The sequence below is a fragment of the Haliotis asinina genome, chromosome 1 (assembly GCF_037392515.1).
Source record: "Haliotis asinina isolate JCU_RB_2024 chromosome 1, JCU_Hal_asi_v2, whole genome shotgun sequence".
Taxonomy (NCBI): domain Eukaryota; kingdom Metazoa; phylum Mollusca; class Gastropoda; order Lepetellida; family Haliotidae; genus Haliotis; species Haliotis asinina.
This window is the reverse complement of record NC_090280.1, coordinates 32,802,753-32,946,931: the sequence shown is the minus strand read 5'-3', so window position 1 is coordinate 32,946,931 and position 144,179 is coordinate 32,802,753. Positions and strand designations below refer to the sequence as shown.

General features: G+C 38.5%; 1 protein-coding gene across 2 annotated transcripts; it reads left to right on the top strand.

Annotated features, from left to right (window-relative positions):
• Positions 1 to 42,313: 42,313 nt before the first annotated feature.
• Positions 42,314 to 122,413, top strand: LOC137290446 (fibroblast growth factor receptor 1-like). 2 transcript variants are annotated; one of them, XM_067821386.1, is made up of 15 exons: positions 42,314 to 42,425; positions 90,800 to 91,177; positions 98,357 to 98,644; positions 103,389 to 103,682; positions 104,473 to 104,577; positions 107,744 to 107,806; positions 112,417 to 112,505; positions 113,417 to 113,527; positions 113,775 to 113,940; positions 114,551 to 114,661; positions 115,367 to 115,575; positions 116,965 to 117,078; positions 118,507 to 118,618; positions 120,083 to 120,179; positions 121,627 to 122,413. In XM_067821386.1, the coding sequence occupies exons 1-15, from the start codon at positions 42,380 to 42,382 to the stop codon at positions 121,796 to 121,798; spliced, it is 2,355 nt and encodes a 784-aa protein (XP_067677487.1). In that variant the 5' UTR covers positions 42,314 to 42,379; the 3' UTR covers positions 121,799 to 122,413. The 2 variants fall into 2 exon arrangements, with proteins under 2 accessions (XP_067677487.1, XP_067677495.1); XM_067821394.1 differs by lacking the exon at positions 107,744 to 107,806.
• The last annotated feature ends 21,766 nt before the right edge of the window (positions 122,414 to 144,179 follow it).

Here is a 144,179-nt window from a genome sequence, read left to right as displayed (position 1 = left end):
CATGGGATGCTTGTTTGTTGTTAATACAGCTTCCAGAGTAAACGTTAGATGACATATGCATGAAATTTAGATTGTAGGTGATGAAGTGTTTCATTCTAACAAATCAGGTAGGGGGAGATCGATCACACTGTTGTGGTGGACAGCGGTGGACAGTGTTAAAGTATCACATGTCTTGTTGTATTTGAGACGCGGTTGATCTATGAGGCAGAGTTTTGTCATACGTTACCCTAACTACTCTTATTTATCATTATCACACGGGAGTCTTGAATCGAAACTGTAACCGTCAGTTGTGTTTTTTCCAATCTAGAACCTTGATGGTAGTAGTGTGATTAAATTTTACGCTCATCGCCTCATTCATCCTTATTCAGATTTCTGTCTGTGACGCTTTGGTTATATTCACAACTGATCACATTTAAACATTATATTCAACTGAGTTTCGCATAATTATTGCACCAAATATCGCGTTCTCGCTTACAGTTTGCTATAAAATTATTGCAGTGGAATTTGAACATTGTCCTAAGAGACACCTTGTGTTCAACAAATCAGTAGATATATCACCTATTGTTGTCGGTGATGCTTTCATCCCTCCTCTGTGTGCTCAAGTAGGAACACATCTCATCTTTTATATGGAGGAAGTTTTAATACCATCTTCTTGACATTCTATAACATTGTGTTTTGCAAGTATACAAGGCATGTCTGCAACATGTAGTGTTTGACATGAAATCAACGATCTAAGCCTAAATAGTTATTATAAACACCCATACTTATTTTAAGATGAAAATGTGAAAACAAAAAATCATCTATCTATCTACATATCTGTCTATCTATCTATATATCTCTCTATCTATCTATCTATTGAAATTACGTATACAGCAGGCCTTCAGTCACCATGTCCGTGAATTTTCAGATAAAGAGTTCAATATAACCTATACATATATAGATTATATATATAACTAACACGTATTTCATATCGTATCACGGGTTTTGTCTTCTCCTTGTGTCGTACAGACGAAGTTAGCCGACCTAAACAGATCAATCCCAAAGTATGTATCCATATGTAATGCAGAGACATCCACGTTCAAATGGTACTGTGTGTACAAGCCTTCTTGTATTGATAGAGCAATATTTCTATCATTTTTTTGGATGGTCAACCACCAAAAAATTATTCCGGTGCAAGAGACGTTTCTTTGAGGATGGCATGATGTCCGTTTGGTTTTAAAACGCGTGATCAACTCGACTAAAGTCATGAAAGATCTTAGACATCGACAGTGTAGAGCCAGATTATTCCCCTCCCGAGAAAGGGATTGTCTAAAGAAACCGGATCTCCGTCAAGCAATGTTCTTCCCTCTCAGTCGTTATCGCCAAAGGAGACTTATGCATTCGTTGCTGTTCCGTAATGCCGACTGATACGAGAGTCTGAATCACCTCGGGAAATTATCCAGTGAACCCAGTGTAGTCGTTCACTTCATTTGAGGCATGTTCAAACATATAGACAATGTCTTACAGTTTTTACGTTCCAAATGGAACCTTTAGAAATATAGGTGTTCTCAGCACGAGAAATGGAAATACAGCCCTATTTCCCCATTGTAGTTTACACACGTTAAGTCTCCGGGGCGGTTTTCTCAAGACTACTGGTGTGTATATCTGACAAAAACAACTCTGTCTTCGTCTAAAAGATTATTAACAGTTCCCTATGCATTCAAGGAAACAAAATTTTTAACTGCACACATCTACAAATTGAAATCAGCTGGTTATATATGAAAAAATGATTCTATCAAGATCTCATTTACAACCTAGAATGTATTTAACTTTGTAATTTGATGAAACATGAAGAAGGGCCTTTCGTAATTTGACAATATTCTGTGTAGATGTATTTTCTGGTACATGGTACATAAGTCGGAGGAGATGGAGGAGAATATGTACGAAGAAATGTTGCGGCGTTATTGAAGATGATTTTCATATTTATTTATTATATGTATCTTTATGTTTATACATATCTTTCACGTTTCCCCACACGTTCATTTCCTTTTTCTGTCTCTCTGACGTTGACTTTCACCTTCTCTGATAGGCATTTTACATTATATTAGCCGACACTACAAATGCATTTGTCAGTTGGATGTAGAAGACCTGGATCCATAATGCATGATACTGCCTATACAACAAATGTTACTTTGTATACTGTTCTATGATGCATTCTGACTTCAGCATGGGGACACGGTGACATGTTTCACTGGAGGTGAACCGTGTGTATTGATCATGAACATCAAGAGAAGACAATGTCAAGTTTTATGCATCACTACCAGCATTTCATATTTTCATACGATGTGGAATTGTCCATTTTACTTAAACAGTCATAACTGTTCTGTAATATCGTGATTTCTTTTTTTGGCAAACAACTAACTATAGAGTTGTGGCTGATCTTCTGTGATCCATGTATTCATTTTTCACCAAATATGCTGTTAAATAGAAGCGGAGAATGCCCGATGTTTTTTTAAAAAAATTACCTATGTTCATCTCTCATTGCTGGAGATTATTGCAGCACGAGTGTAAAAATGACCATGAATCCGAGATATACTTTCTTTTAAAAAATCGCCAGTATGTCCTGGAACGCATGATTAACTTGCCCAGTCAAGAGTTGAAACACGCCCTTTCTGAGAAGATATTGTCTAATGTACCCAGGGCTCCATCAAAGGATGCTCTTTTCACTCTGTCGTTATCGGCCAAAGAGATTCATTCAGTCACTGCTTCTCCGTAACACCAATTGGTCGGATGGAAGTACTTATCACCAAAGAAAATGATCGCGTCTCTTCAATCATATCAGACATGTTTAGACACAAAGACAAGTAGCAGCAAATGAGGAATTTAGTGATGAGAGCATTCTTACTTACGGTCGGTAAGCATGTCTGTTGATAGAGGCCGTACGGTTGTAAATATATCTGTAAGCACTCATCTAATACCTAACAAATGGCGAGATTCCAGGAAGCCATATTGCAAAAGGAACACCTCTTCACATGGCACCTAACAATCAGCTATTAGGAACAAATATCATACACTTATCACTTTTAACGTTTTAGCAATTACAGGTACTGCCATAAAGTGAAATGTTTTCAGAAAACTTTCGGAAAAACAACTTCTGTGGTTGAGAAGCAAGGCATCAGTCCGTGATTAAATAAATTTCGTGCTGGCTTGAAAAAATAAAAAAAACACAGCATAAACGGACATTACTGAAAATACCTGTGCAGAACTGTTGCGTCGATACAGGTGTGGAACAGTGCAACCATGCAGTATCAGAAAAAAAACATCACAGAAATGCCAAGGCTTTCCCAAGCCGAAAGTGACAGAGGCATTGGTATGGCAGAAATGAGAGCCTTACAACGTCACATTGCAAGAATCTTAAATTGCAGCCAAGCTGCCATCAGATACTTGTTGAACCGTTACCAACACACACCAGCAAATCGACAGCAGCTCAAACAAGGTCTCTTGGGTCTGTGGTACAGAATGCCTACTGATGTCATCCGGCGACTAAAGTCATTCACGACGAGTGGTGTTTTGGCATGCATCGATTCAAGGGGTCGTCACACACTATACTGAAGACATGGACATTACCGTAATGTGACTTGTAACACATCTTGTGAATGATCTGCTATTGGGTAACATTTCATTTGGACCCCGCATGTCTTGTACTTGATTCCATGACCAGTTTAGTGTCGACTGGACACTGGTGATTCTGCTTCATGCTTGGTAAATGGTTAAATGTTGTATAATAAACAATATTTATATGTAATGGTGTCTTCTTCGTGAGCCATAACATCAAGTGATAAGTTTCTTTTGCCCGACTGTTTAGTTCGAATTGGTTAACTTCGACATGAGAGTCAGACAGGTACTACATATGCAACAGTTATGCCAAGACAATTAGTTCATGTTCAGATAGGAAGGCTGTAGTGGCCAAATACATTGGTTGAACTATACAAAAATCCCAACAAATTCAAAATCATATAAATCAACAGTCTTCGCTTTGAGGACAAAGAGTACCAATCAGTCTCTTTATTTGAAAAGACACCGATAGAACTGTGAACTCGCACTGAAAGGAGTGTATTCATCCGAACGAGATCGTGGTATCATTATTGACAGGTTCAGTGGGTTCACGAAAACAGAATGAGACACAAAACGTCTCAAATAGGATATTATGTCCTGTGGGCACTGTTTCCCATATCACCGGTAGGGACAGACCCCGAGTAACTAAATTTTAGCTGGGTTATTGATTTAGGAGTATACCAAGAGATATCACTCATATAATCTTGTGCTTCACTTAACCTGAGAGAGCTTCGTAGCTAACATGCAACATGAGTTTATAGTCCTAACACAACGGCCGTTAGTGATAGAGAAAACATCCATTTTGCCCGTGAAGATCGGGTTGGAATTGGTCTTCCGTAACCCATGATTGTCGCAAGTTAAGTACCCCTTGCACTGACTAATGTTTTGTCCCACGTAATAACTATTGCATCCACCATAACTCTCTTGCATCCACCATACAGATCCTGAATGTTCACCACACAGCAATTCAAAGTGTGAAAATGTAACTGAATTGTCAGTTACTATACATTGGATGCAATTTCAAAATATGTTTGGATTTCTTCCGCGTTTCTCAACAAAAAATGTTGTCTATTTCCCGAGGGAAGACCTGGCTTCTTGGTGAGTTTACCCACTGAGAGTTAAAGATCATTACTTAATCGACTTGGAGACCGAGTTGCTTCGGGCTGTGTCTGTAAAAAAGTTCATTCAATAAATAGTTGTCCTTGAATCACCAGCGTTGCTTTAACGTGGCAACCCAATAGTGAATGAATAGCAGACAGAGGTTCATGGTGTGACAAAGAAAGTGAATACAGTTCTTTTCAGAGACAGCTGACTCATGAAATTCATGGATCTGGAAATGTAAACTTAAAACTTTGGGGTATGTATTTTTGAATGTTAGTCGCACTCAAAAGATAAGATTCCAGGCGGAATTAAAGACATTTCTTCAGCTGTGAATGTATGTAAGTTTACTGATGGAAAAAATAAGGGATGACATCTCTCTTAGAATGGTATCTAAATGAGTAGACAGTTTGATTATGTTTCTTCTGTGCATGACTCAAAGCCTTGCCCAAAACGCATCATATCCAAGAATGGTGCATGGAAATCGTTAACCTCGAATTTTGTCATCCTCCTACGGGTATGAAGGGTAGCTTCGCTGCGTTACAGTCAGCAGTAAACCTTTGCTCAGAATGGGAAGGCAGTATCTGACTTAAGCTAACAAATGGCAAGCGATAGGCATAGTGAGATCAGTCACTCTTCTCGAGAAGACGCAATACACTTTCAGAAGTCTGTCAGCGTGTTATCTCGATTGTGGAACCTCAACAGAACGAACTGAACTCATCCGTCTTGATGGGCGTCAGATAGGTTCTGACTGTGTGACTGTGACGAAGTCCTGCGTCCAGTGGGTAGAGCCACTGCTGCTAACAGTCCTGACAATAACCCCGTTGAACATTTATAGGATGTGCTTGGTCGAAGGGTTCGTGAAAGGCGTGTTTGGACGATCTCTCCCAATGTCTCAGACAGGATTGGCGTCGTATCCCGAGGGTCACAATAGGAACACTGCCTGGAAGCATGCCCACACGTTGCCAGACACACGAGAGAACACGTGGGGGACATACCAGATACCGACTTTCATAATTTATACAAAAAAACTCAAATGACTCAAGCTTGTATGATTTATGTGATCAAAATCTGTCTCAGTATGAAATGTTATGCAATCCCTTATTTTGTTTCCTAAGTATACATTGTATGGTGGTATTTCCTTTGACGTGGACTACTATTGACGGTGTGTTTGTACTGTTGTTTCTACCATTGACCAGGGAAATGTAGCGATCCAAATAACGGTCATTTGAACATGGTTGCTATTCTCCAGGCTGTCACGAACATACTTCCAAACCACGCTGGGCAATTATTCCAGCGGTGCTATGGGCGAGACAGCATCAAGCGATGCAAGTGTTATACGTTAACCACTCTCCTTAGTTTGATACGGAAACCATATTAATAACTGTTCCAGTCTGGTACTGGAAGACAAGATAATGCGTTTCAGGAGACGGGGTCAAATCTGTATAACGAATTCCTAAGTCAATAGCCAATAGCAACACTTCGATGCGTGAAAGAGGTCTCAACCCGAGAAACCAGACGAGGTTTGATTTAGAATGCAATTTCATGCGCCTGAATCTGCATGAAACCCATATTTCTACATTGGAAATCCAGCATGAGTATCTGAGTGTAAATTAGAAACCTAGATACATATATGTTTCTTAAAAATGTGTAAATGTGAAAACAGAGTGTATCTATTTACTCTGTATGAATATTGAAATCTCAGCCTCGCCAGAGCGTCTAGACGTCGGTATTTCTCTGATTAAAGTGCATTCATCTACACGAACAAACCATTTCCACATCCATTACAAATCTCTCAAAAGAAATAGAGAAATGTGACTATACCATGAGAATATATTTTTTTTGAACGGTTTAACAGCAGCAAATCGTGTCTGGACCAGACAATCCAATGATTGTCACCAGCCAGGGGGCAAAGCATGTATTCACGAATTACTACGAAACAGTATGATACATGGTGTTGGCGAAAAGGTGTGTCTAGCCCTACCAGTTCTACTGGAGTGAATACCTACGTTACAGTATTACAGTGTTCGTGGCGTGTCCTAAATGAGATTAAGTGTCACTTCTTTACATTCCCAAGCGTAAGAACGAGGCGAGGAGGACATTTGGGATATAGCCATATCTTCTGTACCTTGCATTTTGAGAGATCCAGCCGAACTAGAGAAGCATGAAATATTTGAAGGACATATAGAAGTAGAAAGCATAAGAAAAGCAAGATGTATGGATCTCAGCTTCTTTATTGCGAACAACATGACGTTTCGGGGTGTATGCTAGAGAAACGTGGTTATAAAAATCCAAGAGGAGAATTGAAGAAAGTGCGCCGCCAAGGAAGACGAAAAGAAGAATTTTGACGAACACAAATTGCCAATGGAAAAGCCTCTTTTATTATGTTCACAATACATACAGGTGAATATTTCAAGAATGTGTTAGAAATATTTGCCAAAATGCAGTGGTAGAATACACCTTTGGGCAAGCGGCATTGTGTCAATATGTAAATAACTAGATTGCAGGTCATTTTAGTGATCGGTTCGTTTTTGTGCGTTTATCTTTTTCAAACACCGGAGAATAATCCACGCCCATTACCGCACTACTGTTTCCTGATTGACTGATTACACATACACAATGAAACTTCAAAATTCCATTGCCAACTACCACCAAAATGCATATCTGGAAATCACTTTCATAAATATGTTTTGTATATTTTAAGATATAAAATTGCTTCAAAGACGTCACGACGCATATTCATACAATGTGTGATTGCCTATAACCCCTGCAATAAGAATGAGAACTTGTGTGTTTAGATATTTCCTCGACTAATATTTTGTCAAGTTTGCAAGTTTGACTTCGCTTCAGCCGTTTTTGTACGAGTCATGATTCACGATCTGAGACTGCAAACATATTGTCTGCTGATTTAATATTAACCTGTCAAGAAGAGGGTGAATACTGCATGGAATCGAAAAACGAAGTCCTGCGGATAGTCCAGTTCTTTATTGCAATGAGTTGACTATCCACAGAACTTGGTTTTCCTTCATCTACACAACTTTTAAAATGCCTTTCAAGGGAGTGCATGATATCGCCTGTACAAGAAGCACACCCTCCAGACTGCAGTTTCAAATGTAGAGAGTGCATTTAGTCACACTGCGAAGTAGACACTACTTATAATAACATGGACCCAGAAAATAACAGACTAAATAAGGTGAAATAACTCTGACAATCAGACAAGAAGTAGACACACCCATGGGCACCAATGGTCTTTTCCTGTCTGCTGATCTGTTTCTTCATGCACGGTAAATCGAATTTTTACTGGGCCAAATTAAAACAAGGATTCTGGCTGAAGGGTTCGTCTAGGTTTTAAGTAATACGATATTCAGGAAGGATGACAACGTCTTCATTGCTATGAGAGTGACGATTCGGTGTAGGTTCTAACACCGTTATCAAGCAAGTTATCAAACAAGCAAGTCATAACGGGGTTAGAACCTACACCGGAACGTCACTCCCATAGCAATAAACAAGTTGTTCGTCCATATATTGTCATTCTTCCTTACTCCAACTTCTAAATGCCTCTCAAAAAAGTAATGCGATATTCTCATATCATTCAGTAAAAGTCAAACGCCGAAGCCTATCGACTGTTGTTCCCACCTCACCATGAACTAATGGAGATCATATGTATTTCATATTTAGTTTTCTGTAAAACTATTTGAAAAAAAAGGAATGTCTTCGATCAACGATCTACTAGTCAACCATCTCTTCATATCAAGACATATTTTTGCAGCGGCATAAAACATGAGTGAATCATTCACCCTTGAAGGCATTGTGGTGCGCATATACGTGAATGTAACAGTGGGATCAATATTGACATTAAAATACCGGTATTTTTATTCCCATTTGAGGGGTTACAAAAATACACTGAACAACCTTTCTCGGGATTTGTAACGCACGATTTAATCGACTAAAGGATTGTCATGAAATGTCTTTGAAATTGGATCTTCATATCGCTGGTCTACATCTGAAATAGTTCCCTGCTGAGATGGTCTAAGGGACCCGGGTCTCCATTAGACGATGCACTTTCAACAACGCCTAAAGGGAACGCTGAATCGTGAGTCTTTGGAATTGGAAACTCTACTTCTTTACGAACACCAACGTCCAGTCGAATGTAAACCTACTTTCTGTTTTATAATTCACATTTTAAGCATAAGCAGTAGGTTGAATGTTTATAGCAGTTTATAGTTTACATGGCCCCCCATGGTGCAGACATGTTCAAAACCTTGAATATGGTTTCACGCCGCTTTTAGCAGCACTCGAGCAACACCTCCAGTGTGGGACACCAGAAATCAGCTTCACACATTGTAACCAGATGGTCTAGTGTCGAGGAAATAGAAGCTTAACGTACTTTATCTAGAATAACAGATGACTTAATGTAACATATAAGATTAAATGCGACTGAGTTTAGTTTTACGCAGCTTTTAGCAATATTCCAGCAATATCACGGTGGGGGACACCTGAAAATTGGCTTCGCACATTGTACCCTTTTGGGGAATCGGACGCGTGTCTTCGGCATGATGAGCGAACGCTTTAACCACTAGACTACCCCATCGCCCCGATTAAATGCGAAATGTTTTTTGCATCACTGAGCACATAGTGGTGTCCTCTCTCTCTATATATAAATTTCCACAGACATAAATGCATAATAGGTCAGAGGAAACTGAAATATGGTTTGAACTACCTTGATTAATTAAGACAGATATTGCCTGGATGTAATTGATACGTGTGTAATCGGTGGGATATTGGATTTAGAGGTCTACTTAAGCATCTTAACTGAGTTAGTGAGCGAGTTAGATTTATTCCACTTTAATCAATATCCTATCAATATCACCAGAAATGGGATTCACATCATGTATCCATGTTGAGAATTGAACTCAGGCTCTCGGTGAGATGAGCAAACGCTTTAGCCACTGGCATACCCCAGAGCCCGTGAGTAAAAGCCTGCAGCTTGGTGCTGGCTAAAGTCTATTAATACGAAATAGTTATTATTGTAGTGATATGCTTTATATCACTTGCGATATAGCAGGCATCATATCAGTAGGTACCTGCACATGACGTCTCAAGGAAACCAGGAGTCGAGAGATCACTGTTTGAGCATTCCATTAGCACTGTTATAACAGATATAGTACCAAACCACAAACGTATCTCTATTCTCCCCCACTCAGTACTGAAATTCTAAAGTTTTAATAAATTCTACATCTGCTTTACGTCTCCATCCGACATGATTAACAATGTCACATAGAAGGTTGACATAGAGACACAATAGGATCAACTCTCTCTCTCTCAAACAGGGTAAAAGTCTCACTGAAAGCGAGATCAACAATCTGTCTCAGAAGGATCACCACACATAAAGGCAATGAAATGATCAACACGCTGAAACATCAGAATGGACAGTAACACAATGATCAACACAAAATGTTACATCAACACAAAATGATTGGCAAACTTACAGTGAAGGATCAAAAGTGACACCGAGGGATGAACACACTCACCCAGTTGTTGAAGTGAAGTGAAATAAATTTTGTGTCTTATGTTAATATATCGAACAAGCTAGCTGCAGTAATGCTCACGTAACGTTGTCTAGGAGTTATGTTCCTGCCTCAGACATGTATTTCTATCTCAAATTTTCCTGTTTGATGACCTGTCATGTTCAGGCACAGTATGCTACAGTACCCCACCAAACAGAAATTAGTTTCAATAAGTAAACTTCCAAAGATTATGGTCAATCTTCATAGGCGCTGTCGTCCAATTGAGTGAACAAACACCACCGTTTTGCCCAACGCGAGTGGAGATTCGATACTGGGCAATCCCAGTTTGGTATTTAAGTGAAACCGCTGACACATTAATGGACTGATTTCTCAAAGCCATAATGGTGCTATTCTATTTCCGGTTTGATACTAGTTCAGGGCATCACAGGTTAAAGAAAATTTTGATTAACACAGAAAATTCATAAAGGATATTCATGTCAACATACTTTGGCAAGGGAGCTTTGTGAGGGATAGGTAAAGGGTGATGCCAGAAGGGGCATGTAATTCCCGTGTTGTCTTATGTAGTTTGTGCACGTTCAACATCCTTTCACTGCCAAGCATGGGAGAGAAAACAACCACCTTCGTGACTCCGCACTTGCAGACTTTTACAAGAAATCGATGGTTATCACCATGGCCTTGACAAAAAACACATATATTTGAGGGAAGATTCACTGACCGTCCAAGGGATATAGTTTGTGTGTGATCTTTCGCATATTTCCATATGTTGCTCATAGCTTCTTACCGTTTCAGATACCACACCTGGCGCATGACACAGCCAATAGTTTTTCACATGCAATCATGCATCACGGCATCTTCTCGAGATACCGTGCCCTGCTTACGTATACTTGACAGCAACGTGATTGAAATGCATGGTTGAATGTGGTTCAGGCTCGCTGGACCATCTTTATATACACCTTCTTAAGCTCTAGCCTGCAACATTTGATACCGACTTGGTCTGACTTAAATCATCGGCGATCAATGTTCTGCTTGTTGTCTGGCCACATGCACAGACAGACGGTTGAAAAATGACTGTTGTTAAACCCGATAGGTGCTTACCTGCATAGTGCACTGTCTGACACCTTGTACTCTCTGATGTACTCTCTGATGTCGCCTGGGCGATGGATGACTTAAGGCACTGACTCAGTTGATTAAGACAATCCAGTTCATGGTATGCATTTAACGAATTGTGACCACAATCTCTACATCAATTGTACTAATATTATTGTATAATATAAAATGTAGGGTAACCTGAACTTTCAATTTGGATAGGAAGTGTTAACGTTGACAAGCGTTTCCAGTACAGACATCTTATGAACGCACCACCAATTCCCTCTATTACCACCCATAAACACAGCACACGATATGCAGGTGCACAACGCAGTAGCCCCATACACGTGCATGGGGTCCCATTGTTGATTTTGACGGTTTTCAAGACGGTCAAGAAATCACTTAGAATAATAATTTTGACACTCATCTTGCATCACACATTTGTTGGTGTTTGTTTCTAGTCGTTTTGTTTTAACATGAACATCGTACACATGCAAATCACATGTCATACACCAATCATCTTTCAAAAGCGACTACATTCCAAATAGCTATTTTTGTAAGGAAGTGCAAATGGTGATGCACACTCACAACATTCACCATTGATTGACTCCGATAAATCTAAATATTTTCAATCGTATATAAATAGAGTTCCCCTACTTTTCTTCAAGAGTATATAAGGAAATAATATAATTTTATGCAATACATGATCCACTTCCATATGTGTTTGCTGTTATTTCTCTTGTGTCTTTATAACATAGTGTATTATTTTCTCAGAAGAATAGGTTTTTGGTTGTGAGCTGAAGGATCAGACTTGTATCGACCTTAAGATTCAGCAACTGTCAGCCAAGTGTATGCATCTCGAAAACAACGTTTGTCGTGTCCACAGGATGGTTTTGAATGAACCGTTCCCATGTAACTGTCGTAGTTGCGTTACCATGAAAAGCAATAGAAGCCAACAAGAACATGGATGTCGGGGAAAAGAACTAAACACAGCACTCTACGGCGGCATCTTTGACTCGGAAAACCCTCTCGGTGGATCCGGAAAGGATAGGTTAAACCCTCTGGGATATCCTTAAATGACAGTCACACAAAGTGGTGCAGTCACTATTACGAAATATGAGACAGTTTCATACAAACCGCCCAAGAAAACAAATGTTAACGCGTGTCAATATCAACTGTGGCTGCATGACACAATAATTGGTTAGAAACATTCAACATGTCGAACGTTATATGTCCTTGTAGAATTGTAGTGTAGCTTCAAATTGATTGTAATCAGATTATAAAGCAAACATTGCCTTAGCAGTTAATGAAAGGACAGGTTATACACTCTGGGGTATCCTTAAATGTCAGTCACATTGAATGGTGCAGTCACTATGCGTTGGAATATGTGCCAATGTCAAACGAACATCAAAGCATAGCAATTTCAGCATGTTACAATATCAGAAACATTAGCTACATATCATTATAATTGTTTATAAACATTCAGCATTTGGAACATATCCAAATATTTTCAATTTCTTTTCCCTTTTCCCATTTCTTTCCGTTGTTGAATTTCAGCCAGAAACACTGGCTACATGTCATATAAGATGCGTAGAAACATTCAGCTTGACGAACATTTCCAAAACTAGTTTTTCACCGACCCACGCTGTGTGTGGCTGAGTGAGTGAGTTTGATTTAGGTCGGTAACGTCGCTACACTAAATCATATCCTGTGGAACTTACTGATTTAATCATTCAGTTATCAAATTATTCCTACAAGTGTAGGCACAAGTACTAAAAATTCAAAAATCTTTAAGGATCTTTACATTTGAATTTGTTAACAACAATGAACATGTAGGTTTTTTCACATAATCTTCACAACATATTTTTCATTTTGTGATAGGTATAATGGACAAAAAAGTAGCATTTATCTTCAATCAGTTTTAAGTTTCATAGTTTCCAGTTTGTTTACTTGGTTGACATTTGTATGATAATGGCCAGTAAAATACATTACTAAGTAGACCAGCAGGAAGAACCTTCCGTAAATTCACAGCATTCTGCCTATTTCTTGTGAAACTCAGGTCGAACCAGATGGAATGTTAACAGAGAATGCACGAAATGTTGTGGCGTTATAGAAGATGAATTTAATGTTTTATCTATTTAATACACCTTTCTGCATGTACATGTACATATCGCGTACGTTTGCTCAATAAATTTAATGATTCTGCCACGTTCGCTTGCACCTTTTTCTGTCTGTCCGACGTTCGCTTTCACCTTTTTCTGTTATGCAATGTATGATGTATACGCCGACATTACATACACATTTGTCAGTAGGATGTATATCTCTTATAAAGAAAAGAATGAACAATGCATTCTATCGCCTGTGCAACAAACGTTGCATTTCGAACTGATCTATGCAGTTCTATAATGCACTCTGACTTCAACATGGGGATTCAGTGAGAACTTTCACTAGAGATGACGCGTGTGTATTGATCAACAGCAAGCAAGAGAATATCCTGCCCAATGTTATCCATCAACACCAGCATTTTATATTTTCAATCGTCCCCTGTACTAAAACACTCAAAACTGTTCTGTCATGTCGTCACTTCTTTGGAAACACCTAGTGTAAGTATTCATTTTTCACCAACATTTTATCACCCAAGGAAACTGGGCAAAAGTTGCTGGAGAGTATTGCAGCATGAGTCTTAGACACGTACTTGTTCTTGCATTCAGATAATGTACAGGCACAAAGGCCACTGCACAATGTATAGTTTCATGATAATATATACTGCTGGGACCAAGAGGCTATTTTAATGGATTTAATGTTATCATCAACAAATGTCATACGCTGTCTGGGAAATTTGAGAAGCTTTTGCAAAATTGAGAACTGAAGGAATGTACAAAATATGAAAACGTTACCACGTGTGTTCCCAAACTAGTCACAGCGAAAATGGGTTAGTGTAAAAGGATGACCAAACTATCTTCAGAAACTGGTCCATTTTCGTGTAAAGGAAACAACATATATGAAGAGCGCGGGAATGGATAAAAAAAACAGCTATGATACAAGGTTTCGAAAAGAGGTAAGCCCTGTCGATAGCACTAGCCATTCACAAGAGTTGCTTGAAAATATGCCGTTAATGAACAGAGCTTGACGTAGCACATCTGTTGTTATAAAAATGGCAAGCATGTTTCACCGCACACTGACGATTCTAAAGGCAGCATATTCTTAGAACAGGCATATACAGCCAGGCTAAATGTATAAACTGGATTTTTACCTATTGCGTCGATTCCTATCTGCGGATTGTAATACAGAGATTCCAGTTTAAACATGTATTCATTTCGTATTCATCTATATCTTTATTTTTATATTCCCATGAAAATGTAGACAAAAGACAGCCGTGGAAAGAAGGCGTGGACATGTTGGCTGGAATAGTATTATGGAATGTTTTTGACCTCTCATCGACAGAGAATTCACATGTATTTATGGTGAATTTAAAACTTGTTTGAAATATGTGGCTGTACATCTTTACTCATTAACTCATTATCAGTCAAGAGCTGAAGTATTCCCCTCCTGTCCAAGGAAGCCGAACTCCATGAAACCATTTTCCTTTCTCTCTATTATTTTCGGCTAAGACACCCATTTGATCATTGCTTATCCGTACGACCGGTGCTTAGGGAGTCTCAACCCGAGGAAATATTATCCGTAAGGTTTCAGCCAATGGCATCACAACATCCTTTGACTAATATAGAAGTTTTCAGTAAATGATTCACAATAGACTGTCTGACTGTAGGAAGATAAAGCATGAGATCGAGCAATGAGAAAAGGATTCATATTTCATGTACATTAACGCTTTCACTTTTAATGCCTGTATGAAGATTTGCAAAAACAACGCTGTATCCTTTCTTTGAAAATCTCATCATTGTCAATAGGTTGGGAAAAGCACTATTATCTGAACTGAACTATTGTCAAGAAATGTCTGTGACTGAAATATTCCCTCGCATGCCCAGTCAAGGGCTGAAATATTACCCTCCTGAGAATAGACGGTCTAATGATCCCAGGGCGCTATGTAACGATACTCCTTTCACGCGGTATCGACTAAAGAGACTCTTTCTATCACTGCTTCTCCGTTACACCTACCAGTCAGGTAGAAGTATTTATCCCCAAGAAAGTTTATCGCTCAAGAGTAAGCTCATGGTGTCCCTTCAATCACTTCAGACACATTTTGACGAAACGTCAAATTTGTACGAAATGTCATCTTACAGCGAATAGGGAATTTAGTGATGAGGGAATTCCTACCAACCACAAACACTATACTACTCCTTAAAGACTGTCACACATCATGAAGTATTCTGAAACTTCTCTGGCAGAACAGTGTGATGAAACACTGTAACCATATGAAGCAATCTGTTCTAAATGTATTTAAGTAAGCAAAGAATAAACTACATCCAGTGCAAAATTTCACATAACCTGTTTGAACTTTCAATGTTCCCTCTTATTGGAATACTTTAAAATCTCAGAAAATATTTTTATGGTTTTTTGTCCATTGTGACACCTGCCGGCATCGTAGAAGAACATACAGACTTGTCTTGTGTAACAACAAAGGTAAAATCACTCCCGATAAATGCATTTCCATGTCACTGAAGGTTCATCATGCCTCCGGTCAACAATATTATCATCGTCTTTTGTTTTAATTGTTTCATCTAAAAATAAGCATGGGTGTTTATGATTTATTAACTGTTCATTTCACATCATCCATACAGCATACCGGGAACTTGTGGCGCTTACTTGTGGTGCTTAATATCACAATTGACTATGTGCTTGTAGGTCAGTGAGCTTATGTACTTCTATCGTTTTCACATCTAGCATTGCTGGAGATGTGGCAGAAATGTTTTAGGTATTTACAAGACACCAACTTAAACGTCGAGCAACATCCTCGTTCTCCATTGTGAGATATTATCCTACTTGAGCAAGTACAGAAAAGATGAAACTCACCACAAAGAACAAAAGGCGGTGTATATATTAATGCAATGAACATATGGTGTCTTTTTGGCCTCTGTAAAGATTCCACATTAAGAATGTCACAACAAAATGAACGACTGAACGTGATTACATATACAAAATTACGACGAACTCAACATAAATGTAATGTTTAAACGTGACTTGTAGTAAATATAACCAAGGTGGCATGCACATAAGTTTGTGATTGGGATGAGTGAAAGATTTGACAACAATACTACCATCACGGCTCTGGATATGAAGAAAACAGACTTATGAATTGATCGTTACAGTTTCGATTACAGTGATGTCAGATAATGACAAATCAGACAAGCAAGGGTAACGTATCATCAAAACCTGTCTCACAGGCCAACCACGTCCCTAATACAACAAGACATGTGAAACTTTAACATTGTCCACCGGTGTCCAACACAACAATGTGACCGAACTGTCCCTACCCTGATTTGTTAGAATAAAACACTTCATCACCGACAATCTAAAAAGAAAGCAAGAGTCAACTTAAAATGTATATGATAATGGTGGACCCATCTGTGTTAATAAAAAAGTGGAGAACTATGAATATAGCACATGTAACCAACAAGCAAGCATCCCAGGCACTGATTCAGTGATATGGTCCACTGAAGATCAAATGTCCACATCCTTTTATCTGAAGTCTGCTCTGAAAACTACAAGTGAAATGCTGAACTCATCTGTGTTAACCTCAAAGTGTAATTTGAGGATAGGACATTTCGACACCAACAAACCATCCCCATGAACTATACTTACTGCTTGCTGATTTGTTTCTTTGTGCATATCAACTGAATTTCTACTAGACACAATTAGAGAGGAGAATCTGGTCCACAAGTACCGACACACTGATTTCATTTGTGAACACCAATCAGACAAATCAATTCCAGTATTCTACGGTACTGAATATAGGGTAGCCCCTTGCTTGATTTATAGTTTGCAAAAATACAGATTTAGCATGTCTATCAGCTGGGATCACTACTGGGTAGATTCAGACAAAGGGAATTCGGCCCATGGTTCACTTGTATATTTGAGTAAACATCATATCGCCATTATTTGTACAGTATTTTGAATATAACAGACAGAGGAGATCACCTTTGTTTAGATTGTAAGCAGATTCAAATCGAAATAAATCTTTCCTCCATAAATCTCTTTATTGATTTTACTGTATACCAATAAATATGAACACTATGAGTTCATGTCTTAGTTAGCTAATACAAGTGGTAGTTGTTTGTCATCCGAAACAGTTAGGTTCTTGGCTGAAACAGAAAACAGGATAACCGGTTGTAAACCTTGCTCTCGGACTTGTTTTATGCGCTCGTTTGGTCCCTGCGAACTTGTCACATGCTCCTTCCTAATCTGAAACTAAATGAAGTTCACCGGGAAACAACAAATACATGTCCTGCAGTTAAATTGTGTTATGTAATTAACTGTTCATAAATAAATACAAACGTATACTTATGGCTGTGATAGAGAGGCAATATACGTTCAAATGGCATTTTATGTACAAGTCTTATTGTCTCCATGTCAGACTTTATCCATCATCTATTCAAACGATGAACCAACAAAACAAGATAACTTCGCAAGGGACAATGTTTCTCCGAGCATAGCCTGATATCCATATGGGTTTGAAACTTGCGATCAACTAGACATTCATGAAACGTCTGCACATCGACAGCGCAGAGCCGAAATATTTTCTTCTTGAGCATTCAACCATTCAGTGTAACTACATCCCGTGATCATAGAATCTGATTCCAAGGAAAATTATCTTTTTAGATTTGAACCCAATGTAGTTTTACATCCATCCATCCATCCATCCATCCATCCATACATACATACATACATACATACATACATACATACATACATACATACATACATACATACATACATACATACATACATACATACATACATACATACATGATTAGACACAAACACAATTTCAAAGGAAATGTCTCTTATTCATCATGTTCTTAATAGTGAATTTAGAAATGGAAATATTGTACCATTTTCTCCTTGTAACTTACACAGTCTAAGTCTTCGCGGATTTTTTACTCAAGATTAATTATGTTTATGTTAGAAAAACAGTTCCATCATCCTGCATCTAAAACGATTGTTTACAGTTCTTTCTGTATTCAAGAAAACCAAATACTTAACTGCACACGTCTCGAAGATGATATCTGTCGGTTACATTTACAATTGATCCTGGCACTCCTGAACAACAGAGTCTTCGTGGTGAGTGCTGGATGACGCTAATAACCTTGCCATAGTGTGTTCCCAGCACCCCATTGCTGGTCGAAAGAGGCGACCAAATTGGTTAACCTGTTTGCATATATATAGTTTTCCATACACTCGAGGCATGATTAGACACAGATACAATTTTAAAGGAAATGTCTCTAAAATACTGATGTTCTGAATAATGAACTTAGAAACATAGGAAAATGGAAATGTCGCAGCATTTCCTCCTTGTAAAACGTGTAGGTCTTTAGGGGATTTTCAACAGGGGTAATGGTGTTTTTGTCTCAGACAAATACAATCTCTGCATCTAAAACGGTTACAAACGGTTATTGCTACCGGAAGGAAACAAAATATTTAACTGAACACCTTTCAAACACATCAGCTGGATAGTTTTACAAACTGACTTTACCACACACCTGTTTACTTGATAAAGCACTAGAAGAATCTTTTGTAAGTTTAGAATATTCTGATATTGTTTTCAGCTAAATGTCATACTTAGGCCAGAGATGAAACCTCTCCACAAAGTGCAGCAAAGAGGTAGCAGTGTTATGGAATTTGCATTTCATGTTTGATTTATTGCATATGCCTTTACATATGATCCATGATTCCTTAATATTTCTCATTCTTATTGTCCCTGTAACGTTTGCTTTCAGCTTCCCCCTTAATCTGACATGATATATATGTTACATAAGCTGACACTGCCAACACGTTTTCTCAATAGGGTGAATGTTTCTTCTGAAGAAAGAGATACATAATGCATGATATCGCCTGTGCAAGGAACGTTCAAACTGATGTATACAGCTTTATACAGCATTCTGTTTTCAGCATGGGGATCGCAAAGATATTGATCAACAGCAAACAGGCCTAGTGTTATACATCACCACCAGCAGTAACGGTTGCATACAATGTGAAATCGTCTGATTGCTCATTTTGTTATGATGTTTCGTACACTTCTCAAAAGAAATGGAAAATGCTCATTATATTTCAAATAATTGTGTGTATAGTTCATTTGTCTTTGCTGTAGTGTATTGCAGTCTTAACAGTGTTGTTTGTTCTTGCATGTAGAATGTGCACAGACACACAAGACACTGCACTATGCACTGTTTCATGGTGATAATTAATACTGGAACCCAGAAGCTATTGTTAATGAATTTAATGTTTTATTCGCGTTGACAGTTTTTGGTTAGATATCGGCTGTTTTCACACCAGACTTATTGGTTCGTTCTGGGCAACGCTGAGAATAAATGGCGTCAGTTGAAGATGGACATCATCACCATCATCATCAATTTGGTACACTATACCAGACATTGTGAACTTTACGTTTTTGCAAAATTGATCCTATGTGTAGGAATGCCCTGCTTGCAAATGAAATGATTGGGCAAAAGAATACCCTGAAGAGTACTCAGTCTTGACTATCTTCACAAACAAGTTCCTCCTAGTGTAAAGGGTGCGGTAGATGTGAAAAGAATAGAAATGAATCAATGCAAAACAGTGGTGACACCAGGGGTTCGCAAAAAAAGTTAGCCATTCACACTGCCATTCTTTATAGCTTGACAGAAGTGGTCAGATGTTTGGATCACAAAATATCAGTGTTGACATCTGTAGTTTTCAATATAGCAAGCATCCTTCTGAACACACTCTCACCATTCTCTTAAAAAGGGGCATATGAAGCCTGACTAACTGTGTAAATTTTCTTTTTATCTTTTATATCAGTTCCCATCTGTGGATTGTTATACATTCAATACGTTGAAATCTAAATCTTTATTTGTTCCGAAACAAATATACAAAGAGAGAGAACAATGTTGAACCCGAGACAACCTTTCTGTTAATGTTCAATTATCGCCATTGTATTGCGGAACGCAGGAATAACTTGGCTGAAGAGCTGCCATGAAACGTCTTTGCCGTGACATCACCAGTCAAGAGTCCAGGTATTCCCCTTCTGAAAAAAGAAAATTGTATAATGAGCGCGGGATCCATCAAGCAATGTTCCTTTCACTCTATCAATGTCAGCTGAAGAAGTATTTTAACATTGTATCATTGCTTATTTGTACGAGTGGCCGGTGATTAGGAAGTCTGAACACCGAGGAAATACGATCCTTCAAGTCTGAGCCCGTGGTATTCCGACATCCTCAGACCCAAATACACTTGTAAGTAAACGTTTCACAATAAATGCATGGAAGATAAACCACGAGGAAATGCACGGGGAAGAAAATGCACTTTCCTCTGGTGATTTCGATGTTTATTTCTTTCTGAAATGTTTATTCCTTTTTTCTTTCAAAAACAACAATTATCTCATCACCGCCACTTAATCAGACTGAAAGTACTGCCATGAAATGTCTGTGACTAGAATTATCCTTTGCATGCCCAGTCAAGAGTTGAAACATCCCCATCCATCAAACGATTCTCCTTTCACTCTGTCGTTATAGACTAAAGAGACTCATTCAATCACTGCTTTTCCGTCACACCGATTGGTCAGTTGGAAGTATTTATTCCTCAAGAAAGTGATCGATCAAGACTGATCAAGGTCATGTTGTTTCGTCAATCATTCCAGACGTGTAGATACAAATACAAATTTCTACAAAACGCCATTTAACATCAGTTGAGGAATTTAGTGATGAGGGAATTCTTACAAAGCATGAAAATTACCATAAAGACTGATGCACGTTTTAAAGTATTTCGTAAAAGAAATCTCTGGCAGAATAGTGCAATAAATCCTCTAGCCCCGTAGCCATATGAAGCAATCAGTTCTGACTGTTTATAAATAAACACAGAATAAATCACATTCATAGCAAGAACTGACTTCATCTGCATATACTCTTATAGTGATACCCCAAAATCTCATGCACGAAATTTATGATCTTTTTTTTCACACCTGATGACGTCTTAGGACTCGTGCTGTCCTGTGTAAAGACAATGGTAAATTTACTCCTGAGGAAAGGTCTCAGTCTAAAAACATTGATGTTATACAAAATATCCCCAGTTTCAGTAAAATATTAGTGGCAAATTAAAGAAAGTATTGGACCATTTAACTCGTTGTGGGTACAAATGAAACTATATATAAAAATTATGCTTGTTATGATGTTTTTGGTATGGGTTTTCACTCGTTGTGTTTTGGACCTTGTTACAGTGATTGCTTTTTATGACGATTTTTTGACGTCAGACCAATATTCATTTCAAGGTGACTGTTTATCATCACTCAAGCCTTATAACGTAGAGAGAGACTCCGCAGGACTTGAAACAATCAATGACTCAGTCGTGGCTGATCCAGATAAGCACTGGTTGCAACCATGTCCATCTGATCCCGTTAGTCGCTTGTTACGTTAGTCGCTTGCTGAAGACCAAATCTACAAATCTAACACTGATCTATTAATTCCCAAACGTAAATCAAACACGACTTACAAAAGAGTATAAATTTCGAGTTTTGGTGACTTTTTGCCTTCAGATTTTTATCTCATAGTAAGCATGGGCTTTTATAATTTTATAGGCGTATATCTACTAGGGGATGTTGCAGGAATATCTTGTATACTTCCAAAACACCGCATTATTCAATGTCGAAAAGATGGCATCAAACGTTTAACCTTCCTCTATGTCCAATATGAGATGTGCTCCTCTTTGAGCAAGTACAGGAAAGACTGAAACACCAGCGAGAACAGTACGTATCTGTTGATTTTAATTAGTACATGGTCTCTTCAGCCTCTGTAAAAAACACAGCTAGAAGTTTAAAGCTAAATGTAAGACTGAATGTGATTGTACACGAAGATCGTTAATCATGTATCGTCAAAACGTATGGGAGTGTCACACAAACATATCTGAATGATTTTCTCAGTTTGTCGTTGTGATGAGGAAAAGATAAAATGATGGCTCTGGACTGGTAAAACAACAGACTTCTATACTGACGGATACAGTTTCGATTAAAGTGAGTGAGTTGTGTTTTGTGCCGCTTTTAGGGATACAGTAATATCACGGCGAGGTCACAAGAAATCATATATTATATGTCAGGGCAATTATCGAAAATCCTTGTCGCATTCATCAATCAAAATCTCTCACACAGCAAGACATGTGATGAGGAAAAGATTTAACAGCAATAATATCATCACGGCTCTGGATAGTAAAACGACAGCCTTGTAAACTGACGGTTGCAGTTTCGGTTAAAGTCAGACAGACAAAGTCGGACAAGTCAAGGTAACCTTACACAAAACTCTATATCATAGGTCAACAGAGTCCTCCATACATCAAGGCTTGTGGTGCTTTGACATTGGTCACTGCTGTGTAACGCAACAGTTTGACCGAATATCCCTACCCTGATTCATTAGAATGACATACAGTCTAAAATTAAAGCAAATGTCAGCTGAAAGTTACTCTGAAACCTACATGAGAATGTAGGATTCATCTGTATTAATCAATACGTGGAGAAATGTGAATATAGCACATGTAGACAACAAGCAATCATCTCAGGCACTGATGCAGAGATATCGTCAAGTGAAGATCACATAGCCACTGCCGTTTTATCTGAAGTCTACTCTGAAAACTTAAAGTGAAATGCTGAACTCATCTGTATTAATTTAAAGTGTAATTTGAAGATAGGACATTTCGACACCAGGAAACCATCCCCATAGGCTATATTTACGCTCGTCTCCTCGCTGATCTGTTTCTTCATACAATAAGTACGACTGGACAAAATCCAACAAAGGGAATTTCGCCCATAAATACCAGTACACTGATATATTTGTGTTAATATCATATATCCAAAATCGTTGCAGTATTCTACTGTATAGACAATAGGAGACTACTGAGGCCACCTCTGTTTAGTTTGTGAAAACAGGTTCAGATCCAAAAGATGCATAAGGGGTAAGACTTCAACAGACGGAAGCTTTCCATTCGTTTACAGCAACAGTCAGGACGCCCCAGCGGCATAAAACATCGCATTGAGAAGGCGCTGTCATCTGAATAGGATTGTTGGATTACTATTATAAAGTTCACTGGTTGCAAAGAAACTACTGATATGAAGTAGGACATTATTCCTCAGGGCATTGTTTCCCATAGCACCGGTTGGGGCAGACTCTATCGTGTAATGAATCACCCCTGCTTTATTGATTTTACTGTGTACCAATAGAGGCACAAATATGAGTTCATGCACTAGTAAGGTAATACAAGTGGTAGTGCCTGTTATCCAAAACAGTTCGATTCTTGGGTGAAACTGAAAACAGAATAATTGGTTGTAAAACCTGCTCTCCGACTTGTTATATGTGTTCGTTTGGTTGACCTTGTGTCTCGTGTTCTTTCCCATGTTGTTGTAGTAAAAAATAACAAACACATGTGCTGCAATTAACAATTGTTTTCTAAAACTGACTGTTCACACAAATCAATACAAATGTATCAGATTCACTCTGTCTGTAGTAGACAGGCAGTACAAATTCGGAGGCATTAATTATAGTACAAGAGAAGTGACTATATCAAAAACAAAATGATGGCAATACTCACGCCTTAGCTATAGTAATGAGACTTGTAATTGGCAACTAGGCCTAGGCAGGATATACGATCATGATGCAGAATGGTGGCTTTCAGGTAAGTTGAGGTGTACGAGAGGCACGAGTTAACTCCCTTTATATACCCCGCCAAGGAGGATTCTGGAATGCCTTCTTTGTAGATCTTTCCAAATCATTCTCCACTGTACTCAGCGTCACTTGAGCTGCCCAGAAGGTCGTAGCACAAGTCTAAGTTTAGCTTTACCAATGCCCCGAAATACATTTACAAGTTCAGTGTACAACAGATGAAACATTGTATGTGGTGCAACACTGTCTCATAACACACTGCAAGTGTTCAAAAACTGGAAAGAAGTTCTGGATAATCAAAGAACGATAAAAAGAAGAATGACAGAAAGAAATAAGGATGAACACACTTACACTGAAGGATCAACTCGGATTCCATTTGTTTGAGGTCACCCAGCAAATATAATAAGGAAGACTATACTAACGAATCGCACATGACCATTTTGATCGTAGGATATCAATTATTTGATACTCGGCTAAATTCCCCCATGATCGACAAAACCTGAAGGGATGGAATGAATCCAAATAGGATCGTGCAGGCATAAAAGTGCTCCTGGGTCCCCAATTTGGGGATCTACCTTCGACTATTTTTTCGACATTTTTAATGCTGGTTTGTTTACATCTAAGGAATGCACAGCGCAAAAAGGCATCTGGGAACCTTTATTGCACGTTTATGTACGAGTACGAAAGTGTCAACTTGCATGAAATATGTCATGGGAAAACGGTGGTTTTTAATATGCATGTGCAGTTTCTGTGGCATTAACTGACCTCCAGTTGTTCAAGCAAGGTAATGCTAGGCCTCACAAACCATACACCACTATTCAGAACGTTAGAATGACAAGATTAAAGTGCTTCCATGGCCTTCCAAATCACCCAGACGCATTCCCATTTGTACATTTGTTAAATTACCTAAGCGTGCGTGACCATCAGCGGTTGCTGTCGCAGGTATTGCAAGAGGAATGGGACAGAATTCCCTAAGGCTAAATCCACGTGGAGATAGCGTAAAGCTAATGGTGCACACAACATATATTGAAGACAACGACAAACGGACGCCTTCATTTATTGATTGTTTTGTAGCCTTTCATATTAAAAGATATTTTTTCTTTTATATTGTGTGTTGTGAATGTTGAAGGAAATGATCCAGAATAATGTGTGTTAGCCCCCTTTAAAGTTAACAAATTAAATTCGTGAAAATACACCTATGCATTTCTTTTTGGGTACGTATACATGAAAAATGACTTCCCGTTGAAATGATTTTATCTATCAAGTCATTATATCAACCGTCTTCATTTTGTATTCCTGTCTGAAAGGTTTATAAAAAAGCAAACCCTGAACCCGAGACAACCTTTCTTTGAAAATCTCATCATCTCCAATGGGTTGTGGAACGCACGATTGACTAGACTGAAGTACAGTGATGAAATGTCTGTGACTAGAATTATCCCTTCACATGTCCAGTCATGACCTGAAATATTCCCCTCCTGAGAATAGATAGTCTAATGAACCCGATGCTCCATCAAACGATGCTCCTTTCACTCTGTCGTTATCGGCTAAAGAGACTTATTCACTCATTGCATCGCCGTAAGACTGACCGGTGTTTAGGGAGTCTGAACCCCGAAGCAAAATGGTCCTTCATGACCTTGCCCATCTGGCAACCTTCTTAGACCCGTAATCAATTTTACGTAACTGTTTCAGATAATAAATATTTTTGCTGAAAGACGATGCACAATTCCTTTGCGCTATAGAAAGTGTCTGTCTTCTCAGAAAATTGATGCTTCAGAGACGTTACGCCACCTTTGCTCACAATCATATCAATATGCTCATGTATGTATTTGTTTGGTGGAACCAGTCACAAGCAGGCATATGCCTGAATCATTTCTCTTGTCGAAAAGGAGGGCATTAACCACGTTCCAGTAAATGCAACACGCATCAGAGAAAAATGTCGGACTTGAAAGTAATCACTGTGTATTCCATTCAGTTTTGGATGTAGACATAAATGAATTTTATTTAATTATGGAACTTATGTTCAAAAAGAGAACATATCATAAAATCGAATTCGTGACTTATTAAGTTGTTGAGGCTAGTTATGGGATCTCTTCCTCAAGGCGACAGCTTACTGGTTAAAGCGTCATACAGAAGACACGGGTTCGATTCAACACGTTCAAAGTCGATGCCCCCCACCGTGGTGCTGCTGGCATATTGCTAAACGGGTCGTAAAACCATACTCACTCACTCGTCCTCAAGGAAGTGTGACTATAGCCTGACTAATCTTTATAAGGAAAAAATACGTGTGCTTATTTTTACAGGACATGATTTAAGTTACACTGGTAAAGTATAGAGGAACTTGCATCATTAGTGTTAAGCATTTCAGTGGACGTTGTCATAGAAATGACGTTGTCTTTAGACTTTACCTCATAGGCAATTTTCAGTTTAGAATTTTTTTCCATTTAAAGGTCGATGATACTTCGATATATATCAAAGTCGGTTTGCCATTAAACATATTCATATAGAATATAGTAAATATTTTTACTGTTTCTACCACATGTTCAGCTTTACCTGACCCAGTGAATACTAATGTATTGCGGGACAGTGTCACAAGTGGTTTGGTCTTTTATTTTGAAGGGGTGCACCTTTGTCCGATGATTATCAAGATGTCCGCAGTGTCGACACGAGTCAGCAATGTCCTAACTTTCTTTTAAAGAAAGTAGCTTCACATGGTAGAGAGTGATAGCGAGAGTGAACCGGATTGTGAAAGTAACTGACGTCTGTACGTTGTACGTTTATTAAGCCAAACACGATAGCGTATGACTGTTTAAACAATTCAGTTAAAACATGAAAGTATTGTTGTTGTTTTTGCAGAGGTGTTGTTTTCCGGGGCAAGTTCTTCAACGATTCCATGTGCACGCTTCGCACGAACGCAACATAAATAACAATCTCTGCTCCCCTATGTAATGCAGTTAACTCGACCTGCAGCTTGTGGCATCTGACCTCCCTTGCCATGTATGTGTAGAGTACCTTAGGTCAAGCTGATCCGGCTGTACTTTAAGACAGCATTTCACTCAAGTTCATACCCACGGCATTTTGTCATTTTTTAAAAAAGATATTGATCTTTATGACATAACATTACTTTAAGCAATATGGTCAGATTACTTGTGGTGTATGACTGATGATTTAGTCAGACTTTGATGTAATACTTTCACGATTGGTTTTCAATTAGTAACTGATGTTAAGTGGTTCAGGAAAAATACTGGTGCGGCGTAAAGCAATATTCGTTCATTCCGTATAACTTATGGGATATATTGGAAACTAGTGGAGTATACATTCACGCCAGGCATGCTTAGTTCATCTTTCAAGACGTATCAGCAATAAACCAATTTAAAATATGAAACATAAAAAGTTGCACTTACAGCGAATTATAGGACACCTTAACCCTGTACTTTCACTCGCATAACGATAGCGTGCCTTGAGCCATTAATACAAGCTTGAAAAACGACTGAAAATGGAGACAGTTTTTCCCGAGAGATCGGTTGACAAATTAGAATGAAAGTGGGACGTGAAAGACAAAACAGAAAAAAGGTTATTGCTTGAAGATGATTAAAAAAAGACGTTAAACATTAGATCCTTACACTTTCTAATCATTTTCAAATTATCAGCTTAAAGAAATGACAAACGATCAGATCTTTGAAAGTTAATTAAGATGCATTGCAAGTCTGTTATATCAAAGTCAGTCTACTTGGGGTTATTTCAGACACGTGTTGAAAACTTTAAAACGGAAAAGCAAGACATTCAGCGACTAGAAAACTACCCCTGACGTAATAAGTACATTTGGAGAGTTTTTGTACATTGGGTGCAAGAGTGTGTGCATGAAAGCAGGAATAGGTGATATGAAAGCAGGAATAGGTGATATGAAAGCAGGAATAGGTGATATGAAAGCAGGAATGCGTGAAACGGAGCTTCCCTTGGTTAGTAGTTTGACTTCTTCATCCTTGGCTTCTTTGGGGTAGCCTAGTGGTTAAAGTGGTCTTCCCTCCGCAGACCCAAGGTTCATTCCCCATGACACACAACGTGTGAAGCCCATATCTGGTGTTCCCTCCCGTGATGTTGCTGAAGATTGCCAAACGCGGCATAAAACTAAACTCACTCAGTCATTTGAAACTTCCACAAACATTTATAGCATATGCATGAAAACAAAAAATGGTTTTATTTACTTTAGTAATAACGATTGACTTCTTATCCGAGGAAGTGAAAAATGAAGCAGGGCATGAAGCTGTTTGAAGTGTTTAAATGTGAACTGTTGGCCAAGGAGCAAACAAGTTGAACTCGTAGTCGGGAATGGGATCGTGGGATCATGGTTAGTGGTTCACTAACTGTATGGAAGCTAAACGTCTGAAAATGGATATCATTTCGGGAGTCGTTATTTCCCATGTCACCGGTGACGGCCGGTGTAACTGAATTCACTGTTGTTTATTGGTTTCACTGTATACCAGTAGATGGCGTAAATATGATTTTATGCTTTAGTTAACCTTACAGACTTTCTTGTATTGCACATAACAGTCTTGGAAAGGCAGCCTAAACATTTGGCTCAGACAGGAAATAGGATTATGGGTAGTAATGCTCTTTGGTTTAAATCGGGAACATTGGACATGTTACAGACGAAGGGTCAGGAATTATGTTACGGTGAGTGATTTGCCGCTAAAATACTTATAGCACTGAATATTTAGGATACGAAATGTGACCCATAAAACTATCCCACTGGAATTTACAGAAAGTACACTCTTGTAACACTCTCCCCCTTAAGGAAAACAAAGTTTCACAGAAACTTTATGTTACAATCATGGCAAGATAACTGAAGATAAGCCTAGAAAGTGCATCAGCACAAAAATTGTCTTCGCCTTTAATGTGTTTGATCACAAGATTGAACCCTTGCAAGGTCAAACTCCACCTCATAAGTCTTGATTCGTGTTCTTCATTTTACACTGGCGCAAAAAAGAAACGCATAAGTGAAAATCCAATGTTATGAGAGATGATTTATTAACTTAAATTGCACAAAAAGTAATGGAACTTGAGCAATGATAATTCACACGGGTATTAACAAATGTGTGTCAAGACATATACAGTATGGTTCAAAATTATTGAGAATAGCTAAAGCATTTCATATTATTAAACGAGAACAAATCAGATAAAATTGAATGTATTTTGAAAGTGAACTGACCTTTTCATGCTGTGTAGGTAACAATTTAATATTTTATCAAGTCTCCTTGAGGTTCACGGCACAGTCTAAGACGAGTAGGCATACTTCCTATCAGAGAGGTTAGTGTCTCGTGAGTTATGCTGTCCCAGTATCGGACCACTTCTCTCTTCATGTCTTCAATTTTTGTCAACCCCTTTTGATTCACACATTCCTTCATCATCCCCCAAATGTTCTCAACGGGATTTAAGTCAGGACTATATGCAGGAAATGGTAATGCAGTCACATTTTTCTCCTGAAACCACTGCTTGGCATGTTTTGCGGTGTGTTTAGGATCATTATCTTGCTGCAAAATCCAGTCATTTCCATAAAACACATGTGCACTTGGAAGGAGAAAATTATCTAATATGTCAGTGTAGCATTGACTTGTCAGATTTCCCTCAAACACACACAGCGGGGTCGTTCCTAATAAGGATATCCCTCCCCATACATGAAACTTTGGGCTGTATTTAGGTCGTCGATACAACGGTGCTGACGCAGACTTTGTCCATATTTTCACATTATTGGGATATACCCATATTGAGCTTTCATCAGTAAAAATCACATTTTCCCAGTCAAAGTTTTCATGTGCCAAACACCACTCAACACGCCTGTCTTTATGTTCTTGTTTCATGAGAGGAGAAGGAATTCCAGTCTTTTTCTCCCATCCAAGATCAATCAAATTTCTTCTAACTGTAGATTTTGATACAACTGTTGATCCCCTTTCTATCATTTCATACCTGATGTTGGAGATGCTTGCCCTTTGCGTTTTAGACGCTAAAATTCCCAGCCGGACGCGATCTGAGAAGTCCAATTTTCTGGGTCTCCCTGCTCCTTTCTGGTGCCCAAAATCCTTTCCCTCTTTAAAATTCTTCCTAATCCTATACACAGTAGAAAGAGGAGTTCCTGTTCTCTCTGCCAATGTATTTACATCATCAATTCCTTGATTACACAACTCAAAAATCAACCTTCTTTTATCTTCAGCAGACATTGTTGACAGTGCTGAGGAAAATGACGTCTGCTACAAATTCAGGGGAGGTAACTCTAATTGTACTATACTCAGTAGGCCAAGATGAGTTACCTCCCTTATATCATTACTTAGTTTTAAGTATCAGTGAATCAGTTGAGGTGTTAGGATAGCTCAAAGTAAGAAGAAAAATTCTCAATAATTATGAACCAGACTATACAATCATTCACAGTGGTATTAAGCGTCTCTATTTTCCATGGCATAGTGAGAAAGTCAGTATCTGGTGTGACCACCACGGGCATCAATCACTGCTCTGTATCGCCTGGGCATTGACTGTATAAGACGTCGTATCCGCCTTTGTGGGATTCTTCTCCACTCATCTCGCAACGCATTCACCAACTGTAGACGTGTCTGTGGCTGCGGCTGTCGACGTCGTAACCGTTTACCCAATTGGTCCCATAAATGTTCAATTGGGTTCAAATCCGGCGATTATGAAGGCCATGGAAGAACTGTAATGTTGTTGTTGGCAAGGAAATCCGTGGTAATGCGTGCTGTGTGCGGTCTTGCATTGTCGTGCTGGAAAATTTCCCTTCTAGCGTCAATTGTAGGAACAACATGACGGTTCAGAATTTCATCCCGGTAGCGTACAGCATTGAGATTCCCTTGCACATGCACCAACTGTGTCCTGCCGTTCATAGATATGCCTCCCCACATCATTACACCTCCACCACCGTGTCTGTTGACCTCACGAACACACTGTCGAGCATATCTCTCATTTCGACGTCTGTAAACACGCATCCTTCCATCATGTCTGTACAGCAGAAAACGTGACTCATCGCTGAACCAGATCCTCCTCCAATTCAAGAGGTTCCATGCCCGAACGTTCCTGCACCACTGAAGACGTGCACGACGGTGATGGGGATGCAGAACAGGTCCTGCATGAGGTCGCATAGGTCGAATTCCATGCTCTCTTAGGCGATTCCTGATGGTTTGTGGAGAGACTCTACGCAGCCCAGGAACGTGATCAGCGGTATACGTAGCAGTGACGGCCCGATTACGCAGATGAAGCACCCGGATGTAGCGGTCTTGTGCTGGAGTTGTCACCCTTGGTCTCCCACTCCTGGACGGTCTCTGGTCGAGTTGTGTTGCGTGTATCGTTGCCAGAGACGGGAAATCGTGCTCTGCCTCACATTCAGACGTCTGGCAACTGATGACTGACTTTCCCCAGCTTCCAGACGTCCAATGGCTCTATTTCTGTTTTCTTCATTTAACCTTGGCATTTTTCGCGTCGCATAGAAAGAAATTCGAAGAATGAATCGCAACAGGACCTGTCCCCTTTTATAGTCATCATAATCAAGATTGAGATCCTGCATTTGCACGTGCATAATGCTTTCAGATTTTCCCACGTGCAGATTATACAAAGCGTTTTCAAGGTGCTGTGGTGTGGCGAATAATCACCAGAGGTTGTGTTTGTTTGTCTGTTTTGGTTGTATTGACTATAAAAACACTTAATATTTACATTAATTGTCATTCCATTCCATATTTTCCGAAAAAATCTACTTTAAAAATGAGATTTCAGCTATGCGTTTCTTTTTTGGGTCAGTGTATGAAGAAAAGTGAAGGGATCGTGATTAGTAAACACTTCAATTTGCAAAGTAGTGGTACCAAGGTACACTTCGAAATTCTGTAAAGCTAGCAAAAGACGTAATGTCTCTTTCTCAATGATTGAATAATTTCTTTGATGCTTGTCAAACTTCTTCGAAAAATAACAAACTGGATGTTCAATTCCTGAATCATCCTTTTGAATCAGGACAGCATCTGTACCTGCACTTGCAACAATTTGCATCTTAAATGCTTTCTAAAAATCCGATGCCTGCATTACTAGAGAAATCATGAGTATGACTTTACGCTTCAGTTAACCTTACGGACTTTCTTAAATTGCACATAGCAGTTTTGGATAGGCAGCCTAAACATTTGGCTCAGACAGGAAATAGGATTATGGGTAGTAATGCTCTTTGGTTTAAATCGGGAACATTGGACATGTTGCAGATGAAGGGTCAGGAATTTTGTTACGGTGAGTAATTTACCGCTAAAATACTAATGGCACTGAACGTGTATGATACGAAATGTCACTCATAAAACTATCCCACTGGAGTTTTACCTTTTCCCCCAAAAGTTTTGTAAGTGGTGACAAAAGTTTTGACACAACTTTTCTTAGTAGAGTGCCATTCCCAATAATCTCATCTCTTTTAAAACAAGGCACCGGAAATGTACAATTGCTCCAACCTTAGCATGAAGTGGCTGTACCTGGCCATGCCCTACAACATGCTCTAAAACTTGTGCCTTCTCAAATTCACACTTGGCGAGACTCACAGTCAGTTTGCTTCAGACAGTCTTTCAAAGAAGGTAAGAGTTCATTTCAGATGGTCTTCCCACTCCATGTCATAATCGGTGGCATCATGTAAGCTTTGACAGTGTCAAGACCAGATGTCACATTGTTGAGTCTCTGGAATGTAGCTGGTGCGTTCTGCAGCCCAAACAGCATCAGGTTGTATTGATACAGTCCATCTGGTATAGCCAATGCCGATATTGTCTTTGCACAGTCTCTGAGTGGAATCTGACAAAAGCCATTCAGTAAGTCAAACTTACTTATATATCTAGCTTGACCAAGTGCAATCAATGCAATCGTCCACTCTTAGAATAGGATACGAATCCGATCGTGAGAGTGCATTGACAGCTTTCATGTCAGCACATCAGCGCCAACCACCCCCACCACTCACTGGGATAAAAACACACGGTAAACTTCACGGACTGTCACTGGATTCAATAATGTCATTGTCCAGCATGTATGTCACTTCTTTCCGCAGAATTTCATGTTTCACTGGATTCATCCGATATGGATGTTGTTTTACAAGCACAGCATCACCTATCTATGTTTATATCATGGCTAACAACATCAGTTCAACCAGGCACATCACATTGCTAATACCATCGTCAATGTTGTCAACATGTTCACCATTCTGTTTAGTACAATCAGTAATTGGAAAGAGTGGCAATACAACTGACATGATTGGTTTCTAACCTGTCAACATACAATTTCCATTCATGCTCCGCAGGAACATTCGGCGACCTATAATTCCTCGCCAGAACACCATCCTTGTAGTAATAACAAACTGGAACCTTGCTAACCTCCTCAAAAGAAACAGCCTGACTTCAACATCCTCACCCTGTGCACTAATAAGCTGCTCTTTAGAAAGAATGTGATCACCACCTGACAACTATTCTCTGCTAACTGAACTCTCCAGCAAAACAGTGACAATTGGATCAGCACTAACTTTGGCCCCATAAGATCATCACTAATCAACAAATCGACACCCGGAACTGGGAGAGAGTCAAGAACACCAACTTTCACTTTACCTGCAGCTGAAATCAGATCTTAAGTCAAATTCACAAAATGGAGAGGAGCAGAAGAATTGCCTGAAGCAAAACATCTGAGTTCGCTGAAGACTCATCCGAAAAAGGCAAAATATCCTTCAGAATCAAAGATTGAAGAGCTCCAGTATCCCTGAGGATAATAATGGACTGTGGGGTGGACGTATCTCCCATAAGTGACATAGAACCCTCAGAGAGAAAGGGCAAAACTCTGAACTACACAATCTGGGGACTTACTCTCACAAACTAAACTCTCCTCAGAACCACCTGAAAGAAAGGTTTAGGTGAGACTGACACATACGCATTTGGGGAACCTGCAGCCTGATTTCTAAACTGGAGTTTGTAACACACTGAAATCAAATGACCTGGCTTCTTACAATATGCACAAACAGGATCAGAACCACTGGTAGTCTCAGGTTTAGACTGAAAAGAATGTGGCTGTCTGCCACTAGAATTTGAACCTGTTCTAACACCACTGTAACCTGTATGTCCTGAAGACTGACCAGGGTAAAATCCCTTTTGGCCAGAAAACCATGCACTCCCCGGAGACCTAAAAGAACTATGAGTTTCAAAAAATGGACTGAGTGAGGTTAGTTTAATGACACACTCAGCAGTATTCCATCTACATGGCAGTGGTCTGTAAATAATCGAGTCTAGTTCAGACAATCCAGTGATCAACAACATGAGCATTGATCTTCGTTCAAAGAAGGAGAGATTGAGTCACTGAAAACTGAAGGATCATTTTGTCTGACCCAGAAGAATCACCTTTCTGACACAGAAGGATTACCACTCTGCCACAACACCCCGTCACAGCAGGATCAACGTTCTGTCGGACGGATCAACGCAGAGAAGGATGAAAACACTATCACGGAAGGATCAAAACACTGTCACAGACGGATCAAAGTTCTCAAACAGAGATCAGCACCGTCACAGACGAATGGTCACATTGCCAAAGAAGAATTGACTCTGACACACTGATTAAGAAACTCTTATAATCGCATACTAATGTGCTGTCACAGAAAGATCGATACTCACACAGAAGGGTAAGCACACTATCAAGGTAGGCTAAAAAGCAAACAAGGCACAGAAGACTGAACGCAACCACAGAAGGATCCACAATCACACACAGAGGATCAGGACACTGCCACAAATGGTTAGGCAAAATGTCACAAAACATTTACAAACTGGCATTAGTACTGTGTCACACTGGGATCAGGACTGGGATTGAAGGAGACCGAAAGATATGCTCAATGGCACAGAGGAAAGGATTAGAGTGAGTGAGCATGGTTTTATACCGCTTTCAGCACTATTCCAACAATGTAACGGCGGGAGACACCAGAAATGGGCTTCACACACTGTACCCATGTAGGGAATCGAACATGGGTCGTCGGTGTGACGAACCAAATACCGTGATAGTCTATAGTTACCGACTGATGGTGGGACGAATTTACAGATAATAACAATATGGCCACTGCACGCGGTAGACATGCTCCAAGCGCATACACCATTATGGACATTACTACCCCAGATAATCCAAACTGCCTGTAATGCGCTTGAAAGAAAACAGTCACATAACCTATCCCACCGGGTACCCACTTCCTGCCAGCAATTTAGAAAAACTCACTTGCCTAATATGAAACCACATGGATGCATCATTGTTAAATATTTCAAACTAGACGGTAAAATTATTCTGCATAATACCGTTTACTACGGGCTAGCTAAATAACAATTTTAATTACAATAACCCCAGGAGTGAAATGAAATGACACGGAATGCCCCAATATCTGCCACAAGATCTTCCGCGCCAAACATGAACATACTCATGCAACTTACTTACCAATGCACTGGGGCGCGTGGTGTTAACTAAAACAACAAAGGAAATTCTGAAATATTCATTGAAAACGTGAATACTATGATGACTGGACTTTGGTGTTAACATGCAATATCGCCCCTGGGTGTTTGAAGAACAACCATTTCCATTTAGCTTCACGCTAACGAACATTCGACACATAGCGATCGGAAAATGGTTCCTACGTGAAACGTCTTCAACATAAATGAACTCATTTTCTCAAACACATGACGGTGCCATTCTGTTTCTGGTTTTGTTCCAGTGCGTGACACCATTGGCTACAAGTGTATTTAAATTCCCCATCACAACTTCAATTGTTTTCAGAATTATTTTACAGGAATGTGTAGGAGGGTATGTAGACAGGGGAGGCATTTAATCAATGGCTTCCTTGCACGAGGTTGATCATTAAACATCGTCCATTAAATGACTTATGACCCAATTCATTGCCTGATATTTGACTCATCCACTAAATGATAAATGGCCAATTCATTGCCTGATGTTTGACCCATCCACTAAATGATATATGACCAATGCATTGTCTGATGTTGGACCCAATCCACTACATGATATATGACCAACTCGATGCCTAATGTTTGACCTAATCATCAAAATGATATATGACCTAATTCATTGCCTGATGTTTGACCCCATCCACTGAATGATATATGACCTATATAGACAGTCAAACAGACAAACAAGACAGACACGTACACGGGCACGTGCCTATCATGCAATTATTTGCATGTTGTTTAAGAGAACATGTGTAGCGGGATCGCCATAGACACATCTGGACGCGTTGCGTATTCTTTTTGTTCCGTGTTCTTGAATAAATCGTTATTGTTACAGAATCTCTAACACTGCTCAACAGGGCAGTAACGATGAATGATGCCACAATGAATGTGAAAAGCACGAGAAACAATTTTCACAAGATTCCAGAACAAACCATCTGACAATATAGATAATGAGTGGTGATATTCATGGCAGTAAATGGATTATACATACTGAGTGAGTGAGTATAGCTTTAAGCCACACTAAGCAACATTCCGACACCTGTAAAATGGAGGTCTGAAGACAATGAATTGATCAACATCGTGAGCATCGCTCTACATACACGAATTTGGGATACGATGACACGTGTCAACAAAGTCAGCGAGGCCGACTACCCGATCCCGTTAGTCACCTCAAGCATGGGTTACTTGGGGGCCAATTCTAACTCAGATCTTCACGGGCCAAAGGCGTTGTAGCTCTGAATGTGATCACGTGTGTGTCTAAATACATGAATGTATGTATCGTATGTATCCATTTGTACAGGTGTATATTTAGATTTACATACATGTAATTCTCCAGTCTTCTATCGTCACACTAGTATATACTGTGTAAAAATAGTTAGGATATATGTTAATTTTGAAATTATGAATGATTTATTTATTCTTTGACAATCTGATGAAATATCAATCATAAAAATACCAATATCACTAAATTATTTTTTCAGTGTATGTTCTCACATATCACCCTGACTTTTGCTTGCATCTTGAGTGAGTCAGCATGGCTTGATGCCTCTTTTAGCAACATTCCAACAACCATTTTATGAGCAAGGCCCTTTCTGTGGACAAGGGAGGATTGTCATCAAAGACGACAGCATTCTCTCAGCAGACCTACGTCTAAGATAGAGGAAACGAGTTGTTGTTTTTTTAATCCCGTACGCCAGACGTTACTTTCCGGTTTTCTGTTATCTAGCTGTACCTGTTACCCAGGAAACATGCCGAAGTATGTCAAACAGTTACGTAAAATTATATCTGGGGCCAAGGATGTCGGAAACGGATGCCAGAATGCCTTAGGTCTCGACGGACCATTTTTGTTCGGGTTTCACACTCCCTAAACACCGACCAGAGGAGAAAGAAGCAATGAGTGAACTGTGGAGTGAGTCTCTTTAGCTGATAACGACGGAGTGAAAGGGGCATCGTTTGATGGAGCAACGGGTTCATTAGACCATCTATTCTCAGGAGAGGAATTTTTCAGGTCTTGACTGGTCATGTGAAGGGATAATTCCAGTCAAGGATATTTCATCACTGTACTTCAGTCTAGTCAATCATGCTTTCCCCAACCCATTGGCGATGATGAGATTTTCAAAGAAAGGTTTGCTCGGATTCTGTGTTGTTTTTGTAAATCTTCAGACTGGATTAAAAATAAAGGTGGCTTACATAATGTCTTGATGAGCATAATCAGCTTGATGAAAGGGTACCCATGGGAACTCATTTACATGTCTATTTTCACATTTCATTTTTTCACCATTTGTTGTAAAATGGAATCTGAAATAAGTTTCAACATCAAACGAACGGTTCTTGACAATATTCTCTGTGTTATCTAGGCCCAACATGCATCAGTAACTGGAATGTTTTGAGTGACTCGAACTAGATCAAAACATTTTAAAGCTTAAATATCTCTATTTAGTACATGTATATACACTAGACGTATAATCAAATCTTTACCTTCTTGACCTTTGGGTGAGTGAATTTGGCTTCAGACTGCTTTTAGCAATATTCCAGAGATATCACGGCGGGGCACACCAGAAATTAGCTTCACACATTGTACCCATATGGAGAATCGAACCTGGGTATTCGGCGAGTGAACGAGTGAACGCTTTAACCATTAGGCTACCCCACCGCTCCTTTACCTAACTTAGAGATCCTTTATTATCGAGTATGATGTTAGGTCGTCATCAGTAACACTGAGTGAGTGAGTTTAGTTTTACACCGCACTCAGAAATAGTCCAGCTATATAGCGGCGGTCTATAAAGAGTCGAATATGAACCAGACAATCCAGCGATCAACATGTACATCGATGTACGCAACCGGGATACGACCAGATTAGCGAGCCTGACCACCCGCTTCCGTTACTCGCCTCGTCCAACAAACATGGGCTACTGAAAATCAATTCTACACCGTACCCTCACGGGTCACCTTTCTACAGAATTACACATTCCAAGTATCAGAAATGTAAATGATCGATTTCAATGTCTGAACGATTACAGAGTAGTTTGATCATTAAAAAGATATTTATAAACATAATCTTGTAGTCTCATCGCTATTGCAAACGTTCATACACGTCAGCTTTATTTTGATCAGTATTACCGATGTTTGTAAATATGATCTTTTAGTCTTAACGTTATTGTTTATGTTTCCAAGCATTCTTTTTCATCAATGTTCGAAAATACTTTCCTGATAATCAGTTTTGACATGTTTTGAAAACGGTATTTAATTCAGAGAATCTGTTTTTGGTAGTGTCTGTTATGTATCAGACAAACTACATGTTTCGTGGTGAGTGAGTGAGTGAGTGAGTGAGTGAGAGTGGTTTTATACCACCTTTAGCAATATTCCAGCACCATCACAAAGGGGGACACCAGAAATGGCTTAACGCATTGTGCCCATTTGGGGAATCGAATCCAGATTCTTCAGCATGATGAGTGAACGCTTTAACCAGAAGGCTACCTCCTATAAGGGACAGAGAATGACAGCCTAATGCTGTTGACAGTGTGAGTGTGATAGAGAGAGAGAGAAATGAGGCTGAAGACGATGAGTAGGTTGAGAATCAGTTGGTTGAGGGTCAGTAAGGGTGAGTCAATGGGGGTGAGAGTGGTGAGTCTAATAGGACAAACGTGGGTTGCTAAAGACCAATTCTAGTCCGGATCTTTACGAGTAAAGTAATACGTCCACTACATTACCTGACACAACCAATGAAGACTCTGCATTAGCATCTGAATAATGCATGGATTCTCCTGGAAGCCAGATGTTACGATTGAGTATTGTTTTACGTCACATTCAGCTATATTCAGCTATGGTGGAGGACACCAGAAACTGACTTCACATAACATACCTATTTTTGGTATGGACCTGGGGGGTTTATTTGGGACTTGCGAATGCCTCACCACCAGGCTTAATCACCGTCATTATGTCAATATACAAATACACATAGTCTTATTACGAAATCAACAAGCGATCGAGATATTTCATGCAGCGAGTAAGTGTCCCATAATTATTATACAGCTTCATAAAACACCATCTATAAAGCAGTTAAAAATACTCTCGCTACACATCCCCAAATACCATCACAAATACCATCACAAATACCACACAATCACAACATAACTGTTAAAGGAAAGCTGTCCAAAACGGTGAAAATGTAAACAAATGTAAATCTATCGAACAAGAATGTCTCGGTGTCTTTACATATTTTAATAAACATATATTTATGTTATTATTGAAAAATTAAGGACCCCATTATGCCCATAATCATTATCAAAAGCAATATGCCAAATAATGGGAGAATTAGGAGAAACTTTATGTTGGTTTTAAAAAACAGAAAACGGAAATGATTTTATATTTTTCAGATATATATATATATATTTATGATATACATGAGATTCATACCTTATATTTTCTCACACATATTTTTTATTCAAGACCACAATGGAATAACTTTGTAACATTGTTTAGCGACATGAAACTGTAAAACACGGTTAGAATTTAGGTATTTATCAGTATGCATTAAGATCTCACCTTACAACTGATCTTCAGTGTAAGAGCAAGAGGCGACTAACGGGATCGGTTGGCCAGGTTCACTGACTGAAATGACACACGTCATCGAATCCCAGTTGTGCAGATCGATGATCATTCTGTTGTTCACAGGGTTGTCTGAACCAGACCCGATACTCACTAACTGACGCCATATTCATGGAATATTGTTGAGTGTGGCGTAAAACTAAACTAACTCATTTATTAGTTTTTCAAAAAAAGAAGGTATCAACTTGCTGTCGTGACTGCTCACATCCTTAAAACATTTTTAAGGGCAGAATTTAAAGTTAGAAACAAATTATTCAACGATTGTTGTGCAATATTAAAACAGACAGAAGAACCATTTAATGTTTAGTGCAAGACATCAAAGTTCAAGGATATACATTTCGTGTTGCGCGTTAATAATTAATCAAAACGGATGATATTGTAAAAAAGAATGGCTTTGAGTTGGAGTAGGAGACACATCTTGGCGGTTCTGCGATCAACAGCAGGGAGTCTCCAATGTTCAAATTACCCGCAAGCGATCTTAAAACTATTTTCGTAAAAAATACAAAATCTTTTTTCATAACGTTGACGTCATGTCACCACTCACATCAGACGTCGTGCGACAATGAAATCCGTAACAAAATACCGTGGAATCAGGATAATTTTTGTGGGATCAGGATAATTTTGACGCTTTTCTTTCTTTTCGTTTTGATACTAAGCTTTAACCATATTAGGCTACGGTAGACTGTGTGGAAGGTTTACATTCAACATACTAAGCTTAATAAATAAATAAATAAATAAATAAATAAATAAATAAATAGAGTGAGTGAGTGAGTGAGTGAGTGAATGAATGAATGAATGAATCAGTCAGTCTTTCATTAACGTGGGTATTCCTTGCTTGACGATTGTGAGGCATCACGTGCACCATGGACGTGTATGTAGTTCTTGGCTCATAACATCAATCACTGGATTAAGACTGATTAATCTAACAATCTCATAAAAGAATAACGAGTATTGGAATTTGAAATTATTGTATTCAACAGGGTCAGGTGAGCAAAATATTTAACATTTCCAACACAATCATCAATTAGAAGATAAACATACTGTGTTGGAAAATCACACGTCTGTAACGAACTTATGATAGCCCTAATTTGATTTTCAACCGACCGTGTTATTAAGATTAAAACAAAATATACACTGTGTTGGAAAATCAGTTTTGTGTGTGTGTGTGTGTGTGTGTGTGTGTGTGAGAGAGAGAGAGAGAGAGAGAGAGAGAGAGAGAGAGAGAGAGTGTGTGTGTGTGTGTGTGTGCATAATGATTGTGCATACCTGTGAATCTCTTGAATTAACCAATCACAACCCTAGCTGTATTTAATGACGTCTTTGTAAAATTGCGTATATTTCTCAATAACAACTGCGACAGGTCTTTCTTCAGTTTGTTTATAACTATTCCAGCTATCTGACGACGTCCAGTTTGTAAACATTCCAGTGATTGATATCATGAGGAACGCTCGAATGATCCCGCCCAGTCAGGGAGTGATTAGTACAATATCAAACAAAGGCACCAAAGGAGCTTGACCACCCCATACAGTCAACGCGACGAAAGTAGGTTGCTGACATCTATTCTATTCAACAATCCTCACAAAATTTTCGTCTAGATATTCACACACTACGCCCCTCTGTGGAGAGCCTTTGTGAGACATCACAATAGTGTCATAAATAACTGTAGCTATTTCCTCGCCCAAACGCCCGGGTCAATGAGAGCCAACATTTGTGGATCCCAGACTTTGCAATTATTGGTATTATTGCAGAAAATAACAGTTACTTATTATCATCTGTCAATAAATACAACCGATATTTTGACAATATTTGCAGTTTTCAACATTAAACAGACACTGATGCTGTTTACGTCAAATTACGTTCATGTATCTATGTAACGCATATCGGCCTCTTAGATTTGAAATCTTTTAAAGTTCTTCAACGTCTTTGTCCTTTCAAAGAATATAATCTGATTCTGAAAGAAACACATTCCTAAACCAACACGCCTTTCAGATTAAATAGCCGTAACTCGTTAATCCAGCCGAGTGCATTTCTTCTCATTGCCCCAAGAAGCATTGAACACAGACCCACTGAAATGGACAAGGGGTCGTGGGAAGCGGCAACATTGTTGACATCGCTGTACGCATGCGCAGTGAGTCAAGGAATAGCAGATGACACTGGCTATGTAATGGCAGGTGGATATTAGCGCGGAGCAATGGAGCTTATTTTACTGTTTCTCACAAGCTTGGTTTTCACGCTAGGTAAGTCAGCGTTTGTGTGAGACGTTTAGCTTATGTATGAAATGTCACAATTTGAAAGCGTCATTTCAGAATCGAAAATCCAGTGCGAAGATCGCTCGGAACACATTCGATCTATTCTTTGAGCTTATGCCATTTGAGTGACAACTGATAACGAATGATATTCTGCTCTGCGTCTTCTACTGATGTTTGGCTACAGCCGCGTTTGACTACTGCTCTTAACCAGCATATCATTGTTTACTTACAAGTTGTGGTGTTAAGTCACTGTGTAGTAAGATAAAGTGTTTCTTGATTATTTGTCTTCATGAGACATAGGCTGATGTTGTTTAGGTTCTATGAATGTGGTAGCTTTCAGACTGATGAAATACATGAGAATTTAGGGTAAATGTGATTAGCAGGTTAATGGAAACTGGTGTTAAAAATCACTAAGATTTTGTAGTAATAAAATCATTATAAATATACATGTGTGCATGTGATGAATATCATTGCTGCATTAATTGTGTTAAAGTGCAGATCTTACAAAACAAACGATTATTGAAACATTTTCAGATACCTTTCTTTTGAAACTATATTACATACACGAATAAATGTTATATAAAATTTACAACAGATAAACCCTTGCTGAAAAAGAAAGCGTGCTATTTCCTTCATAACCAGCGATTGTTATTGTTCTAGACTGACCCCCTAATTGTCGGCGTCAGCAGTGTGGGACAGGTTTGTACCGCTGCAGAATTTCTGTACTTCTGTTGGACATGCTTTAGCAAGGCTTTTTATGTGGGAAGTACAAACCTCTTTGTTAAAAGTTGTAAAATGTCAAGTCTTCAAACACCCTTTGTTTGTCAAGGAACTCTAATTTGATTCTATCAGCCGTAACTGCCTAATCATAAAGACAATATCTTAGTTTTATATGAGGCAATAATATACAATACCGGTACATGTTGCCTTTTAGCCAACGTTGGCATTTGGAACAAAGCAATAGCTGTATAACGATCGTTGGATATGGTAATAGCGTTATAAAATGGTAACGAGCTTAAATGGTGATTTGCAAATCAGTGTGAAATTACCAAATTTTCTTGTGTGTATGGCATACTTCTTTGTGTGAAATTATAGAAAAAATAACTGGCAATCACAACATGTTACAAGTGCCTAGGTCTGAAACCTGTTCATTAATTTTCTCATTTATTCTTTTTGTAAGTGCCATTTTGTTCTTTCCACAAACAGTGGAATATTTCTGTAGGATGTAAAACGTTGTCACACTGTGTCGTGTATTGTCCTGATGGATTATTAACGAGAAACCAGGTACCATATTGCAGGAATCATTGCCAGTGTTTTACCTTGCCACTGAAAACTTTGCAGCCATAAAGCGAACACCCACATTGGTTTCCCTTTGTGTCAGTCATGGTACAGATCACACTGTCTGTCAAAATCAATAATTTAATAACACAATACTCTCAGCATATTAAAATTTCAACTGGACATATCCTTGTTCAATAAAATATGACTGATATATATACTAGTCTAATGGCAATCACCAATAAAACGTTCCCTTTAATCTGCGCTGTTCTGCAGCAAGAGCCTCCTAATGACACCCAGGTTCTAGTGCTGAGACGGGTCAAATTTTGTACACGGGTACCCCACCCACTATCACCCAACCCCACCCCACACTACATACTCTACCTGGATACCTGTTACATTAATAATTGACATCAAATTTTCAATGTATTCTTCATCTCGGAGGCTAAAATTTCTTTAGCATGTATTATATTCAAAAGAAGTGACTGTAAATTATGACTAAATCTTCTAAGACAAGAAAGAATAACATATTTCATTGTTTAATCGATTAGCCACATGATCAATAGTCCAAGTTTTGAAACAAATACCCTCGTCCATATCCTTGCCCTACATCCTGGGTATCCGTGTTACATGTCCCAGCCATGCCAGGCTCAAAAGGCTGAAGCAACTACTGCCTGAAAACTTAACCCAAAACATGCTAAATGGTACTGGAATATGTCCATAGTACAGTGGAAGTAATGCCTCTTCCCAAATGACCAAGATCATTTGATTTCTCTGACCAGCATTCCAGATCAGTTGAACTGAACTTCTCTGGCATAATGCTGTTGTCCCTTAATCGGTAACTGTTCGACATGGTGGGAGATACCACAGACAGCATTCTCGCTAACATTTTAATACCCCGATTTACATTGTGTACATCCAGTATTCACACTATCTTTAAGGAGTTCTGTTTCAGTTTTTAATCATAATTTTATTTTAGAACCTGACTTCCATTACATTCTCAATGCTGTTCAAAACCTTACATCCTTAACTTTGTTCAGGCATTTTGTATATTTTTGTATTTTGACAAATTATGTTACATATTCATATAAGAAAAAGCCAAAGTTTCCAAATAGGAATATATGTTATCAGGCCATGTTATCTCATCTTATCATATCTGTCCTCTAAGATTTGTTCATTTTATTGTCCATAGTTTAAAGTGAAATCTTTGAGTATTGATATGGGGTTCAGATGTGGAATCATTAACCTCTAACCTCTAACATCAGACATCTCACTTTTGCCAGCCATACAATACCTTGACAGTTGTGTTCTGCGTTGATGATATTTATTTTATAGAAATCCTCCATCTGCTGATATAAGAGCCATTTCAAAACTATTAAAAAGATAAATAATTCAAGCCAAATTTCTTTTGGTCATTGAATTCTCAGTACTGCTGATGTTATTAATTATAACACATGTTCTTGTAACGTCCTTAAGTCAGCGCTATTGTAGTTCTGGAAGACAGCGTTGCTGTTTCTGTTGAGTTCCAAAATTGGAATGCATGTGTGATTAGGACAGGCCATGCAGATAATGACCCCTGGCCATCTGTTTCTGCTCATTATCAATGTGATCAAGTCACTTGGAACATTTCCTTAATTAATTTCATTTCATCTTGTTGAGCACATTTACCTGCATCTACAGCTCAATGATTCATCGTTAAAAGTTCACAGTGCTTTCAGCGGAATTTAATATATAAACATCAAATGCTGACCTCCTCTTTTATACATTGAGTTAGAAAGTAATGTCGCATCACCATTGTTTCAATCACATAACAACAATTTATATCTAACAGCAATAGCAATCATCTGCAAGTAAAATATACTACTTACCATACCATTAGTTATAAAAAAATGTTTATTTCTTTATTCCAAAGTGTGTGAACGTTATTTTTCGTAGCAATAGTTCAGCTTTACCAGTCTATGAACCATGTTTGGGTTCTTGTTTTTGTCATGAAGCTTAAACCAGTTACTGAAATCACAATGCAGTGTAACACTGCAAACCTTGTCATGTGAAATCTGAATCTTCAGCAATTGTCTACACATGCTTAGAGGCCAACATCTGGCCTAAGAGTCTGCATATTCATACTGAGAACAGCATAGGTGGATCTAAAGGGGGATTTTAGGGATGCGCATCCCCAATTTGCCCTGAAAGTTTATTAAATGAACATTGAAAACAGGTGATAATGAAGTGTGCACTTCAAACCTGCATCCCTTTCTGAACAGGACCAGTAAGGTTTTGGTGTTCGGTTTTACCATATTGACAATTACACTTAAAATAATTAAAATTCCTGCTACTTTGAAAAGATATAGCTTTAACAAAATCCTAATTTTGAGAAAAAAACGTGTTTCCTTTTTCCAGTTTGCCTTAAGAGATACTGATTCCTTCGAACCCTAGACAAAGCCAAAGCTATACCAATGATAGAATACTGTTTTAAATTCCTGCTTCTTTGAAAAAATAATAACTGTAAAAAACCCTAATGTTGAGAAAATTGAGTTTTCTTTACTTTGCCTGCAAAGGGTAGTGGTTATTTGGAATGCCAGACAGATCGGAAAGAGTAGCAACGATGCGAGACTCGCGCAAATCGTCATGAGCAAGGAAGACTTCCTGATTCAATTAAGTTCCTCATCCAACATGACCTTGGATATAGGAGTTAATTTCCTTCCCATGTTCCAGCAGAAAGTATAACCTATTATTGGTTTCATCATTTATTCAGATATATACAGTTTCAGGGCTGCAGATAGTAGCATGTATTGATGAGCTTGTTTTGTTATTGATGAGCGTGGGTTTGTGGTAGGTGTGTTTAGGAAGCATTACAGCTGTAGCTAATATACTCTGAGACAAATGTGAATGCTTAACAACTATATGGTACCAAACACAATGTCTATATAGGAATTACATGTCATGTAGTTGCTTGAATTGAAACATATAGTTATATTTTTTGTTAAGCAAAACACAGCAACACATTGTGAACAGTGCCGCTTTTAGCCTACAAAAGTGTCATGAGGAGCCTATCTCAATATGACGTAAGTTATGCTACGGCATGGCTTGGCTATATTCCATTTTGCGTGTCTGACTTAGATGAACAACAAGCTCCTTCTGAGTAAGAACACTCCATATTCGTAAATATTACATTCTGGAGACCGTGAATAATGAATTGAATTCACGTAGGGATATGGTTCAATTCTCCAAACACATGATTGAATCATGGACTAGTAATCAATATATTCAGTCCCTTGGGTCTCGTCTTTTGTCTTGTGCTCCATGCTGGTGTGTCAGACTGAGGACCGGAAGGGTGGTGGTTTAATTCCAGCTCATGCTTTGAGACGTTAAAAGATGGTACATGTACTTTATACTGTGCCTGATATTTGGCATTAAGGATGAAAACAAAGACTTTTACCTTGAAATCTGATTGTGCAAAAGTGAAATATATGGTACTGCCATTTTTCTGTTCAAATAAATAACTTTTTATCATGAATATTTTTGTTTTCGATTATCTTATATATTTTACTTTTAATGTATATTTGAAAAATGCCAAGTATCAACATGTTTAAAATTTGAATTTCAATAAATATTTACTCTTGGTAACATGTCAGTCAAGAATATACTTTCAATGCAATCACTGATTCTTTTAGTTTTACCCTGTGAAACATGACCATGTATACATTTCGTAATTTTTGTCAATGTTTTGAACTAGGATATCTGATAGCAGTTTGCCCGTTTGCTTTGTACCATTTCAAAGTTTCATGTTCAGATATTCATGAACTATCACCAGAAAATAAATCATTTTGCAAGACTTTTGTTTAATTTCCATTTTTATAGGTTTCAGATAAAACAGCTATAGCTGGAAATGATTCTGTAACACCAAAATTAAAATATGTAGATATCAAACTGAATATTCTAGGTTTAATAAGAAAGCTTGTTGTAAGGAGAATATTACAGAAGCCAGAGCTGGTTTGAATTTAGATGTGATCTATCACTGTGAATTATTCTCACCAAAGTATCATCAATCACAATATTGAATAAAAATATAGTGCAGGTTGAATCATTATTGTGGAGCCTTTTTGTTTGGAATAGATTCTTTCAAACTTGGGGCTGAATTCATTGCTCTTGTTTTTACATATTGACGATTTACAGCATTGTTACCATAGTAACTGAACTTGTCATTCAGTTAGCCAAATAACATTCATAGTGATTGAGTTGTTATCATTTCCGTAATCATAGTGATCTGGATTTCACATTAAACCAATGTATTTTGGCTGGGTATCACAGGACAATTCATCTTATTTTCTTTGAATAATGGAACGTTTTAAAACTATTCATTGTCTTCTACGAGAAGTTTGTATGGACAGAGGAAAACTTGGACCCTATCCACAAAGCCTTCATAGCATTTTGTCATTTGTAAGTCTGTGGTGTAGTAGAGGATTACGATAGGTTGTAATGATGCAAACACTTAGTGGATTGGGATGCTTAATGCCACTTCCAACATCTTATGTGCGTACACTAGTGAAAGAGTTTCCAAATTTTGATGGCCAGTTGGACTGGCTATTGCCCACAACATAATTCACTAGTTCGAAATTTGAATGTTGTCACAGGTTTCATCATTGAGCTGCTCATATGATGAACATTTTTCATGCCATATTCTTTCATATTTAAAAGTGTGTTATGACATAACAAATCAGAGTGAGTGACACATTGACAAAATAACCCATGAAAGTTCACATGCCAGTCAGGCTAGTGATATTGTGGAAATTTACTGGACTGACTGTATTTTTATTAGCCACAGGCTAGCTGTACTATGTCTATTTCACACACTGCATACTCAGTTTTGGCTAGTGGACATGCATGAAAGCTTTCATGACATCTCACTTCATGCTAAACATCAGACCATTTTCCTGGTTCCAAAATCAGTTAGTGTTAGTGAAAACAAAGTACATTCATCTCCTTATTGTGTATATGTTACTTACAACTGAAGTATTTTTTTCAAGTTAGTCTGTGTGACTAGCGCACAGGGAACTAGTATCTGACCCCTATTGTTGCTGAACAATTCATAACATGTCAGTGAATTGTCAGATAGTCCTAAGGGGAATGTCATCCATACTGAGTTGATTTGAAATGAATGCTTCAGCCAGACTAGACTTAGCCAATGCCTGTCTCAGTGCCATTAATTATTTACTGATAAATAGATGATATTTATCTTTACTTGTCTGTGTGCTCAGCCTCAAACTCTTTTGAGCAAGCTTAAATTTACAGGTGACCTGTTTCTTTATTGTAAACAGAATGCGTTGTACGTTTATCACCCAACCGGATTATACTGGTCTAATAACCAAACTGTCTGACTAATAATTGTTATTATCATTACCATGAAAAGTGAGCTCCTATACCATATACAGACACAAATGTTTGCTCTTTCTAGTCAAATAACCAAACCGACAAAATATTTATTATCGTTGGCATGACTAAATAATTTTTTTGTTTTTATTATATGCAGTATTTAACAAGCCAGTATCCTTGTTTTACCCTAATCCTACCATGATTGTTTTCCTGAAAATTACAGTTTTGTTAAAACAGACTGACAGAAAAAGTATTTCCTCAAGAAACTGCTGAATATGATATTGTTTTCTTTTCACATCACAATTTAATCAGTGTATGCATGAAAAATCCAAGTATTTATTACACATTTCTTTGTTCAGGTAGTCTGAAGCTATTACTCAATGCTTTAGTTTCAGGATGATTGCTGTTCTTTGTGAAGAATGTAAAATAACTGTTCTCTCTTAATGCATGTTTCAGTTGTAGATTGAATTTTACAGACTGCCAACATCATGGATGGAGTATTGCTTGGTGTGGCATAAAACTTGAGTTATCTTTGTCAGTGTCACTCACTCACTCACTCATTTTTCTAACTGACTAACTGACTGACTAACTAAACCATTTTTTGAAAATCTTATGAGATTTTTATTTTTTTTATACTGCTATGTAACATTTTAAAATCAATAACTCAAACATTGATAAGGTTTATAGAGTACCTTTGTCATTTTGTGTCTTAGTTCATCAAAATTGAGTGTCACAAGACCAAATTGAGTGAGTTTAGATTTATGCCGCTCTCAGTAACATTCCAGCAATATGTCGACAGTCTGTAAATAATGGAGTCTGGACCAGACAGTCCACTGACCAACAGCATAAACATCGATCCGTGCAACTGTGAACCGATGACATGTGTCAACTAAGTTGCTTCTAACGACTAGCATGGGTTACTGAAGGCCAATATTCTAACCAAGTCCTTCACAGGTTACAAGACAAAATTTCATTGAATGAGCGTGTCACAGTATCAGCAACAGTTTGATTCCACTATGTCTCTCATAAAACCTAAATTCCTTAAACTATGTTAAATTGTTTAAATTGTCAATTTGTTCTGTTGTATGTATTAAAAGTAATGTGCTTAGAATAGGACCTTTCTGCCCACAAAGAACACCAAAATCGGGAATGTGTGGAGTTTTGTAGGAGTAGTTTGTGCATTGACTAATTTTCATATCTATGAGATTTGGAATACCAAATCTATGAAACTGCATTTTTGCACCATTAGCACCCTCCGTAATATAAGAAAATATATTTATTACTAAGTGTTTTTATTATTATCGATAACTGATAAAATATAACCTGTCATGAAAGAATCGTGAGACTTGAGTCACGGTAGGGACAGGGAGTATCAGTGAAACGTTTGTGCTAAAGACTGCATGAACTTGTCCAGACGAGGACTGCAATGAATAAGGTATAAGATGTGAAGTGAATATGATACATCACGAATGTAGAGTAATGAATATGAATATTTGGTAACCAATATAGTATCAAGACTGCAGTTCATGTATTCGTAATATCCAGTGAGGCAGTAATTGATGTTATTATTCCATTTGTTTTGTCCATATTGATGATGTTAATTTACGGCAACCTTGACCAGTGGCCGGTGTATAACTACTGACTAGTTAAGTACTGTTATGTCAGAGAGTTCACTGCTATGATGCCTTGCTGGCGTTTTGTCATTATATTATATCTAGGGAGGTGGGGTAGCCTTGTAGTTAAAATGTTCGCTCGTCACGCCGTAGACCCAGGTTCGATTCCCATACATGGGTACAATGTGTTAACCAGCTGTCTAGTGTCTTCCTCTGTGATATTGCTGGGATATTGCTAGAGGCTGTAACAGCACTTGTCCAGACTGAGACCACTGTCCAGAGAGGTGCCCTTTTCACTGTACCACAGACGCAGTTGAAATAGTACTCACTCATTCACTCAAAACAGAATATACCCCCCTACTGACTGAGAGTGGAATTTGCTCTCGCTAACTCACTCACTCACTCACTCACTTTAATAATCCTTCTACTTGTTGCTTTAGTGTAGTTCTCTGAAATATTCCTGCTCAGGGCCAGACAAACCACTGATTGATCCTATTCTAATCCTCAGACCAGATCTTACATCCCTCCCTCTGTCACTATATCTGGGTGCATGGCTAAAGCCCAGATGACGGTTGAATGCACTCATGCTCGGCGGTTGTCAGTCACATCAATATTGATGTAGGTTTGATTGTCTGAGAACGATGACTAAGAGGGCTGGGTTGCGCTAAGTCATCAATAGTTCTCCGCAATTCAGAGGGAAATTCTGTATTGATCAGAGACCAGCTCTCATGTGCCATTTGAACATGCTCTGTGACCAGATGCTCTGTGAAAACGACATCATATTTTATGGATTATTATTGGTGCAGTCTGATGAATGGATTATCTAATACCATTGTTATCTGTCATGAAATCAGATACCGTAATTTGCAGGTATTGTGCAGAACAGCTGTACCGTATGAATGACACAAAGTATCCATGGAAACTAACTCAAGAAGTATTATTTTGGCTGGTTTAAAACAGCTAGTCAATAATTGATGTATTGAATGTATCAAGTTTGGTTTTGATGAGGTTTGATTGTGATTTGCCAAGGAGTTTGAGGAAGATAGAGAGTAAAAATGAATTCATTTTTGCATATTTATGATCCAAGGACAGTCACAATGTATAGTGTTGCTTTTATCTCTGAACCTTTGAAGATCCATGTTAGAATTAGTCTTTAGTAAGCCATTCTTGCTACAAGAGGCCACCAATGTGATTGAATGGTAAGGCTTGCAGACATGGTCGGCATATGTCATTTGTGTCCCAGTCAGAAGAGGTGACTAAAAGGATCGGGTGGTCAGGCTTGCAGACATGGTCGACATATGTCATTTGTGTCCCAGTCAGAAGAGGTGACTAAAAGGATCGGGTGGTCAGGCTTGCAGACATGGTCGACATATGTCATTTGTGTCCCAGTCAGAAGAGGTGACTAAAAGGATCGGGTGGTCAGGCTTGCAGACATGGTCGACATATGTCATTTGTGTCCCAGTCAGAAGAGGTGACTAAAAGGATCGGGTGGTCAGGCTTGCTGACTTATATGACACATATGAGTCTATCCAAATTGTGTACTGTATAATATCATAGATAAACTGATCTCATAGATAAGCTGAACCCCATAGGTTGTAGTTTAAAATCAGTATAAAAATGGTATGTTTCATACAAAAGCTGACCCCCTGTGATATGTGACTCAATTATGTACAGACCACCGTCATATAGCTGGCCTATTGGTTGAGGGCAATGAACAAACAAAAGTTTAATTCTTTGAGAGAAGTGACATCCATATTTTCATGTGTCTTGTCCTTATTATTTTAAATAAAACAGCTGTATAGTTTGAGAGGCACTACATGTCTGCAGTAAGTTTTGATGTATTTCCCCCATTTCAAAGCAAGCCTTCATTGAACACATGCCACAGGAACTGACATGGCAGCAAGTCATTACTGAAGTATGCAAGTTATAAAAATGGTCTTTTCTCTCTCTGATCTTATCTTTGTAGTCTTTTTTCTTAATGTTATTCACAATTTTATTCAGTGTTGTGGAGATTATTTTGGCAAAGTGCATGTGAACTGATGATAGATCACAGCAGCCCTGATTAGAATTGAACAACTGGCAGGATTGATGCATTGGAACACACATTATTTGTCAAGGAATGGTACATGTATCAAACATATCACATTCTGGTTCAAGTTTGATTTTAACATATTAAAAACTACTTTTCTGCAAACAGCATTAAATTTTTCTCATGGTTATTTCACATAAACAAAGAAAAAGAATGTATGATGATAAAAAAATTAAAGTGTTTATATCTAATGTATGATGATAAAAAAATGAAAGTGTTTATATCTAATGTATGATGATAAAAAAATGAAAGTGTTTATATCTAATGTATGATGATAAAAAAATGAAAGTTTATATCTTATGTATGATGATAAAAAAATGAAAGTGTTTATATCTAATGTATGATGATAGAAAAATTAAAGTGTTTATATCTAATGTATGATGATAAAAAATGAAAGTTTATATCTAATGTATGATGATAAAAAATGAAAGTTTATATCTAATGTATGATGATAAAAAATGAAAGTTTATATCTAATGTATGATGATAAAAAATGAAAGTTTATATCTAATGTATGATGATAAAAAAATTAAAGTGTTTATATCTAATGTATGATGATAAAAAAATGAAAGTGTTTATATCTAATGTATGATGATAAAAAAATGAAAGTTTATATCTAATGTATGATGATAAAAAAATGAAAGTTTATATCTAATGTATGATGATAAAAAATGAAAGTTTATATCTTATGTATGATGATAAAAAAATGAAAGTGTTTATATCTAATGTATGATGATAGAAAAATTAAAGTGTTTATATCTAATGTATGATGATAAAAAATGAAAGTTTATATCTAATGTATGATGATAAAAAATGAAAGTTTATATCTAATGTATGATGATAAAAAAATTAAAGTGTTTATATCTGATGTATGATGATAAAAAAATTAAAGTGTTTATATCTAATGTATGATGATAAAAAAATGAAAGTGTTTATATCTAATGTATGATGATAAAAAAATGAAAGTTTATATCTAATGTATGATGATAAAAAAATGAAAGTTTATATCTAATGTATGATGATAAAAAATGAAAGTTTATATCTTATGTATGATGATAAAAAAATGAAAGTGTTTATATCTAATGTATGATGATAGAAAAATTAAAGTGTTTATATCTAATGTATGATGATAAAAAATGAAAGTTTATATCTAATGTATGATGATAAAAAATGAAAGTTTATATCTAATGTATGATGATAAAAAAATTAAAGTGTTTATATCTGATGTATGATGATAAAAAAATGAATGTGTTTATATCTAGTATTGCTGATGCAGCGCAAAGCTAAACTCAGTCAATCAATCAATCAATCAATTAATCAATAAATCAATCAATCAGTATACTTGTCTTACAAAAGAAAGTTTCAGCTCATATACTAATGAAAGAAGAAAAGTATAGTGAACATGCTGTGGTTAGTTATCAACAGAAAAACTTTCACAAAGCGATCTTAGCACTTATGAATTTTAATCCACAATATGCTTGGTAACTTTGTATTAAAATAACTTGCTTCAGTGATGACTTTGATGACTTTTATAAGAAATGAATTGATGACCACCTGACTTTTGAAAAGTTTCAACTTTTGCAGATTTCTGTAAAATAAAATCAAAATTCAATCCCTGGTTAGTATACGTTCTTGCAACCTGTTCAGTGCTAGCAGAATTCCTGGAAACTCAAGACAGCAGAAATGGGCTTCACACATATATTGAATCAAATGTTGGTCTTAGGTGTGTCAAGTGAACGCTTTAACCACTAGGCTAACCCACTGCCCCAGAAAGTTAACAGTCACATAACGATCTCATCATGCTTGCCTTGTAAATTATGTTGTCCCTCACCGCAACACAGAGCAGGTAACTGTATTCAGCTGCATTTGTACAGACGTAAGTCCTGATTCTTGTTAGCACGATATCTCATGAACTATTGTACCCAGTATCTTCAAATTTGGTGACAGCCTACATTGTGGAATTCTGGAAACACCAGTTGGTTTTGGTGGCCTTGACCTTATTTTCAAGGTCACCATGACACTTTGGACACTTTTGAGATTCTTGTTACCATGATATCTCATGTACTATAGTACCCAACATCTTCAAAATTTGTGACAGCCTACATTGGCATATTGCGCAGACACCAGTCAGTATTGGTGACCTTGGCCATATTTTTAAGATCAATGTTATCAATATTTCATTGCTCTTTAGCAGTAGGGGACATTGCCATATTTATGGCAAACACTTGTTTTGTTTATTTTTAGCACACACTACTCAGTATTCCAGCAATAAAACGTGAATCTGAAAATAATCCAGTCTGGACCAGACAATCCAGTGACTGACATCATGAGCATTCATCTATGTACTTTGGATAAGAAAACATCCATCATACAGATCAATGAACTTGATCATTAGTTGTCCATTATAGCAACCATTGGTTGTTCAAGACTGGCAGTAACACGGACCTTCATGTCTCGTCTGTCAACTATCCCAATTACACTCCGTAACTGACTGCTCAACTTAACTTAACTTAATCTGACCTCTTCATTGAACATGGGACCAAATGCTTGGCTAAGTTAATTTCCTTGGTATTCCATTTCTTTGGATCAATATTCTTGATAATCATGTAACAAAAAAGTCATTCTCGCCCTCAGTGTTGATTCCCTAAACAAGGCTTGCTAAATGCATTGATTGCATTTTTAACACTAACTAAAATATAAAAAGTACATTTTCAATCATTTGCATTTTTTTCTGTATCTCTAGGATTTTTAAAAAACCCATCGTAATTGCTAGAAAATAGACTGGTTCCTTCAGCAAATGTTTATACTATGCATGAAAGGATTAAGATAAATGTTTATCACCCTTTATTGTTATGATTTCTTGTTTGTGGAAGATACAGTGTAATATTTTTACCACAGTATTCCACTATAGTACTATGATGTATGACGTCATAATGGTTTACAGGTATGTCATCACAATGCTAATACCTCGATCACAATAGTATTTAAATTTGTTGAGCCGCCGAAAGCTGAGAGTCATCACACTGAAGGCAGATTGTGTCAATTTATGTTGAGAGTAATAAACAGAATACTAAACTCACGTCCCTGAAAAACAATTTTTATTAAACTTGTGAAAGATTTAGTCGTTTAATATTCCTATAAAGTGCTTTACATAGATTGATATTTAATAGACTTTTGAAAGAGTCTGAATCAGGTGACACCGATAAAGAGCAAGGAGCTAATTGTCTTAGCACAATGTATTTGGATGACATTTGTTATAATGCATTCATGTTGGATGTGTTTCATTTTGTGTGTTCATTTATACATCTGTGTTGATTATTTGATGAACCTAAATAAATTTGAAAGTTTTGTTGGCAACTTATGATTGCTATGATTATTGAATTAATGGAAATGTGACAGTGTATCCTTAACTCTTAATGAAACAAATGGGACAATTGTTTGAATTTAAGTACTTAGCAACATACAGGAACAATACTTTCAAATTATACGTCATGATAATGTCACAGGGAAATTTGGAAAACATTATCATTTTCGTCCTAGATTCATTGCTGTAGAATCTACTTGCCTCTTTTTCTATTAGGGGTGTAGGGTGGGTGAAAACATCCACTTGGCTCGGCGTAGACCCTGATGAGTCTGCATATGAGTACAATTTGTGGACCCCATTCCTATCGTGAAATTACTAGAATATTGCTAAAAGTGGTGTAAAACAATACTCATTCACTCTTCCTCTACTATGATCCAGTTATAGGGGATTTAACATTATACAATTTTTTGCCCCAATCACGGAATCAGTGCATTCAGTCTAAACTTCCTGGTCAAGTATTCAGCTGAACGTGCCAGTACAGCACTGGAAAGTTTACACTTGCTCGCTCACTCACTTATGAACGAACAAACAAGCTTGTCCATCCAAAATGTCAAGGTTCAGAGAGCAATGACAAAATTTCATTCAGAAATGAAAAAAGAATTTACGTGTAATTGCTCCCAGTCTTACAAGGGGAATCAAGAGATCTTTTCACATCCATAAGTGTTATTTTATTCTTCGCATTTGAAAATTGAGTAGACATTAAGTCCTTGTGCATATGCACTTCATCTTTGACAAAATCAGCCATGATTACCCAATTTTGTTGTTCCATGTTTTCAGGGAGAATAACGTCTTTGACACCACTGAAAACTTTTTACTAGAAATCTATAAATTCATTTCTGTTGACACCATTGCAGACCTAACTGTATCCAAAGTGCTGAATCCCTAATTTTCAGCTCAAACACACCTCAAAAGCACATTTTAAGAACTCGCTTCTTTCGCAAGAGTATCCTGCTTGACGGGGCATCTCTTGTGCATTGAAGAATCTTTCTTGTGGAAAAAATCCACAAAGTTTCAGATCTTGAATGAAATGAGAAAACTGGCCAGATCCTGCCTCGAATGGAAATAATGTTTTTTTTTGCTTTTGATGATCAAGTTCAGTCGTTAGGAAAACACCCTTGAGATTGGTTCAACAGAGTAGGAATTCCGAGATCCCCCATGCTCCTAGTTAGCTCTCATTTGTAGGATAAGCTTCTGTCTAAAAATGTCAACGAGGCATTAAAAAGATTTGTAGTTTTGAAAACACAATGGACACTGCTGTGGATGCAAATGGGGTCATTATTTGGTTCAAAATACTTATGTTTTTTATGCTGTATTTTCGTAATGTTTTTTCCCAATTTCATTAATATAAGATCTTTGTTCTAACATTGATTAGATTTTAAATACATTGTAGTAGTCAGTGTTTGCAGTTAATCAATTTATATCAAAGCCATGATGTTGGGGGTTAGAAGGATGCATAAAATTTCTTTTATTATTTTGGAATTTGTAGGAACATTTTGTGCAGACTTATTCTATTGAAGGTCTGTATGAAAGCCTAGGTTGTATCATGACACAGAATTTCCATGAAAGACTGTAGTCCTTCAAAAACCTCGGGTTGTTGGGGGATGAATGAATGGATCTCATGGTCAGGTTCACTTTCTGGACTGATAGCATGTCATGGTATCTGGGCCAGATTCAGTATTACACCGCCTGCCAATCATGTATAGCTGGAGTGCAGTGTTAAACAACTAAATTATAATTGTGGTTTAAATGCAGAATTGCACCCTCAAAGGCAAGAAACAAATTTGTAATCATTAGATCCATTATTTATACCATCTGTATCTGCACATTTGACATTTGACAATCACCCATGCAGATCTGGTTTGGTCGTCAGTTAACTTGGCATTCTTGTTGTAAGAGGTGACTAACGGGGTCGGTAGGGGTGGTCACGCTCACTGACTTTGTTGATACATGTCATTGTACCCCAGTAGCACAGATCGATGCTCATGTTGTTGATCACTTGATTGCTGGTCCATCAGGATATTGGTGAGTGATGCATTAAGCAACAGACGCCAAACTATTTCACAAACAAGAAGACCAAGACAAATGATTATAATTCTTATTTAACATTTAACATTGAAAGCAGTGATATTTTGAAATTGAAATTCACTGATAAAATACACCTGAACTTTGGAAATTTGAATATTTTGAAAAGTCCCAAGTTACTGAAATGCCAGTCATTTCACAATTATCTGTCAAAGTCACTTTACATTAGATAGATCCCTGCTGCAGAACAATGTGTTTGCATTGTGTCATCCTTGTCTGTTAAGTAAGCAGGTGTTGCCATGGATAATATCAAGTTGTAAATCTAACCACCTCTCAGCTTGTTGTTTGGTCACTTTGTCATATGTTCAGCAGAAACAGGAGATGGTCACTTTTTCACATGCAAGGCAGAAACTGGAAATGGTCACTTTTTCACGTGTTAGGCAGAAACTAGTAATGGTCACTTTTTCACATGCTCTGCAGAAACTGGAGAGAAACTGGAGATGGTCACTTTTTCACATGCTTGGCAGAAACTGGAGATGGTCATGTTTTCTCATGCTGGGCAGAAACTGGAAATGGTCACTTTTTCACATGCTGGGCAGAAACTAGAAATGGTCACTTTTTCACATCCTCTGCAGAAATTGGAGGTGGTCACTTTTTCTCATGCTAGGGAGAAACTGGAGATGGTCACTTTTTCACATGCTGGGCAGAAACTGGAGATGGTCACTTTTTCACATGCTGGGCAGAAACTGGAGATGGTCATGTTTTCTCATGCTGGGCAGAAACTGGAAATGGTCACTTTTTCACATGCTGGGCAGAAACTAGAAATGGTCACTTTTTCACATCCTCTGCAGAAACTGGAGATGGTCACTTTTTCTCATGCTAGGGAGAAACTGGAGATGGTCACTTTTTCACATGCTGGGCAGAAACTGGAGATTGTCCCTTTTTCTCATGCTGGGCAGAAACTGGAGATTGTCACTTTTTCTCATGCTGGGCAGAAACTGGAGATTGTCACTTTTTCTCATGCTGGGCAGAAACTGGAGATTGTCACTTTTTCTCATGCTGGGCAGAAAATGAAGATGTATTATGGGTGTCCAAGCTTCTCATTTGTCAAATCAATTCTTTATGAGCTTTAGCATATCTCAGGTAAGAATTCAATTTGCTGTAAAGAATATTTGTTGAGAATAATGGCATTAAAATCTTCTCAGATGAGAAAAGTGATTTGACTTAACCTTTGAAATTCACTTTGTATGCTTAGCTAAAAATGAATTGGTTAGCTGGTTTATAACAATGTTTAACACCACGCTCTGCATTATTCCAGCTTTCTGGCAGCAGTCTGTAAATAACTGAGTCAGACAATCCATGATTAGCATAATGAGTTATTATTAACTGCATTAAGTAAAAATTTTATGAGCAAAGTCCTCATTCTTTGTAGCATTTGAGGCTATTGTTATGGTCAAGCTACCAAGTTTTGGAAAAAATGGAACGTCCAAAAAATCATAGAAAATATGAAATGTGTAACATTTATTCAAACAGGATTAACAACTAACTGTTGAGTGAAATAAGATTTTTTTCATTGATCAAGCACTAATATATGGTGTTCATTTTGTCTGATGGTGACATAAACAGATATATAGAGGATACTAAATGACCTGTGTAATGCTGTTTTCATTAAATTAGTGAATGATTTAGTATCAAATGAGCGGAAGCAAGATTGATACTAAATCTTTAATGAGTTTAATAAAACTGGTATTTCACAGAAGCAAGTTTAGTGTTCTGTTTATTACTTGCCAACATGAATTGACAGAAACTGCGGCAAAATTGCAAACAGTGTGAGGACTCTCAGCTCTCCATGAGTTAAGCAGGGTCTAGTACCGTTGCTACAGCGACATCAGCATTGTGACGTCACAACTTGACCATTTTGACGTCATACGTCAAGCTGTATTAAACTAGAGTAATATCGCTATAAGATATTACACTGCAGTATCTTAAAAGGGCCAGTAATAAAGATACTTGTTCTAATGACCTTGTCCAGGTTTGTGACCAGCTTGTGGCTGACTGACTGTCAAACACAACACAGGCTGCTCTGCTGACAGCATCTTATAATGGAAGCATGACAAGGATTTACCTGAGTCATATTAAAAGTTAGCTGTTCCACAAGCCCCAGACTTCTGAATTGTGCTGAGGACAAGTAAGAAATCCGTTGTGTGGATAGGAAGAAGATATATGAAGCACAATATTATACCATCTTCTCCAAAAGGTAGTAATGAAATACAAAACCAGCATTTATACATACTGTTGACTTATGAAGAGGAAACAGAATCTTAAAAATACCAATTTCTGCAAAATAAATATTTGGTAGATCCAGTCACATATGAGTGAGTGTATACCGCTTTTAGCAAAATTCCAGCAATATCACAGAGGGGGGACACCAGAAGTGGGCTTCACATACTATATCCATTTGGGGAATCAAACCCTGGTTTTCAGTGTTACAAGTGAACACTTTAAACACTGACTACCCAGCCATGTCTCCAATCAAATAACTCATTAGTATTTTATGTTTTCCACCCATTATTTTGTTAAAGTCATCAACATGTATGTTTAAAAAACTGCCAGTATTTAGATATTAATGGCTGCTAAAGTGCATTATGTATCTTTCCAAACTAGTTCATCCATTCTCAACTCCCTGTGGAGAATACAACCATGCTTTCAGTCAGTACTGGACATTTTTTCTGGGGCCATGTGTGCTTGTTCAATAATCCAGGGATTTTTCTTGTCATGTTTAGAAATCAATATTCAACACTGCAGCTGTTTTCAGGAATATATTCCAAAATGGAGTTTTAAATGTTCTATACCATTCCTTACATAATGACGGTATAACCTGTGTCATGACTTTGTAGTTGCCTGAAAATAGTCATTACTTTACTAGACATTCAGGTGATTGACATTGATCTATGCAATTGGGATACAATCACAAGTCAGTGAGCCTGACCACCTGATCCTTTTAGTCGCCTCTAAAGACAAGCATGGGTTGCTGAAGTCACCAGTTCTTCATAGGTTTTTGCATGATTGAATTCCGAATATCTGAATAAAAAAAACAAAAAAACCCAACTCTATAAAGCCTATGCTTTTGCTGCTGAGTAAAGCAAAGGGCAGTAACAAGTGTATCTATATTTACGTGATAAAGCCCACTTTGATGTGAATATATGTGTTGACTTTATATATATTTGAGTGACCGCAAGTAGCTGAGGTTGCCACCTCTATGGAAGTCAAGATTGGCTGGAACTGCATGAGTTAAATCATTGTTATCAGTGGTAGGTTAAGGCAGTATTTGAAATTAAGCATATGGAATGCATTTAATGGCTGTCAGCAATACGAAACAATGTAGAAAGCAACAAAAAAGTTCACGTAAAGTAGTCGATAAGAATGGATGCAGATTTACCATCATGTGGCCTTATTGATTCTGAATTACAACAGTGATTGAAAATTAATTTCTCTGCATGTCACAATGCATAGTATTGTCAATTAGTAGTTAATTATATTCATTAAATTGCCTTTCTGGATGATTGAATCAATAGATAAAATTATTGACCTTTTATTCATGTTTGAATTATTTAAAAGTAATTAGTGCTTTTTTGATGATTGAATTACTAATTGAAATCAATTAGCAGAAATGATGAAGCATCTTCAGGTTGCTTACTGAAGTACTGGAACCAAGGAGCTTAGAATGTCATCATGGGAGTATACAACCTGTTTGGCACTAGAAAGTTACGTCACAAGTCCATCTCATCCTTACTGGTACCCATACACTACATATTGTAACAAATTTGCTTTTCTTGTAGTATTTGTTGAGTGCATTGTTTTGCATGGTTTTGATATCTCCGACAACATATAACGGTGATGTTTTCAGCAAAAGAGAAATGACATTTGTAGATACTAGTGCTTTCCCCACACATAAATGTCGCTGTCTGATTGGCTGAGGGCTCGTCTATTATTTTCAATTTACCCCATCTACAAGCGAGGTGCATTGCAGTACACCCCCTGCCAAAAGCAACTCATTCGATACTTTGCGGTAGTAACTTTTTTCATCTCGAATAACATTAAATGATGCATGCTGCTCGGAAATTACCAATGTTTTGTGAATGGAAATCGATGGAAGGGAGATAACGCTAACACTGTTTTTCTAGTGTAAAATCTAGCAGCAGCTGCGAAAATATTTGCCTTTATTTCCAATAAATAAATTTTGGCAAAACGTTCAAATGTAGTTCCTGTGAATATTAAGAAGGGGAATTACATCAGGTCATTATGTTGCACGAGAAGAGAGACTTTGCGGAGGCTTTACTAAGACAATACCTACGGAAAAAAACGGCAAGATGCAAGATGCAAATTATTTGATACACTAAGGTTGACTGAAGTGTACAATTCGACACCCATGCTTGAAACAATTCAAAATTGACATTGAAGTGTTCGATAAATGCATTGTTCAGTAGTCAACCCATTCTTGTCGTAAGAAGTGACTAATGAGATCAGAATTGTTCGGTAAGATAAATGCATTGTTCAGTGGTCAACCCATACTTGTCGTAAGAAGTGACGAATGTGATCAGAATTGTTCGGTAAGATAAATGCATTGTTCAGTGGTCAACCCATACTTGTCGTAAGAAGTGACTAATGGGATCAGAAGTGATCTTTAAGATAAATGCATTGTTCAGTGGTCAACCCATACTCGTCATAAGAAGTGACACTAGAAAATCAGTTCTCATTACCATCTTGTCCTTACTGGTACCTGTATACAACATATTGTGACAAAAATGCTTGTCACAGTTTTTTTTGAGTGCATTGTTTCATATCGAACGGATGAACAAACAAACAAACATAAAAACCTGAAATGTTAATTTTTGACTTCGGTTATGTTATCGTCAATTGTTGTGTGTTCAAAATAGGCTAATCCAAGCATTTGGAATCAAGCACAAAGAATGAAAGAAAACTGTTCTGCACATCAAACTTTGGAAACTTTGATCACATGAATTCTCTCCTTTTTCTGTTTGTATTTGCTGCACGCAAGATGTCAATGTGGTCGTGAGAACTCTACCAAACATCTTTTCCTGTTCCGTGGATCTAATAATTCAATTAGTTAATGCCAGACATATTTGAAGACACACAAGGATGTATCCTGTGATGCGATTGTGGATGGAGACAAAATATGACATTATGCATTCCTACTGTTAGAAGTGTTTTTGAGTAAAGTAACAGCATGTTTTAGATGTGATAATGGCTTTTTATTGGACATCACCAGGTTCATTCTAACTCTGACATAAAATGTAGTTCCTGCAGCATGTCCAGATCTTTTTGATACATGAAGCTGCCTGGGATGGGATATTTTCAACATGGACAATCAGATTCTCAAGTTCACCCGCCCGACAGTTAGGTTAAAATTTAGAAGAAGAAGATATGAAGATATTCAGTTTAATTTAATGATACTGAGTAAATTTGCATTCTTTGTGGGCTGGTGTGACGTCAGTGTGAAGGTGGGAGGGTCTGTTTTTTTGCATAGTAAGGATATGATATATTGGCAAACAACTTCTGTATATATTACCTGTGTATTGAGAACTACGGTGGTTACACCAGGCAGGGTGACAACAAATACCATTTTTTAATGTCTTTTGGTGGAATGCAGATAGAAACTGAACAAAGACCTTTAGTCTGTTTGGGCACACACTCATATAAGGATGTCAAACAAACCGTTAAGATTAGCTCATTATAAGTCATTTGTAGTCATCAGTAGAAGTGACTGTGACAAGTGAAGGAAACACTGTTGTGTCTGCCAGTTCCTCTGTTCACAAAGTGACCTGTGATTATCTTAGGATAGGTCTTCAGCAGCCCATGCTTGTCACAAAAGGTGCCTGTGCTTGTCGAAAGAGGTGACGAACATGTATGTCATCGTTTCCCCTTTGCGCTGATCGATGCTCACGCTGTTGATCACTGGAATGTCCTATCCAGACTCAATCCTCCCTCCCTTACTTATAATTACTCAGTCACACTCGCACAACAAAATTTCATGTCCCCATAAATACCCACATGCTAATTTCACTCACTCACTCACATTTCAATATTATATCACGCTGTGATATCTCGGAATGACCACACAGGCATGGAATCAACAACCTTGGATTCTCCGCTGTGCATCATCTGATATCCTACTGCAGCCCTTTAAGATCCATTAACCCCGACAATCTTGTAAAGCCTCATCACCATCCGAACAAACAGTCCTAGTTTACTTTGCCTCGCAGAACAAACTCTCATGACCCAATATACACCTACGTGCTAATTTCATTCTCACCGTTCCCCAAACAGACAAATATTGAAATTTGCCATCGCTGCAGCCCTGGCTCAATGGCCACATTATCTCCCGATACAGAAAGAATTGGTCCACATAGATGATGGAGAAAGACTGTGGTCATAATGCTGCCAAGCCGCCGTCCTTTCTCAAGGGTTTAGGGGCGACATGGTTTTATGATGTTCTCAGGGAACAATACTACTTTTTAAATTAGTTTTTCTTCAACTTGAAAAAACATTGAGTAATGGTAACCTGATACTTTGGTTTCATAGAATATTTGGCAATAAGTTGTAGTTCCAGAAACACATGATAGATATTTTCTCTCTAACGGTAAACAGGAAGAATAGGAATGTTGCAAATGTTTATAAAAGAACTTATTCGTATAGGATGGCATGTCAACCAAGCGAGTGTTGTTAGGTGCCTCATTATAACAGCCATCTGACACTGAAGACTCGTGTGTGTGAGTTCAGTTTGACACTGCACTCAGCAATGTTCCAGCTATATGTTTGTGGTCTGTGAATAATCAAGTCTGGACCAAACAATCCAGTGATCAACTACATGTAATCATGTGAGGTACAAAAGATCAAATAGGACATCATATCCCTTACCACAACTTTAGCACAATACATCTGTCTTAAAATTATCATGAATATAAACAAAATATCATATATGGCACTAAATGTATATAGCTCCCCACTTAAACTGTACATGTAATACAGAACAGCCATTATTAGAATCATTGGTTTAAAGTTAAAAAACGATTCTTACTGTAGAGATCAGCTTTTAAGCCTTAAAATCATGGGGACCAACTTTTTATTTCTGCTGTGCTTGGTGGAAAAATAGATGTCCTGGGGCAATCAGGTCTTATTTTCAGAAATAGCTATCTGATTCTGATGGTAAAAACAAGTGGATGAATGTTATAGACCTAGCTAATTACCGAAAACATCACAAGACCAGCAGCTGAAGTCAGATTAACCCAACTGCGAGACCCCCTCATATAAGGGAGATGAATGCAGTCTTAACGAGCCTGTTATCAACATCACCCCAGCCTCCTCAGCCACCATAATCTGGGCCCGATACACGCGAGTCTGGAAGCTATGATTGACAGGCAGCAAGGTATCCTTGTTATTGGCAAGATTATCAGGATCCGAGGTGATGTCGCTGGTCTTGTACAAGTCATTCGTGTCAGCTTATAACTAATGGTAGCAGTTGTGAGGATTTCATGTCACACCAGAAATGTTTTTTGCCTTATTGAAATGTGCTTAATTTGGGAATAGAGATTTATTGCATTTTTGACGTGTTGCGAAAAAGATTTGGCGCTTTTTTAATTTTACATGCATTACATTTCCATCCATTCTTTTCTGGAGTTGGGTGAAGGGGTAGCCTAAGTAGCGTCCGCTCTTGACACCAAAGACCATATTTTGATTCTTTACAGGGGTACAATGTGTGGAGCTCATTTCTGGTGCCATATTATTGCTGGAATACTACTAATTAGCGGCATCAAACCATACTCCTCACTCACTCCTTTCTGTAGTATAGGTAATGGATTCTTTAGCCTATCAGTTTGTGCTGATCCAGATATGAATAATAATAATAAATATGTGCAGTTCTGTATTTTGAATGTTCTCGACTAACATTACGACAAGATCAAAGGGCAAAACAGGATGGCAGATCCTCCAAAAGAACACCACTGTGCAGCGAGAAGCGTTATAGAAGTCTATTGGTGAATTGTTTACACTCATCATAGGGGTATACAAAGTCCGCAGTCTAGACTATCTTTTGTCCAACTTCCATTTATGTGGAAGCTGTGCAGGTTAGATCTGACTTTGTGTGTTGGCGATCAGGTGCCAGACTCTGAAGTTGTGGATTCATTTTCTCAATAGGACTCACCCCAACAGACGTACTATAATCTGTGTTAAAATATTTTTCACAATTTTTTGCCTCTGTACTGTTATACTTAAATTTTAAAAAGCAGTTATGAAGTTCTTTGTCCATACTTTTCCATTATGTTTTGTGAAAAATGAAACAATGAATTTTGACATGACAAAATGTTTACTTCATTGACCTCAAAGTCCTCACTCTTGTTTGGGAGTATAGTATATTTAATGCATTTGAAGTATGAATTGAAAACCATACTAAATGAAATTTGATTGTAAATTCTGTTCAATGTATCGAATGTTTAAATGCATGTATTTGATACAGACAGAAAGTGAATGTAACTGGCAAGGTTAGTTTTATCTCAAATTATGACTTTTTTGGACAAACAAATTTCTTTCGCCTTTTTGCTTCTTGCATGAAACAGTACCAGAAAAAGTTCTTTCAAGAGTAATTGCTCATCTTGTGTAACCTGACTTCCAATCACAATATGTGTTTATAGTAACCATGAAACTATTTTCTTTATATTGTTGGTTGGACCTTTCCTCGATGGTAGATAATTTAGCTTAAGTGATTCTGAAGCTTCAGCTATGGGACCAGTCTCTATTCCATATCATCTAATATGCAGATATGCATGATAGGTTTACTTGACACAAACGTGTTTATCATACAATAGATACGCTAAATATTAGAAACCTATTCAATAAGCTTTCTGTCTCCATCTGATAGATATGGAAATTAGATCCCTTGTCACATTCAATCTCCATACACCTGTTTAAGGTCTGCTAGTACCCCCAGCGCGTGGGTAAAAAATGGTTTCAATAGCTATGCTGCGCTGTGCTCACAATGCATGCATAGTGAGTAGGTTTGCAGAGCTTGAAACGGTATGCCTGCCTGGAGTGTGAGGTCATGAGCAGTCTAATCTTGGTTGTGTATAAGACAAGTAGATAATCTACTTGTTACATGAAAAAAAACAGGTTGATTGTGATAAGCAGACTCTGTCACCGAGAAAACTCAGTGTCTGGTTTGTTGACACCTATGGGTCTGCCTGCCTGTTTGCTAATGACAATATGCAATGCACAGCTTCAATCACTGACCACATGCAATTTGAAATTAACATCTATTGGGCTTATAAGCCATAAACAAAGACTCGGCTAAGTGTGTTGGCAAATGAACCAGTGGCCAATGACAGGGCGTCATTAAACATGAGTGCACATCCACCGGCCCTGACTAGGTTCTGTATCGGGGCTGCTTCGTTATCCCAAGTACAAAATATTGCACTTTTGATTTTCATTTATACGCTTATAATTTTGTTTATTTGTTTTTTCACAATCACCAATGCATTGTATATATCATGAACAAGTGATAACTGTGTTTTAATTATGTTCAATTTTTTGGTTGCATGTGACCTTTAGGAAGCCCATGCCTGTCCCTCCTTCACTATGCTTTTTGTAAGAGGTGACAAACAGGATTGGGTGGTCAGGCTCATTGACATTTGACAAGTGTCATCATATCCCAATTGTGTAGATCGATGCTCATGCTCCTGATCACTAGATTGTCTGGTCCACACTTGATTATTTACAAACCACTGCCATACGGCTGGAATATAGCTGTTTGTGGCATTTAAACTGCCATCAAGCAACCAACCCCTCTGCTTTATGATTGAACATTGATGCTAATTTTTTTCCCACCAAAAAAGATACCTAATCTTGGCCCCAATTACCAACTTTACAGATACCAGAGGGGTTCTGTTGGTACTGTGAGCATTTACCAAGTGAATTAAATTCAGCACATTATAAATATACTTATTATTATTAAACCCAGAAGTAGGCACATCATCAGGGCAGACATGATTCTGATGTTTACAACAAACAGTCTACAGGGGTTTTCTTATGCTGCTTGGTTATGTAGAACTTCAGCATATGGCGCCAGTTTTAGTGTTGACACAGTGCAACGGTGACCAAATTGTTGACAATAAAAAGTCTGTTCATCTTTAGCACTGCAACCATTTAGACAAAGAGATTCTTTCTTCCTGTAATTTAATAGTTAATTATCCAAATGTAATTTCCTTGGCTTGTTTTTATTTAACTACGAGGTGTATTCAACAGTCTCCAATTATTTTCCAGCACTTGCTAATGGATGAAAAACATGGGGAATTGATTCTCTTTCATCAGTTAGGTATTATGTTTTGGCTTTTAATAAAAACATATTTGCAGGTGATTGTGAAACTATATGTCGTAAATAATGTAGATCGTTCAACGTCTTTCATATGCATCGCCTGAAGTTACTTCATTTTGAAATAAGGATGAGAAATTGTTATAATGGCATGATAATTTTGAAGAAATTTTGTGTGGCATTATTATCCAATATATGACAAAGTTCTTTCTTTATATATACTATAGTTGTCAATTAAAAAACGCTTTCATGCCTAATATCTTTGTGTTCAAACGACAAACTGACCCAAACACCCTGGAGTGAGAGAGTGAGTGGGTGGATGTGATTTGGAAGTGTGAGTGAGTGAGTCCTTATTTTTATCCAAGCCCTAGGCAAGGTAACAAGAAGTTCCATGGATTAATGATTTTATATGAGCGAGTTTTTATTTTATGGTGCTTCAGAAGTATTCCAACAATATCATAGTGGAAACACCAGAAATGGCCTTCACACATTGTTGCCATATGGACACTTTTACCACTAGGCTACCCTGCCACCCATGAAATAGAATATCGAAGTGATCTGACGAAAAGTTTTGGTTCACTTCGTTTTAGAATTTAGTGAATCCAACATCAATAAAAATGCCAAAAACTTAGACTGAAATCAATAAATCCCAAATATATAAGATGAGGCTGTCAGTAATAATCTTTTTGCTTAATGGCTTAGGACAAAGTCAGGCAACATGAGGCATGCTAAACTACATTTCCAACAAGTTTATTGAGGTCATATTGCTCTTGAACACAGTCTAATGTGTTGTATATGGAGATTTTACTGTTAGATTCACAAAAAGCAGTTCAATCTGAGTGTATTTCAAACGAGAAACGTCAGTTAAATGAAATATACAACTTTGATAAGTTTGATAATTTACTGACACCATATTTGTTTCATTTCCACATAAGATGTAACAGTTTGAAGCTGTATAGCTCTTGGATTGATGGAAAGTGGAACTGACTTAGGCGATGCAAGCAATTCTTTTGTCATATTAAGAGTGAGTGAGTGAGTGAGTTTAGTTTTACGCCGCACTCAGCAATATTACAGCTATATGGCGGCGGTCTGTAAATAGTCGAGTCTGGACCAGACAATCCAGTGATCAACAACATGAGCATCGATCTGCGCAATTGGGAACCGATGACATGTGTCAACCAAGTCAGCGAGTCTGACCACCCGATCCCGTTAGTCGCCTCTTACGACAAGCTGAGTCGCCTTTTATGGCAAGCATGGGTTGCTGAAGGCCTATTCTACCCCGGGACCTTCACGGGTCGTCATATTAAGAAAGACCACAATGTCTCATTAAGGGCAACTGGTGCTGAAGTACAACACAGTTTGATTCATGGAGGACAGAGCGTGATGTTGTGGTGCTGAAACTGTTTAGTTATCTATTCAGATGCAGGATTTTACATAACCCTGTGAAAGTGGTATCTGTGAAGACTTGGCTCAGAAATGGTCTCAGGCCATGCTTATTCTAGGAAGGACCAACAGGATTGTGTGGTCTGGTTCCCAATGCATAGATTGATACTGATAATGTCAGTCACTGGATTGTCTGGTCCAGACTTGATTATTTACAGCTCACCATAATGCAGCTGTAATATTTCTGAATGCGTTGCCAAACAAGAATTGTGTTTTTCAGATGGGTCTATGATCATCTCATATTTGTCCAGGGAGTATTTTTCTAAAATGTCTCTAAAAGAATATAGTCCCTCTGTTTTATGATGATCATATTTGTTGTAATATAAGATGATAAGATAGTCAATGCACAGCAGTATATTTTTTTAACATTCCGAAAATTATTGCCCCAATTTGCAGGAATTATTCAAGTTGTAAGGATGGCTGGTAGTTAGGACATTAATCATTGACACAGACGCGCAGCTAGACTATTGCCTGACATCCACACCAGATGAACAGCACCAGATGTTTTTTCAATTAGAAATTACTGACATTTCTGTGACAGCATTGTCTCTTCCCATCTGCAATGTTTTGGTGTTGGAAATATTGCATGACGATCTGTGCCAGGACAGATGTGTTAAACATGTCTGCTGGTATGATTCCAGCATTGAGTTGCCAAGTAATGGAATTGCACACTTTATATGAACCCATCACCAATATGGACTGGTATCCCTGGATGATATCCAAAAGTCACATGTGAAAATATCCTGAATTATATGTGATAAAAAACCTGCAAAGAATAAAATGTGTTGAATGGTTAGGTTAAATGATTTTTGTTTTGAAAGATCTGAGCTCAAGTTGGTCTTAAGCAACCCATGCTTGTCGTAAGAGGGGAGGTGCAGCGTAGTCTGCTGATTAAGGTGCTGATGCCAAATACTTGGGTTCGATTCCCCAAATGGACTCTATATCTGGAGCCCATTTCTTGTGCACCTGGATGTAATATTGCTGGAATATTTCTAAAAACAGCATAGAACTGAACTCTTATCTGTTATAATAGAGGACCAAGATATTCAAGTGGTCAGACTCACTGATTTGGTTGATACATGTCATTGTATCCCAGATGTGTAGATCAGTGAAAAAAGAAAGGATTATTTACAGTCTGCCGCCATAAATCTTAAATATTGCTTAGTGCACCATTAAAGAGCCAACAGACGTCTAAATATGGCATAAAACATCATTCACTCGCTCTTCCTGTCATTAACATGGAGAAAGAAACAACATTTTGTGCAGTTGCAATATTTCTTGTGCCTTTGTCAATATGGAGAATTCTGATCAAAGTTGTAATCTTGGGGATGGCGCAGGCAATCATCTAAATACCAGCGAGTGTGCTCTGAATCCTGGGAGCCATAAAGGAGTCAATACGCCGTGTTGCGGGTTCCAGGAAGAGATGTGTTGAGTTTACCCTGTCACCTTTTCTTCATCGTTGGTCGGACACATCATTAATCCCATAGCCGGCCATTAGCCCCCAGCAGGACTGGGGCACAGGGAGCGATAGATTTGGGGCGACTGATGCATTGTGGGACAGATTGATCAGGCAGGAACTGTCAAGAAACGTAGAAATGGTCCTCAATCACTCAGTATCTGCTTTCTGGGATGGGGAGTTTTGACAAGTGGAGTCATTTTGGACTGAGAGTTGTGGTTGTGTGCAGAATTCTTACTGAAATATGTCGTTGAGATGGTACCATTGCCATGGTTACTGACTGTTCATTTGGTCTTCTGATGCAGGGTCTGTCTCCCTGCGGTGCCAGATGTCCTGTCTCTCTTGAAAGTATCAGTCTGCCAGTTAAATCTGTTTGTGTGTTAGCAGTGACAGCTGGCTCTGCTTCTTTTCAGGTTGATCCAACTACCACTTCATGTCAAATGAATTTACTAAAAAACTACCTAGCTTATCCTTTTTTTGTAGTGTTTGTGCTGTAATGTTGTTTTACCTCCTGCTTTTGTGTATTTGGGAGGTGAGGTGGCCTAGTGATTCAAGAATTCACTCATTATGCAAAAACAAGAGGTTCAGTTCCCCACACAGGCACCATTCTCCACACAGATTCAGTTCCCCACACAGGTACCATTTCCTACACAGGTACCATTCCCCACGCAGGTACCAGTCCCCACACAGGTTCAATTCCCCACACAGGTACCATTTCCCACACAGGTACCATTCCCCACACAGGTTCAATTCCCCACACAGGTACCATTCCCCACACAGGTACCAGTCCCCACACAGGTATCATTCCCCACACAGGTTCAATTCCCCACACAGGTACCATTCCCCACACAGGTATCATTCCCCACACAGTTTCCATTCCCCACAAAGGTTCAATTCCCCACACAGGTATCATTCCCCACATAGGTTCAGTTCCCCACACAGGTACCATTCCCCACACAGGTTCAATTCCCCACACAGGTACCATTTCCCACACAGGTTCAGTTCCCCACACAGGTACCATTCCCCACACAGGTTCAATTCCCCACACAGGTACCATTCCCCACACAGGTACCAGTCCCCACACAGGTATCATTCCCCACACAGGTTCAATTCCCCACACAGGTACAATTCCCCACACAGGTATCATTCCCCACACAGTTTCCATTCCCCACAAAGGTTCAATTCCCCACACAGGTATCATTCCCCACATAGGTTCAGTTCCCCACACAGGTACCATTCCCCACACAGGTTCAATTCCCCACACAGGTACCATTTCCCACACAGGTTCAGTTCCCCACACAGGTACCATTCCCCACACAGGTTCAATTCCCCACACAGGTACCATTCCTCACACAGGTTCAGTTCCCCACACAGGTTCAATTCCCCACACAGGTGCCATTCCCCACACAGGTACCATTCCCCACACAGGTTCAATTCCCCACACAGGTACCATTTCCCACACAGGTTCAGTTCCCCACACAGGTACCATTCCCCACACAGGTTCAATTCCCCACACAGGTACCAGTCCCCACACAGGTATCATTCCCCACACAGGTTCAATTCCCCACACAGGTACAATTCCCCACACAGGTATCATTCCCCACACAGTTTCCATTCCCCACAAAGGTTCAATTCCCCACACAGGTATCATTCCCCACATAGGTTCAGTTCCCCACACAGGTACCATTCCCCACACAGGTTCAATTCCCCACACAGGTACCATTTCCCACACAGGTTCAGTTCCCCACACAGATACCATTCCCCACACAGGTTCAATTCCCCACACAGGTACCATTCCTCACACAGGTTCAGTTCCCCACACAGGTTCAATTCCCCACACAGGTGCAATTCCCCACACAGGTACCATTCCCCACACAGGTTCAGTTTCCCACACAGGTACCATTCCCCACACAGGTACCATTCCCCACACAGGTTCAGTTCCCCACACAGGTACCATTCTTCACACAGGTTCAGTTCCCCACACAGGTACCATTCCCCACACAGGTTCAGTTCCCCACACAGGTACCATTCCCCACACAGGTTCAGTTCCCCACACAGGTATCATTCCCCACACAGGTACCATTCCCCACACAGGTATCATTCCCCACATAGGTTCAATTCCCCACACAGGTACCATTCCCCACACAGGTTCAATTCCCCACACAGGTACCATTCCCCACACAGGTACCATTCCCCACATAGGTATCATTCCCCACACAGGTACCATTCCCCACACAGGTACCATTCCCCACACAGGTTCAATTCCCCACACAGGTACCATTTCCCACACAGGTACCATTCCCCACACAGGTTCAGTTCCCCACACAGGTACCATTCCCCACACAGGTTCAATTCCCCACACAGGTACCATTCCCCACACAGGTTCAGTTCCCCACACAGGTACCATTCCCCACACAGGTTCAATTCCCCACACAGGTATCATTCCCCACATAGGTTCAATTCCCCACAAAGGTTCAATTCCCCACACAGGTATCATTCCCCACACAGGTTCAATTCCCCACACAGGTACCATTTCCCACACAGGTTCAGTTCCCCACACAGGTACCATTCCCCACACAGGTTCAATTCCCCACACAGGTACCATTTCCCACACAGGTACCATTCCCCACACAGGTACAATTCCCCACACAGGTACCATTCCCCACACAGGTTCAATTCCCCACACAGGTACAATTCCCCACACAATTCCCCACACAGGTACAATTCTACACACAGGTGCAATTCCCCACACAGGTACACTGTTCTGTCTGATACCCTTAAGTGCTTTGCTTGAATAGTTTATCTCAAGCTGACCATGATCCACTTACCCACACATATCAAATGAACATTTAAGCAAAACTGCAGCTATCTATGCTATCTCTTTTTCCCAAGAGGTTGCATTTTAATGTTTTATGTTATATTCCACGTGCTGCAAATAGGGTAGAACATCACGTTTATTGCAGTGACACAGTTCAACAGAGATAATTGTTACCCCACTTGAAACAGTATAAACTCCCTGGCAATTAGTCCTTGTTTTAGCCCAATTATCTGAGCACAAGAAAGGTATCAAGTACACTATTACATGTGTTTTTATGATAACCAACTTTCCCATTTCCTGCAGTAGCGTTACCCACAGAGGTGGCGTGTATGACAAGAATTAACAAGTGCTTCTCTGTCAGTTCCAAAGTGACATTCCACTTGACAAACCACATAAAAAGGGAAAAATAATTGGTCCTTAGCTTTTGCCAACCATATGCTGAATAAACTAACATTTGTGTTGTAAGATAACAAAATTATGTAGCTCAACTTTTTGAAAAAATCATTATACATTTAGATGCTATGACCCAAAAATATTCTGTATCTCACAGATATCTTATGCATGCTCTGTAAATGATCAAGTCTAGAACTGTCAACCAATATTTAACATCATAAAATTTGATTTATCAACTTTGGGTATGACGTGCTTTGACCAGGAAAGTGAGTCTTACCACTGCATCCCCTTTGTCATCGCTTAAGACAAGTATTGTTTGCAGAAGATTAAGTTTAATTTGGAGCTATCTTCAAGGCAGTGTAAGTCCTTCTGTGTACAGATTACCGCAGACCAGTCCTAGCCATGATTCACCAATACAGCCATTGAATGCTTAAAAGCAATTCTAATCCAGATCTTCATGGAAAGTACAAGTATGGGCTTGTGAAGACCAACTCTTACCCTGATCTTCATTGTAATACAAGCACAGTTTCTGAAGACCAGTTCTATCCCACACCTTCATGGCAGTACAAGCACAGTTTCTGAAGGTCAGCTCTTACAGAGATCTTCAAGAGCATAACCTCTGAAGAATACTTTTAGCTCAAATCTCAAGGCAGTACAGCAGAATCTGAAGACCAATTTAAATCCAGATCTTTATTGGCCGCAAGGGAATACCAACATCATCTCATCTCTCTGTGCTATTGCCTATAACAGAATGCAGTAAACGTCGTCATGATTACTGACTACCTGGACAGATTAGGGACCGTGTCAACAGCTAATTGACTGCACATCATTTACTGCACATGGGTTCTTGAGCAGCCAGTCAGGTCAGCACACAATTCGGTCACTGGGCCACACAGACGTGGCACAGTTCTACCTGCTGACACATACTGATGGAATCAATACTTACATTTGTTTTCATCATTGGTTAGGTTAGTTACTTTCACTGTATAAGAGTGATTAATCCAAGATTGAAATGTTTGGTGGTGTGTGGTCTTGTGCATGGAGCTCTGGTCACAGAAGTTAAACAACGTTGGGTGTGAAGAGTTCTTCCATGAGTGACTGTTTGGTAGCTTGACTCCTCCTACAACAAAGCTGTGTATCCTTATTATATATGTTTTAAAAGGGTTGATGTCAGGCTGACTGGCTGTTCAATGTTTAATATGGCACAAATGTTTTGTCTGTTGTTTACAACATACGACCATATCCCTGTAGATGTATCGTCTGACGTTAAAATTAGAAATTGTTGTTGCCCTGCCTGGTGCTAAGTATCAAGCGGATAAAACAAAGAGTGGTTTGAAGTCAGTATATCATAAAGTCAAGGGGTGCATGTTCCATTTCCTCACATGCAAACAGCATGTGTACATACACACGACATGTGGCTTGCTTTGGGGTTTGTTGTTTTATACTGCAGTCAGCAATATTCCAGCCATATGGCAGCGGTCTGTAAATAATTGAGTCTGGACCAGATGATCCAGTGAGCAACTGCATAAGCATAAATGTACTCAATAAAATTACATTGTGTCATCCAAGTCAACAAGCCTAACAAGCCGATCCTGTTAGTTGACTCTATGACAAGCATGGGATGATAAAGCCCAATCCTAACCTGGATCTTCACGGGCACACTCACGACAATAACACTTGGTAAATGAAATTATAAATGTCAATTCTCACTTGCTGAAAACATAACCGTTACATGTTGTTGGAGATATCACAGCTATGTTTGGAATATTATGGTTGGTTTAGCTGTTGATATGTGTCAGCAACGGTATCTTCATGTGCAGCCACTGGCAATTAGAGGGATATGTTTGTTTGTGCATTCATGTATAAAATCAATGTTGTTAATGGCTGGAAACATTATTCCACATTCCCTTTTAATTTACAGCATGAAGGAACTGAAAACTATACTCCAATCAATATACAGCAACTGATTTATGTGTGTGTAATCAGCTCATGGAGCTGAATTACTGATAGGACTGGAACCCCACATTGTCAGTTTCATCATCATCATCATCATCATCATCATCATCATCATCATCATCATCATCATCGTCAAACACCATCTGCATCATCAAATTCTTCTGCATCATCTGTGCCTTGATATTGCTGGATTATTGTTAAAAGTGGTATGAAAACAAAGTCATTTACTCACTTTTGCATCATTGTTGCTGCCTTTGTCATCATCATCATCATCATCATCATCATCATCATCATCATCTTCATGAAATCAAATAAGATTACAATCATCATGTTCTTTATTAACATGATAATGATGTCAAACACCATTCCATCATCATCATCATCATCATCTTCCATCATCATCATCATCATCATCATCATCATAATCATCATATGTTGGAATAAACCAGTCACTGCAATCATGTTGTTTTGCAGTCATGCCCAACTCTTGGCAAGGTCTAGTGTTTCATATTTCAAATTAACCTAGCCAGACGAAGTAGACTTGACACTCTAATTTATCATCATTCAAATCCCAATACTATCAACGTTGCACAAGTGCAGCACACTCCTCATGTATCAAGACATAGTTGTACATACCTGCCAACCCCCTGCCCCCACCACCCCCCACCCACCCCCCCCTCCAGTCTGCAGCTGGCTGCATCGTCTCATCATGCCAGGCTGAAGCTGTGGAATTAAATCTTAATGAGACAAGCATGGAATCGATGACGGAGTCCAAGGTCAGCCAGAGTGATTACGCCATCCTTGAATCACTCGTCAAAGTTCTTGTAGATGTATTTCTTCAAACATGGCCTCCATTGTCAGACAGACATTTCTGGTTCTTGTTACAACAAGAGATATCTGATGTCGATCTGATGCTAGTCAACCAAACTGGCAATTTTTTATTTTGGGAAATGAACTTATACAGGCTCATTTGGTGAAGTTGGATATTTTAAGGATTTGATTGCATTTCACAGAATTGTCAATTCTTTGGAATTGTCAAAGTCGATTTTCTTGTTTCCATTGTTGACTTTGTGTATTTGAGGACTGTTGATTTGGGATATATATGGATGTCTTGTACAAATTTACAGTCCTTGTTATTTGTTTTTTCTGTCAGTTTCAATGCGATTGATTGACAAAAGGACTTTATGGTCAAGGTATTGATTGACTGGTCTGTCTGACATGTGTTTTGCTTGAGTAAACATCACTGAGGTCAGTTCTGTGAGCAAATATCGGCATAGAGAATAGGTCATATAAGATCATGATATGATGGGTCTGTGTTGGCTCAAGGCTAGTTGGGGATTTCTACAGCTAGAAAAGGTATATGTAAAAAGTAATGGTGGTTCATCATGGGTTTGTGACGTGAACCCTTCAGGAGTGTGTAATCCCCACAACCTCATGGGTATGTGATCTGAAACGTTCATGGGTTTTTGATCTGAACCCTTTATGGCCTTGCAATGTGAACCCTCATGGATTTGCGATCTGGACCCTCATAGGATTGCAATCTGACCCTTTCATTGGTTTGTGATCTGATTCCTTTCATGGGTTTGTGATCTCAACGGTCTCGTGAGTTTGTGATCTTAACTTTTCATTGGTTTGTGATCTGAATCCTCGTGGTTGTGTGATCTCGGCAGCCTAATGGTTTTGCGATCTGACCTCTTCATTGGTTTGTGATCTGAACCCTTCATGAATTTGTGATCTGAACCCTTCATGAATTTGTGATCTGAAAATATGACTGGTTGCCTTGGTAATCGTGTCTGTTCATACCATGCTTGTTTAATTTGGAGATTTCAAATACACTCAAGTATGTGGGAGCTCAAGTATATTTCTTTGGTTTATCTTGTTGAGATTACAAGGAGAGAAAGTTCAAAGATGAAAGTGAACTCATACTAGAAACTAGAAGCATATGGCTAAAAAATCAAAGCAATTTGACATGCCCCACAATGTGTTCTGAATGTCCCACATCACTGAAGGCTGCTGGCAATGAACTCACTTTTTAGAAATGTTTGAATGAACACTGTAGAATGGATGCTGAAAAAATATACTGTTGTCTCAAGACAAATTAACCAAAATTCGTGACAAGATGTCTGAAGTTTCTGTGAAGATTTCAGACAGTATTGATTAGTGCAGAACATCATTTTATTACTTTACCAGCAACCCTTGAAGATCAGGGCTAGAATTGATCTTCAATAGCCCGTGTTTGTTGTAAGAGACAGCTAGAAGGTTTGTTTGGTCAGGCTTGATGACTTGGTTGACATGTTCATTGTATCCCAGTTGCATAGATTGATGCTCATGTTGTTGATCCCTGGATTGTCTGGTCCACATCTGATAATTTAACTCACTCACACAGCCAGCCTTCAGATTCATCTTGAGGACCCTTGAAATGTTCACTTGGTGAACTTTGAACCCATAGTTTTGAAGGTCAGGGTAAACCCTGATTGCTGACCTTTAGATGGACATGTGTGTCGACTTAATAGTATCCAGTAGAGCATAAACACAGCAGTGTAATTCAACCTCCCGAGGACTGTTAAACTATTTAAATATGGCTACTTCAAAACACTTCCTTCACAACTCCATTAAAAGATCTTCATTATAGAAATTGGGAAAAAACATTTCTAATCTCAAGTATCAAACAGATTTTAATCATGCTTCTATCACAGGACATGAAAACAGCTTCTCAAGCAGGATCTATAGAAGTCGTATTAACATGCAGTGTTTTGTGATAAAACAGGTGACTTGTAAGTGGAAAACCACAGCTACCTTAATCAGTTACTGGGTCATTCTGACATTCCAGTATGGAACTATCATACAAATCAATATTGATTAGGAGCTTGTAGGAATGTATGATCATGTTTACAGTGCTTCAGTAAGAATTAGGAATCATCTGAATTCCAAATCTAACAATTGCCAGGATGGAACTGCTGTAAGATGTCAGGATAATAAGTAGTTATGGGGAAAATAGTACATACTTATGTGTTTAAGGTGTTATGTGCTTGAGGAAGTTGTAAAATTTGTATAAATCTCGGTGCTATTTAAAGCAGGATCTCTGCTAAAATATATTCAGCTGGATGTAAATGCTGTCGAAAAATCATGAAAGGGATCACTAAACCATTAGTGTGGACACCAGGTGTTTTCAAAGAGGCTGAGTACACCTGTTGGAAGCTGTTGGAAGCCATGTTCCATGCCATTTCATCAGTATCCTGGCTGTATTTGTGGATTCCTAATGTTCCAGGCTGATAGGACAGCAGTATCATGATAAATGTGTTAGAACTTGTTCAAAGAAATCAAAATTCATCAAGACTGTCCTTTCCAATAACAGTTTCTTTGATCATGTCCACACAGAATCTGGGTATCTATGAAACTGAGACAACGAAACCACTGCATTTCAAGCAATTTTGACATCATTGGTCAGCAATTATACCTTTACTTCAGCTTCATGTAGTCAGTATGGAATGGTATGTACATCAAAGTCTTTTGTGGTCTGTAATAACTGGTGAAAGGATACGTATTGATCTTTTTAAGTTCTGAAGCTGAGTTTCGTGCCAAGTATCATGCATTGATGCTGTTGGTGTTCTCTTGAAGGAATTCGAACTGTTGCCTGACATGCTTCAACCTCTGCATCCTCTTGTGGATATTAAACATTCATGTGGTGCATCGATGGAGGTGACATGTCTTCATGATGAGAAGGCATAAAAGTGAGGTTTTTGTTGACGGCAAACACATTCATGAAGAAAGTATGAGAAGGGGAATTGAAGGCTTTAATATGATTGAATAGTTTTTCCATCTCAAGACTAATAATGGTTATAGATCTTCGGAAATACAGTCACCTTGGGTCAGTGAATAGAATCATGTATGAAATTTTTAACTTGGAACATTTATTTTCAAATCTATGGATTTATTTAAATGTTTTTGAAAAAGATAAGATTTATTTTAAATACATTTTGTTTGGTGTGAATTATAGCTAAGTAGCTAACAAAGTGAAGATGAGCGAGTGAGTTTAGTTTTAGTTTTATACCCCTTTAGCAATTTTCCAGTAATATCATGGCCGGGGACACCAGAAACGGGTTTCTCGCTTTGTACCCACATAGAGAATGGAACACAGAGTGCCATTCGAATGCTTTTATCACTAGGGTACTCCATTACGATAAGATGAAGTGAGAAGGGAATTAATAATGTGTGTCCTTGAATGCATCATTTAATTGCACCTGCTTCATGTTACCTTTTGGTCCTAATGTGAGTAAGTGAGTGAGTTTAGTTTTATGCCACTCTTAGTAATATTCCATCAATATCATGGCAGGGGACACCAGAAATGGGCTTCACACACTGTACCTATGTGGGGAATCTAACCTGGGCCTTCAGTGTGACGAGCAGATCAGTCCCATCCACTGACCTACAAAATATCAGTGAAAACTACATAAATTTCTCATCGAAAATCATTGTTGACACCAAGTGTTCCAAGTTTCCTTACATTCAACATAACTGGGATTAACAATGAATGCAGCAGTCACTCAGGATTGTCTTCCATGGCTTAAACAGACAACAACCTCAGTAGCATCCTTCTTTGTATGCTGAAACACACACAAAATCCGCCATTATTCAGCAGCCTTTGTTGTTCACGTTTGACTGGCATCAACATCCTACAGCATGTTCAACTCATTTTCATCTTGTTAGATTTCCCCATCTGTTCTTGTCAAGTATCTCCTTCGTTTGGAACAAGCAAACTTCCTCGAAATTACCATGCTGTCAGATTTCTCCATCTGTTCTTTTCACGGATCTTCATCTTCCTTTGAAACAAGCAGCTCTGCTTCCTGTTGCCATGACATGCCAAAGTATATAATTAATGTATCCTCTCAGAAAGTTTTCCTGAACTTACTGGCTTCACAAAAGTGGCAGCCGGCAGCACTTTTGGTCTTCTTTCAGCATCAAGCTGACACAATGGGACAGATGTTTTCAAGAATAAGAAAAATTCTGTGCTCAAAAAATAAGGTCCTACTGTTAATGTGATATAAAAAATACTCTTGAAATCAGTGACAAATCTAAGTTTAATATGAACAAACCAAGCGAATTAACATGGAAACTCATGTGGGGTTTTACTATGACTGGTGATTTTTCATGTTTTTTCCCTCCTGACTTTAGGTTTTCTGAGAACAAAATCTGTAAAACAAGAAATAAAATTTGTTTGATTTAACTTTGCTTCCAGTGCAGTGTGTAAGAATAAGCCCTTTGCCTTTGTCATTTGGTTACCATCGGTGTACAGTTGAATCAATTCTGCCGTTGCATTACTTTGTGGAGGATACTACATGACCTTCCATGTAATACCATTTTTTTTAGACAAGTTATTGATTTGGTATCAAACGAGTTTGATACTAAGTCTTTAACGAGTTTAATAAAAATGGTATTCTGTTTATTACTTGCCAACATAAATTGCCTACAGTGTGAGGACTCTCTGAACTTTCATGTCACTCAAGCTCAAGTAAAATTGCTGCAGCAACATTGGCATTGTGACGTCACAATTTTGAACCTTTTTGACGTCATACGTCAAGCGGTATTACACTAGTGTAATATTGCCATAAAATTATTACACTGCTGTATCTTCAACGGGCAAGTAATAAATGACAATATTTACATGAAATAGGAATTCCCATTTGAGAATTTTTAAAGGCAATTTCTGCAGACAAAGTAGAGTATTGACCTGTGAACCCATCGCTGTAAATCCCTGAAATAGCCATAGGAGAGACATATATATTCCCTAACAGCAACCTACATTGTTTTGATGGTATAATAATGTTCATGAAATAGACATATATTGGATTTATTTGAATGTTTATAAGATTACATCTGAACTGGACAAAAAGCCCTTAGATGTATGAAGTTAACAAAATGGAGATACCAACTGTTGCTGCAGTTAAATTCATTAGCCAGATGGCTGCCCACATTAAATTCTAGTATGTCAAAAAAAAGAAATGAATTTCATTCATTGCGTGCTGCATTAAGGAGATCCTGAATGATCACACAGCTTGAAGTGGAACATTATGCCACTTATATAAATATGTAACTGGTCTGAACTACTCTTGTTTGTTTGTTGTTTAATGCCACAATCCACAGTATTCCTTCCATATGGCAGCAGACTATAAATAATCTTGCCAACCCAGTGATTGACATCTTGAGCATCAATTTATGCAATTAGGATGCAATGACCAAGCAGTCTCTCACATCAAGCACGGGTTGCTGAAGACCAACTCAGATACACATAGGTATCATAACTTCTTATCTCTGAGAAAGTGGCAATAAAAATACTCGCGTATGGTGATGATGGTGGCGTTTTGCAGTGTTATTGTCGATTTTAAATTTCTGTTGCCATTGTTCATTTGGAGGTGAAAAGCCATGGCACCATCAAAGGTCACAGAACTGCCTGGTATGGTGTTTTTCTTGTATATTGACCATTTTCAGAGTTTCGTTTCAGCATGATTGTATCACTGAAACACCGAACATAGCTTGTGTATAATTTGTGAATACTTGTTTTGGCACAGGCATTGTAATGCCATGTTTATGGGGACAGTAGTGTAGCCTTGTGCTTGAAGCATTCACTCATCAAGCTGAAGACCCTGGGTTGATTCCCCCACATGGGTGCAGCGTGTCATTTCTGGTGTTCCTGCCATAATGTTGCTGGAATATTGCAGCAAAGTACTAAACACACTCACTCAAACAGTGATGAAGCGGCACAGTACTAAACACACTCACTCACTCAAACAGTGATGAAGCAGCACAGTACTAAACACACTCACTCACTCAAACAGTGATGAAGCGGCACAGTACTAAACACACTCACTCAAACAGTGATGAAGCGGCACAGTACTAAACACACTCACTCACTCAAACAGTGATGAAGCAGCACAGTACTAAACACACTCACTCAAACAGTGATGAAGCGGCACAGTACTAAACACACTCACTCACTCAAACAGTGATGAAGCGGCACAGTACTAAACACACTCACTCAAACAGTGATGAAGCGGCACAGTACTAAACACACTCACTCACTCAAACAGTGATGAAGCAGCACAGTACTAAACACACTCACTCAAACAGTGATGAAGCAGCACAGTACTAAACACACTCACTCACTCAAACAGTGATGAAGCGGCACAGTACTAAACACACTCACTCACTCAAACAGTGATGAAGCAGCACAGTACTAAACACACTCACTCACTCAAACAGTGATGAAGCAGCACAGTACTAAACACACTCACTCACTCAAACAGTGATGAAGCAGCACAGTACTAAACACACTCACTCAAACAGTGATGAAGCGGCACAGTACTAAACACACTCACTCACTCAAACAGTGATGAAGCAGCACAGTACTAAACACACTCACTCACTCAAACAGTGATGAAGCGGCACAGTACTAAACACACTCACTCACTCAAACAGTGATGAAGCAGCACAGTACTAAACACACTCACTCACTCAAACAGTGATGAAGCAGCACAGTACTAAACACACTCACTCACTCAAACAGTGATGAAGCAGCACAGTACTAAACACACTCACTCACTCAAACAGTGATGAAGCAGCACAGTACTAAACACACTCACTCACTCAAACAGTGATGAAGCAGCACAGTACTAAACACACTCACTCACTCAAACAGTGATGAAGCGGCACAGTACTAAACACACTCATTCAAACAATGATGAAGCGGCACAGTACTAAACACACTCATTCACTCAAACAGTGATGAAGCGGCACAGTACTAAACACACTCACTCAAACAGTGATGAAGCAGCACAGTACTAAACACACTCACTCACTCAAACAGTGATGAAGCAGCACAGTACTAAACACACTCACTCACTCAAACAGTGATGAAGCAGCACAGTACTAAACACACTCACTCACTCAAACAGTGATGAAGCGGCACAGTACTAAACACACTCACTCAAACAGTGATGAAGCAGCACAGTACTAAACACACTCACTCACTCAAACAGTGATGAAGCGGCCCAGTACTAAACACACTCACTCACTCAAACAGTGATGAAGCAGCACAGTACTAAACACACTCACTCACTCAAACAGTGATGAAGCGGCACAGTACTAAACACACTCACTCAAACAGTGATGAAGCAGCACAGTACTAAACACACTCACTCACTCAAACAGTGATGAAGCGGCACAGTACTAAACACACTCACTCACTCAGTGATGAAGCGGCACAGTACTAAACACACTCACTCAAACAGTGATGAAGCAGCACAGTACTAAACACACTCACTCACTCAAACAGTGATGAAGCGGCACAGTACTAAACACACTCACTCAAACAGTGATGAAGCAGCACAGTACTAAACACACTCACTCACTCAAACAGTGATGAAGCGGCACAGTACTAAACACACTCACTCACTCAAACAGTGATGAAGCAGCACAGTACTAAACACACTCACTCACTCAAACAGTGATGAAGCAGCACAGTACTAAACACACTCACTCACTCAAACAGTGATGAAGCGGCACAGTACTAAACACACTCACTCACTCAAACAGTGATGAAGCGGCACAGTACTAAACACACTCACTCAAACAGTGATGAAGCAGCACAGTACTAAACACACTCACTCACTCAAACAGTGATGAAGCGGCACAGTACTAAACACACTCACTCAAACAGTGATGAAGCAGCACAGTACTAAACACACTCACTCACTCAAACAGTGATGAAGCAGCACAGTACTAAACACACTCACTCAAACAGTGATGAAGCGGCACAGTACTAAACACACTCACTCAAACAGTGATGAAGCGGCACAGTACTAAACACACTCACTCAAACAGTGATGAAGCAGCACAGTACTAAACACACTCACTCACTCAAACAGTGATGAAGCAGCACAGTACTAAACACACTCACTCACTCAAACAGTGATGAAGCGGCACAGTACTAAACACACTCATTCAAACAGTGATGAAGCGACACAGTACTAAACACACTCACTCACTCAAACAGTGATGAAGCGGCACAGTACTAAACACACTCACTCACTCAAACAGTGATGAAGCGGCACAGTACTAAACACACTCACTCACTCAAACAGTGATGAAGCGGCACAGTACTAAACACACTCACTCACTCAAACAGTGATGAAGCAGCACAGTACTAAACACACTCACTCAAACAGTGTTGAAGCAGCACAGTACTAAACACACTCACTCACTCAAACAGTGATGAAGCAGCACAGTACTAAACACACTCACTCACTCAAACAGTGATGAAGCGGCACAGTACTAAACACACTCACTCACTCAAACAGTGATGAAGCGGCACAGTACTAAACACACTCACTCACTCAAACAGTGATGAAGCAGCACAGTACTAAACACACTCACTCACTCAAACAGTGATGAAGCGGCACAGTACTAAACACACTCACTCACTCAAACAGTGATGAAGCAGCACAGTACTAAACACACTCACTCACTCAAACAGTGATGAAGCGGCACAGTACTAAACACACTCACTCAAACAGTGATGAAGCGGCACAGTACTAAACACACTCACTCAAACAGTGATGAAGCAGCACAGTACTAAACACACTCACTCACTCAAACAGTGATGAAGCAGCACAGTACTAAACACACTCACTCACTCAAACAGTGATGAAGCGGCACAGTACTAAACACACTCACTCAAACAGTGATGAAGCAGCACAGTACTAAACACACTCACTCAAACAGTGATGAAGCAGCACAGTACTAAACACACTCACTCACTCAAACAGTGATGAAGCGACACAGTACTAAACACACTCACTCAAACAGTGATGAAGCAGCACAGTACTAAACACACTCACTCAAACAGTGATGAAGCAGCACAGTACTAAACACACTCACTCACTCAAACAGTGATGAAGCAGCACAGTACTAAACACACTCACTCAAACAGTGATGAAGCGGCACAGTACTAAACACACTCACTCACTCAAACAGTGATGAAGCGGCACAGTACTAAACACACTCACTCACTCAAACAGTGATGAAGCGGCACAGTACTAAACACACTCACTCACTCAAACAGTGATGGTCGTACAGAAGAGAGATGGTTGCTGCATGAGGAGATGTCATTTGCTTTAAACACCGATACTAATAGTCAGAACACTCCCAGACAGCATTAAATGACCATCCATTTGTTAGAGCAACAACAGTACTAGTCTAATTGCCCGCCTTGTCCAGAGTTCAGAAACACCTCACTTACTGGCGAATCACACGGGACCGAGACTCTCACGTGTAACGGCTATGTTCATCATCCTACTGACACTGTAGAACCATAATTTGGCCTGAGTGGTGATTAGAGTGATCGCCTGCATCAGACTACTAAGTGACACCAATTCTAAGGGAGCAACAGTTTCTGAACAAACTGCAATTATTACAACCGCAGTAATCACCTGTTCAGGATCTCTCTCTTTGGACCGTCCCCGGTACCATTATACCACATTCCGTGTCCCACTGTCTTTGTCAGGCAACAGTTCAATGCTATTAGACTGGTAATTTTGGCCGGAACAGTATTGATCGTACATATTCCTCGCAGATGGGGAAACAAGTCTACAAATTCTTCAGCCAGTACGACCAACCTGGCTTGAACATATGCGTAAGTCTATGATCAAAGGTTCTATTTTTGTAATGGACGGGGATGCTGATAGTTGTAATAGAAAGACAGTGATGGCTGCAACAAATATAGTAATGGAACAAATACAGTAATAGAACAAATACAGTAATAGAACAAATACAGTAATAGAACAAATACAGTAATGCTGGGTTTTACTAAAACCTACAAATAAGTGAGTTTAGGTTTACGCCGCATTCAGAAATATTGCAGCTTTATTGTAGTGATCTGTGAACAAATGAGGCTGTACCAGACAATCCAGTGATCAACAACATGAGCATCGATCTGCGCAATTAAGAACCAATCTCATGTGTAAACCAAGTCAGGAAGTCGTAAACCCAATCAATCTTGTTAGTTGCCTCTTATGACAAGCATGAGTTACGTATGACACTTATGAAACCAGAGGACCCTAAGTTACTTATGTGTCTGTGATCAAAGAGGCCAGTTGGTAGTGGTTGTTGTAGATTCAAACCCCACAATCATTTTGCTAATGTTCATCGTATCCCAAGTGCATAGATTGATACGCTCAAATGTCTGATCCAGACTTAAATATTTTCAGACCATCGTGATATAGCTGGAATAATCCAACAAACCATCTTGATTCATCAGGGTAACCTGACATGACAGGGTCATCAGGGGCATTAGAGTAACCTGACATGACAGGGTCATCAGGGGCATTAGAGTAACCTGACATGACAGGGTCATCAGGGGCATTAGGGTAACCTGACATGACAGGGTCATCAGGGGCATTAGAGTAACCTGACATGACAGGGTCATCAGGGGCATTAGGGTAACCTGACATGACAGGGTCATCAGGGGCATTAGAGTAACCTGACATGACAGGGTCATCAGGGGCATTAGGGTAACCTGACATGACAGGGTCATCAGGGGCATTAGAGTAACCTGACATGACAGGGTCATCAGGGGCATTAGAGTAACCTGACATGACAGGGTCATCAGGGTAACCTGACATGACAGGGTCATCAGGGGCATCAGGGTAACCTGACATGACAGGGTCATCAGGGGCATTAGGGTAACCTAGTAGTCAAAGGAGTCTCTCATCTTGAGGAGGAACCGCTTTGATTCCCCACATAGGTACAAAGTGTGAAGCCCATTTCTGGTGTCCCCTGCAGTGATACTTGCTTGGATTATAGTGCTGAAAACTTGACTCACTCACTGGTCAACACCAGTCCTTCTCTTGAGTTTCAACAGAGTGGTAAAACTGTGACACCCCACTCAGGCTTTCCTCCTTCATCAAGTCAATGTGTGGAGATATAACTGTACTAACATGCAAAGTGGCATGTGATAACCAAATTTACTCTACCTGCTGAAATCTTGACGGCATACCTCTGCTCCGAGACATTGCTAATCTCATTGTCCTTGTTATCCAAAGTTCAGAAACATGTACTTACTGAATCTCTTGGGACTTAGACACTCAGGTCTGCAACAACCTTTCTGCCTATGCAGTAGGTCTGAGTTTAATATTGGTCTGTGTCCATACTGGTGACTGAGATAACTGACATGTCCAAGATGTCACTGGATACTCATGGTGTCAAAGTATTGAACAAGAGATTTTTCTTGTTTTCGGTTTTCATTTCAAGAAAGATTTCTTGATGTATCAGGGTTCTTGAAGGTTTTACACCACTTTTAGCTATATTCCAGCAATATCATGGTGGTTCACAGCAACAGTGGACTTCACACATTGTGGGGAATCAAACCTGGGTCTTCAGCGTGATGATGAAGATGACGATGACGATGATGATGACGATGATGATCATGATGACGATGATGATGATGATGATGATGATGATACAACTAATGTGAACACGTACCATGTCAGAATGTACATTTACAACCTTAAAATATTCAACAGTAGCCATATCCTATTCAACAAGTCATAATTCAACATCTGTGTCGCAGTTACCTCAGGAAATGTTTAAACTAAACAGAAAACAGGTTCCCTCTTCGAGCGAGATAATTGACAGTGAAACTGGACATGTTTGTGGCTCAGAGAGTATTGAGCAGATCCTAAACCCTTTAGCATTGATTTCCTAAGATTTTTGTTTAAGCTGCACGATGTAAATATGGTTTATCGTCGGCAGATCAGCTAGGGATGACTCCAGAAATTGGTAACTGCTTAAAAACATGGAGAAAACAGGATAATCTAATGATGCTTATTAGAGCGAGATGTATGTTTTTGGCAGGTGCTTGACTGGAATTGTATTTGGGCAGTTTCAGTGCTTTCCCTAATGTTATAATGATTTATTGAATGAGATTTGTGAAGTATCTAGTCAACTGCCATTACCTTTTATGGTACATTTTCAAATTTGTTGCTTGAAATTTTACAATCTCTTATGGAAAAATACATTCTTTATGTCTTGATGTAATTTCACTGTTCTCACAATATTTGCTGTTCCCTTGAGTGTACTGAAGTTCATTTGTTGAGCGTAACTCAAATATCTGTCAGTGTTACCAGTTATGTAATGAAACTGAACAGAGTTGGGTGTTAAGTTAATAAAGTCAGTAACCCATGATCGTGGTGATAATTGGTCTTCAGTAACCCATGGTTGTCAGAAGGATCGAGTGGTCACTTCAGCTGATGAGAAAGTTTATGCATGTCATCCTAATTGGGAAGATCAATGCTCTTCATCACTGTATTGTCTGGAGCAGATTATTTACAGACTGTTGTCACATACATGGATGCTTGCCAAATTTGGCATTATCCAACAACCAAGACGAAATAGTACTCACCAGTAAATGGACAAACAAAAATAGTTAAATTACAATTTCAAAATTATTCTTGTTGTTCCTAAGCTAACAAAGAGTAAGAGAGAGTACAAATTTACCAAACCATAGGACCTGGGATTGTGTAATTGTTAACCCAGACATATGTATATAGTTACATGATCAGTCATGCAATATATGTTATGACAATAACCATACAGCTCCATATTTCCTTACATTGCTTACATGTACATAGTGCATTGATCTGGCCTGACTTTTCTGTATTTGGGTAAAGACAAAGTCCAGTCCATGTGCTGAAGGTTTGCAGTGAGACCATTTCTTCACTTGCTGTAGATAATCTTCAGTTCTTTGTACACATTTGTTGTTTTGAAATTTTGATATAGGAACTTAATAGTCTCATTTGTGACTAATTTCCCATTTACTAGGACAGAATGTAACTTGATGGAACCTGAAGAGAACCTAATGCTCGGTGGAGTTTCGGGAATGTAAATATCCTTTATTGGGAATAAACATTGTATTTAGCAACCTTGTAGACAAGGGCAAAGAAAGATTGGTTTGTAAACACTGAAATAGGAACTAAACCTTTTGTATTTGCATATTAGTTTTGTTTTATCCTTTGGTTTTACCCTGGAGAGGAGCCTTTATATATAAGTGAAAAAGATCCTGTTTATATTGTATAAACAAATTCTTCTGCTTTATATTGTATTCTCAGTTTTATTTTATTTTTTTTCAGGTCAAGTTCAAGGTCAAAATGTCACCCTCCATGGCCCAGCAGATACGGCCCAGACGGTCAGTAAGTCAGTGGTCATGTACTGCAATGTGGTGAAGGAGCCAGGCGATGGCGGCTCCAGCAATCTCCAGTACGACAAACCGTACATCGTCAACTGGACATTCACCCCTCTGGGGAGTACCACATCACGGGTCATCGTGAAATGGACGCACCACTACAACAAGACCTACACCAACCTTACATCTCACCCTGAAAAGTACCACAACACGATGCCGGTCCATCTCCAAATCTCGGACCTGACTTTGGATGATGCCGGGACATACGGATGCTGGTCCAACGTGACGAGTCCTGCCATAAAGACTGCTCAGTTATATCTAATTGGTGAGTTACCATGGTAACATGTGGATTCTCAAGTACAACCAACTTGCTGCCAAAAGACCATTATTTGACTGGTCCTCAAATTCTGGGGTCGATATGTTTTTGTTTCAATTCCGCAAATCAAGATTTCTTCTTTGTTGTCAAAAATGTTTCACTAAGCAATAATCCACCTGCATGACAGTGGTTGGTAAATAATTGGTAGACAGTAACAGATATCAGGAACGTCAGTTTAGATAACTGTGACATGCTTTAACTCGGTATGTAAGCAAGCTTCAAAACTCGATCCCTTCGGTCGCTGGTTGCTGCATAACGTTGTAGGTGAAGGATCAAAATTGAGGAGGAGACTTTGATCCAACTTATGAACCAACTGAACATATACTTTTGATATGGTTTCGATATTTGGTATTTTCTGTTAAAATCAACTGGGATGTGACTGGCAGATGATACCTTGCTTTGGATGTAAGGACTATAATTTACTCAGAAAATCCTCAGTGGATTTCTTAGAGAATGCCCTCGTTATTGCCTGTAGAGGTTTACTTAATAAAAGGAGAACCTGTTGAGGCAATAGAATGACAACACTGGAAGTTATGAGGTCAGTCCCATCCATCATCTGCAGGGTTTGGCTCCTCAAGAAGAAAGGCTTCTTGTTTTAGCAGTATCAAGGTTTTGTTTCCCCACATAAATACAACATGTGAGGGGTGGTGGGGTTTGATTCCCCTCATGGGTACAGTGTGTAAATCCCACTTCTAGTGTCCCCTGCCGTGATATTGCTGGAATGTTGCTAAAAGCAGAGTAAAACTAAATCCACTCACAATATATGAAGCCTCTTTCTTGAAGGGCTCCTGACATGGATGGAATGTTCTTGAAGTTTTCAGAATCACTTTTGTCCAGTGAGCCGGCACATGGTTTCATTTAGACTGTCAGTATCTTTGTTTGTTTCCCATCTGAATTTTCATTCAAAAATAAAATACTAAAAGTTTTCTTTTCTTAGTTTTCCCCTCTCTCAGTGGCAATATATATCATGATTTAATAAGGAAACTGCTCCTAAAAAGCAGCTAAGCTTGATCTTTCTTAAACAAAGTTCTGTTTCCAAACCAAGCAGCTCCATTGCATCACTGAAGAAAATTACCGAAAGATCTAAATTTTATAATTTCATAGAAATATGTTTCTACATGAGTGATAAACTATTGTATAAAAAATAGAAACTTTTCACAAGCTCTCTTGCTATCTTGAGGTTAGGGTTTGTCACATCTCCAACCTCAAGTGACACGTGAAGATCTGTATTAGAATTGATCTTCATTTTCCCATGCTTGTCATAAGAGATGACGATATGGATGTGGTGGTTGGATCCCAACTGTGTAGACCAGTGGATTGTCAGGTCAGTCATTTAGAAATTGTTGCCATATTGCTGGAATGTTGCTGAGCGCAGCGTTAAACAACAAACAATCCTTCAATTTCTTCCTTTAGGATTCCTCAGACAAATTGTAATGATAACCGATAGTGGTTTTCAGCAGATGGATGGTGAGAAATAAGGGAGAGATGGATGGATGGATGGATAAGCTTTGTGATGCCAGTGAAATATTTCAAGAATGGCCCTAAGTTTTCTACCTTTGAAATGCCCAAGCGCTGTCACCCCAGCTATGGGGAAACCACTCAGTGTTTGTAAAGGACGTAGTCATCCTTAGTCACTTGTTTGTGCTTAGCAAGTGCTGACCAGCATATATTTGAAAGCAGGCAGAAAAAATGGGAGATGGCATTGAGATCTGCTATTTTTCAAATAAGCGGTTGGGTTGAGGTCCCAAGATATTGGTTGTTGATATATATTTTTTCAGTCACTGCTTTAAATCATGCAGTTTTGTTCCACCAGAGAAAAGGAAAAAGGTACAGATTTTTTTGGTCCTAACACCTGTTTTTTCAGGACTTCTGCATGTCCTGCAAGCAATTTATTTCAAAAGGATAAAACTGGGGGACAAATTATTGTTAAAAAACTTTTTCAAACAGTGCGGGAGTTAAAATGCCCTTCAATAGTCATCCCTTGGGAGTCTGATTGAAACGGAAGAGAAGGTTTCATGGAAGAGGAAGTAGACGGCACTGATTTACGAGGACACAGTCAGATTTTTGTAAGACCTATGAGAGACAGTTGCAAAGAAGCCTGTCATTAATGACCACATAGCCGCTTAATTACTGAAAATGCTGACTGAGTGCTTGGATCGAAGCTTAAGTTGCAGACGGATAAATGCGCCTCTGGGCAATAGTAGTTTTTGGATGTGTTTCAAGTAGTCTTGGTTTAAAATTGGATCAGCAGTCGGTACGAGTCATTGGTGGAAGAAGGAGAATACCATCTTAGTGGCTGAGAGCCAATATCCTTCATGTGTTTAATGTTTAGTCGAGGGTGGCTTAGTGATTCAAGAGGGACTTCAGGAGTTTACTGAATGCAAAATATTGAAATTTGAAACAATTCCTTTTGCTATGCAGAGTTTTCACCCATGAGCATATCAGGAAACAATGAGTTTTGGTTCAGATCCCGGTTTGCCCATTTTTTTTTTTGAGGTTTGTCATCACTCAACCCATAGTTGTGGGGGTTGTCAATGTGGTAAACGTGTAATATCGAGACCTTTGAAGATCCAGGTTAGAACTGGTCTCAAGCTGTTGATCATTAGTTTGCCTAGATAGGCCCAGACTCAGGTGTTGGTGCTACCTCATAAGCTGATGGCTAGTGAATGATGAATATGGTTCTAAGAAGACCTGAACTACGCATGTCTGCATTACATCTGTATTAGATGTATAAGTCTCCTCACTCCTGCATTAGATACATGCATATATATACTCATGGAAACAAATAAGGGAACACATGAAAGTACAAGTGTTCTTTTATTATTTTCCAGAATTTCACCCACTTTGCAATACAAAGCTTGTAAAGAAACCTGGAAGAGTTTCATGTGTTCCCTTATTTGTTTCCATGAGTATATAATACACTGTATGCAGGATAGAACATCTGCCCTCAAGGCGCATGTTCATTGGTTCATAACCCTTGGCCTTAATATACCAATAGACATAGATGTTGCCTGTTGTTACCTAGGCTTGCACTAAACATTAAGGGGTAACATATCAGCTTGCAGTCTGTACACCTCGAACCGGGTGGTCAGGTTTTCTGACATGGTTGACACATGTCATCATTTCTCAGTTGCACAGATTAATGCTCATACTTAAGGTCACTGGATTTTTTGGTTCAGACTCCATTATTTGCTGCCATAGGGCTGGAATATTTCCTGGAATATTGCTGAGTGCAGCATAGAACTAAACTCACTCACTCACTCACTGTATGCCCCAAAGTCAGGAGAATGCATATCCATTAGGAGCATGGTATCTCAGTATTGCTTTTATCTTGTATATCAGTAGGAATCAAAATCCCTTAAGTTTGATGATAGTTCATCTCCATATTTATGCTTATAGCTGATTGTCAATCCCTGGAGCTGCCGCCACAACTAGAATATTGCTGAGTGCGGCGTTAAACACCAAACCATCTAATCAACTCAGTACCATAGGACAAACTTGTGTAAACCTTACTTCACTAGTCCTGAGAATTTGTTACTGGTCCAAGCTACTTTGAAACAATGATTTGTTTAGTTATATATTCAGAAGTTTAACTGGTACACAATATTTATTGTCATCTTCCCCAGGTTAGTAACATCTCTGCATATTTTACTTGGCTTCAACACAATTCAGTCGTCTGGTGATTGTGGAATAGCCTAAATTTTGAAAACAGCTCAGAAAAGTACTTGTGATTTTTCCACGACCAAGATGCTGTGGGTAGAGCATTGTATGTTGGTTTGACAGTCAGTCTGTCACAAGCTGGTGACAAACCTGGACAAGGTCAATAGAATCAGTATATATATTTTATGTTACCTTATTCAGCCTGTCTTGAAACAACTTGAAATACACTGGAAGATTGGTTACTGAACTTGGCATGTTAGCTGCTCGCTGAACAGTTAAAAACTTATGTTATCTTTTTTAAAGTTGTTTAAAGTTGTGTGTGATGGATTATTCAGTGTGTAATTGGAGAAGGTAATTCGAATTCTGTTTCTATTTTTTTCAAAGATAGTGTGCTTAACAGGAAGAGTTAGACAAATGACAAATGGGAACGTTCTTTTGGTCCTGATGCCTGTTGGTAGCAAACTTAGAGTTGTAATTTACATTTTTTTGTGAAATGTTTCTGCTGTAGTGGACGAATCCCAACTAATCCAGTGAAGCATCAGTAGTTCCAGATACTGTAGAGATATGAACCACCTTTTTATTGGCATTTCTTGGAAACACATTCAGAAACAATTTGGCATTGGGTAACCATGAGCCTTTCTGACCATAATCATGATAATGACCCTTACTATAAGTTATCTCATCATCTTTCTGTCCTTCAGTCACTCAAACCAGTTTATATATGGATACACTGGATTTTCTGACCCCATGGTGCATGCTTTCAGCAATTCTATTGTGCTTTTGTTCACCCATCTTTCTGTCTATTAGTATGGTCACCTTGGTCCTTTTCTTATTATTGACAGGGAGATGGATAGGCTGGTGGTTAAAGCATCGGCTCATCACGCCGAAGACCCGGGTTCAGTTCCCCATATGGTTACAATGTGTGAAGCCCTCCACTGAGATATTGCTTGAATATTGCTAAATGTGGTGTAAAACCATACTCACTCTTATCACTGACCTTTGCTTTTCGATATTTCATTCTCCATCTGTCAATCTGTCAGACCAGTTAGGTTGTATAACATTGATTTCTATTACTTGCTTTCAGGTATTACTTCAATGTCATTCTGTCTCTCAAACCAGTTCAAGATTGGATACTTTGCTTTTTTGTTCCCTTGATCCTTGCTGTCAGTGATTCATTTCATTGTCCTTCTGCCTTTTCCTAAAACTCTTCTCCGGCAGTCTCAGATAGTATCTCTAAAGGCAAAGCAGCACTACTGATGCTGAAGGGAGACATCCTGAGAGGCGGAAGGCAGACGCACACCTCATGAAATGGATGAAATGAGAATTATTCATCATGAACTGTTACACAGTACCTTCAATGGACCATCTGAAGATAACCACTGTGAATAGAAGATGCAGCTGTTGCCTGTAGGCTTCACTCAGTGGATGGGCAATCAATTCTGTTGATGTTGGAGATAGAGTGCATTTTCATTGGGGTCTGTGTACATCAAAGAAAGTCGAAGTTCATCGCCCTGTTCAGGTTATCAGCTATTTATGATAATGGGTGATTTTAACTGTTATTCATTGCACAGGCTTTTCGAAAATAGAATGTTGGGGGTTTATGTAATAAGGTTGTTACAAATGTTTTTTTATCAATGTCAGCCTTTTGTGGAGGAATGGACTGGGTTACTGAGAGGGCTGCTTGTTACGTTCATTCTTTGTTTGGATGATTCATTGTGTGAGTGAGTAGGTGGGTGTGGAGCTGAACAAACATGTTTTGAAGACACAAAACAAGAAGTGTTGTGAGAGTAAAAGAGATATATGTGTTATAGTGTGAGGGTCTGGGAACTTTAGTGTGGATTTTGAGTTAGTGAGTGCATGTCAGGTGGCTGTTTGTGTTGGTTAGTTGGGGTAAGGTTGGGGTAACGTGAGTGAGTGAGTTCGTTTTTTTGCTGCACTCAGCAATATTCCAGCTATATGGCAGTAGTCTTTAAAAGTTGAATCTTTACCAGACAATCCTGTGATCAACAACATGAGCATTGATCTACACAATTGGGATACAATGACATGTGTCAGCCAAGTCAGCGAGCTAAAGACCGATTCTAAATACGAGTGGCTCCTTTCATGAAGCAATCTTTACTAAGTTAACCTTAACTCCCATTCTTTAAGATTGCACTTAGATTACCTTTGTGACTTACGATCACCTTAGTGCTTTGCGAAAGGAGACCCAGATCTTCACGGGTAGGATGAATGAGTCAGTCAGTGACATTCCAGTTATGTTACTAAATGGCACTATGAATGTCCTTCACACTTTGTACATACAGTGGAAATTGAAACAAGTGACCGAGGGTGGATTTGCTTGTTAGAATATAGTTCACTGAATGTATTAGGAAATGGTGATGAAGGTGAAGGGCAGAATACATCAACATAACATTTCCTTTCACATATACAGCTTACACACCAGGAAAACAGCAACATATAACCCAGGTAATTCTGTCATCAATCCAACATGAATATACTCTGTGAAGTTGAAAATATTGAAAAGAAATAAGGATCTGTCTCTTGACAGAATACCTCAGTCTTCATCCATGGAACTATAAATTCTTCCTGGCTTGTGGCGTTATGGGGAAGCCTAATGGTTACAGCATTAACTCATCACACAGAAGGCCTTTGTTCAATTCCATACATGGACATGAATTTGCCCAAAGCTCATTTGTGGTGTCCCCCATCATGAAATTGCTGAAATATTCAACTCTCACTCACTCACTCACTCACTCACTCACTCACTCACTCACTCACTCACTCACTCACTCACTCACTCTTGTCTTTAAAATGATCATCTGGCCAATGAATCATGAAGATGATACAAATGTTAAATGATTGAAACTGTCCCATCATATAGCTGACATATTGCTGAGTGTGGCATAAAACTAAACTCGTTCATTTGAAACTGTTTGGGGTTTTATGCCCCACAACAGAATGCATTTGTTTTACTAAAAATACTGGAAATATAATTTTTGGCTTTGTTTTCAGAGATATGTGAGGCAAAATTTGTGTTTAATGTTTTATTCAAGACAAGTTCATAAATATTGTAGCCTCCATGCATTGTTGGTTGGAAGATTGCTCAAACCAAGACTAATGTAGATATTGCCAGGGTAACTGTGTTTTAGTGAATGCCATGCTCCTTGTTTTATCCAAGCCCAAGGTAGGCTAACAAAAAGTACCGTGTACTAAGGGTGTTTTGCGTGAGTGGGTGAGTGAATGAGTGAATATAGTTTTACACTGCTTTTAGCAGTGTTCCCACAATATTATGGCAGGGGGACTCCAGTACTTCACACATTTCACCCATGTGGAAATTGAACCCAGGTCTTCAGAGTGACAAGCAAACACTTAACCGCAAGGCCACTTAATCACTCCCTCAACATGACATTAGATCTTCAATATTGTAACAAATAGTCACGATAACACAAATTATGTTTGGTGTTTCAGCCATGCCATCGTGTCGAAACGAAAACCCAGAGACCCAGTACAAGAAGAATATCACCTTAGACTGCTCTGTCACCTTTGCTGGTGCCAAGGCTCCTCACCTCTACTGGAACCATGGCGACAAAAATCTGAATTCCACAACGACTTTGCAGAACGCCACCAGCTTGCGGGCAAGTCTGCGAATGGTGGCAGACAGTGACATGAATGGCCACATCTACAACTGCCTCATCACCTACCCGCAGAACTTGCTGAACGTCGTGTGTCAAGCTCTACCGGCCATGAAGATATATGGTGAGTTGTTATTAACGGAATAACATACTCAGTGCGCTAATACCAGTATTACACTGGTCACAGATTAATTTGCACTTGAGTATCTTTCTCAGCGCCTTGAGCAACATGCAACCTACTGTATATTACTTTTGATCAGCTGATCTCATAGATAAGCCAACTTGCTAACTTAACCTTCAAAATCAGTGTCAAAATAGTATATTTCATTCATAAACTGAGCCCCCTGCGATAAGGAGCCAAATCACAAGCACAAGACAAACTTGAAGACTACCTTAAGGCTGTTTTAATGTATGGGAGTTATGGTCACCTTAGCACTGAGATTGGACCAAGGGCAGTTGGCTCCATGCAGCATAACACTTCATGGTGTTAAATACTGTTCAAAGGGGCATTAATTTTGAATTTTCATAATTGTAGATAGTTGTATGCTTAGTCACCATTGTTACTGACATATTCACTTATACTGAAGTGTAACTGTGTCAGTAATGACATCCCCTCCCCCCAGTAACCCCTTTTGAGATGACCCCCAGACTGCTGGCTTTAGATTACATCATGTACATAATGAGCGATGCGGAAGTCATTGTCTGGAGCCACCAAATTACCAGGAATCAATCTCAGACTTGCTTGTCTTCCTTCATTGACTCTGTCAATAATGGTAAGCAGCTACTTGAGTAGAAGACTACATTAAGAGCTGCCTGAAGAACAGTTTCAAACAAGAGTATATGTAGGGGGTTTAAAGTACAAGGTGCTTCTTTGATATACTGAGGCAACTTCAAGCACATGTTGCACCTTGAATATACTCAGGGGATGGGGTGGGGTGGGGTGGGGGGTGTCTTCAAGTGCAAACTGCTTCTACAGTATACTCTATTCAACTTGAAGTACAAGACACTTCTGCTCTGGTGACTTGAAGCACATATTGCTTCTTGAATATACTCAGGGAACTTCAAGTACAATGTGCTTCTTGAATATACTCGATTTCAAGCCTAAGTTGAATATTGAATCTTGAATATACTTAGAGATGCTTTGAGAATAAGGTCAAGCTAGAAAATAGAGAAGCTTCAGAAAGTTCAACTGGGATACACTTGGAGCTGTACAAGGTCAAACAAAAGTATTCTTAAATGTGATTCAAGGTCCATCTAGAGTATTCTATGGGCTGCTTCAACACATTTGGTCTTCAAACTATCACTGACTAAGAGTGAAATAATTTCTTTTACACTTCCCGAACATTTCCAAGACTTTGCTGTACACCTTGATTGTGTAGAACATTAGCAGTTTTAGCTGAAATGTTGGTGAGGTATTTCAGACGTCGCCTGTATACCATGATACATACAAATATATGAATGTGAGAATAGTGATTGTCATACAGCTACATGTATCTACTCTTCTGATAAATCAAAATCAAATACAACAGCATATAACATCATGAAGTGTTAAGCTGATGGGATAACATTTTCAGTATTGTCAAGAAAGATCCTCAGTTTTAGTGTTTGAGAGGTCATGTCTGCACCGCAGTGTAAACCATTTCATAGCATGTGTGATTAGTTATACAAAGACAGACTGGTCACAGCTTACGTACCCCGAAAGTGTTGGGCAGTTATTGTTTAGCTGTTGTCACAGCAAACATGTAGCAACCATAGTCTACTTGAAAGGGGACCCGGACTCCGACATATTTGGAAGTTTAACCTGTCAAGTTGCTACTCAAGATTTGTAATGTGAGGAATAACAAATTACTTAATCTGCGTGCCTTGGCATGGATGAAAAAATTTCCCATCTGCCCTGTGTGATCTGACAGTGTAATATGGGCATGGCCATTCTTGTATGCCAGAGTGTGTGAGTGAGTTTAGTTTTACGCCACCCTCAGCAATATTGCAACTGTTTGGCAGCGGTCTGTAAATAATCGAGTCTGGACCAGACAATCCAGTGATCAACAACATGAGCATCGATCTGTGCAATTGGGAACTGATGACATGTGTCAACCAAGTCAGCGAGCCTGACCATCTGATCCCGTTAGTTGCCTCTTCCAACAAGCATAGCTGCCTTTTATGGCAAGCATGGGTTGCTGAAGGCCTGTTCTAGCCCGGGACCATTATGGGTCCTGTATGCCAGAGAATGCAACACGAATTCCTGTTTTGGATGATAATGTTGTTCATGGGTTAGTTTATGAGTCTAATGCCAGTGAAACTGAAGTATTCTTGCAGTCATCATAGTGTTCAGGAAAACCAGGTTACAGGTATACTTGATGTTTACTGGTTTATTAAACAGTAAAGTGGAATGAGAGATGTTGTGATGTTTCAAGTACATTTCATTAAAAGGCATAGGCACACTTTTTTTCACAAAGGCACACCGAAAGTACCTGTCAGGTGCCCTGTTGCACCCTATGAAGAAATTGCATTTCTATCCCTGAATGGTAGGGGTGAAACAGACTACCACGGTATTAGTAGAAATGTGGTATTTGGTCTTTGGTACGATATACTGTAATGGAATAAATAAATTTGGTAATTTTTAGGTCATTTTAAAAACCTTTTTAAACCTTTTCTAAAATGTCTAGAAATCGAATCATGTGGTCCAAGTCTATGCATCCTTAGACGACCACCATCTACACAGAAGTAAGATGTCAGTACCTGGGTTCTTTTTTTCAGTTCTTTCTAACAAAAATATATGTCCAGTTATGTTATACCTTCCGTAACTACGTACATTATGTAGACATATTTGCATTAAAGATGATTTGTTACATGTCATAGGTATAAAATTCCCACTGGGTTTATCCAAATTTGACTGGTAGAATAATGAGTAATTATTGCAACTAGAATCCAACTTGAGGCTGTTCTCTGGTGTTACATTATCACCCTGACGGAATTGTACTTTCAAAGCAGCTACTAAGCGCGACCGTATAGATCCATATTTACACTTCTCAGGTAGACATTTTAAACAGCTGGGTGGACTGAGCGCAATGTGGATGAAGCTGTTTGCCCAGGAACACAACACTGTATGAGACCCAGATTTTTGTTGTCTCCACCAGGATTTGAACCTGGGCCTTTGGCGTGGAAGGACAGAATTGCTAACCGCTACACCATTGTGCTCCATGACTGTAGATTACATTAGTCTTTAGAATAAATGCACAAAAGGAAAATGATCTAAAAAGCTTATTTGATAATTTTCTTACAACCACACACATTTTATGAATAAGTTTCAAGTAGAACATGGACACTGGATTTACTGAGAACATATTATATTGAAAGGTAAATTTGTCATGTGATGTCAGGGGTTCAAAAATCCCATTGCCTGCAGCTGATGCCCGCTACAAGTCACTTCTCATTTCAGGCAGTCAAATAATAGTTCTTACTTGTTGGTGGGCTACTAGATATTTTCCACTTGCGGTTTCAAAACTGCAAATAAACTTGGATTTCATTTCATATCTGCTCAAAATGTAGCCATTAAATTTTGCAAAGATAATTAAGTAGGGTTATCTTTCTTGGCTATTTATCACTTTTCAAAAAACAGTCCAGTAAAATTTAACATCAAATACCATGGGGATCTATTCTTTCATTATTTTAATATGATGATTATGTCATCAAAATCAGGGCAAATGGAAAATCAGTCAGGACAAGTTGCTTTCTTAAAGTCACTTGCCCTGTGACATGTGGCTTTTGAATATATTTTTTAACCCCTGGAAGTGCTATAAAGTAAGTAAGTAAGAAAGTACCCATTTACCCCTAATGAATGGACATTGGGATTAGATCTTGGTTTTGGGGAGTTTGACAGATATTTTTAAGCTGTAATCACAGGATATATGATTAAGTTAAAGATGGTCAAACTCAAATTTGAAGGTGCTGCTCTAGATTTGTTCAATGTCTGTAAATCTTTTAGTTAAAAAATATCAATCTCAGATATCTGCTAGAATAGATTGCACTCAAAAGGCAAAATAGTGAGATAAAAAACTGAATAGATAACTAAGCATCTGTGAAGGGACAGATGTTCATGGAAAGGATTACTAAGGCATACATCACATGGTCTAGACTAAGTCCAATATAATCAGATAGCACATTTATCAACTATAAAATGCCAACCTTATCGACCGTGATTTGATACTTTAATCACTGTACTGATGAAATTCCCAATCTATCTCACCTTATACAGCCTTTGGAATTCCTGCTTGTCGGCTAGCTCAACTACTAAATTTGTCTTAAGATATGTTCAAGCACAACTGGCTGAGGAGTTTAAGGATGAGTGAAGCTTTCCACTCAGTATCTTGACTACTTGTAAGGAAATTGGTTCTGAGGCTCTGGTCGTGATGTACTGCGAGTAATTGCTGAATTGCCGATGCAGCGTAAGAGATCCAGCGCCCCTTTCCAGACAGCAATGATGATGTTAAGATGATTTAACTCTCATACATTAACATATCCCGTGAGGATCCAGGTTAGAATTCTTCTTTAGCAACCCATGCTTGTCAAAATAAGCGACTAATGGGATCGGGTGATCAGAATCATCGGTTTGGTTGGCACATGTCATGGTATCCCAAGCGATAGATTGGTGCTCGTGCTGTTGATCACTGGATTGTCTGGTCCAGACAGGTATGTTAAACAGGGCTCAGTTCTTTACTACAGTTGACATGGTGGTTAAAAACATTATCTGAAATCTGCCTCTCTTATTCTTTCGGAAGTCATTGCTTGTGAAATATGTGTTTTTAGTACTTCTGAAATAGTCTCAAAAGGATGTATAGTTCAGGCAGCCTATTTATTTCTGTTTGCAGTGCCGGTGAAGGTGACACAGGTGTGGTCGTTGCCCCACGTGTCAACCAGCGTGTACAAGCTGGGATCATCCATCGAGCTGCACTGTGTGGCCAAAGGTTACCCATCCCCCTTCTATGCCTGGTCCTTCGCCCCCCTTGACAACATCACTGGCTTTGTCCGCCTCTCCAGCAACTCCTTCTACAACATCAACAACTTCAAGCCTCGTGACCAGGGCACCTACAGATGTGCAGCAGTCAATGATATTGATGGCGTTTCTTACAACGACAGCAAGGATATCAATATTACTATAGACGGTAGGACACAAGTCCAATCGTGGAAACAATTTCTTCTTTTCATCCATTTTGAGTTTGTATTTAAATACCGATGACATAAAATATGCCATTTTAAAAAAGTAGAGGATATTCCATTCTATGAGCTAATACCACTAGCCAGTGCCAATGCATAAGAGAAAAAGTAAGATATGTCCATACAGATGAAACATTTCCAAAGAACTGGAATATCATGTCACATTTTAACTTTGAGTTTCTCATCATCTGGTTCCACCTTGGCTTTATCATTTGCATTTTATCAATCTTGTAAAACCAATATCTTGACTTTTTCTTAATGGTATATTATGTTTGTTGTATCATGTTGCCTTCAGCAATATTCCAACTGTGTGCCTGGAAAATAATCCAGTGAATGACGTCATGACCGTTGTTCTGTGTAGTAGGGATAACATGGTCCAACCATGTCAGCAAGACCTGGTCACCTTAGTCGTCTCTTACAACCAGGGGTGATGGGGTAGCCTAGAGGCTAAAGCGTCCACTCATCACGCCAAAGACTGGGGTTTGATATCCCACATGGTCACAAAGAGTGAAACCCATAACTGGTGACCCATTCCATGATATTCTGGAATATTGCTAAAACCAAACTCACTCCTTCACTCTTACAACCAGAATGGTTTGCTGATGACTACTTCTAACCCAGAATCAAAATTAAAAACATGATGATGATGATGGTGATGATGATGATGATGATGATGATGATGATGATGATGATGTATACCTATTGTGATGATGCTATTGATGATATTCACCGTTCCAGAAAGCGCTGCCCTAGCCCAAGGAGGTGAAAATGCTGCATACACCATAGCCAAACACGAAGAGCGGGAGATATCAAAGATTATAGATCACAGGTCACCTTTACAAAGTAAGTGATAGCATTATGCAGTGTTAAATTGTGTTAATTCGACAAATCAATTTTCCTGGGCATAATTCCTGTGGAAATCTTTTCCTTCGATTCATCAAGGATTGATTTTATAATCCATTTGAGCTCTTTCAAACCTGGCTTTGAATCCTTTTAACTTTCGAACCCAGTTGAGTGGCAGCAGAACTCTCTGTTTATTGTAATTATCCCTGTTGTCACTGTTTAGCATTATTGAAGATTTATTAAAAGCTTTTTTGCTCTTTTTATGGGCATTGAATCAAATCTTGGATAGAAATAAACCTTAGAACACTATCCTGAAAGAGATCAGTTTTGGATATCATCATCAAAGCTTTTTTATGTACTGGCATGCTTTTAATAAATATCTCTTTTAAGTCAAAATATTTTCATTCAGGATTGTGTATTTTTGAACGTTATTTTTTAATCAAATGTGTTTGATTATATTTGCTGGAGCTGCATTTACTTTATCGTTTGCATGTTTGTTCGTGTTCAGCAGTAATGTTGATCTTTTAGTGGATAGCTGAAGATGCAGCTGGAATATAAAGTAAATCAAGATACTTATTCATCATTAACACACTCTGCATGTTAGAGAACTGCATATAAGACACATAGAGGATGTCAGACTTGCTGTTAGGGACCGTTAATAATGAATGGATGGGTGTGGTCCACCCATTTTCTTCTGGGAAGGAAGATGGGGTCATCAGTTTCATACTTCAATACATTAAAATAATTGTGCTTAAAATTATGGGAGGGGGTTCCCTTGCATTGTACATGCTTCTCCATAAAAATCTACATGGCTACTGAAACTTTTGCACATGCCCTAAAGACACATTATTGATGTAAGAAACTCCCATCTACATATTATGGATGAAACACTACTGGCCCAAAATGTGGATGTAAAAACTATTATCCTTATTACACATCAAGGATGAATAACAGTTTCTCTTAAAATGCATCATGGATATGGGATTATTATGCTTAAGACGTGCATGGGAGACTATTGATTTCACATTATTAATGTAAAAATATTACTCAAACAACACATTATTGATGCATTATTGGCTTTTCTATCAGTTCAAATAAAAAAAATCATTCATATATTTAGCTCTAAAAATTTCTGAATGTTAGGCTCAACAATGCTATTATAATTAATTTCAAGTCAGTGTGTGACAAAACATCCTAAATTTCCTTAAATTCTGAGGTGTGGAACTGAATGTGTTTGCATTTTTTCTTATTAGCATTACTGCATGTTCACATGTAACATGCCATTACATTGCTGGAATGTTGGTAAAAGAGGCATAAAACAAAACTATTTAACTCACTCAACAAACTAACCAGAGACTGAAAGCATGGGCAAAGATGAATAACATTTGGACATAGTGGCATATTATAAGCATAAATTTAAAGATATGTTCATTCAGTGTTTTAAGTGTAATATCCTAATGACAAAGGAAAGAATACAAATTATCAGCAACAGCATCCTATATGTGAGATTGCATGACAGGCACTTGGAAACAATATGGAAGTTTCCATACGTAGGTAACTTCATCATTTTTAGAACTGTATAAGTCAGATACGTTTATGAGAATGCAAGTAATATCTTTAATTGAATGCATGTGTTTCTGTAAGATATTCACAGAGCTTTGTGCACTGTGTTGTTCCTTAAGATTTTGTTTTATTATGATTTTCATTTGATCATAGTGGCAGTTTTAAAATACTGATATTTCAGGCATGAAAATGTAGATAGTTGTTCTGTTGTGTTAAGTTGTGCTCTATGTTGATTGGTCAGATTAATTATTTACCTTTCATCAGAATACTAATATTTGTATTTTGAAAAACATGAATAAATTATCTGTAAAATTATTCAAAAATAATTTTCAGCAAACCTTGCACATAGTTTGGTCTAGTGGTGCACTGGTACCTTTTGGTAATTTTTTAATTCTGATTAGAATATTTTGGTGTTTCTATGGCAACAAGTTTGACTTAGACGGAAATTGATGGTTGTATTCCTTTCAGGAGCAGAACAATTAAAACCTTTCATTTCTTTCCTTCCACTTTTTTATATACATACCAAAACATTTGGCATTATCTTGACTTATAGACATATTCATGAAGGATATTTTGCCGGATATTGATGACTATGTCCTCTTGTTATTGTAGATAAGCCGATCTTATTGATAAGATGAGGGCCTAACTTGACCCTCAAAATCTCAGTCAAACGGTATGTTTCGGAGATAAAGCAACCTCCCCAGAAGTAAAAGGATCAGAACCCAACACATAGCCAAGAGTCATGATAAGGTTTTACATGCGGTCAACTCGGACCACAGAAGGCCCGTCTACAGACTTGCTTGTTTTGGTCCGCTGAATTTAGGCTCATCTATGGTCATATGCAGTATAATGTATAAATGGTCTGTACTTCGCTGGTTCGTGTGCACAACACTGTTTCTTTACCTTAAATTCAAATGGCCGTGGTGGGTTGTCATGGTAACAAACATCTATGCTACGTGGACATATGGCAGGTATGAAAATGGCTGCAGTTGGTTGTCATGGTAACAGATGTCTATGTTACATGGACATATGGCAGGTATGAAACGCCCTAAACTTTCAGCTAGACCGCAATGCTGGTTAGTTGTAAAACTCTCCAGCCTTGACCAAAACTTGCCTGCCCACAAAGTATCCTCACATAAAGCATGTTTTGATTATAACCTAACCATCAGGCGGGTGAATTTGAGAAACAGGCAGTCTGCGTTGAAAATAGCCCGTCCTGGGTAGTTGAACACGTCCTGGGTAGTTGAACACGCATGCATTTCAAATGCTGCTTTCGGCTGTGTGTTGTCTCAAGAAATATTGCAGTTATCAATCTGAGTGTGAAGTCGTCTTAAACTTTGGCAGGGGCACAGGGGTTATGTGTTCACTCTTGTAATACTGAAACAAATATCTACATTGCTTCATAAAATGGAATTTGATAGTGTACTGTACAAAAACAATTGCCTGTTGTAATTTGAATGTCAATTCATCTGAAATTTTTTAATCTGTAATCCGAGTGTAAATATATTTGGACACACAGGGTTGTATGTTTTGTTTATGACTTTGGTTACTTCTGTCTGATTACTTCTGTTGTCTAATGCTTCTGCGCACCTCCTTCTTCCAGCTAATGTGACTTACATAGAGCGGGAGGGCTTCCCTCACCACTCACACAGGTTTCGCTCTATTTGTAAGTCCGCTTTCATTCTGTTGAATTTCGGTTCCAGTTTAGTTCCTTCACAAGTTTGTTGGGCAACACTTTTCTGAACTGGTTTATAGAACATCAAACTTAAGATCTAAAAGCATACTTTTGTTCTGCTGATGTGCATTATTTGAAAAAAGTCCATTTAAGAACACAAGCAATTTTTTTGCCAATTGGCTGATGCAGTTTTGCTCAATTAATGCTGGTCACATTGAAGAATGTGAATTTTTTCCTTTTGTGCCACTTTTCAGCGTAACTGTTTCATCAAAACCAGATTTGTAAACCAAGATATAAAGGTGTGGCCTTGCAACCAGTTTTGCCTTGGGTTGGTTAGTCAGAGCATGCTGTGGTGTAGGAACTCTTTATATATGTCACCTTTCCTGACTGTAAATCAGGTGATCTTGTTTTATTGTTACAGTGTTGTTAGCTTATAAAATCACTGTCTGTAAAATCTGTCCATAGATTTGAATTCACCATGCATGAGAGGTGGCCATCAAGCACCTCTCCCATTTGCTGCTTAATTCAAACATGCTTAACTTTTTACTAAAAGTCATATAAGTTCAGAATGGACAAGAACTTCATACAAACTAAGAAAATAACTTGTTAGGGGGAGAATGTGGTGGGATCACGTCGTTCATAAATATATCAGTCAGTTGTGAAATGGGCTTCATTATTATATAGTCTTTTTGTGGCAGTATTAGTACAGGTTACAGAAGAATTATTTCCCTATTGACTTCTCGTGTAAATAGTTTTTACAAACTTTAACAATGCTATTAACATCTATTACACGTACATGAGTGCCTTATAAATCTAGCCTTAAAGTACCAGAAGTATAATAAAGAATTCAACCAGTACCTTTTCCAGATACATAAAACTAAACATGCAAACCCCAGTTTCGCACAAAATATCACTTGCTTGAAAATCTCTTTGGTGGTGACACACTGAGCACCACTCACATAAATCATCATGTCGAAAGACAGATTAAATTCTTGAAAAATATGTTCAGTTTAACTGATTATAATATTAGAGCATATCTGTAGTTCTATTACCTACCATAAGGATGCTCAAAGCGCACAATCTGATTATCATTAAAGTGGATAACCAAACTGCATGATAGACGCATAGAAAGTTAAGAATCGCATGCCCCTGATGCTGGGTACTCATTTTCTGCTGGTTAAACAGAGGCAATTTTGAACAAACACACTTGCGTAAGTTAAGGTCACATGTAACACATGTGCTTTGTAGTGGGCACTGGACAGGCATCCAGAAACAGCCTCTGACAGGTGTCAACTGATATAATGTCCTGAGTTCTGAGTTCGGACCACACACCATCACTGGATGGATGTACACTTCAAAAAGTTTCTGTTACTTTTTAAACAATGGATTCTGAGATTAAGTGTGGAAGAACCTGTAGTGTCTTGACTCTGTGAAAGGGTCACTGTGGTAAAGAGCTTGGTGGCACCATGATCAAAGGGAAACAACTCTGTATGATTTATGATTATCTCCCTTATTCAAAAAAGGTTTGTCTGCCGTAGTTCTGCATGATATTTTCTCATTATAATAATTAATTATAATGGTGGAAATATTTGAAGATGTCTGTTTTATCATAATGTGGAATAGTTACCCAAGTCCGAAACAAATGATTATTTAATGATTGTGGTTCTAATCACAATTAGCATGAAATATTTTGATGTTTCAATCAGTTTGAAAAGAAAACGCCGCACCCTCTATGAGAAGCTGTCAGTTTGAAGTAGTGTTCCTTGAATATAATTTGGATATTTTATGTTTATTTATTTATTTAAAATATATTTCTCATTTTCAAATCCAGATTTGAATTTCCTACTGTGTCAGTCAGGTGGCCAGAGGAGGTGCGTTTCCATAGAAACAAGGCAATGAGTGGGGAAATGTCTCATTCAGGGTTGCATATTTTGCCCACTCCACCACTCCCCCTGACATCATGGTGTGCATGGCTAGGGTTGTACACTTATCTGATGCTAGTGTCTTCGCTGAAGGATATTTATTCAGAAAATAAGTAAAGTTTGAAGTTTCATACATGCTTATTAAATATATCAGATAAATGTCAGAATAAAAATATCTGGGAACATGTCCAAATTTATTTAAGTTAGTAGTTAAAAAGGATTATTCATCATCTGGATTGCATTGAATACATTACCTGGCAATAACAGCCCCATCATTGGGCATGCTGCTTTTCAAAACTGGCCATCCAGCCACACAACAGACCATCCCAGACTGTCAGGCAGCCAGGAATTTGCAGCATTGACTGAAATACTACCAAACATACTAATTAATTCATACCGAACTAGTTTCAATATCTGTTTTAAAGATGTCCTGATACATGAATAGTTAATGGACAGAAACACTGTATCTTAATCTTCTTATGATAAATATGACTGATCTCTGAAGTAACTTACCTCAATACGTGCAATGGTGTACATGTAAGGCAGAGTGGAGATGGCTGCAGTGACCAGAGGAGAGAAATGGTGGCGTATATTACACCTCAGATCTAATCACATTCTCCTCAAGCAATAGAAATTCTATCAGTAGTCAAGACATTTCTGGACCAGAAGACTGAAGACAAACAGAACCAAACTGACATAGCATTAATTACTGTATTGACAAACAAGAGTGGATGAGTCAGTCACACTTAGCATACAACTTTACTTGAGGGTGGTGGGGTAGTCTAGTGGTTAAAGTGCTTGTTCATCATGACAAAGACCCAGGTTTGATTCCCCACATGGGAACAATGAGTGAAGTCAATTTCTGGTGTACCCTGCCATGATATTGCTGGAATATTGCTAAAAGCGGCATAAAACCAAACTCACTGACTTACATGTTTTGTGTGACTTTTCAGCGTAGACCCTAATACCGTTGGCTTACACTCTTAACTTGAAAACAGTGCAAGAATCGAGATCAAACTGGCACTCAGTCCAATAAACAAGAAGTTGTTATCTATGAAGTCTTATGCTTTATTATTAACTTATATAACTGCTTTACTACGGGATTAGTTAAGTGTACTTGGGTAAGTTTAAAGGGTTGTTATCATGCTTAACTAAATTATCTGTCTATAAAATACTTACATTCTGCTACGTTCATGTTAAAGTTTATTGACATATTTTCATGGATTAGATTAAGCATTGACAGATGGGTTAACAGGGAATGAACATTGTGTGCCTGTCTATTTTCCTCTGCTTTGTGAAAGCTTTGACCTGTTTATTTTTTCCTTGATTTGTGTTGGATGTTTAACTCACACAACTCCGCACCCCAAAACAATTGAAGCATGCAGATAGATTGTCACGTAAACACTTGGTATACCAAGCGCTGCTTATTTTCTGTAATATTTAACATGAATGAAGTGCTCATGTTTATTTTATTATGGCTCAAGTCAAGTCTTATATCAGCATTTGATTTCAGAGGAATTTGATTTTGAATTCTATTTTTTGTGTTTGTTCGACACGCAGGAGACCTGGGTTCAATTCCCCACATGGGTACAATGTGTGAAGCCCGCTTTTTGGTGTCCCCCGCCGTGATATTGCTGGAATTTTGCTAAAAGCGGCATAAAACTAAACTCACTCACTCAGTCTATATTTTGTGGATAAGAATAAAGAAGTTATTATCCACAAAATAAAATATGATGGAAGCCGTGTACAACTGCTGAACAAATTTAAGAAAATTCAAAACCTGACATAAGACTGTGACAATGTTTAGAAACAAAGAAGCCAAACAAATCAAGGATGGTTTGCATATCTGGTATAGTAGTTGACCCACCTTTGTGGTCTACTGGGTAGTGTGTCAGGCCAGATTGTGGAAGGCCTATGGATTTATCCCTGGCCCTACCATACCCAAACATGTTCAAAGATGGGACTTGTTGTTACCCTGCCTGATGCTTGGCATCGAGGAGGTACAACAAGGACTTTAATTTGTTGGCAAATGGTATGCTGTGTCTAACAGGGATATCCAAGTGAAATTGTGACATTGTTTCTAGAAGGCTAATAGCACAATGAAATTCAGGCCACAGTCCAGGCAAGTGTAAGCAAACACACAAAAAAACATGCATACCACTCACTCACTCACTGACTCTCTCTGTCACTCACTCACCCACCCACTTTGGTAATAATTTTGTTGCTCCAGACAAAAACAGATTGCGTCTGCTTCCTTATAGGAAATTATATATATTAAATATTTGAAATGATGAATTAGAAAATCATTCTATCTAATATATTCTTGGTTTGATAGATCATTTTACCTTACTTCATACAATTTTCTGACATGAACTGGAGCAGTCATTCCATCACTGTCTGTGTGGTCATCACTCACTGCTACAACCCAGTTCCTCAATACTCTGTTTCCAAGCTCGTCTGTGTTCCTTGAACAGCCAAATGTTAACATGTTTTAGGTGTAAAAAGGCATGAATATGAAATTGTATCTTGCAATGTTTATACTGATCACTGCCGACACACACTGACTTTTCATTATGTTGTAAAGCAGTTGTAGTGTCGAGATGTGGAGTAATATGAACACTCTTGTGACAGATTGTCAGTGATGAATGAGAGAATGTTTACCTGTCATTGCTGTTTCAGTCTCTCCATATGCTATCGGTGCCCTCATCAGTGCTGGCCTTGCAATCCTCCTCATCGTTGTCTTCGTCGCCCTTGCCATGAGGATGAAGGTTAGTAGAGGGGGATGGATGGGTAAGTATGTGGATGCAGAGATGAGTGGGCAGATGAGTGGATTTATGGATGGATGGATGGATGGATGGATGGGTGTGGGATGGTGGATGGATAGGTGGGTGAGTGGGTTTATGGATGGATGGGTAGCAGTGGATGGGTGTGTTTTGTTGATGGGTAATAGATGGATGGGTGTGGTCAGTGGATATGAGGGAAGGGGTTTGATGGATGATTGTATTATGGATAGATGGGCTTGATGGATGGATGGGTGTACTTGTGTTGTTGGATAGATGGGAGGGAAATCGATGGATGGATGGATGGATGGATGGATTAGGTGAGTGAATAGATTGAATGTTTGTGTTTTTGTTTATGGGTCTTTGTTGGGTGGGTGGGTTTATAGATGGTGAGTGGATGGATGGATGTGTTTGTGTTGATTGTATGTTGGCGGGTAGATGGATGGATAGGCGGGTGAGTAGATGGATGGACAAATGGATGGATGGGTGGTAAGTAGATGATGGATGGATGGATGAGTGGATGAATGGTTAAATGAATGGTGTGTATGTGGTTGAATGTGTGTTTCCATGGACGAATAGCAGAATGCAGGAAGGGTGAGTCGATGTTTGGTTAGAAGGAAGCTAGAATGTAAGGTAAGAGAATGGGTGTGTTGGAGTGGGGATGACAGGACGTAAATAATTTGGTCAGAAGGATGAATAAATGTATTGGTAGAAATATGGATTTGTAGAATGGTGGATGGATAGATTGATAGAATTATGAATGAGCTGAGCAAAATGGAAAGAAGGGAAAAATAATGACACAATAAGCTACATCACGATACTACATGATGCTGAACATGCGGTAAACATGATTTGCAAACTTAGTCACATATATGAGAAATCATGTGATTTTCTCACAGAAGCGTGAGCGGAAGATGCGAGAGAAGATATCGCGCGCACATGATGAGATGCTGGATGACCAGGAGGTGGAGCTGCTTGATGAGAGCCTTCAGCACCAACCCGAGTACATGGTGAGATCTCCACCCCTCCCTATAGTGAACCCTCAGGTCTCCTATCAAATACTCATCAACCAGCATAATTATTACATAATGGTGATGTTGTTAAATCTCCTTTGCTTTCCCAAATTGACTCTGAGGAGGCGGCTGCATTTCAAGGTTCACACAAAGCTAACTGATTGAATCTAATCCATCTGCCCATCCATCCTAACACCTGTCCATATCTTGTCATCCTTTCTCATGACATGTCTCATTCCTTCAGCCATCGGAGTACTCCAAGCTGCGAATGTCATGGGAGATTCCACGTCGAGACATCCGGCTGGTGGAGCAGATCGGGAAGGGGTCGTACGTGGAGGTGTGGAAGGGGAGAATGAGGAAACAACCAGGCACCAACGACATCATGAGGGTCGCTATTAAGAAACTCATCTGTAAGTGTGAAGTATCATTCTCATTTGTCCAAGGTTTTTTATTGTTCTAGTTTGATTAATACCCTACCCGTTCAGCTTCCACAGATTCCCTTGTGCACTCATCTGTATTTGTTTGGGTGGCATTCAAGAAGTTGGTTGTAGAGAGATGACGAAACTTTATGGATGATCATCTTCTATATTTTCACGAATATTTTCACAAATACAGAAGTTGATCATCCATAATGTTTTGACATCTCCACTCATTCTTGTGTCCCTGTAGGGATTTCATGTTAGAATACTTCCCTAAGCTAGTTTAAAGGTGGATTGGGTAGTTTTATTCAGTGACTTGTTTGATGGCATTTTTTCATACCTCTATGACATGGTTTCTGGCTTACAAGAGCATGTGAGCTGAAGCAGCCTTGCAGTTTAAAGCATTGTCCCAACTTTGATTCCCCTCATAGATAATCTTGTCCTTAAGGGAATTGGTATGCCTATTGCCAGCGATGAACAAATTTGTTCTCTCCAAACAAAAGCGATATAATACAAAATGTGTATGAAGTGTAATTTCAAATAACGTTGCCATTTTTTAAAAATGTGTTTTATATGGTCCCATGAATCATGCTTGTTTCAGCTGAATCGACAGAAAATGAGCGTCGGTTGTTTGTGTCGGAGTTGGAGGTGATGAAGATGCTGCCCGCCCACATCAACATCATCCGCCTCATTGGCAGCTACACCACCAATGGTCAGTGACACGCAACTGTGTATTTTCTTTTGAAGAATATACTGCCTTTGTATCACTTTTGTGAAGTGCTCATGTCATGTTAATGCACATAGTGAGAATATTTGTAAGGCTTTTATTCTTGGTTTACACATATGTCAACAGCAAAATGAGCATATGAGAAAACATAATATTCTAGCTTTAAAATGTTACACTATCCAAGCAAGTAATCAGTGTAACAGTAATAAATCACAAATTGTTTCTCTGCCTGACACAGGAAGTTGGAGATGATTATCAAGCCACATGGGTTTGTTCTTCAGCAAACATCAAAGCAAGCTTGTAACATGTCACACACATGACTAAAGAAGAATTGAAAAACTTCTTATATTTTCATGAATATTTGTTCCACCAACTCAAAGTTTTGACACAAGCAAATTTGAAATTGGAATGTTTCCACCCAAAATGATCGATCAGGTTTTGTTTCATTTCCTATCTTATCAAAGTTTTGAGTAAAGTGAGGTGATACTATGGTGTAGGTTAAACCATCCACTCCCTACAATGTGTTGATTCCATTTCTGATGTCCCCTCCCATGCTGTAATTATTGCTGAAGTATTGTAAAACCATACTCCTTGACTCCCTGTGAGTAACATATATCAATAAAGACGCTTGCCATAGAAAGGACTATGGTTTTGTTGCCGTGGCATTGATATGTTTGTGCGTTCCTCCAGAGCCATGGCTGGTAATGTTGGAGTATACATCAGAGGGGAGCCTTCTGGCTTTCCTCCAGAAACATCGCCCAGGGCAACAGGAGGTGGTCATCAACCACAGCAATGAGAACCAGGCAGTCCGGCTCCAGAACCAGACCCTTGACCCTCACAAACTTCTGGCCCTTGCAGCCCAGATAGCCAGCGGCCTGGACCACCTGCAGAGGTTCAAGGTACGGAGGTGTCTCACAGAGCCTTTACGTGATGCATAGATATAGACTGGGGTCAAACTGAGACTTGGACTGACTGGGGAGGTAGCCAGCGGTTTTAGGTAGGCAGATGTCTCACTGAACTTTTACATGAGGTATAGACATAGGCTAGGGTCAAACTGACCTGACAACCAGCAGCCTGGACCACTGGCAGAGGTTCAAGGTAGGCAGGTGTCTCACTGAACTCTTACATGATGCATAGATGTAGACTGGGGCCAAACTGACCTGTAAGACTTCTTTAGGAGGTGTTTAAGAAATTGTGACAATGAAGGAAGTCCTAGTACCACATGTGTTGTGACGGTGTTAGTATCTTTACTGAAACTTTGCACTAATTGCAATAAAGGAGCTGTCTAACTAACCATTGACATCAGGGCTTGGAATGACTGCTCTAGCTGTGACTAACTGACCACAGACCTACTGATCTGAGTGCCGTTTTCTAAGATGACCAAAACTCCCATTGATTAGCGTAGACTTCTGACAGGTGTATCTTAGCATAGCCTTAGGTAATCGTAGCACTAAGGTGACCATAACTCCCATTAATTAGTGTAGACTTCTGACAGGTGTATCTTAGCATAGACTCAGGTACTCTTAGCGCTAAGGTGACCATAACTCCCATTCATTAGCGTAGACTTCGGACAGGTGCATCTTAGCATAGACTTAGGTACTCTTAGCACTAAGGTGACCATAACTCCCATTAATTAGCGTAGACTTCTGACAGGTGTATCTTAGCATGGACTTAGGTATTCTAAGCGCTAAGGTGACCATAACTCCCATACTTTAGCGTAGACTTCTGACAGGTGTACCTTAGCACAAACGTAGTTAATCATAGCACTAAGGCGACCATTACTCCCATTCATTAGCGTAGACTTCTGACAGGTGTATCTTAGCATAGACTCAGGTACTCTTAGCGCTAAGGTGACCATAACTCCCATTTATTAGCGTAGACTTCTGACAGGTGCATCTTAGCATAGACTTAGGTACTCTTAGCGCTAAGGTGACCATAACTCCCATATTTTAGCATAGACTTACGGTTGCCTTAGCTCTACGATATTTTCATACAGTGGTCCCCAGATAATAAATGACTAAGCTAGGACTAAATGAGCCGAACAAAGATATAGTGGGCTGATCAATGTATTAATGATTAGCATTAGGACTTAATGACTTGGGCCTAGATTTTCAAAGCTGTCTTAGTGCTAAGATTGTTGAAAGTGCCATACAGTAACATTAACTTAAGACTATCTTAGCTTAAAGAGAGCTTAAAAAATCTTGGCCCAGATGCTAAAAGTCACTGACATGAAAGCAGTCTGAGATTTGATCATGTTGTTGGTCTGATGACATGTCTTCTGTGTGCAGTTGATCTACTACCGCCTGAAGACTGCCCGTGTGCTGGTTGCGAAAGGAGGCATCTGTAAACTGTCTGGCTTTGGGTTTCCACAAGAGGTGGCAGAAAGGAATATATATGAACTGGTAGGTGCTGTGAATCAGATGTGTACACATAAATTCAAATCAGAATGGGAGTACAGTGATCTCATTTCTCATCCTTCAGAAGTTAGACTTGTCGCCATGAGGGTCGACTAACAGGACCAGGTAGTCAGACTCACAGACTTAGTTGACACATTTCATTGATTACCTCTTGTGCAGATCGGTACTCATGCTATTGATCACTGGATTGTCTGGTCCAGACTTAATTATTTACAGACCACTTCTATATCTGGAATATTGCTGAGTGTGTGCAAAAGTAAACTCACTCACTCACTTTCACAGAAGTTAGGGTGCACAGATGCCCAAAGATGTCTTCAAAGTCCTGCACACAGTTAGTTCCCTTGCCGGGACTTTGTCAGCATAATACCCATGGTTGTTTGTTTCAACCAAGTTATAACCATCAAACAGAAACTGAATGATTGTATAATTAGAGCTTAACGATTGGGTGTGTTTCATCGACAATTGAAACTGACACTTTAGTTTTGATTTTTGATAGCCAATTTCACTATTTCAATTCAATGTTTGAATATGTATGTAAATTATTTCCACACAAACAGAACGTAATTTTGAATCCAGCTTGAGCCATTTCGAGCACTGAAATAATGTGAAATGTGATCGGTTGATGGAGGACGTATTGTCAAATGAAAATTGTTGTTAGTAGACAATGCTACATTGACCATGGTTTTCATGCTAAAAAAGTGAAGTCTGAGAGTTAAATAAAATCTGATGCTTTTTCTTGTACGAAGAATCAAATGATAAATGACTGATGGTCCTACATAGAAAACTGAATTGAAATGGGGTTTGGGTGAATTTTTATAATGAAGTTATAATGTTACATACAAGTAACTAGTAGACTTGTTACGTCTGAAGGAAAGTCATCTCGACATTGCTAGACTTCATTGTCAGAATTCAGCAACTCATTCTTGTTGTAAGAGGTGATTAACAGGTGGTCATGCTCACAGACTTTGTTGACACGTAACACTCTATCCGAACTGCATATATCAATGTTCAGTTTATCACTGGATTGTGTGGTCTGGTGCAACTGCTGCTATGTAGCTTGAATATTTCTGAGTGCGGCGTTAAACAACAAACAGAGAAAAATGTTATAGGCACATGAATAAATTCCAGGAATGTGACAGTGATCTGGCAACAACTGATCGTGATCAGATAATCCAGGGATTAATATTATGAGCAACTTCACACACCAGTCAGAGGACAATGATGTGCCATAACCAATTGACTCACACTTGTATCCAGAACATTGTGGACAGATGTTCATGACATCAATCACTGGATTGTCTGGGACAGACTCTTTCATTTATAGGTTGATGTCAAAAAGATGGAATATTGGTGTGTGAGGATTAAGCATTGGTGTGAGAATTAAACAATAATCACAAAACATTATGTTTGCAGTCATCGTCACCTGTGAGATGGCTGGCTCCTGAGTGTCTATCGGAGAAAGTGTTCAACATTAAGACAGATGTGTGGGCATATGGAGTAGTTCTGTGGGAAATACTACATTTTGGTAAGTGATGTGTCATTTGATGATGAGTTTGTTGTATCAGATATCCTTTTGCACTGAATTACCTGTCATGATTCTGGCAAGAGTTGATCTTCAGTAACCCATGCTCGTCATAAGAATGACTAAGTGACTAATGAGATAAGGTTGTGAGGCTTGCTAACTTAGTTGCCACATGTCCTTTTATCCCCATTTCAAAGATCGATACGCATGCTGTAGACCAAAGGATTGTCTGGTCCAGAGTCAATTATTTACGCACCACTACTATGTTCGAGGGGTTATACAACAATTCTGATTATTGCCATAAATTATTTTTAGAAATTATGTTGAAAACCATCAGTGATCTTTATCTAGTTAATGGTCCGGTAGTCAGTCTTGCTGACTTGGTTGACATATGTCATCGGTTCCCAATTGCGCAGATCGATTCTCATGTTGTTGGTCACTGGATTGTTTGGTCCAGACTCGATTATTTACAGACCGCCCCCATATAGCTGCAATATTGCTGAGTGCGGCATAAAACTAAACTCACTCACTCTCTCACTCACTCACTCACTCACTCACTCACTCACTCACTCACTCACTCACTCACTCACTCACTCACTCACTCTGCTGGTAGTTGATCCTGAACATGAGTAACCCCATGCTTGCAGAAGATTGAGTCATGCAGTGTTATCAGTATTTTCAGTATTATTTTTGCAATTGGTGGGTCGAATTGCCCGACAGAATCAAGAGCAGATGAAATCTGTTTATGGTGATGATAGCCCATCTTATGATACTGTTGTGAAATGGAAAGGGGATTTCAAACTGATCATATGTACCTGACAGATGTGCCAAGATGTGGGTAGTCTTGATTTTGTTGATACCAGTGAGGTCACTGGAGAGGCAGAGTGTTGGTTTTCCATTAGATTAGAGGGTCTATTTAAGCGGGCTAAACAAGGTCAGAAAATGTTTGGAGAATTGTGTCACTTGGGATGGTGACTATGTAGAGAAGTCTTAGGATAAGAAATCAGAATAGAGTTTCTACCCTGAAAACATCTTGGTGATAATTAAAACCTTTTGATACCCCCTTGAAACTCGAATACTACTGAGTATGGCGTAAAACTGAACTCACTCACTCCTCTTTTCTCGCTGAATTTGAGGGGACCTTGAAGATGATATTTTCAAGGACAGCTTGAAATGGATGACCTGAAAATTCCACTTATGTTTGCATTTCTTGACTTCATGAGATGTGATTAAGCTGCTCACTGCTATATTTGTGATTTGGTCTTTGTAGGAAAGATGTATGATATAGTGGCATCACCTCATTGCAAATTCTATATACTTCTCCACTTTTGATGTTCGTTCAATTTATCTTTCCATGCTGCATGATTCTGAAGATATCACGTGCATATTTGAACAGATGGATATATTGTCTGAATGGTATGTTACAGTGAAATACTTATGTCTCTATGAGTTCTTTGCATGTTTCAGGGATGACCCCATACCCTGCCATGGGACCCCAGGAAGTTCTGGAGAGGGTGCAGTCAGGTTACAGAATGCCCCAGCCACAACACTGCAGTCCACACCTGTAAGTGTCCAGCTTATACTCAGGGGGACCTGTGAATATCCTTGTTATAATTGATCTCCAGTAACCCATGCTTGTTGTAAGAGGCGACTAACAGAATTGAGTGGTTAGGCTCGCTGACCTGGTTGATACATGTCATCATGTCCCATTGAGTAGATTGATGCTCATGTTGTTGATCAACGGATTGTCTGGTCAAGACTTGATTACTTACAGATAGGTTATTTCAGATTTACAGATTATTTCCATTTAGCTGGATTACTGCTGAGTGTGACAAAAAGCTAAACTCACTCATAATCAACTGTAGTGTGTTCAAGGTTTCTGTAAAACAACCGATGTATTACATATTTCCAGCAATAAACGGTACATGTTAAAGCTGATTGTCAAATGTAGTTCAAAAACAGTGTCTGTAGCTAGCTTGAGTATGTAAACATTACATTATGCATGGCAAGTGTTATCTGTTTGGAAACTGTTCACCTTGAAGTTTCAATTATCAATTTAAGGCAAGTCATAAGGAATAATAAGTCTTTCATTGTATCAATAGGAAGCTAAAGTGAGTGAGATGCCCCACTATGTGTATTATAGACCGAAATATTGGTGAAAAAGCCTGACACTGTCCCTTTTACATCACTGTAGGTACTGTAAAATGAGAAATTTTCGTACCTTTATAATTTTGCGACATTGATACCTCATCCGGTTCTGCAACATGCTATTTTTACAAGAGTCGCCCATCTACGCAAAAATAACATTGTTCAGTTCAGCTCAGCTCAACAAGGCTGACCAAGGGGATAAAAGCAGATCAAAGAGACTAGATTAAAGACAATCTCTAATTAAGACACTTGACACTGAAAGTGTCAATGGGATGAACTCAGTGTGGTAGACCAAGTGTCATATGTTCTTATAGTACATTGTTAAATTTCAAGCTATCAGCATGACTGAATGAATCATTGACAAGACAGTGTTGATAATGTTCTAATAAAGTGTAGTGCTAAGAGACAATATGGTTTAGGTGTGCTGCATTGTTTTTTAAAGATGTTATATTATTGTATGATATGGAAAAATGTTTAAAAACCCCACAAACATTCAGTGACTTTTCTGTGTCTTAAAATGTTTGCAAGGTCAGGACCAGTGCAAATTTCATAAAGATTTCCTGCTTAAAATTTTCTCAGTGTTTAGCATATTATACAAAGACATGTTATATTTTTGTGGTAAAATGATGATGTCATCTAGTTGGTGGAATCCATTAAAAGTGCTGGCATATCAAGGCTTTGGAGGGTCATAAATTTTGTTTTTGCAAAGCAAATTGTACTTTTAAAACTCTGACTTGGAGATACTGCTTTACATGTTTCAACGGAGTTGATTCCCTTAGACCATGTCTGAGATACAATTGCTTCATAGTCAGGTCTGGAATTTGAAAGAGAAAATTTTCAAGGTATGTGTGCTTCCTCTTCAGGTTCAACATGATGTCAGCTTGTTGGCATGGCAACCCTGAAGACCGTCCGACCTACAGTCAAATAATTGAAGCTCTCACCGAATTAGCTCAAGACCATTACACACACATCATGTTCGACCGACTACCAGATTATCTGAAAACACCAGATGGTTACGACGATACAGTGTCCTGAATGACCTTGACCTAGATAAAAAAAAGGTCATTTGTCAGACCTCACAAATGTTTGACAAGTTTACTGTCATAATCATACATGTGTGTATTCTCGAGACATTTCTTAATGAATGATCTTGACCTTGCTATAGTAGTGACCTTGACAGTACATAAGAATCATGGTCATGGACAGTTACACATATGTGCTAAAGTATATGCTATAGTATCACTGATATCACTTATTTACAGTTAAGGAATGGAAAAATATATTTTAGAGTTGCAGGTTGGTTGTTCTTTGTAAGTGACCTTCACGTCTTAGTCTGACACTTTGACCTTCACCTTTATAGGTAGTGTCTCCTGAAATCATCCTTCATAACAGATTGTATTGATAGATCTTGTTACATTTAATGTTATCTCATTGAGACAAATTTACCCAATGGAATTCCTTTTGCCTGTTAATTGCAGATATTAAGATGGCAGCTACAGTCGAGAGGCAACATAGCCTGTTCAAAATTTGATAAGAATATTTCAACTGCTTAGAGACACTGTCCTACAATCATATCTTGTTACTCACAAATCTTTTTCACTTTTTTCTTGTTTTAACTAAGATCTAAAATAGGAAAAAAAGAATAAAAAATATTTAGAAGTATATAATCATTGAAGGATAAAAAACAGACAACTACAAATGACCAGAATTTTATTTCCTTCTCAGAAGTGAAGTTCTGTGTTTGTATCCATTTATGATAGTCAAGAACTTATATTTCAGGTAGATCTGACATTCATCTTTTCAAAAGAAACTCTTGCCAAAGCTAAACTGCTAAAATTTCCTTTCATTTCAACCAGCAGGAGTGGTTTGAAATTTTCTTGTCCTTGTAAAACAATGCGTGTAGTTTTCATGCAGAATATTAATCTTCATTTCCAAATTTCTGAACCCCTCACAAATGGTTTGAAGTATATTTGTGTATTCACAAGAAAACACATGTTGTTTGTCGGTACGTGCTTCTGCGACTTGAAGGACTAGTTATGTTGGAACATGTCAAGCATTCCCTTGATGCTCTTTGATCCTCCCAGTAGTAACATTCATTGAGAATTTTAATGTAAGTGGAAGTAATCAGTCAGTTGCTCTTTCAACTTCCTTTAAGCTTTATCTAACATTACATTTTGATTTGAACATCGGGCTAAGTTCACTTTGTGAGCAGTGACATAATTTGAAATTTATTTTGAAGTCGGAACACATTTCTGTTTAGAAGCACCATATTCCTACAATAAGTGTCTCTCAAAATGAGAACTGAGAAGTGATGGGTTCCGTTTTATCACCACACGAAAAGACTTGAAAGCTTTTTTTCTTTAATGGTTCAGTGTGGCATCCGAGAGGTTATAGCATTCGCTTGACACACCAAAGATCCTGGTTCAAATGCTGACATGGGTACAATGTGCTAAAAGCAACATTTTGGTGTACAGATTTACTCCTCTGCAAGAGGCTTCCATGTTTTGGGGATACCACAATTTTTCATTACATCTGGGTACCCATTGCCTATATATGAGGTTTGGAAACTTGTATGGATTGTTAGAATTAGTGTGCTTATAACAGAAAATGTGGTAGCTGAAATGCTAAAGCGTCATTAAATCCACTTCAGTGTATGGAACTGTGAACATTTTCTTGATCATTTGATTTTTATTTAACCTCCTTTGTATACCATGGGTACAATGTATGAATCCAGTATCTCATACCCCCACTGTGGTCTTGCTGGAATATGGCTTAAAGCAGAGTAAAATCATTCTCACTCACTTGATAGATACATGTACTTTATCTTTGAACTTAGTGTGATACTGGACACATGATGCTGATACTTTGATGCTTGATACTGATGATATGTGATACTTATATGATACTTTATACAGATACTGAGGACAACTGTAATCTGTCTATATGAAGCAAGCAATGTACAATGTTACTTTGATACCCTTTTTTTCCACATTTCCACTGTCAGCAGTGAGTGTGCATTATATCATAGATATGCATTGTATACAGCAATATGCTTGTTGTGCTTCAGGGTTCCCTGCAGACTAATTCCAAGTTGTGTTTTTCTCTTTTCTTAGAAAGTTATTTTAACACCTTGTAAAATTCTGCATGTAGTTAAAGTTCACTTAATTTTTAAAAATTAATCTGAAATGTAGTAAATTTTTCAAATTTATTTTCTATTTTTTGTATCAAAATTAAAAGAGGATGTAGACAAACTCAAAAACATTCATAAAGTGGTTAATTTGTCTATTTGTATAAAAAAAGGTTTCAAATGAAAACGTCTTTTAAAACAATCAGACGTCTGCAAATATTCAATGTTTTAACACAGTATCCAGTTTCAGTGATTAGCTAAAGTGCTTGCTGAACTCTGTTTATTTACTTCAAAGAGATTTCCCCATGTATTGAGTGTTTAAAATCCCATATGATAGATTGAGGAGCAATACTTTAATGTAGTGCCAAAAAAATTAATCTTAAGTTAAATCTCCTGACTCAAAATTTACAAAAGTAGCTGAGAAAGTTCTTTCTGACTGTTCTTTATGTGTTACTTTTTATTCATAATTGTCTCATAAATCATGCCAGTTTTTTAAATGCATCAACATTTTCAAATTTAAAATTTTAACCTCTTGAGAAGCAGTACTTTAATGTAACGCAAAAAATATCTGAACTTAAATCTCCTGACTCAGCAGTTACAAAAAAAAACTGAGAGAGTTCTTTCTGACTGTTCCTTATGTGTTACTTTTTATTCATAACGGTCTCATAAATCATGCCAGTTTTTTAAATGCATCAACATTTTCAAATTTCATCTTTTAACTTTATCACTTCACTACATTTTGATATTATATAGTCTCAATTTTTTGCAAAGACTCAATACGTAAAACCTGCTCACTCTTTGTTTATGTGCGTGGCTGAATGTTTTTCAGTCATTGGTTGAATCTCAGTGAAGAATCTCATTCCAGTTGTAGTGTTATCTCAACACAGTTGCTGAATAGTATTAGTCTTGTGCAGATTCTTTTTTCAGTATTAGTTATTGACCTTGAAATCGTGTTGCGTCTGTCTCAGTCACATGGCATTTTTATAGTCACATGATCTCATCATCAAAACTTACACATATGGGAAGGGAGGTAACTCTTCCACATGTCACTGAACTTAATGTTTTCTTCACTGAGTATGTACGTATTTGAGCTCACTAAAAGTGAATAATTTATGAATAATTCTTGTGCATTTGCCAGTCAAAAAAAGACTTTAACGGTGTGATAATGCCCATCAAGATGATCTTCAGAACTTATTCACAGTACCTGACAAAGCAGGTAAAATGATATTTCTGTGAAATTTTTATCGACACATTCCATATTCCTGCAGTAATTATTTGTCCATTATTCACGATAGTATGTCAGTTCTGTATTTCATTTTCACTTAGTGATTTCAAACGAACCTGTCATTATTGTAGATATCATGCCCCCCAGTATTTGCTTTTGGGGATTTGGTGGTCGTCTGGTGGTATATGGCGTTGGCTTCCAATGGAAGTTATCGATTTTTTTTCATGAAAGGAAAAACATGTGAAGTTCATTCATTGTCCACAATTGTGATGCCAGTTGGTGACTGCAGTTAGCTGTACCCGACTCCACCATCCCCCAGTCCCCTCCTCAACACTGCACATGACTCATGTGTCGCCATTTTTAACTCATCCACAGAAAAGGCAGGTTGGTCGGCTTTACATGGCATTGAACATCTCTTCTGATCCCTCAACAACCAACAAAACCTAAACTGATTTCACTCAAATGGACTTAAATTTGGTTTGATATGTATGATTGTATTTGCTTGTATCATCACTAAATGTACATAACATCCTGAGGCAAGGGAGATAACTGACTGCATTAGTAAAGTTTTCAAAGTACCAAACTGTGCTGGAAGTTTAGTGTTTTTGGTGGACTAATGGGTTGATGGTTCTGATCGAAATCACAAGACAATAAACGGGTATGCCATACAGTTTTAGGTCGACTGCAGGATTTGCAAAATCATGTGTAGAGTTGAATGGGCATCAGTATACATTTTCTGCAAATTTTTATGTGAATATCAAGTAATATGGTGCCCAAGTAATTTGATGCCCTTTGTGTTGTAAACATCCGTTTCAATGTAGATGTCCTGATGACAGAAGGGATGGAAATCATATCAGTCACTAGTTTCAGTGATTGTGAGGATTGGGTGGTCAAGTTCGCTGAATCAGTTCACACATATCATCGTATCCCAATTGTGTCGATCAGTGCTCTTGCTTTGGACCACTGGATTGTTTGGTCCAGACTTGATAATTTACAGACCACTGCCATGGACCTGCAATATGTCTGAGTGCAGCATTAAAAAATCAAGCAAGCAACCAACCAGTGGTTCAACCACAAAATTCCAGCCTGCTTGAGCGAAGGTGGAGCCTGCACTTGTATTCTGTCAACTCATTTGTCTCAGGAAGAGTCATTTGTATGTTGATGTCATTGGCTTGCCAATTTCTTCAGATTTCTTGCTAGATCTCAACACTGTAATGGAACATAGAGTGTTTACATCATGTTTATTGAAAGTAGTAAACGTTTTTTCCCTCTAACTCTATTTATGTAATTTCATGTATGTAACATATCACTTTGCAGGGAGTTAAACTGTTTAGTTAAACTTATTTAAGACAATGGATACTCATTTGTTTCAAGGTCAAGATCAGGGATAGATATTGGTAGCTTTTGAAACAAACTGTCATCAATGGCTCTAACAAGTGAATGATGTCTTTGAAATCTGGAAAATATTTTTTTGTAATGAATTGATGATAATTCAATTTCTAATGAATACCAGTAATGATTTGCTATACTCAATGACCTTCACTTCCGGGAGAGGTGTAGTGAGGTGAAGTAGGGTTCATGGTCTTTCATTCCCTCCTGGATTCTGCAACAAATTTATAAGAATTCCATGGTAAAATAAAGTAAATTCTGCATCCCATTTTTCACAATTCTACAAACCATTCTGCACCTAAAAACATGAAAAAAAATCCCAAAATGATGAACAATTTCAAAGTGTTATTCATAAACACAAAGCTGTATCTGTTTTGGAGTTTTGTTACATTCAAGGTATAGTCAGCAATTCTGTTTTTCTTGCAAGATGCTTTTTTACTTTTACTAAGACAATCTGAAACAGTTGTCTTACAAGTGTGATCAGGAATGACATTACAAACTCTACACACAAAAATAATGTTATTTGATTGTCAATTTAGACTCAAAACAAGTAAATTCTGCAGCAGAAAAATGGCAGATTCTGTAGGTATTCTGCATAAAAATTTATTTTCCACTGACCAGACATTTTCCTGCATTAAAAAGTAATTTCAGCAATTTATTCTGCAACCATGGAATGGAAGAATCCAGATGGGACTCATTGACCTTAAAACTGCAATGCAATGGATACCTAACCCAACAAAGACGACCAGTTCCTTTTCGTCCTCAATATGCCCAGCACCAGGCAGGGAGCGACATGTACATCTTTTATTGTCTTTTGGCATTACATGTCTTGGGCTTGAATGACTTATGGTGAGGCCCTTTGTTCGCTGGAATGATGAGGTCTCAGGTTGAGGAAAGTATTTTGTGCTACCAGTACATTTTGCTTGCCTATCGCTGATATCTCATACCAATCTCATGCCTTCTAGTCAAGAATCTCAGATATATCTCTGTATCCCATATTCACATTATATTTTGTTTATGTCTACAAATGTTTAGTGTTTGAAAAACAGGAACTCTTGTTTTAGTGAAGAGTGGTGCTGAAATGTTGTGAACAAGCACATACAATAATTTTAAGGCCAGGCCAGTTTTATTTTTTGTTTACAGATTTTTGTCCTCAGAAAATCTAAAGGCAGGAGGGAATGGTATTAATAGTAATTAAGAAAAAATTACCAGTCAAAGTAATATTCCTTTTAAATTCTTTAAGGAGTTTACTTTTGGAAATTTATGAAATCTATATGCGAACAAGAACAATCTTAAACTATTTTTCATGAAAGTTTACATTTTCGGCCAATAGAAACATAAGAATTTTAATTTTTGAGAGGGGAAAATTAATTTTTATTTCTTACTTTATTCTTGAAAAAATACAACTGGTGGATCTCTAAAACAAGAAACAACATTGGTCTGGCCCTAACAAAAACTGAAATTGTCAGCTATTGGTATAGCAAAACAATATCTACAGGTTTAATTTGATGCGGTTGTTTTAAGAACATATTTGTTATTTAACCCTCTTTCATTTTTATGATATTTCAGTTTATGTCATTTTAAATGCTATCAATAAGAACATCAATTTCAAAGACAATAAGTTACACCATGCGTTACATGTGTATGAATTTGTGATAATTTGAATCTGTTTGAATTTCTTGATATCATTTTCATGACATTTTCTCAGTGCTGCTACAGCTACAAATTGCTACAGCTGCTAAATGCTGTAACAGCAGGTGCTTGTTTAATACATGTATAGACGTGCGTAGTTGACATGCTAGAGGTGACGTCCAAATATTCATATATTTGTCCACAAAAACATTATTTTAGTGATGTTTATAATCGTTCAATATTTGAATTTGAATACCTAGCCAAATTAGTTATTATTTGAGTATGACGTTGTCTGTCTTTTTTAGAGTAATTCTGTGATTTGTGTTGAAAATCAAACTGATCCCTTCGTGATGATTATCAGTGTAATGCATACCATTCCACCGTTGATAAGGGAATTGAGAAAATGTGTTAAAAGGTATATCTACTTCTACTGTTTGTGGGAAATTTATTGCTTCTGTTTTTATGGAGTTATCTTCCTTTGACATCGTACAATCCTGTTATCATTGGTTTGAACCCTAGATTTTCTGTATTATATGTGGTTTGTCGGCTCTATATCAATCTGTGGTGTTCTTTATACTGGAAAATGTGGTAAGAGCATCTCTTCATCTCAGGCCTGGAGCCTGGAGCCTGGAGCCTGGAGCACAAACCATAAGACCATAAGATGAAATCTGGTGTTTGGTGATAACAGTATGATCTGTGTCAAAGGTCGAGGGGTATACAGGTCCCATTGTGTGTTCGATTTTTATTAGATCCTACAGTAAGAACATGCAGGAAAGAAATATGTTTGGTAATTGAACATTGAATACTTTACCTTTCAGAGAAAAATGTAATTGATGGATAGATTTGTTTAGTTTTGGATATACTGAAAATTTTAACAAGACCTTGACTATTTCAGTATTTGAAATCAAAATACAAATGCAATCTCTGATCACTACCATTGTGACATGATTAAAAATGGTATTGATGCAAGTATCCTAGAATTATCTATACTACTAAAAGATATTAGGTGGCCCTCAAATTCTTTAGAGTGGTATCTGAATTGATACATAGTCTGATCACAGAAGCTAATGTTTAACCATTTGAGATTTGTAATTAATGTAAAGATTTTAGTTTTATTGGTTTATTGTTTAAAGTTTTTTTTTATTCCTTAAGTGGTACCATTAAATCAATGAATCGTTTACCATTGTGTCCAAGTAGATTTTGTTAGTCATTTTCATTGTTCACAGACATTTAAATCTGGTAGTGATGGAAACATACTGCTTTAAGCTGAAATGAATTTGTCAGATTTCTGTTTCATTTATATAGGTAAACAGGTTTCATTTATATAGGTAAGAAAATCATTTACAATAGTGCTGATGCAAAACATAACTAAATGTACAAAACAAAATACATTTGCGATCAAAAGCTTTAATTTGTGATGTCAACTTTTATTTTTCCTTAAATGAATGGTTTGTTTAACATCATTGTCATTATTTATCTTTCGGTCTTTTTGTTGTGATACTGAATGACTTTTTTTATTTATTTTCTAAACAAGGACACTAATTTGACATCATCTAATGTATTCACCTTTCTGTGTATATTCTACTTCAAGCAGATGACATGGCGTGGATGCAAAAGTCCATAAGGAAGATAACATTACCTATATATATTACACTGATAGATGTTCACGTGGATGAACTTTTATGTCTAACCAATGTACACATGATCTCAGTAGATGACAATATGAATACAAGACTGATTTGTGGTCATTTATAATGAGATGTGGATGTCACACCCGAGTGTCTTTGGATATCAAGTATACCACCATGAGTGTACAAAGTTACAAATATCCAAGGCTTGCTGAGGATATTTTTACTGTTATTGAGTGATGACATATTTGATATCAGAAAATACAAGGATGATATTCTATTTTTTGTCAAAAAATCACTCTTCATTAGTTTTCAATGAAAAATTTACAACTTTGAACATGGTACTACCAATAGATTTGTAGTGCAGTAATGTCATAGCATTATGACGTCATTAAGTTCATGACATAGCACTGTCAGGAAAGTGTACAAAATCTACTATGAAAACAATATGTCCCAGGGAGATATCATTTGATGTCACACATACTATATCTCCTGAGGAACGCAGTTTTGGATGATAAATGTGTATTCAATCACTATTGGTGTACATTTCCGTCACTCATGATTAGATTTAAGTGTCTGTGCCATCATTATCATCCATGTTTTTGTGTGATCCATGTTTTGTGTGAGTGCTTGTTTTCATGGTGTTTATCCATATACCATTGTCCAAGTCTTTCTGTTACATGTACTGTGATGTAGAAACTCAACATTAAACTGTATTGTATTTTAACGATATTAAACAAACCTCACATTCAGCTTGTTGTCTCTGTTGTTCTTTTTCTGATGTCATGTTGAGATATATTTGAGTGAAGTTAGTTTTACGTTGCTTTTTGCAATATTCCAGCTAAAACAGGTAGGGACACCAGATATGGGCTTCACACATTGTGCCTATGTAGGGAACTGAACACAGGTCTTCTGTATCCTGACCGGGTGCTTTAACAATAAGGCTACCCCACCTCGCCAGTTGGGATACGAACTGGACCACAGTCATCCTGGCACAGGAAACCGACACCAGTCACTTATGGACAACAGTGTCGGAGTGAGTTTAATTTCACACTGCTTTAAGCAAAATTCCAGCAATGACAGGCAACGCCAGAAATGGGCTTCACAGACTGTACCCGCGTGGCGGTTCCGTATGAGGTCTGTGCCCGACAAGCCAACGCTTTGACCACTAGACCACATCAGGACCCTCCTGCAGGAACCAACTTCTACTGCAACACCTCCCTATCAGTATGAAGGTGGCTTGGAAATATTGTTCTATGACCTATAAGGCTGCATTAAAAATAAATAAATGTTTTTCGGGCACATTTTTTCAAAGGTCATAAGGGCGGTTGGACTTTTTAAAAGATTTTGATAACAAAATAGTGATGATAAGAGGAAAACATTTTTATTTTTTTTCCTCTCAGAAATACATCTTGGAAAGTTGCTCGTGTTTATGAGTTACAGCAGGGATACTCTACAACAGGGATAGGTCACTTGCTTGCTTTCTTTACCATTTGTACTAATTAAGGTGTGCCTCGTCGCACACACTTGGCATTCCCAGCGCAACTTCAGTTGTGTTTAACAAAACGTCAACCAGTTTATTGTATCAGTCGGAATTTTACAATGAATGAATGAATGAATTGTAGTAAGAATTAAGAACAAGAATTATGTGAATGAATGAAAGAAAGAAAAAAAGAAAAAAGTAAGTACATATGTGAATGAATGAAAGAATAAATGATACACCGCGGCCTTCCCTCCTAAAACATGCTGAACGCAAAAGCATCGCGAGAACACGTGTTAACATCAGCTATCATGTTACAAAATCTACTTTGAGGCATTTTTGTTTACATTATAATCAATTCAGATATCTTATTGCATGTGGGGAATGGAAGGGACATTATCAAAATATTAACTGACACTGTCACATTGCCCTCAGAAATAGTGTAAAACTGTCACAAGGCGTTCAAAAACACCTTTCCGGTTTAGTCAAATAATAAGATCAACAAAAAAGAAAGAAGTTATGAAACCCACAAGCATCAGTGGCGAATCAGATCAGATCGGCAATATGTCATATTTTTGTCACACCTCAAATACACCCTAACATTCATTTTTAGATTATGATACTATCACTATTACTTGCAAACGCATTTCACCTGATAGTATATTCCCCTCAAATGAATTACAGGTGTTTGTGAAAGATGTTTGTGAGGAAATAACTAGAAACACTCAAACAATCGCGTGTAGCATTTCAGTGGCGGATCAGAACAGATCGGCGAAATGTCATGATATTTTTCACACACCTCAATTAAACCCTAACAATTTTTAAGTCATAAAACTGTCACTATTACTTGCAAATATCTTTCAACTAAAGACGTGTTTTCCATCTAAAAATTAAACAAATGTGTGAAAGAAGTTTTTATCGGCACAATTTAGTCTATCTTCGCGGTGAGTCGAGAATAGAAGCCAGTGAGCTATAACTTACCGACTTGAAACTTTACTACAAATCTGCTGTCCTAATACGGACACTAATACCAATTATTTGACTTAAACTGAAGTGACAAAATAGTTAACCTATCTTCTACATGTAGGATTTCAGTTGTTACAACACTCAGCGAACTTAATCAGCTATTGAAAGTAAACCGGGCTCAATCTTAAATGCTACGCCGCCACGATATTGGCTAAACTGGTTAAGTAATTAACGCCCCGAGATAGCGGCTTTTCGAGGAGTTTCTTCTCCCCCTCTATATAGGTTCCCTGGTTGTAGATTCAGTCACACTCGTTGTTACAGACACTCAAACAAATCAGCTACTTTAATTCTCTCTATTTCAGACAACAAGTTTGTTTTTCTTTAATGACGTATGTCATTGTTAAGTAAAATAATGCATGCAGCATAATGCAGAATTTTCAGCCTCATTTCCAAATTTCATAACCCCTCTCAAACATTTCGATGGTTGCTCGGTTGGTTGTTTGGGTTGTTGTTAAATCCTGAACAATGAATATTCCAGGTACATATATATGGTGGCAGTCTGTAAATGATCGATTCTGGATTGGACAATCCAGTGATCAACAGGAGAATCGATTTACACAACTGGGAGTGAACAAACCCGCGGACTCCATGACCACTCAATCTGGCCTCTAAGGACGGGTTGCTGAGGACCTTTTCTCGCCCGGAATCCCTTATTAAGGAAAGCTAGTTTAGGTATGGTAGTTTTCTGAGATGTGAGTTTTCCAAGGAGTCATTCGTAACTGCTCGAGTCATTTCGGCAAGCATCTTCTTGTAGGTCACGGAAAGAGACGAGTAGTTACGAACGCCACAGGGTAAGGGAGTGTAGTTTTACGCAGCTACTTTCATTGAATATCGGTATATTTACTCAGTGCTCATGGGCCGGTTCGTTGAACGCTTTATATTCGTTAAATGTTGCTAAGTCACGTGTCATCGTATTCATCACCACTCGCCCCTTTCTGGAATCTCCTTGTCACGGAATAACATTATCACGAGTTGGCCACGAATAATGATTTACCGGAAACAGCCGAACATCAAATTTGTCATGTGTAATCATATGCAAATCAAACATAACTTATGTATGACATCAAACGTAAGATAAAATACAAAGCGGCTGTGCTGAAACAAAACAGACGTGTGTTGTTGTAACAGTGAATGAGTTCAATTTTACGCCGCTTTTAACAACATTCCAGAAATATTGCACCAGGGGACACCAGAAATGAGCTTCACACATTGGACCTATGTGGGGAATCGAACTGGGTCTACTATGTTTGCGCTTTAACTACTACACTTTAACCACTTTTAACCCCACCACTCCGCTCTAACAATTGTTATCAGAGGTGGTTAATGAGGGTTTTACGTTTTGACATAGCTGCCTTTGCACATTTTCCACTGATTGACCAAACAAGACACCACCCATGTAAAACACACATTGACTGAGAAGAGAGGACTAGCAACATTTGAACCAATGAGAAATGCCCATACTGTCTATCACTGGATTGTCTGATCCTTATTTACAGACTTCTGCAATACGGCAAATACGGGTTAAAAATAAAGAAACGGACATACTTCCCTGCACTTCTGTTCCACTGATAACATGGCATGGCATGTGGAACTACAAATCAAATTATCCTAAACAGTTTCTAAAACAAGCATTTATATCCCTAGAAAAAATGTCACATGGTAAGGCAGAACAGATAAATATAAACTCCAACCTCCTTGAACACAACTGTTCGAAACTTTTCTGATATGATGTACTTTTGTTTCACAACATTAACCATCTTGACTATTTTGGACTGAACTCAAAGCGATAGAAATCTTTGTTCCAAGTGTCACGGAAAAGAATAATAAAAATTAAAAAAAACCCATTTCTATCAGTTCTTGCCAAGTTGTCAAGAATGTATTCCCCCCTACAGAAAATCAATACAAAGTAAATCCAGAACAAACACATTTTCACATCTTTGTCAGTTCCTCCAAAAGTATGTTCCCAAGGGTTAAAGGTGCAGGGCAGATAATGTGGCTCCGACAATGGTACTGCATTTGAGTATTCGAGGCAGAATGATTTGGGGTCCAAACATTCGAAACAGATCTTCTTGTCTGTGGGAAACAACCAAAAACTCTTTATAGCATGTCCTGCTCCCAGTAGAACAGCGCAATCCTTGGAGTATCTGCCCTACACCTGAACCCCTCAGGGACGTGTTCTCAGTGTAAGAGATGAGGCATCTGTGATCCCCGTCAGACATGATCTAGGACCGACACAGGATTCTGTTCAGAAGACACTATGTTTAGCACCACGTCTACGAAAGATTTTACCACGAAGGAAAATGATCTTGATGGATGATCAGACAAAAACAGAGGTCATGGTTTTCCCAGTTCTATTTGAGAGCGACTTTTCGATAAATATCCCCAGCAAGATGGATGACCCTGGCGGGTATACTGTGTAATGTTTATTACATCAATGTCAAGATGAATGCTTAAAGTCAACGCTAAAATAACTTCAGCGGGAATCTTAAACCTATAAAGAGATTGACGGGTGAGTGGATGTTTCGTTGCAGTTAGCCACCAATACAAGTTTGAAACTTTTAAGTTTATTTACCTCTAGCTCTGCAATGAGTTATGTTGCCTGTTGTTGAAAGCAGTAGTCTGGGAGTAATGGGCCTAGAATGTTATATGAAAGCAATTGTTCTCTCTGCCTTAAACTTTCAATGTTGCAAATCCAAAATTTAGTATTAAAGTGAGTGAGTGAGTTATTATTTAACGTCACATCGGCAATATTTCAGCCATATCGTCACGAGAACATTTAACAATGAAAAGGACTATATATGTATCACAAAACCTGTCGACGAAGGACAGTAAAACAACTAGAATATCACAATTAGCGTTCAAACTAGCGTGGAAAGTTAAAACTGATATCATTATATGGACAATACGATATAAAACAGGCTATAGATCGCCAATAACAGAAATTTAATATTAAAACTTATTATTTGTCCATTGGTCAGCCATAGCTCAAAAGAAAACTACTCGTGGATAGTATACAGACATTTTGTCATTTCGAAAGTATTTTTCTAGCTACAGCTGAAGAACCAGGTTCTTCTAAATGTAAACATCCTGCAACATTTAGCAGTAACGTCATATTTTCCTGTTTTGTAATTTTGTTTGTTTGATGGAAGAATGAAGCTCGTAACACACCCAAACACAACCAGTTCCACGAAAGGTGAACATTTTCAAAACTGCTGTCTAAGTTTGTGCAATATGCAAAGCACATGTTGGATTCATATATCCTGAAACTGCAAGATTGACACTGGACTTTGTGCATTGTGGTGAAAAAACGCAAACGTTTTCACACGATACGCATCCCACTCAAGGTTAAAAAGTCATCTCTTATCACAGAATGATGAAAGACAGTCGTAACGCAATATATCTTATAATTATTGCAGTGAATACAGTTCTGAATAGTAAAGCTTCCAAAATGATGTACAAACAAGCACCTGTCCAGGGCTTTTGGGAATATTTACAAAATACAACAAAAATGTTTTGTAAAAAATGTTCTGACTGCGACTTGCACAGAGCACCTTGGCTCTAATAAGAAGCCCCTGGTTATACTGCCAACATGTTTTTGCCAGAACAGATATCCTGCCAAAAAAAAAATACTAATTATTATGCCAAAGTGAATTTTGCCATTGGAACAATAAACCGCACCTTGACTGATGGCTGAAACAGTTAAAATATTAACTGATCTGTCAAAGGAAACTTTTTAAAGGAATTTTATGAAATGTATTATAAATTTTAAATAAAGTATCCAAACTTCATAAAATACCCATTGACTGGTGTTTAAGAAACGATAGAACCTCATGTTCCAGATGAGTGAATGAGCAGATTGTTAGATGATGGAAGTAATCAAACGTAGCAACAGATTAAGAGATTTGACAGTTTGTGAGTAATGTAATACGAATGTGATTGAAGATGAGTTTCATTTTCTGGCAGTTTGTCCTGAACACGATTCTCTTGGAACAAAATGTTTAGACCTGCCTTTTTATGTCCTTGTCACTTAAATATACTAAACTGTTCAACAATGCTATTCAACATATGCTACTCTAGATATAATCAGTGTTTTTACCAGGAGCGATGTGGTATCGTAGTGATTAAAGTGTTCAGTTGCCATGCTGAAGACCCAGTTTTCGATTCCCAACACGAGGACAGTGTGATGTGCTCGTCAAAGTCTCCTATCAGTCATTCATATCATGCTATGGTAATCAGAATATAAGTTGTAAAATATATTTTCAGCCATTCCCGAAAATAGAAATGACAGCGTCTGACCTTTCGGCATGTCCCTAATGTCAGCTGGCGCGATCAGTTTTGACTTATTTGCCTCGTATTTTGAGCTTTTGAAGTTGGGAAACACAAAATAAGGCGTTGTTTCATTTTCCATATAGGTACGATGTGTTAAGCATATTTCTGGCTTCTCCAGTCGCGTTGTTGTGTGGACGTTGCCAAACGTACTCTCTCAAATATCTGATGCTTTCTTTACTAGAATAGGAGTCACTCCCGAAAAAAGACACGTACCACGAGAATTTAGACTTTTAGCAAGAAACGTGTCCTCCCCAATGTCACATGGCAGTGTCACATTATAGCATCTTGACCTGCCTCAGCCTTGGATTATGGCTCATGAAGTTGAGGAAAGCAAAATATGTTTTTACAAAATTCGCCTTCCTTGACACAATGGAGTCGAATGCGTCTTTAATCAAGTAAAATGTCCACAAAACACAAATCTGTATTTTGTAACGATCGTAACGAGTTTTTGCTCTGTTAATTTGTCAATATCGATCATATTGTTTTTAATGTCAGTATGAGCGAGATACGGAAGCCTGTTGATTGAGGTTTCTTCAGTGTGATGACGAGCTGTGATGAGCGCGTTCATTTTCTGCCATGAGAAGGTCAAACTGAGATCACATTACAGAGAGTATCAATACTGTTTCAGAATTTGAAATTGGTTTTGAAAGTCATCAATATTTTCATTTAAGAAGACAGGAATCCCTTTATCAAAAGACACAGTTCATTCACATGATAATACATATGCCACGAAACATGGCCTTCGTGACATCGTGGTAGGAATGTAATCCAGTATGTCTCCTCTTTTTGCCGTAATGATTTCAGGGTGGAACTGATCCCCTGACAAACACTTTGGTAGTGGAAATAGAGATCAGGAGAGTTTCTGCTTCGTTGTTTATGTAACTCAACACTATTTTTTAGTCTAATGCTTTGATACTAGATAGCGCATGCAACCAACAAACCTGTGATTGGAGGAGTAAGTGAAGTCCGTTCTAATGTTCCCTGGGGTGGTAGGGTAATCTTCTGGTGAAACCGTCCGGAGATATGGTTTCCTTTCTCCACATGGGTACAATGTATGAAGCGAATTTCTGGAGTCTCAAGCCCTTACATTGTTGAAAACATGCAGACACACTCAAACATTATGCTGAGAACCTAAAGGTTAAATGAAATGACGTTAAAGTTAAGTCCAACACACTCACTCACTTGCCCCGTCGGGGAAAAGTTTGGTACATCGACGTGTAACCTGAACTCACCCATCCGTCTGAATTTCCTTTAAAGTGACTTGAGGAATGTGTTCTTTTTCTCTTAGAAAATGTTTTTGGATTAAGGAAAGATATCAACAAATCGAAAGCCATCGTACAAGCATTTTAGTCGTCTTGTTTCTATATATATTAGGCACTCAGAGCAGTTCGAGTAAGGTTAGCCGTGACAATATAGTCTTATCGAACGGACCAATCCTGATAGTTGCGTCTGCGCAGTGGTGTGAGGGAATATCAAGGTGGAACATTTAGGTGTCAGTTAGATGACTTTTCCTCAACAGCGTAACACGCCAGGTTACGGTACGGTGGAAAAATAACTGATGAGATGTATATCCATGACTGGAGTTACTTTCCCATTTACTTAGGGCCCCAATGTTTGGTAACAATATAACCAACCCCAGACGGAACCGTAAACCAGCGCCCTCTATTGCCAGACGTTTCGGGGATGGCGAGATTTTGCGTTAAGCATTAATGCGGCCTGCATGTGTAATTCAATAAGGAAATACCATGTTGCGTGTTGAATATAGATAGCCCGTGTTGTCGAGTTTTCCATCTGTATGAAAGAGTCTTACTCTTGCTGGCACGTTGTTGACGAGAGAGACTTGTTGATAATACGGGCGTGCTCTTTCTGGTGCTTCTCAGTCGTGTATGGTTAAATAAGAACCTCTCGTTAAGCGAGAGATCAGAGCCCTAGACCATATTGTGATGGATGGTATCCAAATCACGAAGGAAGATCCACATTGCACTTCCCCGACTTAAATTTGCTGTTGTGTGCTGTCCACGTATAGCACAGACCTGAAGCTAAAACTGAAGAGCCACTACCCGAGATAGCTTAACAATGTTGCTACGCAACTTTGGGAAATAAATACGTTCGGTTCCTAATGGCTGATAAAATCAAGCTCTTAGCGAGAGGAATCTGTTTAGAATCGTCTTGAATAATCGTTTTGGTAAGGTAAAACCAGAACTGAGTTAGGTTCACCAAAGTCTACTCGCTCTCCGATCTCTATGGTGCAGCGAGGTAGCCTGGCAGTTTAAAGTGTTTTCTCGCCACGACAAAGGCCCAGTCGATGTGTGAGAGAGATTGATTCGGACTGTGGGAGGAATGATTGAGTTAATTTCTCCCGTTTTGAGTTGGTTTAAGACTCAAAATATCGAATATCAACGACATTCAAAAGGCGGTTTCTCCATTGCACCGCATAGTACCATAGTCCGGGTATCAGGAGTGTTATGACAGCTTATTAACCAGCATACGAACATGTTGTCACCCATGAAAATCTTTAACACTTCATTTTCGCATTACCCATTTTTTTACAATAACACCACCTAATGTGGAGTCTGTTCTGACATCTTAGTTCTTCCACATTGTTTCTTGGAAAATATTTCCGTTTCATTTATGATTTACATACACAAAATGTGATGGAAGTCCTGAGGCTTTCTTCTTAATGTGTAAACTGTTGTTTAACGCTGTACTTAGCAATGTTCCAGGTATAAACCTGTGGAGTCTTCACACAAAGCTGATATGCCCTGATGTAACAGGAATACACGCCTCACCCACTCACTGTTAGTACTTGCAATGATCAGACTCGATGCTATTCAGTTGGACGCCCTATTAAAAGGATATTCTGTGTGTTGTGTAAAACGAGCAGGCAAACAAAGGCCAGTGCAGAAGACGGGCAACATTTGAATCAGTTAAATGGTCATACCGTCGATCACTGCATTTACAGCCCGTTATTTACAGCTTGTCACAGAATAGATGGAGTATTCCAAATGTGGGATAAACTTCAAACAGATGGCTTGAAAATTTACAAATCAATTAGGCATTATTTGAAACACGATTCCATAACAAGATTGAACATCCTTAGATAAAACATACACTGATAAGTCAGAACACATACATATACATTAAAACCTGCTTAGATTCACTTCAAAACCAGCTGTTCCAAACATTTCTGAAGAAATGTGCTTTTGTTTTATCAATAGTTATCGTCTTGAGTTATTTTGATTGGACTTAAAGGGTAAGAAATTATTGTTCCAAGTTCCATGGTAAAGGATCATCTGACAAAACGAACAAAAAACATTACTACCGAAACCTTTAGTTCTCGTCAAGTGTGTAAAGAACGAATTCCTTTCTTCAGGAAATCGATATACAGTGAATCCAGAATAAAGACGTTTTCCAACAAATGTTTTACACATAGAAAATAAAGATATGTAGAGATAAATGATTCTGTTTAGCACCATCAGTGTGCTATAAACATTTCTTTTACAACTGGACCCGTGAAGGTCCGGGGTAGAACAGGCCATGCTTGCTTGCTTGCCATAAAAGGCGACTATGCTTGTCGTAAGAGGCGACTAACAGGATCGGATGGTCAGGCTTGCTGTCTTGGTTGACACATGTCATCGGTTCCCAATTGCGCAGATAGATGCTCATGTTGTTGATCACTGGATTGTCTGGTCCAGACTCGATTATTTACAGACCGCCGCTATATCGCTGGAATATTGCTGAGTGTAGCGTAAAGCTACACTCACTCACTCACTCACTCTTTTACAACTGAGCCGCTAGAGCTGAGAGGGCTGTTTCGTGGTTCTGTCCCTGTTAACCGATGTTGCTATCGGCAATCTGTTGTTTTTCTTGCGTAACATAGCTATATAAGTAACGCTAATCGTACAGCTACGGATAACCTACGCCCGAGTTAACGATCAGATCTTCCACAATTGCTCTGATATGACTGTCTTATGTCTACGTTAAGCTGCGACAATTGAAAATCGACGTTAAACTCTGAGTGTCTTGACGACCCTTTTAGATCTACGTTGACGTTAAACTCTGAGTGTCTTGCCGACCCTTCTAGATCTACGTTGACGTTAAACTCTGAGTGTCTTGCCGACCCTTCTAGATCTACGTTGACGATAAACTCTGAGTGTCTTGACGACCCTTCTAGATCTACGTTGACGATAAACTCTGAGTGCCTTGACGACCCTTCTAGATCTACGTTGACGATAAACTCTGAGTGTCTTGCCGACCCTTCTAGATCTACGTTGACGATAAACTCTGAGTGTCTTGACGACCCTTCTAGATCTACGTTGACGATAAACTCTGAGTGTCTTGCCGACCCTTCTAGATCTACGTTGACGTTAAACTCTGAGTGTCTTGACGACCCTTCTAGATCTACGTTGACGTTAAACTCTGAGTGTCTTGCCGACCCTTCTAGATCTACGTTGACGATAAACTCTGAGTGTCTTGCCGACCCTTCTAGATCTACGTTGACGTTAAACTCTGAGTGTCTTGACGACCCTTCTAGATCTACGTTGACGATAAACTCTGAGTGTCTTGCCGACCCTTCTAGATCTACGTTGACGTTAAACTCTGAGTGTCTTGACGACCCTTCTAGATCTACGTTGACGATAAACTCTGAGTGTCTTGCCGACCCTTCTAGATCTACGTTGACGATAAACTCTGAGTGTCTTGCCGACCCTTCTAGATCTACGTTGACGTTAAACTCTGAGTGTCTTGACGACCCTTCTAGATCTACGTTGACGATAAACTCTGAGTGTCTTGACGACCCTTCTAGATCTATGTTGACGATAAACTCTGAGTGTCTTGCCGACCCTTCTAGATCTACGTTGACGTTAAACTCTGAGTGTCTTGACGACCCTTCTAGATCTACGTTGACGTTAAACTCTGAGTGTCTTGACGACCCTTCTAGATCTACGTTGACGTCCTGGCGTTACAAGGTATGCACTGCTGCGACGTATTCGAACGTAGGTCGTGTTAATGTGTATGTCGAACGACAATTGTAATGTTACGACTTAAGTTCATATTAAACTACTTGCCTTCCGACAATCTTACCGATACAGTTATTACATTTAACTAACGGTATTATGGCATCGTATCACTACGATAATAGTACGTTGACGTAAAACGTGTAAACGTTAGAAGGTTTACAAGAATGATAGACAAGTGAAACTATGACATTAGAGAAACGGAGTGCACATAATATAAAGATACAATCTAAAATGGAGAAAACATTGAGAAGCAATTTCTGTCTACAAACATTGCTATAAATCATTTGGAACTTAATGAATAAAGGGCCTATATTCTTAAACACGGTATTCATACGGCCGTTCTGAAAATACTCCAAGGAAATAACAGTCTCAGACATTGATTTGTTGAGGAGTGACATAGCAAATGATTGTTTTCCTCGTGTCGCTGTGTAGAAGAAATATGAATTTATTCTCGCAACAGATTCGCAAATTACTGTATATGTTCCTTACATGATGTATGTTGTGGAGGCAAGCTGGGCTTATGATCCTTGGAGCGCTGCATGGTGATGAAGCACCTGACATAAGCGTATAAGCAGATAACTCTTAATCACTTCCTGCTGCCGACAGCTACCGACATTTCACTTGCTCTGAAATAATGATCTGCCACTGCTGATTTTGACAAATAATTCAACTTCCAAGAGCCAACGCCACTACACGCAGAACGTCACACTCTGTTTGGAGCCGATCCACATTTGGAGAGATGCTAGTCTCTACGTCTTGGGCGTATTTATTACGATTTTGGCCGTTACATTACGCCATTACTCTTAACTTGTGAAAAGTACGCTTTTCTACTCATCTAACGAAAATCAATAACGTGGATACAATTTTACAGGGAAGTGTTTCGTAACACTCTGGTGCAGGGGTTCAGAAAAAAAAGCCTTGCAACGATAGGAATCGCTAACTCTTAGCATCGTGCTCATTCCAATTATCTTGTAGGGAATTACAGTATTTTGTCTCATGACCAACAATTTTCGATGTATGGAGCTTCATAAAGATAGGCCATGTGTATTTCCGTCCAAAATCTTCCGTATGTAAAAACGTGCAGGAAGCCGAACCGACCGGCTGACAGGCAGTGCTCTTATTAAGTTCAAATTACACTTTTTGACCTCCAGTATTACACTTAGCCGAAATTAGGGTTTGCATCTCTGCATGTGTGTCACATTCTCAAAAAACAAGGATGACTCATCAACCCAGTCACCAGCCAAAAATACCACTACAATGTATGGGCGATCTGGATGCTGAAAATCTGCGGCAGAAAATCCTTTAGGCCACAAGTTGAAATCATGTATTTCGCTTCTTTGCTGGGTTTATTCACAAACCGTTTATGGCAGCATGGTCATCACATAGGTGAATCCTTGGAGTATCAACCCTGCACCCGAAACCCTTGAGGACTTGCTCTCGGAAAAAGTGATGAAGGTGTAACAGACTGGACATCTGTGGTCGACGTTAAACATGATGTTGAGCCATCAAAGGATTCTGCACCGAAGATACTGAGTTTAATACCTACACAAGACGTACCATTAAGAAAAAAGATATTGGTGAATTATCTGACCACAGTCAAACCGTAGGGCAAGAACCTGACCAGTCTTCATGGATGCAAGCAAAGCGAGCAAAGGCTGGCAACATACTTCCCTTGCTTCGGTTCGAAAATTATTGTTTATGTCAAAATACATGTATGTAGAATAAATGTTACAATAACAATAACGACGATAGATAACAAAAATAAACTCCAACAGGCTCATGGAAAAATTAGGCAATATGATATTTCTTTATGATTTCTGCTTATTCTTGTTCCTTCACTCCCTTGAACCGGAAGCTGGTAGTGGAAATGGAGGCCAAGAACGATCAGAATACCACGAGAGGCGCTTAGGCTGGCACTGTACGTTCGTTGCCAACCTATGCTGGCATCTACGAAAACTTGTCACATTCTCTATGCTGCACAACCGTGTTTGCGCTACAGTTTGCCTATGATCAGACTGAAATAGAGGCTATGGTGTTGCCAGTTCTGTTTGAGAGCGACTTTTCCTTGGATAACCCCAGCAAGATGGATGACCCTGGCGGGTGTTTTGTATGATGTTTCTTATGTCAATGTCAAGATGAAAGTTTAAAAACACAACTAAAGTATACTTCGGAAGGACTCTTTAAAACCCATAATACGGACAATGAGCGAGTTAGTGGAAGCGTCATTGCAGAAAGCAATTTAAGTTTCAAAACTTAAATGTTCATCTAACTCGGAAAACAATTATGCTGGCTGTTGGTGAAAACAGGAATGGAGGCCCAGTAAATTATTAGAAAGCAATAATTTTCTCTATTCCTCAACCTTCAATGTTGCAAATAAATGTTTCCATAACTGATATTAACAGGTCACAAACTTGCTTGTTGTGCAGGCATAACTTAAAAGAGACAAACCCCCAAACAAATACCAGCAGATGAGATGAATATATATCGAGGGTATTTCTTTCAGCTACAGCTGAAACACCACGGTTTTGAAAATGAAAACATCTTGCAACATTTAGAAGTCCT

Excerpts from the sequence above, each read along its gene's own strand:
- LOC137290446 (XM_067821386.1), top strand. The coding sequence starts at position 42,380 with ATGGAGCTTATTTTACTGTTTCTCACAAGCTTGGTTTTCACGCTAG. Across the intron at positions 104,578-107,743 it reads TCACAGGTCACCTTTACAAA|CTAATGTGACTTACATAGAG; the intron begins GTAAGTGATAGC and ends TCCTTCTTCCAG. Across the intron at positions 113,528-113,774 it reads AGCACCAACCCGAGTACATG|CCATCGGAGTACTCCAAGCT; the intron begins GTGAGATCTCCA and ends TCATTCCTTCAG.